The following is a 118625-nucleotide window of genomic DNA, read 5'->3' as shown; positions in this document are numbered from 1 at the left end:
TTCTAGACATGGTTCGCAGTGTTGGCTTTCTAGACATGGTTCGCCGTGTTGGTGTTCAAGACCTGATTTGCTGTGTTGGTGCTCTAGACCTTCTCAGTCGTATTTTTGTTCTAGACCGGCTCAGCTGAATTGGTGTTCCAGACCTGCTCAGCCGTGTTGGTGTTCTAGACCTGCTTAGCTGTGCTGATGTTCTAGACCTGGTTCGCTGTACTGGTGTTCTAGATTTGCCGAGCTGTGCTGGTGTTCTAGACCTGGTTCGGTGTGTTGGGGTTCTAGACCTGGTTTGCTGTGTTGGTGTTCTAGACCTTGTTCGCAGTGTTGGTGTTCTAAACCTGGTTCGCTGTAGTGGTGTTCTAGATCTGCCGAGCTGTGCTGGTGTTCTAGACCTGGTTCAGTGTGTTGGTGGTCTAGACCTTATTCGCTGTGCTGGTGTTCTAGACCTGGTTCGCTGTGCTGGTGTTCTAGACCTGGTTCGTTGTGTTGGTGTTCTGGACCTGATTCGCTGTACTGGTGTTCATACCTGGTTCGTTGTGTTGGTGTTCTAGACCTGGTTCGTTGTGTTGGTGTTCTGGACCTGGTTCGTTGTGTTGGTGTTCTGGACCTGATTCGCTGTACTGGTGTTCATACCTGGTTCGCTGTGTTGGTGTTCTAGACCTGGTTCGCTGTGTTGGTGTTCTAGACCTGGTTCGCTGTGTTGGTGTTCTAGACCTGGTTCGTTGTGTTGGTGTTCTAGACCTGGTTCGTTGTGTTGGTGTTCTAGACCTGGTTCGTTGTGTTGGTGTTCTGGACCTGGTTCGCTGTACTGGTGTTCTAGACCTGGTTCGTTGTGTTGGTGTTCTAGACCTGGTTCGTTGTGTTGGTGTTCTAGACCTGGTTCGCTGTGCTGGTGTTCTAGACCTGGTTCGCTGTGCTGGTGTTCTAGACCTGGTTCGCTGTGCTGGTGTTCTAGACCTGGTTCGTTGTGTTGGTGTTCTAGACCTGGTTCGTTGTGTTGGTGTTCTAGACCTGGTTCGTTGTGTTGGTGTTCTAGACCTGGTTCGTTGTGTTGGTGTTCTGGACCTGGTTCGTTGTGTTGGTGTTCTAGACCTGGTTCGCTGTGCTGGTGTTCTAGACCTGGTTCGTTGTGTTTGTGTTCTAGACCTGGTTCGCTGTGCTGGTGTTCTGGACCTGGTTCGTTGTGTTGGTGTTCTGGACCTGGTTCGTTGTGTTGGTGTTCTAGACCTGGTTCGCTGTGCTGGTGTTCTGGACCTGGTTCGTTGTGTTGGTGTTCTAGACCTGGTTCGTTGTGTTGGTGTTCTAGACCTGGTTCGCTGTGCTGGTGTTCTAGACCTGGTTCGTTGTGTTGGTGTTCTAGACCTGGTTCGTTGTGTTGGTGTTCTGGACCTGGTTCGCTGTGCTGGTGTTCTAGACCTGGTTCGCTGTGCTGGTGGTCTAGACCTGGTTCGCTGTGTTGGTGTTCTAGACCTGGTTCGCTGTGCTGGTGTTCTAGACCTGGTTCGTTGTGTTGGTGTTCTAGACCTGGTTCGCTGTGCTGGTGTTCTAGACCTGGTTCGCTGTACTGGTGTTCTAGACCTGGTTCGCTGTACTGGTGTTCTAGACCTGGTTCGTTGTGTTGGTGTTCTAGACCTGGTTCGCTGTGCTGGTGTTCTAGACCTGGTTCGCTGTACTGGTGTTCTAGACCTGGTTCGTTGTGTTGGTGTTCTAGACCTGGTTCGCTGTACTGGTGTTCTAGACCTGGTTCGCTGTACTGGTGTTCTAGACCTGGTTCGCTGTGCTGGTGTTCTAGACCTGGTTCGCTGTACTGGTGTTCTAGACCTGGTTCGCTGTACTGGTGTTCTAGACCTGGTTCGTTGTGTTGGTGTTCTGGACCTGATTCGCTGTACTGGTGTTCATACCTGGTTCGTTGTGTTGGTGTTCTAGACCTGGTTCGTTGTGTTGGTGTTCTAGACCTGGTTCGTTGTGTTGGTGTTCTGGACCTGGTTCGTTGTGTTGGTGTTCTAGACCTGGTTCGCTGTACTGGTGTTCTAGACCTGGTTCGTTGTGTTGGTGTTCTAGACCTGGTTCGCTGTGCTGGTGTTCTAGACCTGGTTCGTTGTGTTGGTGTTCTGGACCTGATTCGCTGTACTGGTGTTCATACCTGGTTCGTTGTGTTGGTGTTCTAGACCTGGTTCGTTGTGTTGGTGTTCTAGACCTGGTTCGTTGTGTTGGTGTTCTAGACCTGATTCGCTGTACTGGTGTTCATACCTGGTTCGTTGTGTTGGTGTTCTAGACCTGGTTCGTTGTGTTGGTGTTCTAGACCTGGTTCGTTGTGTTGGTGTTCTAGACCTGGTTCGCTGTGCTGGTGTTCTAGACCTGGTTCGCTGTACTGGTGTTCTAGACCTGGTTCGTTGTGTTGGTGTTCTAGATTTGTTTGAATTTTAGGTTTATTCATGTTAATGATCGTGGGTTCGAATCTCAGGTTCGCCTGAGTAAGATTCTTGGTTGGTCAACACTATGTCAGTGCCTGGAGGCTTCACCAGAGGTGTAACAGTGGGAGACCTGCATTACACACCGCGACATGACAGAAATTCTGATCTAAACTCAACTCACTCAGTGACGGTGCAGAAAGTTATCTATATTTTATTTCTAGCATATACATCTAATGCTGTCAGATTACACGTGAATTACGTGTCAGAAGGATTTAGTATTTACGCTTTGGTGGTTAAAATAAGAAATGTATGTATCTAAAGTAGGGATGTACCGATTGAGGATCCGGGGTAAAATAAACAGTTTTTGTCTACAGCAAACCCTGCTTGCCGTAAAAGGCGACTATGCTTGTCGTAAGAGGCATCCAACGGGATCGGGTTGTCAGGCTCGCTGACTTGGTTGATGCATGTCATCGTATCACATTTGCGAGGATCGGTGCTCATGGTGTCAATCACTGGATTGACTGGTACAAACGATTGATTAAATTGCATTGCTACTGTCAATGGTCCGACAAGAAGTAACTTTAGTAGCTAACGTTCATGCATATAACAACAATACGTCATAAAATGAAACAAATACTGTTGGCCATATACTGCGTCCTGGTTTCTGTGTAGCAAATTTTGTTGATAAACTAGATATGTTTCAACTGCATCCGCCAATCTCATTAAAATCAGATCTAAGCTCTTGCTGCCGCTAAACAAAGATCTTTGTTGAGCGATAGCGAGAACTAAGATCTGATTTTAATGAGATTGCTACATCTGCATAATAGTTATGTTTGTTTTCATTGAAACTCTAAACCTTTATAAACATATATCAACAATGTATCTTTGGGGGCGGTCCCTTAACACCGTCACAAGCTTTTGTGTGTTTTGTTTGTTGTTTAACACCACACTCAGCAATATTCCAGCTATATGACGGCGGTCTGTAAATAATTGAGTCTGGTCCAGACAATCCAGTAATTGACACTGAGCACTGGTCTACGCAAATGATATACGATGGCATGCATCAACCAAGTCAGCGAGCCTGACCACCCGATCCCGTTAGTCGCCTTGTACGGCAAGCATGGGTTGCTGAAGACCTATTCTCACCCGGATTCCCACGGGTCCGTTCACAAGTCCGCACAAAGCGATCATAGCGCTAAGATGATCGTAACTCCCATACTTTAACATAGGCTTACAATAGTTGTAGCGCTAAGAACGCTTTGTGCAAGTGGGCCCAGGACTTGGCTGACCTATGCTGTTTTGTCACGCTGTCCAATTTGGACATCAATGTAGTGGGAAGATGCGCGTGCTTCCCAAACTATCGAATATGGCATCAGATCGTCCAGTAGTGCAGTAGAATCGCAATAGTGTGTCCAGCTAACCCAGAACTACTAACAATCGTGAAAATGACGCCGATAGTCGGACCTCATCTGGTTACACTGTTCTAAAGTTTAGCTGTATATTATACATCCCCGCTCTTCGGCCTCCCGCCTATCATGACGTGACAGAGATGGTTGCGGCTTGTGGGCGTGTTATACTGCCTCAATTATGCATACTCACGGCATGGACGGAGTAGCATTATCGGAGAGTCGGGTACCCCACCACCACCCCACCATCACAGACCGTTATCTCGGTGGCGATCTGTTTCATACCAACACTGAGAGGGGAGAGAAAGGAAGTGTTTCCATGCCTCACTATCCACACATGCAGGGTAAAGCACTAACATGCCTAATCGTAACTATGGACACTGACAAACTACACATTTAAAGGGAGTCTAAGTTCGGCCTAATTGGCAGTCCCAGCTGCCAATATAATCCTCTCAAGTCACTTAAAACACTACTTTGTTTGCCTGATAGATCAATTTCTATTATGTCTGTATGTGGGTTTTTTTAAATTGTAGTTTCATGTGTATATGTGAGTTTGGTATAATGTTTATATCATGGTGAAAAAATAAGGTCTCCCGCGATTCTGAAATGGCGGCCTTTACATTCTAACTGTTATATAATGTACATGTGAATGTGAACGGTTACACTGAAATATACAAATCCTGTATCACCTCATGGCAAAGCCCCCCCATCCCCCCCCCCCCCCCCCCCCCCAACCCTAACCACCCCCACCCACCCAACCCTAACCACCCCTTCATCCCACCCCCACCCCCGACCACCACCACCACCCAAAAAAAAGAAGAAGAAAAATAAGAAGAAGAAAAAGAACAAACAAAAAACACACACACTTCAGACCGTTGCTATACCTGAAATCCTCATTAAGTTGGGAAAGGTGAACTAATTCATTTGGGCCTAATCAACATTGTTAAACATATATGGATTTTTTTCGAGTGAAACAGTTCTGCGACAAGCCCACCATATTTCCCGAGTACTGTAGACGAGTGATCAGGCCGCACAACCACGCTACACTCAAATCTATTATTCACAACTACTCCTGTTCTCCTGACGTCGGCTTCGTGCACGACCCACAAGGGACGACGCTACCTGAGGAGACATGCGTCAATGGAAGGATACACAACCATAAGCTTTCACTGACACGCTTCACCTGTCAATAAATAATCGATGGATGTGTTAGTTTATGTCAAGTATACGCTCGCGTGACAGACGACATTATATTTACATGATTTAGAACAGGCACACCGAAAGTGACGTCAATCTGTTTGCTGGCAACTGTGTTCTTATACGGACTGCATGTACGTCGTTGAAAATATTTACTTTTCCAAATCACTATATTCTTATACTGTCGTTTCCAATAAGACAGTCAATTCTTGATCTAATTACCAAAGGCCCGTTCCACAAAATGATCAGCGCTAAGGCGATCGTACCGATTGAGGATCCGGGGAAAATAGGTCTTCAGCAAACCATGCTTGCCGTAAAAGGCGACTGTGCTTGTCGTAATAGGCGACTAACGGGATCGGGTGGTCAGGCATGAAGCATGTCATCGTATCGCAATTGCGTGGATCGATGCTCATGATGTCAATCACTGGATTGCCTGGTCCAGACTCGATTATTTACAGACCGCCGTCACATAGCTGGAATATTGCTGAGTGCGACGTTAAACAACAAACAACAACAACATGTTTATACCTCCCCTGTGTTGACAACAGACCCTACAGCACCGCACCCATTTAGTGCATGAGTTATGACGCACGTATCTCTACAGTGGCTATGTGTCACAGGCCCCATGAAAGCAATTAAGACCTATTGCTGGGTGCGGCGTTAAACAACAAACAAACAAACAAATATAATAATACCAGCAGCTGCAACGGGGGAGTGTCGGACCAGTGGGAGATGAATGTGTTGCAAAACAAGGCATGTGGCTTCTTTCTTGGAGTGAAGAAGAACAAAATATCGCAACAAGAGGAGAAATGGACTGGCTGTCAGTTCTTACGGAACAGAGACCGGACATGCCTAATTACTGGAGCAGACTACAAGATCTCCACCAGCAGCCACGCACTTCCGTTATACACAGGTAATCGAAGAGGCATGCAAAGTCTAGGAACAGAAGAGAGGACAAGCGTAAAACTAAGCTGGACCACCTTCTAAACACCATTCAGTCTGTATCACCCCATAATACAACTATGATTGCAGTGCAGAAACTGCCTAGACATACAGAAAGAAGAAAACTCGGGGAAAACCGTACACACAAAATAGAAACAAACTCCGCTCATATGGGATGTTTCTACAATGTTTCACTGTTATGTTGTCTAATATGTAAAAGAAAATTATCAAATAATATATTTTTAAATAGTTTAATGTATAATTGTGTCTTTAAGACCATTTATGGCCGGGTATTACATACTTGATTAATTAACAAGATGTAATCTTATAACAAGATGTATGTAATATATGACACTGTAATAAAACTGTGTCTTCTTCTCATAATAATTCTGTTGTTGCCAACTGCATAGAGGTAGTCAGTTCTTGTGGTCACCACCAAAGGTGTAAATGTAGACGAAACTCGTTCGGAAATACAAACAGAGAACATGAGACTTGGTCTTGTCAATATACTTTTAATTACAATCTAGAAACAGTTTGTCGTTCACACTAAGTAGGGGATCCTAGGCATCTGTCTTCTAGATTAATTTGCAAAGAAAAGGCACTAAGGGTCTTTACATCAGTTATCGAACCCACGAGTGACGGGCTCACAATTACTGGAGGAAGTGTTAACAACACAATTTGATCAATGCTACCCTTTCGAAAATATGTCTAATTACACAATAACTGTCACCATGGGAACAAAACACATCATTTATAACACCAGATAAATAACATCATTACTGGCTGGTACTTGCGTCAATTTGTATTTCTATAAAGGAACACCATGAAGCTATCGTTCTCAGGTTAAATCAATCCTGGTTCATATAGCCGTGTGTAAAAGAATAATGAGAGCCTTCATTGTGTGGGGTGTCCTATTTAACCATAGATCATAATCTTCCGAGGCCATTCCCAGCCTGACAGATCTATATTATATCAGCAATACACAGTGAATGGTCGTATCGATCGAGTTCATCCCCACAGGCTAAATAAACAAACGTCTTCAGTTCGAACGACTGCTGTTCGATTAATTGGACATCAGTGCTTTACAAATGGCGCGTCATGAGTACTTCCGGATGACTTCGCAAACACAGTTGTTCACGCAGGAACTGATCGATAAAACGAAACCACCATCACTGCGAATAACGAAACTAATTTTCAAGAATAATAGAAACATGATTATTTTAACAATAACAGCATCAAATGACTGATTTACCAGGGTGAATACTTAAATTGGATTACCATTTATTTGAACCACGTAAAACAGGACTCTCTATAGGCTCCGACCATTGATAATCCAAGCGAGTTAACTTCAGGCGCTTCAATTTCAGGGAAACTGATTTAGAAATTTCTACCACCGCTTGTCTACCACCGCTTGTCCCTACCACCTCAAATCTGATTATGTATAGCAGTCAAGTACTAAATCTTTACCTAGGTTACACAGAGACAGGTTTCACTGGTAGGGCAAACATCTACACTATCTAAATGATAGTAAAGAATACCAGACAATGGAGCTAGTTTTATGGGAATTAGTCGGAGAAACCTATATACATGTGTAATAAATAAAAGTTTCATTATTTCATTTAGAAATAACCACAACATATAGTACACCGGGTCTACATTAGCGTACTATTCAATGTGGCAAGACCACGGTAAAATCAATGCAAAGCGCTCTTGGATAATTGTCCATTATCTCTCCAGTTATAGATCTGAAGGCAGTAATCGGCCCACTGTAGCCACGGATGCTACAAATAGCAAGCTGGGTCTGTGATATCCTGCCACGCAACAATGTCCACAGCTCTGGATTTAATACAAAGCAATAGCAGTACTTTGTTACAGAATACAATAACATTTCGCATGAGTTGTGTACAGAGTCAGAGTTTATCGATAATCTTGCGTAATAATAGCTCCTTATTATGAATACTCAATATTGTTAGGGTTGTTATTATTCGCCGTTTTAAACACGACTGCCTTGATGTTGATCGAATTCCGATATCATGAAAGAGAGTTTTGATCGACTGATATTTTAACTTTGGTTCTTATTGAAATCAAAAGGAGTGAAAAGTTACTATCGATTTATGTTAAGCAGGCTATGGTACCTAAATATTTACATGAACTGAACGCTGAATAAACACTGTTGAAACCCTTACATAAGGAAATGTGGCAGTATTTCCAAAGCTATTTCAGAGATGATACTCGCTCAAACCTGTCACGAGACTGGCATGTGACAACACGGGCTTCTAGTATGGAACTGTTCGACAGATGCCCTCATATAGCTTTCTATCGCTGTTTCCACATGTGTATAATCGCTATAATATTAATAAAAATAAAAATAATAATAATAATAATAATAATAATAATAATAATAATAGTAATAATAATAATAATAATAATATTAAGGAATGTCGTGACCCTTTGACCTATTTTTGTATTGTTTCACCTTACGGATATTCTAAATTTTAGTAAGTTCTATATATTTTATTTCGACCGACCTTGTCTTTGAAAACAAAACCCTTTAAGCAAGTAATTTAAGAAAAGAACAGATGGATGAGAAGTTGCCCTGAAACGTTGTGTATGTATTATAAAGAAATAACTATCTAGAATAATCCATGACATGAAGAAAAGCGATCTTAACTGTAACGACCTTTCAACTCTACATCACATTTTGCAGTAGAAGCCACGATCCTTTTGACATTCTGGTGGCCTCTACGTGGGAGGGCATCACATAACTCACGACAGCCAGGGTGTTGTCACACCTATCAGGGCATAATCAGTGATTGGCCACACAAGAGGCATCTCTCCCGCTACACACACGTGCGCAGATGTTCCTAGCGGGGGATATATCCATGTGAACTGTGATCTATCCCATCGTATACAGTACATGACTCTTTTACTTGCCAATTTCAACTCCAATTGAACATTTTCTTTTCTCGTTTGTCTTGTTTCATGTACTTCCTAACTTCAGGGGTCAAGGTCATGGACAGTTTGAGGTCGGTGGAAGATGGCGGGGGAAGACTATCGCAGACACCGTGCCTTTGAATAGAAGGTATACACGATGTGTGTTCCGTTCTACACGCCGTGATGAACAGCAGTCGATCCGTGAACTCCACAACATCACCAGGGTACTTCATGATGCCCTCTGACAATTCCCGGACTCCTGACATGATCTCGTAGTCGCTGAGTTGATCCATCTGCGGTGGAAACCTCTCTCTGATCATGGCGAACCATTTCTTCTTTGGCATGATGATTGGCAGACATTCTAGCTCCCATTCCACGTCGAGATTACACGACTGCAGGGTCTTGATAATAGTCATGTAGGGGGTCTCGTTGTCTTGAAGTCTGTCCAAAGCGTCCTTGAAGTAAGGGAGAGTACTCAAGCTCCCTGCACGATGGGTGATCAAAATCTTTCCTCCTGGCGCCAGACACTTCAATATATTTTCATACACGTGGTGAGGGATTGTGAAATAACGCACAACGTCTGCTAAAATCACTTTTGTAAACAGAGTCTTTGGACCCTTAATATTTTGTTCAGCGAGGCTCCGGAAATATTCCTCCGCGCCTACGTGAGCGATGCGTATAGGGACTAATTTATGACTTTCCGTCTCGGCGTAATGGAAGGTACCCGGAAGCACGGTTGTTACAGGTTCAAGAATGACGAACTTCTCCTGCAGAAGGAGGGCCATATTTCCCTTGTTATCCCCGACATAGCAAAGCTTGTCTGTTGTGTCCAGTTCGAGGTATTTGTGTATGAGTTTGTACATCTTTTCCTCGTAGTCCTCACCGAAGCTGAATTCATCATATTCTTCCATAGCGGGGATTTTGAAGCGGTTCTGATAACTCTCTGAAATTACCGCCAGAGGGCGTGGACTCTCAGGGCCCAAATGTGCAGAAGCCATGTTAGAGAAGCCGGGATCAGTCTGTCTTTTAGATACGCTGTTTCCAGGACGAATCACATTTCATTATTGAGCAGACACAAATCAAAGGCTAGTACTTTTATGGTATGAATGAACCATATTTGGAAGTTCGTGACACCTGAGAAAAACCGTGTACACCGAGATCAAATGGCTCCGAATGAAATCACATTAACTGTCCAGTGTCAACTTGTCTCTACTGTTTCAGCCCTGCTGAACTCGCTAGGGAACTGTCGTCTGCCGGCGTGTCGTCTGCTGGATTACTGGCCTCCTACCTTCCTGGTCCCGACTACGGATACTCCTGTCAACAGATAAAAATCGATACCTGTAATCACCACTTTGATCTCACCTGCACAAACGTGCTCAGGTGCACAATGTGAGCCGGGAGCTCCCGTATTGAATGTACATATGAAGATTAAACAATACCTGACTCACCTAGCACTACCACAAGCTGGGATTAACCATGCCGCCGCGGTCAATATACACCAGTACCTTAATATTGCCAAGTAACTGGTTTACAGGTCTACTGAAATAAGTACTAACATTATTCGACATTAAATCTTAATAATGTTATCAGCGACCGCGAGATCTGAGTTCACTAGTCTGTTGTGGTTCAGTCACCTTTGTTTTTGTCTCTACTTAAAGAATGTCGGATCCTTCGTATTTATGTGGTCGCAGAGTAGGCTAGTGGCTAAAGTGCTCGCTTGTAACGTTGAAAGCCCGGGTTCGATTCCCCACATGGTACAATGTATGAATTCCATGATCATGGTCATTTTGCCTGAGAATTGCCGAAAGCGGCGTAAAACTCTACTCAGTCACTCGTGTTCATTCAATGGCCTGTCAATGATATACAGAGATTCAATGGATTTCTTTCGGCGACGCATATTATTCATAAAGGTTATAGAAAACTAGATGAGATATTGAATAATATATGGCGGTGCGTGGTCTCCGATAACATTGGTAGAGTCTTTTCAACCGCGCGTAATTGTTGTGATACAAATAATTCATATCGCAATTAGCGCCATCTTAAAAATGGTACTATTAACGTCGCGCGAGTTGATACTGCTTTACGCCGGTGTCTACAAGCTTACAATATCACTGCATCCAGAATATAATCGAACCTTGATCAGACAAGCCAGTGAGTGACAACATGAGCATCAAGCCAATTCGCCGGGGCATGATGGCATCGTATGACTACCTGATCCTCAATAGTCGACTTCCCGGACAAACGCTGAGAGCAGGGGGCATATCCTGGTCCGTTCCCTCCGGGAGACAAACATCACAGAGATCTCTATGGTGACGTATAGGCTTTGCACCACGAATCATAGTAAATCATTTTAATACGTGGATGTGTCATACATACCAAGCGGTGACTTGCGTAGATCCAGCCACGGGATTCAATCACAAGTACCATTCGTGACCAACTCGTGTTATTCCGGGACAAGCCGAACAGCGACTCGTGCCCCTCTCGTGGACATTTGCGACTGGGTTCCGTCTAAGCGCAGCGGGCATAGCTAAACGATTTATTTCAAATCGTTGCGTAATGATTCACGCATATTTCCCCCATATATTGTACATATTCCAGATGCTGTTGAAAACACATCGGAACTTACACTATTATACAGTATGATTGAACACATTTAAAGACATAGTAAGATTATGTTGAGAAATATATCGATATCGCGTTCGAGATTTGCCACACAGTGCATATTGCAAAAGGGGCGTGTCCAGAACAGGGCCGGGGGTCAAAGCTTTGCCTGCGTTCCCACAACAGACCATGTTAATATATACTATTCTACTTAAAGGAAGTTAAAAACACCCGATTCTTTCATATTACAACAGTTAATATGTCGTGGCATGACCGATTAGCAACATGAAAGAATCGGATGTTCTTAAACTTCTTTTGACTAGTATAGTAACACCCTATGTATACACAATGGCTAATCATATACGTCAAACAAGTATCAACAAAGAAAATATGCTTCTAGCCCATTCGATGATATATCTATGAAAGGTATACTTATAAGGTGGGATGTTGTTACGGAGCTCGCTATTGTTAGGGATATATTAAAGCAGAGATTACAAGAGCGTTGAGCTTATCGCGCGTCATAAATAGGATTATTTACACATGCCTAACTACGTGAGAGTTGCCAAGTAGGCAGTTTCTGGCTTAATGCCCTATTGGGAGCGTACGTAACATGTATGACCTTTGTCTGACACGTCGTGACCTAAGTATCGGTTACGTTGGTCCCGAGGCCTCGGAGATGGCGTTCTGGGGAGATAGGGGTGCATTCTGTACACGATCGGCCATTCCCGTTGAAACTTTCGTAGCCAAATCTTTGCCGTTTCGGACAGGGGCGCAGTTGGCCGATATATGGTTGCATAACGCTTACGTTCGAATTTCACTCGGGTGGAGTCTTATCTGCTTGGGATGCTCATTGTTGGGGAAGCAGGCGATTAAAGTGAGTGAGGAAGCAATATTCGAACCTGGGAATATAACCCAGACCTTCGGCATGACCAATAAACGGTTTAACCAGAGGATACTAAAAGGGCGACTGGGTTTTGTATGGTGTACATGGATCTTCGTAGTCCTGCACCATGATTGTGGAATATATTTAGGTAGGTGGGTAGGTAGGTGGGTGGGTAGGTGGGTGGGTGTGTGGGTAGGTATGTAGGTAGGTAGGTAGGTAGGTGGGTGGGTTTTGGGTGGGTGGGTGGATAGGTAGGTAGGTGGGTATTTTTTGGGGTTTAGGTAGGTAGGTAGGTAGGCATTTAAAGACTCGTCCATAACTTGATGTTGACTCATACTGACCGGTCTGTGTTTGTAGTAGCAAGGCACACACACATCGTTTCCCGGTTACGTCACAGCTATGATCTAACATCACTCTAGACTATAGCACTATGCTATTTGTTTTCTATGTCGACATACCACAGCCAGGCCCAGGTTCAGTGTTTCTCTGTACATGCATGAGCGGGTGGATTTTTTTTTTTCGTACGATATGCTTGACTGATCACGTCACGGTTCACTCGGTCGTCATTAGAGCGGAGCAGGGAAAATAACCCCACTATGATAAGAACCGATAACGAGGGTAACACATCTACTGCTTAAAATGGTCAATAAATAATCGACTCTGGACCAGACAATCCAGTGATTGACATCATGAGCCTCGATACACAATTGGGATACGATGACATGCATCAATTTTTAACCAGGTCAACGAGCCTGACCACCCGATCCCTCTTACGACAAGCATGACTTCGCCTTTACGGCAAGCATGGGTTGCCGAAGACCTATTCTACCCCGGATCTTCACGGGTCACAGTGAATTGCCGGCGCCTTAGACGGCCGGCCGGCCACCCATGTCCACCGAGTGAGTGAGTGAGTTAACAGTACTCCAGTTATATCACGACGTGTCAGCTTAATGTGTGAGGAAAGCCCGGAGTGATGCAGGTCTCAGACGTTTACCACTTCGGTGAAACCCACGAGCACGGGTATGGTGCTGACAAACCTAGAAACATAATCGGGGCGAACCGGGATTCGAACCAACAATCATAGGTTTCTGGCGTGCCCAAGGGACGCAACTCTGCACAGCGAATCGCGGCGCCTTAGACGACTGGGCCACCCGTGCCCCCGTGTCCCCCCGTAAATTGGACGATAAAGATAAAGTTGAGCAGCGGTAACCAGTAATGCACGGTACATACACGTACAATGTGTGTTCGTGTTTTAAAGCGTTAAATCTGCAGAGAACTAGCATAAGACAATTCGTTTGGGGAAAAAACGCTCAAAGACGTAACACTCAACGCTGGGTACATACATGTGTAATATGTGTTCATATCTTAAGGCAAATACTATACATATATGTGTATACAGACACTCTTAGGTTTCTTGTTGAATAAAACATCCGAGATATATCAATGACCGATCGATAGTTTACTTACCAGCAAAGGAGTGATCCCCTTAGCTTGACATCGATTTGGTGCTTACAGTTAAAGAGTGAAGGAATGTGACCACCCGATCACATGTGTACACCAGAGAGCGAAGACAGACACTCTGGCCCGGTCGTGATATCAGCGTTAAGTAAGCTAATGAGTAACGAATAGTCTCCTCACCTGTCAGTTACCTCCCTAAAACACATGTCAGTTATTTTCTCATGATGTTTGAAACACACATGTGGCGTTCACATACCTGACAGGTAAGTCCAATCAGCGTTACCAGGTTTCGGTGTAGGACAGTCGTTACTGAGAAGGTTGGTGTGCGTTTTGTCTCAGTGGCTTTACAGAACGCAGACAACAACAAACAAGCCGATCTTGTGTCGCTCTCACGAGGTCTCACGAGCAGCCAGGCCGGTTGGGCGGTAACTAAGGACGCGAGGGCATGAATATTCATATCGGGAGGGGGGTTGTGAGTTTCACAAAAGTATCTCCTTCTAAACCATTGACGTCCATAGCCTAATCCCGATTTATTGTTAAACACAGTACAGAACGTCTCGAATGAATATTTTATTGTCGGCAAGTAGTTACGGTGGATTTCACTCTCGCCCATTCAATTTATCAAAGGACTATTTCTGTGTGCACCGCATGCATAGGTAAGCGGCTTTCTTCACGGGACACTACCCATTATGTAGGTTGTGTGCGTTAATAAATCAGTGCGATATGTATCTTCTAAAGTCACTTTGATCTCTAACCAGCCCCGCTATGTCATGTGCTTACTTTTGTTTGTTTGTTTGTTTGTTTGTTTGTTTGTTGTTGTTTAACGCCGCACTCAGCAGAATTCCAGCTACATGACGGCGGTCTGTAAATAATCAAAGTCTGGACCAGACAATCCAGTGATTGACATCATGATCATCGATCCACGCAACTGGGGTACGATGACATACATCAACCAAGTCAGTGAGCCTGACCAACCGATCCCGTTAGTCGCCTCTTGCGATAAGCACAGTCTGAAGGCCTATTCTACCCCGGATATGTGCTTACTGCCGGCAAGGGTACTGAAACAACAAACAGTTTCCCGTATACTGTTATCATTAACACATTTTCTCTTTAATTTTACCCAAAGGAAAATGGTTAATGTTGTCAATCATGAATGATGACGTATCGGTGTTAAACATAACACTTTATATAGCGCCTTCGTTGTGTCTCTATACAAATCATATTTCGAATGCAACAACACAATACACAAAGTGCACAGCTCGAAGACAACACCATACATTCAGTGAAAAGTTCGAATACAACATTAAGAGCGGTCCGATGTCATCAATAACTGTAATGTCATTAAATATTGTCCAGTACTCGTCTATAGTGGCCTGACGCCACAAGAGAAATCTGCTGTCATTAAAGATTGTCATGTGCTCGTCTATAGTGGCCTGACGCCACAAGAGAAATCTGCTGTCATTAAAGATTGTCATTTGCTCGTCTATAGTGGCCTGACGCTACAAGAGAAATCGGCTGTCATTAACAATTGTCATATGCTCGTCTATAGTGGCCTGACGCTACAAGAGAAATCTGCTGTTATTAAAGATTGTCATGTGCTCGTCTATAGTGGCCTGACGCTACAAGAGAAATCTGCTGTCATTAAAGATTGTCATGTGCTCGTCTATCGTGGCCTGACGCTACAAGAGAAATCTGCTGTCATTAACAATTGTCATATGCTCGTCTTTAGTGGCCCTGACGCCACAAGAGAAATCGGCTGTCATTAAAGATTGTCATGTGCTCGTCTATAGTGGCCTGCCGCTACAAGAGAAATCTGCTGTTATTAAAGATTGTCATTTGCTCGTCTATAGTGGCCCTGACGCCACAAGAGAAATCTGCTGTCATTAAAGATTGTCATTTGCTCGTCTATAGTGGCCTGCCGCTACAAGAGAAATCTGCTGTTATTAAAGATTGTCATGTGCTCGTCTATAGTGGCCTGACGCTACAAGAGAAATCTGCTGTCATTAAAGATTGTCATGTGCTCGTCTATAGTAGCCTGACGCCACAAGAGAAATCGGCTGTCATTAAAGATTGTCATGTGCTCGTCTATAGTGGCCTGACGCTACAAGAGAAATCTGCTGTCATTAACAATTGTCATATGCTCGTCTATAGTGGTCTGACGCTACAAGAGAAATCTGCTGTCATTAACAATTGTCATATGCTCGTCTTTAGTGGCCCTGACGCCACAAGAGAAATCTGCTGTCATTAAAGATTGTCATTTGCTCGTCTATAGTGGCCTGACGCTACAAGAGAAATCTGCTGTTATTAAAGATTGTCATTTGCTCGTCTATAGTGGCCCTGACGCCACAAGAGAAATCTGCTGTCATTAAAGATTGTCATGTGCTCGTCTATAGTGGCCTGACGCTACAAGAGAAATCTGCTGTCATTAACAATTGTCATATGCTCGTCTTTAGTGGCCCTGACGCCTCAAGAGAAATCTGCTGTCATTAAAGATTGTCATTTGCTCGTCTATAGTGGCCTGACGCTACAAGAGAAATCTGCTGTTATTAAAGATTGTCATTTGCTCGTCTATAGTGGCCCTGACGCCACAAGAGAAATCGGCTGTCATTAAAGATTGTCATTTGCTCGTCTATAGTGGCCTGACGCTACAAGAGAAATCTGCTGTCATTAACAATTGTCATATGCTCGTCTTTAGTGGCCCTGACGCCACAAGAGAAATCTGCTGTCATTAAAGATTGTCATTTGCTCGTCTATAGTGGCCTGGCGCTACAAGAGAAATCGGCTGTCATTAACGATTGTCATGTGCTCGACTATAGTGGCCTGAGGCTACAATCGCAGCCCTCTGTCATTAAAGATTGTCATGTGCTTGTCTATAGTGACCTGACGCTACAAGAGAAATCTGCTGTCATTAAAGATTGTCATGTGCTCGCCTATAGTGGCCTGCCGCTACAATCGCAGCCCTCTGTCATTAAAGATTGTCATGTGCTTGTCTATAGTGACCTGACGCTACAAGAGAAATCTGATGTCATTAACGATTGTCATGTGCTCGACTATAGTGGCCTGACGCTACAATCGCAGCCCTCTGTCATTAAAGATTGTCATGTGCTCGCCTATAGTGGCCTGCCGCTACAAGAGAAATCAGCTGTCATTAAAGATTGTCATGTGCTCGTCTATAGTGGCCTGACGCTACAAGAGAAATCGGCTGTCATTAAAGATTGTCATGTGCTCGTCTATAGTAGCCTGACGCTACAAGAGAAATCTGCTGTCATTAAAGATTGTCATGTGCTCGTCTATAGTAGCCTGACGCTACAAGAGAAATCGGCTGTCATTAACGATTGTCATGTGCTCGTCTATAGTGGTCTGACGCTACAATCGCAGCCCTCTGTCATTAAAGATTGTCATTTGCTCGTCTATAGTGACCTGACGCTACCAGAGAAATCTGCTGTCATTAAAGATTGTCATGTGGTCGCCTATAGTGACCTGACGCTACAAGATAGTTTCAGCTCTCAAACTTAACAAACATAATACAGCTTGTGTCTAATATGGCATTTGTAATATATCACATGACAAAGTCTCTTTTAGTCTGTGTGTTAAGAAACTTGATTCACAGCATGTATAGTTGCATAGGTCAAACTTGGCTCAACCAAGTTGATTCTTCTCCCCCAGATACTGCTCCTTAGCATCTTCTGAAACCTGGACTGGTCTTAATTCAATATTCAACAAAACAATGTGTCGAAATTAAAAAGTTGTTCCTCGTGAGTTTCTGTCTGAGCCTAATGCCACCTTCACCCACGTGTTTACTGATGCTTCAAAGGATTCGGCCAGACTGCTGAATCGTTGTCGTTGTCGGCACAGGTACTACAGAATGCAGATTACCCCAGGTACGTTTCTGTATACAGAAATGTACCCTTGCCAAAATCAAAATACAGAAACGTACTCTATGAGGAGTCCATACCGCCGCAGGGCCGCAGGGTGCAATGCGCGTAACCGGTTCTGTAGGTATTCGTCACTTCCTGTATGCCAAACCGCGTTTAAATTCAACAAGGCAGTACGTGTTCGACAGGGGGAACTTTTAGATTATCTTATGAAGTTGAATGTCTTTGATGAGGCATACTGCCACGCAAGGGTAGGGAGCTGTTGGCAAGAGATCGTGTAGATGTAGCACGCACGCACGCACTCGTAAGCAGGCGAACCGGAACTACAACATGAACCGGTTTCGGTTTCGGGTTGAGGAATATGGACTCGTCCGCCGTTTAGGGTACCAGGTACGTTTTCTAATTTTGACTAGGGTACATTTCTGACCCAGTAACCTGTACTGACTCAATGCGGCTGTTAAAGTAATTGAATATGGTACCAACGGATGAAAAAAACGACATTGTGAACGAAATATTGAAGCATGGCACAAATCTGAACTGAAAGTATATTACATGTGATATAGTGTGCATTCCAGCTTATGTTGAACGACATGCATGGAAATTGCAGATTAACTTGCAAAATCTGAATTGCAAAGGCAACCTTTCCTGTCGAAGTGAATAACATCTCCCACTGAGAAAGTAAGTAAAAAAAGCCATCAAGGGGCTACCAAGGCAGAGGTTCACAGCCAGTCATCTCTGCTGGAGCCATGCGTCACCATGCGTCACCATGCGTCACCATGCTCTACATAAAGACAACGCTCCCCACTGGAGCAACAGATGGAAACAAGCCACACACCTGTGAACAAGTACTGTACCCGAGTCTCACTTCCTGAATCTCAAACTCCGGCATTCGTCGTAAGAGTGTGAACGAGCACGTCTGACAAGTCCTGCACGAGAAGGTCTGTTAAAACTTTGAACATTTAAACTATGGAGTGCGATCCGAGCAGAATGACGACCATGGAAGTAAGTTTCGGTCTGAACATCTTGGACCTGTTCTATGACTATGACGAAGAAGATCAGAGACATAGGAAATTGGGTGTGGTCATGATGAACCAGAGTACCGCCATTTACACTGCTGTGCCAGTGCCAGTGTCATACGGGGCTAGGTCAGACAAAGGCAAGACGGACGTTGTTTATCCCGTAACTCGACAGTGTCGGAAACGAAGTTCCCTAGTTCTGTGTTCAGATAAACCGGCAGCAATGTCCAGTCGCAAGAGCAAAGATGACAGTTGTATTTTGAACGACCAGACGAGACAAGTACGTCGCCGGTCGTCTGTACTTGCGGCGTCTGGCTGGACTAAAGTATCGGGGACCGACGAGAAGGATCTGTGTGTGCTCTCCTCGGCATTCCAGCGGGGAGTCGACACAAAGTGAATCTTCCCAATAATGACATACTCTACCTGTATGATGATTAAATTGTGTGGATGTTATTTTGCAATAGTTGATGATATAAAACAATGCTACGTTTCTTCTGGTATTCTGTTTATTCTTGAATGTTTGCAAACACTTATCCTGGCTGTCTTTGTCTGATAAAGGGTCTCGTTATACAGTATCACGAATCTTTTACATTTATATGACAAGGACAGGATTTATTCCCTATTGATCACGTTAACGCTTTCCTTATTGATCACGTTAACGCTTTCCCTAATGATAACGTTAACGCTTTCCCTAATGATCACGTTAACGCTTTCCCTAATGATCACGTTAACGCTTTCCCTAATGATCACGTTAACGCTTTCCCGCTTTCCCTAATGGTCACGTTAACGCTTTCCTTAATGATCACGTTAACGCTTTCCCTAATGATCACGTTAACGCTTTGATCAAGGGAAGTAAATCATGTGTCAATGAGCAGCTTATTCAGTCTGCAGCACTTCTTTCCTATATTTTGTCTGAACCCTGGGGAGAATCCGGGGCATAAGAATGAAGTCGTTTAAGCTGGACTTCGTCTCGGTCACTGTGTATTAAACGCCTATACTGGTGTTGTTGTGAAGGAGGCATCCCGTCTGTGTGACCAGTGCAGTGATAATACGCCTGAAACAGTTCAACAAGTCCTCGTTATGACAACATAAGTCAACCCATGAAGATCCGGGGTAGAATAGGTCTTCAGCAACCCAAGCTTGCCGTAAAAGGCGACTGTGCTTGTCGCAAGAGGCGACTAACGGGATCGGGTGATCAGGCTCGCTGACTTGGTTGATGCATGTCATCGTATCCCAACTGCGTGGCTCGATGCCCATGATGTCAATCACTTGATTGTCTGGTCCAGATTCGATTATTTACACACCGCCGTCATATAGCAGGGATATTGCTGAGTGCGGCGTTACACCTCTTGCGACTTCACCTCACCTCATTCGTTTGTTTGGTGTGTAGCGTAGCAAAACGGAGTACATTTTGTAGTAAATTTGAATGTAAATTTCACATAAGGAAAAGCATGTTATCTTTTTCTTCTGGCGGTTGGAAATGAAATGACGTTTGGGATAATCTGCCCTTGGGCAGAGGTGGGAGAGATTAACATATGGCGGCAAAAGAACGGCGTTTTGTTGTCTGTGGTAGCCAGAATAATTACAAGATGTAGAAGACAGGTCCCACAACGCAACAGGTGTATGAGGGATGCCTCCTAAAAGGAAAGCGGCGCTGGCCCACCGACTGGTAAAGGGTCCAAGAGCCAGTAGGACGGGGGTTAGAAGAAATTAGAATCTACATATCACACGTTGTGTCAACAGTCAAGTACACAAGCTTTGACCAGGTGCTAACCACGATACAAGGAATAGGCAAAGGTGCACACATGGCAAAATTTGATACCTATACGACCAGATGGGGGCACTGATCGAAAGCAATTCCCCGGGACTGGTTGTTGCCTTTGTTATTTGGTTTTTTTTCGTGAGTACCCGGATGATACGCAATGCAACCGAGCGTGACAAGAGACTGGGCTACCGTCTGCAAGGACAGCAAAATAATCTTGGAGGCAATATTTGTTTTACCCATTTTTTAACACTGATTGGTTAACCGTGATCTATAAAGATTTCGACAAAGAGCTCATGTTAATTAATTTCTTCAGCCTAAACAAACAGACAAAAAGAACGGCGGAGCTCATCGGTTGTCGTCATTTGGAAATACCCCTGATTGTTATAGTTTAAAAAACAATCTAAGTGATCAGTTCAGAAACGAACACGGGTTATAATATCCCGAAACGATATATATATTTTAAAATATTTAATTGTTACAGAGACGCGTGACATCGAATACGTTTCTTTGTACAGCTGCAGATGTTTGGGATATTGTTCCTTTGTGTGGATATTCACGGATACATTCCTCGAACAAGGAAGCTGCCAAAATTAACACATAAGTTTGGTAGGTTGTAATAATGATATTCGCATTTTGTTTTCCTTCATTTGCAGTAGCATTGGACAGATTCGTTCTTGTTCCTCTACGTCTTGGTTGGGAAATTCTTCGATCCGCGATAGACGTTGTTTTCACAAGTATTTTCCTTTGTATATTACAGTCAATTTGTAAAATGTGATTCTCTCAGGCAATTTATAAAATGTGTAAATATTTCAGTCATTTTGACTGAAAAATCTGTCCATTTCTTTAACAGATTGACCAACATTGATTAAGACGATTAATAGGGCCTAAAAACATCACAATATATTATTATGTAGGATTAGAAGCCAAACAATATAGAAATGTACTTTCATCGTAACATTATGAATTCGTTGTCATAATAATACAGATGGACACATTTTTCAGTCAATTTGTAAAATAACTGAATATGCAGGCGTTTAAAATATTTCCTAAATGAAAATTTTGCACATTTTGACTGTAAAAATATAAACACGATAAAATAAGCCAATGCTCAGGAGCAATATTTATTTTGTGTTGCAAGTCAAAATAGTGTAAACGAAAATCGCACAATTACCAAACAAGTGACTTATCAAAATTTCGTCACCATTACCGATGCTACCCACAAAGATACGTACATTTCCTTATTATTTTCAAAACTGTATTTCATTTTGTTGATCAATGTGACCATACGCCCTTATACTATCAATAAAAGTGACAAAATGCGCTTACGAATTGCGCAGCACAGGTTGCGAACTAGTCTAGGTTTCTGCTATATCATCCGGTACTCACGGGAAAAAACAATAACAAAGGCAACAACCAGTCCCGGGGAATTGCTTTAGATCAGTGCCCCTATTTCTGGGCATACAATTCAAACATAATTTCTACTTTGACAAAAGTCTTCGATTTGGCTGTTCCATATCATGTGCAACATTTGAAAAAATTAGCATTTCTGCAGTGGGTACTCAGGAAATACACCAAAAATTTGGATGATTTTGCATTGGCAGCAATAGCCTCTGATTAGTGTCAACAAACTCTCGAGTCCTCCCTGGAGTTAATACAAAACATGGGCGTTCCCGTCGCAAAGGACAAAACGGTGCTACCTACAACATATATGACCTTCCTGGGTATCACAATCGACAGTCAAAGCGCAAATTAGCATACCGACAAGGTTGTGCGGCTTACGCAGGAAATAGATGTTCCTTTATCACCTTTTAAGAAGAAAACAACTTTACACTACTTGGGTCCTTGGTGGGAAAACTTAACTTTGTATGTAGAGCAATTCCGATAGGCCGTTTATTAATTTATGGCGGCACTTCTGCATTTATAGATTCCGAGTGGATCAACTCATCGGATACACATTTGTTTACCGACGCATCAGGTAACCATGGTTTCGGAGCCTTTTTCATGGGTAGATGGGCGAATGGCAGACGGCCTAACGAGTGGGTGCAGAATGGATGGACTAAGGACATCACTATGCTGGAGCTTTTTTCCAATTGTATTGGCAGTAAGACTGTGGGGCAGACATCTACGAAACAAGCGAGCAATTATCAATAAACAAACAGCAAAACCACCCCGAGTTATGTCGTTGCTTAGGCGCCTGATACTCCTCTGTTTACAACATAATATCTTGTTCAAAGCCTCGTATATTCCTACGCATCCAAACGTTATGGCTGGTGCACTTTCGATATTTCAGTAGTCTAGGTTTAAGGAAGCAGCGCCGCGGGAAGACGAGATACCAGCACACATACCACAGGACATATGGCAGATCTGACGACAGAGGTGCAACGTCTAGTGCAGTCTTCTCTAGCACTCAACACATGGAACCTGTATGAGTCTGCACTAAGGTCATTTAATGTTTTCCGCATCTCTTTCAGCCTGCCACACCTTTGGCCCGCCCCGGTTGATCACCTTATGCATTTTATCGCTCATCTCTCCTTAACAGGAAAATCTCCTCGCACGTCAAAGTCTTATACATCGGCATTAACAACATGGCAAAAGTTACATGGTATGCATGACCTAACATCCCATTTTCTTATCCAGAAAGCCTTGATCGGATTTGTCAGACAGAAACAGAAGGCTGACACTCGACTCCCAATGACAATTGACTGTTATTGTCACTTATAAACCTACTGGCTGTTTGTGTAACTCGATATGGAGTTTTTGAAATTGTTGTAACACCTCGCAGGAGGTGTCCTTTTCAAGATCCGCTGTCAACAGGCTGTACAACAATGAGCGTCAGTCATAGCAAAACGTGTAATTGTCTTAGCCTACGAGACGCACGTGCAGATTTCGCACCCTTGGGAAACCCACGTGCTGAGGTCACCGGTTTCATTGAACCGAGTTCACGACTGCAGGCGATATTTCATTTCCGATACAGGTTATACATTTGAGCGTTTTTATTACAGTTATTTAATTAAAAACGTTGTCTATGCAATGAGTCGGTTTATAACTTTGACAAACCATGTCTCCTCGAGATTACTAGAGATTATAAACCCTCACTTTCGGGAACGTCCCTCATGTGAGGGTTTACAATCTCTAGTAATCCCTCGGAGACATGGTTTCTCCTACACAGCATTACCGGTAGTTTGTGCTTCAACTTACGAAATGTCTCTTTTCACAGCTGCATATACCTGCTTGCATTTTTTGGATTCCTTAGAATCAGTGAGCTGGTGGCAGAGTCAGCCAATGATTTCTCCCATAAGGCGTGTCTTTCGTCTGATATTCATGTGGCAGGAGATATAAGTCACATAACGGTATGTTTACGCTCGTCCAAAACGGATCAGAGTCAGACAAGGATTTCTCCCATAGGGCGTGTCTTTTGTCTGATATTCATGTGGCAGGAGATATAAGTCACATAACGGTATGTTTACCCTCGTCCAAAACGGATCAGAGTCAGCCAAGGATTTCTCCCATAGGGCGTGTCTTTTGTCTGATATTCATGTGGCAGGAGATATAAGTCACATAACGGTATGTTTACCCTCGTCCAAAACGGATCAGAGTCAGCCAAGGATTTCTCCCATAGGGCGTGTCTTTTGTCTGATATTCATGTGGCAGGAGATATAAGTCACATAACGGTATGTTTACGCTCGTCCAAAACGGATCAGAGTCAGCCAAGGATTTCTCCCATAGGGCGTGTCTTTTGTCTGATATTCATGTGGCAGGAGATATAAGTCACATAACGGTATGTTTACCCTCGTCCAAAACGTATCAGAGTCAGCCAAGGATTTCTCCCATAGGGCGTGTCTTTTGTCTGATATTCATGTGGCAGGAGATATAAGTCACATAACGGTATGTTTACCCTCGTCCAAAACGGATCAGAGTCAGCCAAGGATTTCTCCCATAGGGCGTGTCTTTTGTCTGATATTCATGTGGCAGGAGATATAAGTCACATAACGGTATGTTTACCCTCGTCCAAAACGGATCAGAGTCAGCCAAGGATTTCTCCCATAAGGCGTGTCTTTTGTCTGATATTCATGTGGCAGGAGATATAAGTCACATAACGGTATGTTTACCCTCGTCCAAAACGGATCAGAGTCAGCCAAGGATTTCTCCCATAAGGCGTGTCTTTTGTCTGATATTCATGTGGCAGGAGATAAAAGTCACATAACGGTATGTTTACCCTCGTCCAAAACGGATCAGAGTCAGCCAAGGATTTCTCCCATAAGGCGTGTCTTTTGTCTGATATTCATGTGGCAGGAGATATAAGTCACATAACGGTATGTTTACGCTCGTCCAAAACGGATCAGAGTGGCAAAGGTGTGCAAATAAAAATAACAGCTATTCCTCACTCCAGACTGGGTCCTGTCAGAGCAATGCAACAGTTTCTATCCATCAGACCACCAGTGCACGGTCATTTGTTCGTCCATTTTGATGGACGTCCTTTAACTAGATTCCAATTTCAGTCAATTTTGAGAAAGGCCCTGGCTTTTTCCTTACCACAGCTCAGTCTTCATTTGTTTTCGTCTCACTCTTTTCGCATTGGAGCGGCTACCACAGCAGCAATTAATGGGGTTAGTTCCAAACAGATCCAGGAATATGGGCGTTGGAAATCAAACTGTTACAGCAAATATATCCGCATTACTCAACTCACCACTAACACTACACCTAGCAGAAACAAAAACAAACTGACCACCCAATCCGCCTGTTGCCTTTCCACGGGGGAAACGGGATAATACTTACTTTCACTAACTCTAACAATATATAGACATAAAGGTAAACAAACAAATACCGTAAATAAATTAATAGGTAAGTATAAACATGTTTTTTATAACAAAAATGCTGCTAGTGTATTTAAGGTTCAGATGTATGGTGTATCGGGTCCAGTGATATGGTCCGATTCCACGACCATCTGACCACTACATCGGACTCCCTACTGACGGTACCCACTGGCAGGCAAGGGCGGAATGAAGTGGGGGGAATTCCGCAAGGCAGTGGATACACTTGTTGCCCGCCATCCCCAGCCGGAGTTTCTGGTTATCCATCTTGGATCAAACGATCTATGTACCAAGGGGACAAAGGAACTTTATGACAACATATATCTGGACAAAACATACGCTCAGCTAAAACTCTCGAATACCAAATTGGTATGGTCAGACATGTTACCTCGACAAACCTGGCGAGGGGCCAGCCATGTTAAAAGAATTGAACTGAAAAGAAAATCGGCGGATTGCGGGAGTGATCAGGGAAGAGGGGGGTCTAAGATGTACCCACCCTCAGATCAAACATAACACTCCATTTTATACTGGTCGGGGATTTTTTCTTTTCCTTCCTAGTCCCTTATCCACTCCCCAACTGTCTTCCACATCATAATTTACTCCAAATATAATATAATCCAGCCGTTTGCAAAATGTATTTATACATATATCTATATGACGTGTATTTATACATTTTGCACCCCGCTGTTTGGCATGGTGCAGTCGGGGACTTTGGTTTAACACCATGCTGGTGTGTGTACGATACTCTGGTTGCCTGCTAACTACAGCGGCCGGTGTCACGAAATATATTCGCCCCCAGAATAAAATCTCCCCCCGGCGAATCTATACCGGTATAGTTCCGCCCCTCTCGAAATAAACTCTCCCCCACCCTGCGAAATAAAATCTCTCCCAGACTATTTCCTCCCCCGGTCGTTTTATAAGTGCTTGCCATGCAGTTCAATAGTTGAGGGTGTAGCCGGGGTAGTGGTTATGATCCGGCTCGGGCCGTTGGGAAACACAGACAGGCATTGCCTAAAAGTCGGGCCGGGCCGGGCCGGGCCGGGCCAAAGTGTTATTGGCTAATTACTTCATTATCGGCGATCATACCTACTTATTATTGATGCAACATACACACATGACATTACTGAACAATCACCAACCAAAAACGTGCACCATAATTAAGTAATTCGGAGTATTATAATATTTTAAAAAAATAAGTTGTATATAACGTATGAATCCCTTCTCAGATTACTTATCTCATTTCTATATGACGTGCTATTTTACTTCTGTGTGTTGTTCTTGTTTTCTCTTCAGTATGAGGTTAAACTGTGTCATTTTTACTATTCTGCAATATGTTGTGGTCATCAGTTATGCAAATCAGTTTCGGTGTGTCTTTTTAACAAGGTGTTCTTCATTAAGATTCACCGCCAGCCCGATTGTAACTGTACATGTTGCTTTGACGATGCCGGTTGATGTTGTTCAATACAGGCTGGCGGTGGGTGTTTTTTTAATCTATTCTACATGCTAATCATTTCGGGAAGTTGATACACATTTCTCTATAATTTGGGTTACTTTGCTTATATAATTTCCGATTATCATTCTTAGTTTTACTTTTTCTCTTCTGCTGCGGTGATATCCATCCGAATCAAGGATCTTTGCATAGTCCAGATTTAAAGATTATACATCTAAACGTACGCAGTCTTAAAGACAAAGTAGATTTAATCAGTGCTGAATTAGATAGTTATGATGTTGTATGTTTAACAGAAACCTGGTTGCACCATGATATTCTAGCCACTGATATTACACTGATACCATTTTCAAATCGTAGCCTGTATTAAGGAATATATTTTAGATCTTAAATCGGCCTTTTTTACGTAGTTAGTGTTAAAACCGAATGTTTGGGAGGATTAATAAGATTTCTGAATTCAGTTACAACAGTAACCGTACATGTATTTGTTACATTAAGTCATTTCATTCAAATGTGTTTGGTATGATTATGTCTTATAATTATTTGAGGATGGAAGGTACAGTTACCAAATAATATATGCTGAAATATCAATTCATTATGACCATATTTCATAATCTATTTTTTAAAGTAACCCTCCTTTCGTTAAAGATAACTATTTAAAGAATATAGTACTTAAAGACATTGCAACAAACCGAATAATCAGGGGGGAGACTTTATACTGAGGGGGGCGCGAAATATATCCGGGGGGTAGAGTTTATACCGGGACACCGGCAACCCAAATTCTTCTGCCCGCTGGTTCCGCGGGGGGGGGGGGGGGGGGGGGGGGAGCTCAAGGATGCCAGGAATACTATGAAAAAGAGCCCGAGGCACGTGGATTTGTCCGCGAGTAGTCGTGGCCCCCGCCGGTGTCGCCATTAGTGTTGCAGTGTCTGGAGAGTACCATGAAGAAACTGCAGTTAGAGGTTTGGCGTTTGTTAGACAAACTAGAGACAGATGAATCAGATAGATCTACCCAAAGACATACATACTATATCTACATACGTCATTGATCTACCTTACGAGATACAGTCGGCGGGTTAATAGGTGAGACTGAAAAGCGGATGTTCTGATACAAAAATTACATGATAATTGACGTACGTAGAAAGAAATCGTGGGGCTACCAAGGCAGAGGTTCACAGCCAGCCACAGCCGTCATCTCTGCTGGAGCCATGCGTCACCATGCTCTATATAAAGACAACGCTCCCCACTGGAGCAACAGTTGGAAACAAGTGACACACCTGGGAACAAGTACTGTACCTGAGACTCACTTATCAAACTCCGGCATACATCGAGAGGCTGTGAACGAGCACGTCTGACAAGTCCTGCACGAGAAGGTCTGTTAAAACTTTGAAATTCAAACATTGGATCCCTGCAAAAGTACGATCATGGATGCAAGTTGCTGTCTGAACATCTTGGACCTGTTCTATGACTATGACGAAGAAGATCAGAGACAGAGGAAATTGGGTGTGGTCATGATGAACCAGAGTACCGCCATTTACACTGCTGTGCCAGTGGCATACGGGGCTAGTTCAGACAAAGGCAAGACGGACGTTGTTTATCCCGTAACTCGACAGTGTCGGAAACGAAGTTCCCTAGTTCTGTGTTCAGATAAACCGGCAGCGATGTCCAGTCGCAAGAGCAAAGATGACAGTTGTATTTTGAACGACCAGACGAGACAAGTACGTCGCCGGTCGTCTGTACTTCCTTCGTCTGGCTGGACTAAAGTATCGGGGACCGACGAGAAGAAACTGTGTGTGCTCTCCTCGGCATTTCAGAGGGGAATCGACACACAAAGGGAATCTTCCTAATAATGACATACTCTACCTGTATGATGATTAACTTTTGTGGATGTGTGGAGCCATGCGTCACCATGCTCTATATAAAGACAATGCTATCCACTGGAGCAACAGATGGAAACAAGTGACACACCTGTGAACAAGTACTGTACCTGAGACTCGCTTATCAAACTCCGGCATACATCGAGAGGCTGTGAACGAGCACGTCTGACAAGTCCTGTATGATGATTAACTTGTGTGGATGTTATTTTGCAATAGTTGATGATATAAAACAATGCTACGTTTCTTCTGGTATTCTGTTTTTTTCTTGAATGTTTACTAAACACTAATTGGAGCTTTCTATAATGAGGAGATCAGATTTGAATTAGATTGGGCTATGAAATGCACGTTCCCGGACAAGTAAACAATTCACATTGGGCCACAATTGTCAAACACAAAAATAGTATTTGTCCATTATGATGCTCTCCTCATGGTTTATTCACCCTGCAGTAGTTTATTGTACGATAAAAAACACCCACTCGTCGTTTATTTCTAAAATACGCTCTGTCAACACTCTTGTAGCATTACCGATTAACTATAGTAATATGAAAGAATCGGGTTGTCCTTAACCTTTTATGAGTAGTATATTTCCTCTGTATCATCTCCCACATTGCTCGTCTGTGCTGTAACAAAGTTGTCTTTCTAAAATTGTTGCGCTGTGATAATGGTAAAGCCTGTTGCCATGACGTAGGCCTCGGGATGTCGCAGCCAATCAAAGTAGTTACAATACTACGAGGGGCTACATGGACTAATCAATACTCTCACTGTTTAAATCTGTTCAAATCAATGTCACAGTATTATACTAACTACCCAGACAGCAATCTTCCAACAATCTTGACAGTAAATTTGAACTTATGTTAATTGAAGGGGCTAAAAATATGTCATGTTTCATGTACTCGGGTTTGGCATGGACAGCGCTTATCCTGTTTTCATCACTTGGTGAAACACACAAGCACTGATGAAAAATTAGTCTTGAGCAGCAAGCAGCGGCGCTCAGCACTATTCCAACTATGTAACCGACCGCATCCTGTAAATAAGTCTCGACCTGACAATTCCCCTTATCCGGGGATAATTATTATAAGCAACGTTCCACATTATTGGGGTATGATGACAGGCAATAAGCAAAGTCACTCAGGCTGATCACCCATTTGCTTGGGACCGATTCTAAAAAAGACGTCCACTGCTGACAGGCCGAACATCATTATCAATGACAGCACCCCCAACCACCAGCGCCTGGCAGGTCCATGGGATACAGAGTCTGCTTTGTCCATGGGATACAGAATCTGCTTTGTCCATGGGATACAGAGTCTGCTTTGTCCATGGGATACAGAGTCTGCTTTGTCCATGGGATACAGAGTCTGCTTTGTCCATGGGATACAGAGTCTGCTTTGTCCATGGGTTACAGAATCTGCTTTGTCCATGGGATACAGAGTCTGCTTTGTCCATGGGATACAGAGTCTGCTTTGTCCATGGGATACAGAGTCTGCTTTGTCCATGGGTTACAGAATCTGCTTTGTCCATGGGATAGAGAGTCCGCTTTGTCCATGGGACACAGAATCTGCTTTGTCCATGGGATACAGAGTCTGCTTTGTCCATGGGATACAACATCTGCTTTGCCTTTGGGGTTCAGAATCTGGGAGGTCCATTGGATACAGAGTCCGCTTTGTCCATGGGATACAACATCTGCTTTGCCTTTGGGGTTCAGAATCTGGGAGGTCCATGGGATGCAGAGTCTGTTTTTTTCCATGGGATACAGAGTCTGCTTTGTCCATGGGATACAGAGTCTGCTTTGTCCATGGGATACAGAGTCTGCTTTGTCCATGGGATACAGAGTCTGCTTTGTCCATGGGTTACATAATCTGCTTTGTCCATGGGATACAGAGTCTGCTTTGTCCATGGGATACAGAGTCTGCTTTGTCCATGGGATACAGAGTCTGCTTTGTCCATGGGATACAGAGTCTGCTTTGTCCATGGGATACAGAGTCTGCTTTGTCCATGGGATACAGAGTCTGCTTTGTCCATGGGTTACAGAATCTGCTTTGTCCATGGGATAGAGAGTCCGCTTTGTCCATGGGACACAGAATCTGCTTTGTCCATGGGATACAGAGTCTGCTTTGTCCATGGGATACAACATCTGCTTTGCCTTTGGGGTTCAGAATCTGGGAGGTCCATTGGATACAGAGTCCGCTTTGTCCATGGGATACAACATCTGCTTTGCCTTTGGGGTTCAGAATCTGGGAGGTCCATGGGATGCAGAGTCTGTTTTTTTCCATGGGATACAGAGTCTGCTTTGTCCATGGGATACAGAGTCTGCTTTGTCCATGGGATACAGAGTCTGCTTTGTCCATGGGACACAGAATCTGCTTTGTCCATGGGATACAGAGTCTGCTTTGTCCATGGGATACAGAGTCTGCTTTGTCCATGGGATACAGAGTCTGCTTTGTCCATGGGATACAGAGTCTGCTTTGTCCATTGGATACAGAGTCTGCTTTGTCCATGGGTTACAGAATCTGCTTTGTCCATGGGATAGAGAGTCCGCTTTGTCCATGGGATACAGAGTCTGCTTTGTCCATGGGATACAGAGTCTGCTTTGTCCATGGGATACAGAGTCTGCTTTGTCCATGGGATACAGAGTCTGCTTTGTCCATGGGTTACATAATCTGCTTTGTCCATGGGATACATAATCTGCTTTGTCCATGGGATACAGAGTCTGCTTTGTCCATGGGATACAGAGTCTGCTTTGTCCATGGGATACAGAGTCTGCTTTGTCCATGGGATACAGAGTCTGCTTTGTCCATGGGATACAGAGTCTGCTTTGTCCATGGGTTACAGAATCTGCTTTGTCCATGGGATAGAGAGTCCGCTTTGTCCATGGGACACAGAATCTGCTTTGTCCATGGGATACAGAGTCTGCTTTGTCCATGGGATACAACATCTGCTTTGCCTTTGGGGTTCAGAATCTGGGAGGTCCATTGGATACAGAGTCCGCTTTGTCCATGGGATACAACATCTGCTTTGCCTTTGGGGTTCAGAATCTGGGAGGTCCATGGGATGCAGAGTCTGTTTTTTTCCATGGGATACAGAGTCTGCTTTGTCCATGGGATACAGAGTCTGCTTTGTCCATGGGATACAGAGTCTGCTTTGTCCATGGGACACAGAATCTGCTTTGTCCATGGGATACAGAGTCTGCTTTGTCCATGGGATACAGAGTCTGCTTTGTCCATGGGATACAGAGTCTGCTTTGTCCATGGGATACAGAGTCTGCTTTGTCCATTGGATACAGAGTCTGCTTTGTCCATGGGTTACAGAATCTGCTTTGTCCATGGGATAGAGAGTCCGCTTTGTCCATGGGACACAGAATCTGCTTTGTCCATGGGATACAGAGTCTGCTTTGTCCATGGGATACAACATCTGCTTTGCCTTTGGGGTTCAGAATCTGGGAGGTCCATTGGATACAGAGTCCGCTTTGTCCATGGGATACAACATCTGCTTTGCCTTTGGGGTTCAGAATCTGGGAGGTCCATGGGATGCAGAGTCTGTTTTTTTCCATGGGATACAGAGTCTGCTTTGTCCATGGGATACAGAGTCTGCTTTGTCCATGGGATAGAGAGTCTGCTTTGTCCATGGGATACAGAGTCTGCTTTGTCCATGGGTTACAGAATCTGCTTTGTCCATGGGATACAGAGTCTGCTTTGTCCATGGGATACAGAGTCTGCTTTGTCCATGGGATACAGAGTCTGCTTTGTCCATGGGTTACAGAATCTGCTTTGTCCATGGGATACAGAGTCCGCTTTGTCCATGGGACACAGAATCTGCTTTGTCCATGGGATACAGAGTCTGCTTTGTCCATTGGATACAACATCTGCTTTGCCTTTGGGGTTCAGAATCTGGGAGGTCCATTGGATACAGAGTCCGCTTTGTCCATGGGATACAACATCTGCTTTGCCTTTGGGGTTCAGAATCTGGGAGGTCCATGGGATGCAGAGTCTGTTTTTTTCCATGGGATACATAGTCTGCTTTGTCCATGGGATACAGAGTCTGCTTTGTCCATGGTATACAAAGTCTGCTTTGTCCATGGGACACAGAATCTGCTTTGTCCATGGGATACAGAGTCTGCTTTGTCCATGGGATACAGAGTCTGACAGGTCCATGGGACACAGTGTCTGACAGGTCCATGGGATACAGAGTCTGCTTTGTCCATGGGATACAACATCTGCTTTGCCTTTGGGGTTCAGAATCTGCTTTGTCCATGGGATACAGAGTCCGCTTTGTCCATGGGATACAACATCTGCTTTGCCTTTGGGGTTCAGAGTCTGACAGGTCCATGGGACACAGTGTCTGACAGGTCCATGGGATACAGAGTCTGGCAGGTCCATGGGATACAGAGTCTGCTTTGTCCATGGGATACAGAGTCTGACAGGTCCATGGGATACAATGTCTGACAGGTCCATGGGATACAGAGTCTGCTTTGTCCATGGTATACAGAGTCTGCTTTGTCCATGGGATACAGAATCTGCTTTGACCATGAGATACAGTGTCTGCTTTTTCCATGGGACACAGAACCTGACAGGTCCAGGGGATAGAGAGTCTGGCAGGTCCATGTTTTTGTTTTTTTCTGATGACCAAGATAGCTGCTCTTGACAATACAAATCCCATTTCAAAGTGAGTTGATTTCAATGATTAGATGGGAGTACATGTTGCAAACAACTTCATATACATCACTTTCTCCTTAATGGTTTGGTGTTATAGAAACATAACAGGGATGACTACTTCCATCTGGAAGCCATCATGGCAGTGGAATGTTGCTAGCTGGGCTGATAAAACTATATCAAGCGAGAACGAGGCTTAATGCCGCGTCAGCACTATTTCAGCTATCCCCTGCGACATAAACATATCAAATAAGTACATTCTTATCTGATGGAAAACAAACCTAAGAATTCATCATAGAAACTACATACATTTGATATATGTCTTGCATAATGTCAGAAGCTTTTTCATGTATCAGCATCCTAGCTTCGATTCTTTCAAAGCATCAGCTAGCAAGTGTGATGTTCAGAGCTAACTGTGACTTGAGGATAAACTTGTATGTGTACCCCACAGTAATAAAGTACAGCTGATGCTAAGTAATTTCAGTAAGATTCAAATGGAAGCTATGTGATGTAAATGTAAACTAGTCTCATAGATACGAGATTCACACTTGGAATTAGACGAAGAAAATAAGTCCGACAATGCATTTGACTCATGGCTGGTGTCACAAGCAACACGGCATGAAACATGAAGAAGACTAACAACCTGTGAAGACACAGCAATGACGACAGCATCAACCACGGGTGACACAAATGATTCATTCTTGAATCGAGGACAGATGACACATAAATGACTCATTCTTGAAAAACTCTAAACTCGAAAAAAAATGTTACAAAAAAAGCTTTGACCTTCTTAAGTACAAGACACCAGTTATTGGCACACATGATCAAATAGGAAATTACAGAAAATAGGTAGCATCTTCAATTGTGCTTCTAAACAACTGTGTACAGGTGTGCAGGTCAGAAGGCTGCTCTAAAGCGAACATGTGCCAACTGAAATATTATCTCAAATTCACAATTTCCCTTCAAGTTAACCCTACTCGATACTACATAAGTTACATTTTCTTTCATTTTCAAAACATAAAAATCTTTAAAATATCAGGTTGGTAGGAAATAAGTTTATCATTACTAATTAAATGATTTGCACAAACACTGCTAAAATATTCTGTTTTCATAAATTCTTCATCCCAACACTTCTGATAAAAAGACACCTATAAACCTGTGCTGCATATAATGCGATCATGCCTCCGAGACAGTAGACTACGGTATGTAATGGGAATTCACAAGTCTCAACGTCATTTTCGAGACATTTGCTGTTGCGAACGTATATTAGAACGTGTCTCAGATTTATTAATCAAGACATTTGTTGGTCCACACCAGTGACCAGGAACTGTCTGGATGAACCCATAGAGACTGGGGCACATCACAAGTTGGGCCTTGAAAATAGATGTAAAATTGAAGATTTTTCTTAAAGGGAAGATTTCTTCAGAGATTGGCGTTAATGTGCATGGATGAGAGTAGATGTGAATATAGAAGGCTGAAGGCTACAGGCGAGTATGTATGAAGTGAGTCTTTAGTGACAAAAATACAAACATCAACAAGGCACTTTCCAGACAAGATTACCGCAGTACGAAAATAAATGTATTTATGGATGATGCATGGATGGAGGAGAATTGGAACACTGAGAAGACGATGAAACCCAGTTCAGGAACACCATCACCAGCTGCGTCATTCACAAATGAAATGTAGATGTTACAAATGGGCATATTGAATAGGAAATCGATTCACTTTTAAAGTCAATGAGGGAGGTTACAACCTATTTTCATGCAAGGAAACGAGCAATCTTTTCTTGTGACTTGTGTAAGCAGATAATTATTTTCTAATCTATCAATAACATAATTATTTCATTTTCTGCAATATCTATCAAAATATTTCTTCAGTAATAACGTTACTTTTATGACCATTTCTCTTACAAGGTCAGAATTGTGCTAATATCATCTTATATTAACTACAAACCTGTACATATATGCTAAATAAATTATACAATACAATATACACTGTGCAGGATGTAAATAGAACTGTCCGACTCAAGCACCTGTTTTCACTTCCAGTATGTACTAGCATTTGTGTTGTATTACAATCACCAAAATCCATAAATGCATATGCGCAGAAAATATGAACAAACAGACTGTAGGGTCAACAGATGCATACCTTCCCACCTCCAACTGCTATTTTTTCTTGTTCACATTGACTAAAGGGCCTCTGTTGGTCTTACCAGAGGATAGATGATGTATTTCCACAGTAACATGATCACTCCATAAGATAAGGAAAACATTTTTTTATCATTATTTGGTTTACTGGGCCCACTTGACAAAGCGATCTTAGCGCTAAGATGATCGTAACTCCCATACTTTAACATAGGCTTACGATAGTCTTAGTGCTAAGATCGCTTTGTGCAAGTGGGCCATGGCCTGTACCAACATCTCGTAAATGTGGAACAATCATAAAATTTGAGGAGTCTTTCCTTCTCACAGATTTTTCGAACTTATCTCTTCCACATGGAATGAAATGGAGGTCAAGGGGAGATAACTCTTGACTGTCTTTTTCACTGCACCCCAAGCATTGTAAAGTTTGTATTTATCAAAATGTTCTGTGTAAAATGAACCTTGTCCAATTAATCTAGAAATGGTTTCACTAATACTATTTAGAACATTTGGCATGGTGACTAGAAATACTAAAAGATATTCAAATTATTGTTTTGTTTTCCATATTAACTTCATTCAACAATTCATGGGATTAAATATATAAATCTAGTGATAATAAGTTAAAAGGGGCAAGATATAAAGGTAAAAGCAAACAGAATTTTTACACTGAAAATGCTGTGGTAAAAAAGTATTCGAGTACATCAGTGTTTTACACAAAAGTTGAAAACACTTATATGAGATGCAGTTAAGCAAACCGTCAACTATATGTGCAAAATATGCACCCGAGTACATAACTGCACCTGCATATCTATATCTACGACTTATCAAATCGTCAAGATTTCCTTAACATTTTTTGCACTAAACTTGAAGGTATTTTCAAAAACAACACAAACCATCCCAACGCTTATCCAAAATGTTTAACATAAAAATATACCTCGAAAACAAATTTCTATTTTGTGACGTAACATCTTGACATGTGTGCAATGAATGAAACACCTACTGCAAACGACATAAAAGACTCAGTTACACCTGCCATTAGTCATGGGCCATCTCAAAGGGTTCAGAGGAAATCGAGTACAGCAATATCTGAAATCAAGTCCTGATGTGCAATAAAAAGAACTTTTGAGATGACCCCACACATACCTGAGACACTCAAAACAATGGGGATGACAACATGGCTGGTTAATAGGGCAATACCGTAACAATGTCAACAAAAGCACTTTTGCCGGCTGTTTCACTATAATAAATACCACGGAAACAGCACAGCAAGGGATACACCTATATCAGTACATTATGTACTTGGCAGTGATCTGCATAATCAAAATAAGAAACAGTTTGTACAGTTTGTCTTCATGTAAATATGGTATATAAATAAAGCACCTCTAGAGCAAGATTGTGGAGAAGAGATCGTTTTCTGAAGTGAACTGACCAAATGATCCATGGAAATAGTTGACTCCTTTGAGTTAATTTGTACAGCATTGACTGATCATTAAAAAGTATTGATCACATAATATAAGATGGCTATGTGAACAATGAAGAACAAAGTATGGTTTATTTCACTATAAAAGATTGTTCTATCATGATGTTATTTCTGGAGATTCGAACATGCACTCGCAACTTGACGACGTCATAAATTGGATGTTATTTTTGTTAGGGTATGGAGTTATCCCCCCTAGATGCAGCTGGGCAACACAGATAAACGTGTGGCCAAACGATCGCATCAAAACAGTGAGAGAGATATGGCAATCTGTATTGGGAGAAATTTTACAGATAATCAATGCAAGATGAGAATATTCAGAAAATACTCAATTTTGGCCTCTGTTCATAAAACAGACTTGTCCAACATTGCGAAGATCAGATTAGATACAGGGAGTCAATTATTATTTAAATATGGGTAAAGAATTTTAAAGCTTGTAAAATTTAAAATTTATTAACATCCTAGGGAGGTTGAAAATATTGTTGATATCTCACATAAGAGATGAACGACTCATGGTTGTTATCGTATAATTAAAAACTGCAAGGAGAATAAATCACAAGGGCCTGCGCCTAGCATGGATTTTCACTGCAGTGTTTTATTGTACGATAAACAATTCCCCCTCGTCTTTTACTTCATAAATACTTAATACATATATATAATAAATAATAGATAGTGTTACTGATGTGTTCAACCAATCCAGACCGCCTCCGTGGTCTAGTGGTAGAGCGTCCGCCCGGAGAGCGGAAGGTCCGGGGTTCGATCCCCGACCGCGTCATACCAAAAGACGTTAAAAGATGGTACTTGTTGTTACCCTGTCTGGCACTCGGCATTAAGGGGCTAAAGCAAGGACTGGTCGGCTTGGAGTCAGTATACTGTGTCTGAGTGGGGTATTCATGTTAAACTGCCGCATGGTATCTCAGTGAGCTAGCACTATAAATCGGCATCAGTCCGGACTAGTACAAGCAGCCACACAAACACACACACATACATGCACGTCGCTATATAAGTGCAATAATCTTGGACGCGACGTTAAACCCCATTTCACCTCACCTCACTTTAAACCAATCCAATACACTTGTACACATGTTCTGATATATATGCAAATAAGGCCACCGAGCAGGAACTACTGTAAGCTTGGAACACGACTTTAAACCTCATTTCACCTCACCTTGCCATGCTCGACTCAGGACATCAGACTACAAGCCCTTTGAAGCATGAGATTGTGGCAGTGGATAAGTAATCACTAACTTCATATGTTTTCAAGCATTGAAGGTAAGTGACTAATGTGTAGATGGAAAAGTTTTGTCAACTGCTCATTGGGACTTTAAAGTCTCCAGTATTTCATCACAAATACAAGAGGTAAATTCTGTGTGAACCGTCCCATTCATAACATAGTTACAAACAACTTGCAGCCATACTTGTCTACATAATCACTCAAACCTCGGAAAACGCTACAATTTGGTAAGTCAATAGTTTACTGAGTGAGTTTGGTTTTACGCCGCTTTTAGCAATATTCCAGCAATATCACGGCAGGGGACAACAGAAATTGGCTTCACACCTTGTACCCATGTCGGGAATCGAACCCGGGTCTTCGGCGTGACGAGCAAACACTTTAACCACTAGGCTACCTGACTGTCCCCTCAATAGTTTATTGAGCAAACAAGACATTGAATTCATGTACAGAGATCAAAAACAATTTCGGCTAGGGTGCCTTATTTGCATATTAATCAGATCATGATACAAGCTTATTCATGATTTATCGACAATACTACCCATTATATTGTAAATACTTCTGACGAAAAGAAACAGAAGCTTTTCAAAACATTACATGCAGTGCTTAAATGAAGTAACATTCAATGCTCACTCAGTATCTAGCAGTTCACAAATTCAAAATGAGTATCTCTTCTCCACAAACCTGGCCTGCCATTCACACAGAAAAAGCCACACATCTACACAACACATTACTAGCATGGTCAAGTCTAACTAGCCACGCCTCTGTTTAGAATGCTCTGCAGGAGAGGGGGGGGGGGGGGGGGGAGGAATACTTCAAGCTACACAACTGCGTAATGTACATCAACAGCATATGAGAGCTTTATAGTTAAGCTGGTACAAGGTATCTTCAGCAAAACCTTGTTCACTCTGGTTATGAAGACTGTCAGAAGGGTCAAGAGCACCTATATTAGAACATTTTGGTGATGAGGTTTCTCTCCGGACAATAACATTACATTGTCTTAAAACAATGTATTAAGTTAACGAAGTTTCAACAAAGTTGGACTATATATCATAGCAATTCAAAAAGTTCCCACTCAAACATAGGAAACATCCTTAACAAAATCATATACCGTTGAAGCAATTAAACCTCAATATTAGGATTTCTTGAATTTGTTGAAAAAGAAAAGAAAACACAAAAAGATTGCAGAATGACAGTGTGTCTCTCCTGTACAGCATTCCTAAACAGACAACTATACTGCTAGCGTGATATCATAGGCATCGAAAAGATCGGAGATGCCCTCGCAGTCCGTCAGACCAAACATGTAGTCGTCCACGTCGAGAGGGGGTTCCAGGTGGACGAACGGTGAGTCAAAGTTCTGGTCTTCGGTCTGCAGTAACAGGCTCTGATTACAGTCGGGGGCATTCTTTAATTTAGGCTGACCTGAGAGCAGAATACCATTCAATATGAGTGAGTGAGTGAGTGAGTGAGTGGGTGGGTGGGCGTGCGGGCGGGCGTGCTTTCGTGCGTGCGTGCGTGGGTGAGTATACCCGGTAGGTACATGGTACATGGGTTCATTGGAGGGGTAGGTGTAGACTGAACTGTGTCATCAGGGGGATAGGTACATGGGTTCATTGGAGGGGTAGGTGTAGACTGAACTGTGTCATCAGAGGGATAGGTACATGGGTTCTTCGGAGGGGAAGGTGTAGACTGAACTGTGTCATCAGAGGGATAGGTACATGGGTTCATTGGAGGGGTAGGTGTAGACTGAACTGTGTCATCAGAGGGATAGGTACATGGGTTCATTGGAGGGGAAGGTACATGGGTTCATTGGAGGGGAAGGTACATGGGTTCATCGGAGGGTAGAGGCACATTGTGCTGGGTTCATCAGAGGGTAGAGGCACATTGTGCTGGGTTCATCAGAGTGTAGGGGCACATTGTACTGGGTTTCATCAGGGGGTAGGGGCACATTGTGCTGGGTTCATCAGAGGGTAGGGGCACGTTGTACGAGGTTCATCGGAGGGGTAGGTATGTGTACTGGGTTCATCAGAGGGTAGAGGCACATTGTGCTTGGTTCATCAGAGGGTAAGGGCACATTGTGCTGGATTCATCAGAGGGTAGGGGCACATTGTGCTTGGTTCATCAGAGGGTAAGGGCACATTGTGCTTGGTTCATCAGAGGGTAAGGGCACATTGTGCTGGGTTCATCAGAGGGTAGGGGCACATTGTGCTGGGTTCATCAGAGGGTAGGGGCACATTGCACTTTGTTCATTGGCGAGATCATACCTACAATCCTAAAGAACAGGTTCATTGAAGGGGTAGTTTGTGTGTCATATTTTTAGTTTGGAAGGGGTGGGATAATTGGATGTATAAGTACAGGACCAAATCTCAGCTGTGATAGATATGCATAGAAACTCCATTACTTAGTGTCTAGATGGAAAGTTGCAAGACCTCGTCCTCAATGTCAATGCCCGCTTCTTTCCAGGACTACCTGTATGCCAGTGGTATCACCTATAAGGTCATGTCCAACATTCCAAAGGGGTCAGAGGACCTGGAGGGTATGGAGACCCTGGCCCAGATGGCCGCTAGTCAGAACGAGACCAAGGCTGTGGATGGGGAGACCTACATCGAGAAGTACATCAAGGGCATCTCGGTCGTGGAGAGCATCCTTACCATTGATAGACTACGTCAGGTCAGTGTAAGGCGAAGTGGGGATGGGGCACTTCCTGACTCAGTGGAGGGCAGGGCCCTTCCTAGCTCATTGTGAGGGCAGGGGCACTTCCTGGTTCAGTGTGGGCAGGGGACGCCTAGCTTTGCAGGTGGCAGAGCCATCCTGACTCAGTAGGTGGCATGGCACTTCCTGGCTCATTGAGGGCAGGGGCACTTCCTGGTTCAGTGTGGGCAGGGGACGCCTAGCTTTGCAGGTGGCAGAGCCATCCTGACTCAGTAGGTGGTATGGCACTTCCTGGCTCATTGAGGGCAGGGGCACTTCCTGGTTCAGTGTGGGCAGGGGACGCCTAGCTTTGCAGGTGGCAGAGCCATCCTGACTCAGTAGGTGGCATGGCACTTCCTGGCTCATTGAGGGTGGGGCACTTCCTGGATCAGTGTGGGTGAGGCACTTCCTGGTTCAGTGTAGGCGGGGGACTCCTGGCTCAGCAGGTGACAGGGCACTTCCTGGCTCAGTGGGGGTGGGGCACTTCCTGGTTCAGTGGGGGTGGGGCACTCCCTGTCTCAGTGGTGGCAGGGCACTTCCTGGCTCAGTGGTGGCAGGGCACTTCCTGGCTCAGTGGTGGCAGGGCACTTCCTGTCTCAGTGGGGGTGGGGCACTTCCTGTCTCAGTGGTGGCAGGGCACTTCCTGTCTCAGTGGTGGCAGGGCACTTCCTGGCTCAGTGGTGGCAGGGCACTTCCTGGCTCACTGGGGATGGGGCACTTCCTAACTCAGTGGGGGTGGGGCACTTCCTAACACAGTAGAGGGGAGAAGCTTGTTAACGTGACAGGAGATGATTTTTTTTAATTTGCTAAAAGCGGCATAAAACAATACTCACTCATATTCTCTTGTGTGTCCAACAGGAGGTCGCTGTTAAGGAACACCTCGCCGTCAGTGGGAGATCTTTACGGAAGACCACCAGTGTCCCTAACATCAATCAGGTTTGCTATCTTCATGAACATCCCACTGTGGACAGACATTTCCATATTTTTAATGTTCTAGTGTGACAGTTTATTGAATATATTCACTGGTGTGCTTTATGAACTCATCTCTCATCTTGTAGTTTGCAATAGACTTAAAAATAACTTTCCAATGTTTGCCATCTGAGACTCTGCTTTATAACATCTTGGAATAAATGCCACATCTTTATATAGTTTGTATTTGGTATGTCAAAGATCTGCAATCGGTTGGTAAATCCAGTGATGAAATAATATCAAACAGTTCTCAAACAACTTTTTCGGAATCTATTAATAACACAGTGTGTTTTCCAGTGTACCGTAACATCTGGTAATCATACTGCAGACAGCTATGACTGCCTCAGTTTCTGTCATGGTAACTTCTCAAGTATCTTGGTAATTCCTGAATCATTTTCTGCTGTGCAGCTTATCTGAAGTTTCTAATATTGGCACCAGATCAACAGCTGGATAAGATAATCGAAACATGAACCAGACATTTTGATTAACTAATTGATTCAACACATTAGATTGGTTACAAGATGGAATGTATGTTTACCTTCCTGCAGACAGTTCCGACAGTTGTGTTTGATGTCTGTACTTCTTGAAACACGGCACTTATTGAACATTGGTGTGTTTACAATTAAAAATGACTGGTTAGTCTTTGAAGTCGGTCAAAACCAATCCAAAACTTTGTGTTTATTCAAGGAAGTGCTCTCTCATGTAGTTAGGGGCGGTCGGGTAGCCTAGTGGTTAAAGCGTTCGCTCGTCACGCCGAAGACTCGGGTTCGATTCCCGACATGGGTAAAATGTGTGAAGCCAATTTCTGGTGTCCCCCGCTGTGATATTGCTGGAATAGGGTCTTCTCAAACAAATCTTCTTGCTTCCACAGATGCTAACCTCACCCACCAAGCTTGAAGATCAGGTAACACTCTCTAGGCCCTCTCTGTTTTAAATAGATAAATAGCTCACCCAGCCTGAAAGGCCATGAGAGCTTATGACATAGCAAGTCGTCTAATGTCTGATGTCGGCCATAAACTTTTAACATTTTTGACTTCATCTCCAAAATATTTTTATGAATTCAGGAGAATTTTGTGTAGATTTGTAAAGGGGTTCAAGTTTGTAGTTAGTACTGCGTCTTAACACACATATTTCGCTTTTGCGATTTTTAAAATTTTAACTTTGTTGGACGTTTGCACTTTGAACCGTGCTTTACAATTCTCTCCAAAAATGCACCCTCTCTCTGTAAACATCATCTCCCCAGAGACCACTGCTCTTCCCATGCTTTTTTCTACCAATGATCACATCTGAATTTGAAGAAGTTTTTATTCTGATTTTCAATATGGCCACCATTGGCAGCTATATATAGCCACTCAGCTATTCCTGCATGTTAAAGTTCCCTCAAAATACATTTTTTGCACTGGAATCATCTTCTCTGAAATTGACAGACTGGGGAGCTGGACTTTGTCGTGTATGTTTCTTCTTATGATGGCCTTATGTTTTGTTCAAATCATTAGGATGACAGGGATGCCAACCATTACGCTTTTAAATCTAAAATTACACTTTTGGGCCTAAAATTTACATTTTTTTCACAAATTATGTGCGTGTATAAAATATCACGGAGATCAAATTGTTAACTGTTCATGCACCGATCACGTGAAGCTGTAGGGAGCTAATTGCATGTACACCATTATTTCTTAGGAACTCGAAATACCACAATGTCTTTCTGCAATACAGTTAATATTGTCACATGATGAATTTTATGAATTGTGTAGAGCTTTGACCACGTGTTTCGTCAGAGATGCAGTGTTACCGACGCCATTTGTTTGTTGCCTCGCTAAACTATCAGGGAGTTTGTGGGGTTGAATTAAATGCTTTCCTTAGTGATTTATAATCTATAATTATGCACACCATGCACAAAAGTCCATTCCTTCCCAGGGTTAAACCATATCCAAGCCTGTGTCATGTTCTCCTTCCTGTTGCAGATGCGAGCTGACAGCATCCAGGATCTCACCAGTGATGCCGCATTGTCAAAATCCCCGACTTTTGCGGGTGAGTTTCGGCAACGAGCATTTTCCGACGTGAACGAGTCCATGATCGCGTCTTACCGCAGGGAAGTGGGTCGTCTTAAAAAGCTTTCGGTCGGCCTAGGTGGGTTAACTGACAGTGTCACCCAATTTCTGTTTTTGTTTGGCAGCAACTATTTTAAGTTCAGCTTGATTATTGCACACCGCCAAGTGTATAGACGGCTTCAAGTCTCCGCATTGTTTCGCAGTCAATACACAAGTAGGCAGGTCACATCAAAATCACCCTCAAAATCCTAGCGTAGATCAGAACATTTGCTTTCATTTGTTTTCGACGACGTCTGTAAATTGATTTCGCATATCTAGGGAGATGATGACTGAATTGTAGTTATTCTGGAATTTTTTGTTATTTCATGTACCTCCACTACATCAAATTTTATAACATGCGATATTGCTTCGTCAACGATGTATCCCATGATTCTTCACCCACTTCCTGTGTGTATGGTCGCCATGGTTATATGCTCGCTTGCCTCAAATGTTTATGCTTCTAGGGCTGATACAGAATCATATCTTGTTTTAAGGCTATGCCTACATTTTGTTGTATTATGTAAAGCTATCAATTTAATGCAAATAAACAGTGTAGTTACTTTTCTTGCTTCTATACTCAAGGACGTTAATTTTGTCCTCAATATTGACAATCCAATGATGATAAAGTTCAAAATGTTAACTTATTCTTCAGTTCATATATAGATTATTAAGGTTATGTTTTTCATGACTTTGAACAAGCAATTTTTCAAAAAAATTTGGTATATGCAATTTTATTTTAATTCATCTGTAGAGTTTACTGACCAATTAGAAGTGGTTGTATTTGCTGATGTCGCACTGACAGTCTAACTCCTCAATCAGGCACATTTAAGTTGGTTCTCACATTTAAGTTGGTTCTCACATCGCTGACCTCAGTTGGTTCTCACATCGCTGACCTCAGTTGGTTCTCACATTGCTGACTTCAGTTGGTTCTCACATTGCTCATATCAGCTGTTAACACTCACAGATCATCCACGTCCCCTTGTCATGGTCCCCATCAACACTTGGGGGGTGTAAACACTACCTTCCTCCATCTCCTGTGAAAACATACAGCTACTCTGTGGTGTAGTAAGGAACCCATCCATTGCCTCACTTGCAAGCAAGGTGTAGATCAGGCAGCCACAAGGCTGTGTAGATCATGCAGTCACAAGGCCATGTAGATCAGATAGCCACAAGGCCATGTAGATCAGATAGCCACAAGGCTGTGTAGATCATGCAGTCACAAGGCCATGTAGATCAGATTGCCAAAAGGCTGTGTAGATCAGATAGCCACAAGGCTGTGTAGATCAGATAGCCAAAAGGCTGTGTAGATCAGATAGCCACAAGGCTGTGTAGATCAGATAGCCAAAAGGCTGTGCAGATCAGATAGCCAAAAGGCTGTGTAGATCAGATAGCCACAAGGCTGTGTAGATCAGATAGCCACAAGGCTGTGTAGATCAGATAGCCAAAATGCCATGTAGATCAGATAGCCACAAGGCTGTGTAGATCAGATAGCCAAAAGGCCATGTAGATCAGATAGCCACAAGGCTGTGTAGATCAGATAGCCACAGACTGTGTAGATCAGATAGCCACAAGGCTGTGTAGATCAGATAGCTACAAGGCTGTGTAGATCAGATAGCCAAAAGGCCATGTAGATCAGATAGCCACAAGGCTGTGTAGATCAGATAGCCAAAAGGCTGTGTAGATCAGATAGCCACAAGGCTGTGTAGATCAGATAGCCGCAGACTGTGTAGATCAGATAGCCACAAGGCTGTGTAGATCAGATAGCCACAAGGCTGTGTAGATCAGATAGCCAAAAGGCTGTAGATCAGATAGCCACAAGGCTGTGTAGATCAGATAGCCGCAGACTGTGTAGATCAGATAGCCACAAGGCTGTGTAGATCAGATAGCCGCAGACTGTGTTGATCAGATAGCCACAAGGCTGTGTAGATCAGATAGCCAAAAGGCTGTGTAGATCAGATAGCCACAAGGCTGTGTAGATCAGATAGCCAAAAGGCTGTGCAGATCAGATAGCCAAAAGGCTGTGTAGATCAGATAGCCACAAGGCTGTGTAGATCAGATAGCCACAAGGCTGTGTAGATCAGATAGCCAAAATGCCATGTAGATCAGATAGCCACAAGGCTGTGTAGATCAGATAGCCAAAAGGCCATGTAGATCAGATAGCCACAAGGCTGTGTAGATCAGATAGCCGCAGACTGTGTAGATCAGATAGCCACAAGGCTGTGTAGATCAGATAGCTACAAGGCTGTGTAGATCAGATAGCCAAAAGGCCATGTAGATCAGATAGCCACAAGGCTGTGTAGATCAGATAGCCAAAAGGCCATGTAGATCAGATAGCCACAAGGCTGTGTAGATCAGATAGCCGCAGACTGTGTAGATCAGATAGCCACAAGGCTGTGTAGATCAGATAGCCACAAGGCTGTGTAGATCAGATAGCCAAAAGGCTGTGTAGATCAGATAGCCACAAGGCTGTGTAGATCAGATAGCTGCAGACTGTGTAGATCAGATAGCCACAAGGCTGTGTAGATCAGATAGCCGCAGACTGTGTTGATCAGATAGCCACAAGGCTGTGTAGATCAGATAGCCAAAAGGCTGTGTAGATCAGATAGCCACAAGGCTGTGTAGATCAGATAGCCAAAAGGCTGTGTAGATCAGATAGCCACAAGGCTGTGTAGATCAGATAGCCAAAAGGCCATGTAGATCAGATAGCCAAAAGGCTGTGTAGATCAGATAGCCACAAGGCTGTGTAGATCAGATAGCCAAAAGGCTGTGTAGATCAGATAGCCACAAGGCTGTGTTGATCAGATAGCCACAAGGCTGTGTAGATCAGATAGCCACAAGGCTGTGTAGATCAGATAGCCAAAAGGATGTGTAGATCAGATAGCCACAAGGCTGTGTAGATCAGATAGCCAAAAGGCTGTGTAGATCAGATTGCCAAAAGGCTGTGTAGATCAGATAGCCACAAGGCTGTAGATCAGATAGCCACAAGGCTGTGTAGATCAGATAGCCACAAGGCTGTGTAGATCAGATAGCAACAAGGCTGTGTAGATCAGATAGCCACAAGGCTGTGTAGATCAGATAGCCAAAAGGCCATGTAGAGCAGGCAGCCTCAAGGCTATGTAGATCAGGCAGCCTCAATGCCATGATGATCATGCAGCCACAAGGCCATGTAAATCAGGCAGCCACAAGGCCATGTAGAGCAGGCATCCACAAGGCTGTGTAGAGCAGGTATCCACAAGGCCGTGTAGAGCAGGCAGCCACAAGGCCATGTAGATCAGGCAGCCACAAGGCCATGTAGATCAGGCAGTCACAAGGCCATGTAGAGCAGGCATCCACAAGGCCGTGTAGAGCAGGTATCCACGAGGCCATGTGAACATGCAGCAACAAGGCCATGTAGATCAGGCAGCCTGAAGGCCATGTCGAGCAGGCATCCACAAGGCCATGTCGAGCAGGCATCCACAAGGCCGTGTAGAGCAGGCAGCCTCAAGGCCATGTAGATCAGGCAGCCACAAGGCCATGTAGAGCAGGCATCCACAAGGTCATGCAGAGCACTCATCCTCAAGGCCATGTAGATCAGGCAGCTACAAGGCAAGGTAGATCAGGCAGCCACAAGGCCATGTAGAGCAGGCAGCCACAAGGCCATGTAGAGCAGGCATCCACAAGGCCATGTAGAGCAGGCATCCATAAGGCCATGTAGAGCAGGCAGCCACAAGGCCATGTAGATCAGGCATCCACAAGGCCATGTAGCGCAGGCAGTCTCAAGGTCATGCAGAGCACTCATCCTCAAGGCCATGTAGATCAGGCAGCCACAAGGCCATGTAGATCAGGCAGCCTCAAGGCCATGTAGAGCAGGCAGCCTCAAGGCCATGTAGAAAAGGCAGCCACAGGGCCATGTAGATCAGGCAGCCTCAAGGCCATGTAGAGCAGGCAGCCACAAGGCCATGTAGAGCAGGCAGCCACAGGGCCATGTAGATCAGGCAGCCTCAAGGCCATGTAGAGCAGGCAGCCACAAGGCCATGTAGAGCAGGCAGCCACAAGGCCATGTAGATCAGGCAGCCTCAAGGCCATGTAGAGCAGGCAGCCACAAGGCCATGTAGAGCAGGCAGCCACAGGGCCATGTAGATCAGGCAGCCTCAAGGCCATGTAGAGCAGGCAGCCACAAGGCCATGTAGAGCAGGCAGCCACAAGGCCATGTAGAGCAGGCAGCCTCAAGGCCATGTAGAGCAGGCAGCCACAAGGCTCCACATGACTACAGTACATCACACCAGTATGTTATCATAATGATGGGGGAACATAGTGTATACAAACCCATGAGGTATTGATACTCCCTGGTTCCCTTCCACCAGGTAAACTTAGAACTCCTGGTGCTGAGGTTGCTTGGTGGAACGTGTCTCTGCACTCTCATTGCTAACTACACTCCTACACAACACAAGCACATCCAACATCATGTAACCCAAACTTCATTTCACGGACTATTTCAAAGAAAATTTGAACTCAGACACTTTTTTTAAATAATGTTCACTCTTTTGAACCAAACTTTTAATAAATGTTCATGATTATCACTATTAATAAAAAACAATCTTCACACTAAGAACAACAATTACTAAGAAAAAGTTAAAATTACTTTTTAAACTTAAATCATGACTATCCTTATTTATGAAATTAAGGACCATTGTCACTGTAGTTGAATACAAAGACGTGAGTGGCAAAACCTTGTCACATTTAGCAATAGTCCCCACAGTGGTGTAAGTTCCGAGTCTGGTGAGAGACCCACTTCATTGCCTCATGTCTCGATGTTCATGGCAGCATGTATCATCTTTACAGAGCTGTTTACATTTGCAAGGTTCTGTTTTCGTAAGTTGTTTTCCACGCAAGGTTTTCATGCATGTAGTTTCTGCATGAGATTAACAGTCTCTGTCAGAAATAATCCCCACCTCTCTCTCTAACATCTTAACTTCTGGAACATATTTAAAACATTTCGGGGTTGTTGTTTTTTGGGGTAGTTGGATTGTTCTCTGAATATGAGTGGGTATTACTGGGAATGTTCCAAACTCATTTAAAGTCAGATCTTAGTTCTCGCTACCGCAAAACAAAGATCTGAGGACATCCCATTACGGGTCACATCAAAACGATCTTTCATCCGAGCAATCAGAAGATTACTTACCAGATCAGGAAAGGGACAGTCAGAATGTGTTTTCTAATCATGCACAGCCTCTAAAACACGTATTCAGAACAAAAGTTGTGGGCTGTATGACTGATTTCGTCAAAATCATTGTCTATCTCTCGCTTCAATGGGATAAGCATTTGAAACAGAAGAGACAATGCATAGTCTGTTGGAAGTACAGCCATACAATCTAGGCCATCTATTAGACATTCCAGAATGATCTTTTCTTCAGTTTTCAAAATTTGAATCCAACACTGTGTCAAAATATATTTCAAAGCGTAGTTTGAAACTAGTGCCATGTAGCTCAAAAAAGAGGCTTTCTGATTGGCTAATGTTGACTTCTTGTTTGTCATTTCATTTGTAGGTCAAAGTTCGCGAAATGTCGTTCTGACGTGACTTGTAATGGGATGTCCTCAGACCTGTTTAGCGGTAGTGAGCACTAAGATCTGATTTTTATGTGATGGGCGAAAGCTCTGTGATTGGATGGGAAGAAATTTCTTGTCCAGTGTGTCATGTGATATCATCTGACCAATGTGACCGGTGACCAGTCACCCAGTGCCTATACATGGAGCTTGGCACCACATAAACTTGCACCTTGGTGTTATGTATTATATACCCTTTGCTTTGAAATTGAACTATGGAAGCAGGAAACAAGTATAGGAATAATCTTGGCTTTGATGGGGAAAGGCAAATTTGGAGAAAAGAAACATTTATTTATTTCCTACATTGGAAATGTTTGTATGGTTCTTATATTTTATTCATCAGGATTCTAACGTTGAATTCAGTGCAAACATTTCAAGTATGTCAAATATGCAAAGCTATGTATAACATATAAAGTTAACATTTATGGTAATTGAATTGGGATATCTTTAATTCCAATTTAGGATTTTATTTGTCCATTTCCGTTGCATTCCATTGACTTTGGATTGAATATCGGCTTTTGATAATGCCCAGGTAAATTCCTGTACCAGCTGGTCAGAAAATGTAAAACTTGTCTCTGCATTTTCTTGCTGGTCAAGTCCCTGATAAGTGAGGATGACTTGAGATTAGTCACATTTTAAAATACATGCAGCTATGACATACTGCAATGTTACCCTGACAGAGATATTCCATGACCTCGGTTACATATCATTGTAGTCTGATGTGTCCATATTGACCCACAGTCAAAACAAAGTGCACTATTATCCTGACAGAAATATTACCATGATTTTAGTTACATACATTCAGTTGACCATGTGTCCATATTTCCTCTCAGACACTGTTACAAGATACTGCAACATTGCCCTGACAGAGCATCTTTACGCATTCTGCACCCTGATTTTTACATTTATTCCTCCATAAATGCTAAAGATATTAAAATCAATTCTTATTAGCAATATTGCCTGACAGAGATTATGCAATGACTTAATTAGATTACATGCAGCCGATAGACTGATGTGGCCATATTGACACTCGGTCATAACAAACCGCAATATTGTCTGACAGAGATTCTCCCTTGACTTACATACAGTCTGTACATAGTGTCATGTGTCCATATTCCCTGCTGGACCCTCCAGCCTAAACAGTTCGTTCCTGGTGCGTTCCTGGTGCGTTCCTGGTGCGTTCCTACAACCAACTGGTGCATGCCAGGAGACTTCCTTCATGCACAAGTCGACATATTACTCACATTTACCAGATACTAATACAGTGTAGGGTTTTCCTGCAGACTTTTATCATGTTTGATGCTTCTTTGTTTTGTTTTGCCAAGGAACTGCTTGTTACTGTGTCTTCCCACCGCCTTGTGCAAGCTTGATACTAAGTCTAGGATTGCCACCTCAATTAGATGCTTCATATTGCTGTTGTCACCAACTATATATACACGTTCATTTTGTTTCTTCCAACTGTTCCCATGACAACATGTCATTTATTTCATGCTTTGTCATACATTTGTTTTCACTGTTAACTTGGCAGATCTGCCTTGTCTGTGCTTCTTCCGATTTAAGTTTCCTTGACAACATAGATAACCATATCATGCTTTCATATTTTGTTACCATGACGATTGAATGTCATCCTCTGATGAAGAGTTATTCCCCTTGGAGCCCGCCCGAGCTTCCTTAACCTCCGTTCTAGTACCAATGGTAACTCGGCTAAGCGTACGTTTAAACTATTGTCTCGTTTCTTCCGTGAAGAACATGGTAGTAACATGTACCTATCCCCCTGATAACACAGTTCAGTCTACACCTACCCCTCAGATGAACCCATGTACCTACCCCTCCGATGAACCCATGTATCTATCCCTCTGATGACACACTTCAGTCTACACCTACCCCTCCGATGAACCCATGTACCTATCCCTCTGATGACACATTTCAGTCTACACCTACCCCTCCGATGAACCCATGTACCTGTCCCTCTGATGACACAGTTCAGCCTACACCTACCCCTCCGATGAACCCATGTACCTATCCCCCTGATGACACAGTTCAGTCTACACCTACCCCTCCGATGAACCCATGTACCTATCACTCTGATGACACAGTTCAGTCTACACCTACCCCTCCGATGAACCTGTTCTTGAGGATGTTGGTGAAGGAGGACAGGCTTTGCTTCTTGTAGATGTTGATGCAGACTCGCTTGCGGAGGACCAGCTCCATGGATGCGGGGTGACTCAGGCGGACAACTGCCTTTAGGATGACATATATCCTCTCGTTGGCGGGCGTTAATCGGTTCAGGTGGGGAGAGTCGTGGATGGAGGAATCCCAGGATACCAGTGCACATACCTAAAGATGCATAGCATCAAAGTTCAATGCCTAATTTTCACATAGGAAGGAAACCAAATAAAATGGCTTTTAGGCTTTTTTCTGAAGATTATTCAATAATATTTGGTGACAATAAGACATCAATCCAACTCACATTTTCCTTTTCAGTGAAGCTCTTGATGATCGGCAATGAGACAAACTGGGCTCCATGTTCCTGGGGAGGATGGAGTTGATACCAGCAGCTTGGGAGCCTTACTTGGCACTGGGGGTGCTCATGTCCTCCGCTGCAGTGTACAGAACAGGGGTGACATACAGAAGAAGGTTGACATACAGAACAGGGTTGACATACAGAACAGGGTTGACATACAGAACAAGGTTGACATACAGAACAGGGGTGACATACAGAACAGGGTGACATATAGAACAGGGGTGACATACAGAACAGGGGTGCATACAGAACAGGGTGACATACAGAACAGGGGTGACATACAGAACAGGGTTGACATACAGAACAAGGTTGACATACAGAACAGGGGTGACATACAGAACAGGGTGACATATAGAACAGGGGTGACATACAGAACAGGGGTGCATACAGAAGAAGGTTGACATACAGAACAGGGTTGACATACAGAACAGGGGTGACATACAGAACAGGGGTGACATACAGAACAGGGTGACATATAGAACAGGGGTGACATACAGAACAGGGGTGACATACAGAACAGGGGTGACATACAGAACAGGGGTGACATACAGAACAGGGTTGACATACAGAGCTGCCTGCACACTGAGAACTGGAACAGGTACACCAATGGGCTACAGTGTGGGCACTGAACCACATCTTGGGGTTGCAGTGAGTGGAGAGTATGAGCACTCAACCACATCTTGGGGTTGCAGTGAGTGAGTAGACAGTGTGAGCTCCGAACCACATCATGGGGTTGCAGTGAGTGAGTGAGTGGGAGGAAGGCAGTGCACCACCACCTCGTCTCCCACCTAGAGGAAGGCAGTGCTCAAGGGTTTCACCAAGCTGGTCAACATCGGAGACGAGCTCACCTAAGCTGTCTCTCAGTGATAAGAAGTCGGATCAGGTTCTTGGTCATGATACGTTTTCGGTTGGCCATGTTTAGGGCGATTATTCGCGCAATAACAAGGTGTGTGGCGTTGTACAGACATTGTAAATACTCAGATGATGGCCTGTTTTTAAGATAAAGTCGTCTTTTATGAGCGAGTGAGATCACATTTTTTGGTGATTAACGAGACATTAGGAATGATTCTTAACGTTCCCCGAAAACCCATAACACGGGGATACTGTATTTGCATTAATAATCGCTTACAAACTTGACAACGGGGGACACTTCAGAGATCAGACGGTGGGGAACAAACCTTATTCATTATTTGATGAAACTAAACCATTTTTCATAATAGTTACAAGACAATTATATACCCCTTCTGTGCTGCTATTTTCTGTAAAAAATGATCTATACACAAGAACTTGCATGCAAATATTCGGTCTTTGTAGTGGACGCTTATAAAACTTACTTACAACGCAGAAGTTGGTCAGGGAGAACTTATTGTAGCAGAGCACTGAGTACGGCTGCGACAAAAGCTGAAACACTGTTCAAAGCAGCATCAATACAATCTCGCTCACATATTACCACATGCCCCGCCCTCAACACAGCCATACTTTGTTCAAGGAGACGGTTCTACACATAACATCCATTACATGGCCTGCAAACTCCTTTGTTCGATGTGTGTGCAAGTATGGCATCCATGCAATACACAAGACGTCATCAGACGCCATCCTTACCTTAACTAGGCAACTCAAAATCTGTTCTTGAGTAAAGGACTGACACTATATACAGGTTTATGGTAAATTGGCATATCTTCAATTTGGGCAGTTCAAGAACGGTGGGGTAGCCTTGTGGTTAAAGCGTTCGCCCGACACGCCGAAGATCCGGGTTCGATTTCCAACATGAGTACAATGTGTGAAGCCCAAGTCTGGTGTCCACCGCCGTGAAATTGCTGGAGAATTGTTGATCGCTTTGATCGTTTTGTGAAAGTGTGCCTGGGCAGATTTAAAAGTAAAACCACTATAGTTGAAACTAAACTATTTCATGAACACCAACAGACCACACTTGCTAAAAGTCACTATTTTGTTTCTGGACAACACCATGTACAAGCACAAAGCCACAGAAAGTATTCGTTTGTACTGTGAGAATATCCATTTACGAGCGCTTCGGCCACAAAACATTTTCACACTGTCCGCGAATGATAGAAGTGTCATAAAATATATACGGGACCCAGGATGAAAGGTAACATTTCATGTTTAGTAAAAAAATCAGTATTTTCGAATACAGCGACCCAAGCATCTATTTTAATTCAGATGAAGGCAGTGCAGCACCTCGTCTCCCACCTGGAGGAAGGCAGTGCACCACCTCGTCTCCCACCTGGAGGAAGGCAGTGCACCACCTCGTCTCCCACCTAGAGGAAGGCAGTGCACCACCTCGTCTCCCACCTGGAGGAAGGCAGTGCACCACCACCTCATCTCCCACCTGGAGGAAGGCAGTGCACCACCTCGTCTCCCACCTGGAGGAAGGCAGTGCACCACCTCATCTCCCACCTGGAGGAAGGCAGTGCAGCACCTCGTCTCCCACCTAGAGGAAGGCAGTGCAGCACCACCTCGTCTCCCACCTGGAGGAAGGCAGTGCACCACCACCTCATCTCCCACCTGGAGGAAGGCAGTGCACCACCACCTCATCTCCCACCTGGAGGAAGGCAGTGCAGCACCTCGTCTCCCACCTGGAGGAAGGCAGTGCACCACCTCGTCTCCCACCTGGAGGAAGGCAGTGCACCACCTCATCTCCCACCTGGAGGAAGGCAGTGCACCACCTCGTCTCCCACCTGGAGGAAGGCAGTGCACCACCTCATCTCCCACCTGGAGGAAGGCAGTGCACCACCTCATCTCCCACCTGGAGGAAGGCAGTGCACCACCTCATCTCCCACCTGGAGGAAGGCAGTGCACCACCACCTCATCTCCCACCTGGAGGAAGGCAGTGCACCACCACCTCGTCTCCCACCTGGAGGAAGGCAGTGCAGCACCTCGTCTCCCACCTGGAGGAAGGCAGTGCAGCACCTCGTCTCCCACCTGGAGGAAGGCAGTGCAGCACCTCGTCTCCCACCTGGAGGAAGGCAGTGCACCACCTCGTCTCCCACCTGGAGGAAGGCAGTGCAGCACCTCGTCTCCCACCTGGAGGAAGGCAGTGCACCACCTCGTCTCCCACCTGGAGGAAGGCAGTGCAGCACCTCGTCTCCCACCTGGAGGAAGGCAGTGCACCACCTCGTCTCCCACCTGGAGGAAGGCAGTGCACCACCACCTCATCTCCCACCTGGAGGAAGGCAGTGCACCACCTCGTCTCCCACCTGGAGGAAGGCAGTGCAGCACCTCGTCTCCCACCTGGAGGAAGGCAGTGCAGCACCTCGTCTCCCACCTGGAGGAAGGCAGTGCACCACCAACTCGTCTCCCACCTGGGGGAAGGCAGTGCACCACCACCTCGTCTCCCACCTGGAGGAAGGCAGTGCACCACCAACTCGTCTCCCACCTGGAGGAAGGCAGTGCACCACCACCTCGTCTCCCACCTGGAGGAAGGCAGTGCAGCACCTCGTCTCCCACCTGGAGGAAGGCAGTGCAGCACCACCTCGTCTCCCACCTGGAGGAAGGCAGTGCAGCACCACCTCGTCTCCCACCTGGAGGAAGGCAGTGCAGCACCTCGTCTCCCACCTGGAGGAAGGCAGTGCAGCACCTCGTCTCCCACCTGGAGGAAGGCAGTGCAGCACCTCGTCTCCCACCTGGAGGAAGGCAGTGCACCACCACCTCATCTCCCACCTGGAGGAAGGCAGTGCAGCACCTCGTCTCCCACCTAGAGGAAGGCAGTGCAGCACCTCGTCTCCCACCTGGAGGAAGGCAGTGCACCACCAACTCGTCTCCCACCTGGAGGAAGGCAGTGCACCACCACCTCATCTCCCACCTGGAGGAAGGCAGTGCACCACCAACTCGTCTCCCACCTGGAGGAAGGCAGTGCAGCACCTCGTCTCCCACCTGGAGGAAGGCAGTGCACCACCACCTCGTCTCCCACCTGGAGGAAGGCAGTGCACCACCTCGTCTCCCACCTGGAGGAAGGCAGTGCACCACCACCTCATCTCCCACCTGGAGGAAGGCAGTGCACCACCAACTCGTCTCCCACCTGGAGGAAGGCAGTGCAGCACCTCGTCTCCCACCTGGAGGAAGGCAGTGCACAACCACCTCGTCTCCCACCTGGAGGAAGGCAGTGCACCACCACCTCATCTCCCACCTGGAGGAAGGCAGTGCACCACCTCGTCTCCCACCTGGAGGAAGGCAGTGCACCACCACCTCATCTCCCACCTGGAGGAAGGCAGTGCACCACCTCGTCTCCCACCTGGAGGAAGGCAGTGCACCACCACCTCATCTCCCACCTGGAGGAAGGCAGTGCACCACCTCGTCTCCCACCTGGAGGAAGGCAGTGCACCACCACCTCATCTCCCACCTGGAGGAAGGCAGTGCACCACCTCGTCTCCCACCTGGAGGAAGGCAGTGCACCACCACCTCATCTCCCACCTGGAGGAAGGCAGTGCACCACCACCTCGTCTCCCACCTGGAGGAAGGCAGTGCACCACCTCGTCTCCCACCTAGAGGAAGGCAGTGCAGCACCTCGTCTCCCACCTAGAGGAAGGCAGTGCACCACCACCTCGTCTCCCACCTGGAGGAAGGCAGTGCAGCACCTCGTCTCCCACCTAGAGGAAGGCAGTGCAGCACCTCGTCTCCCACCTGGAGGAAGGCAGTGCACCACCAACTCGTCTCCCACCTAGAGGAAGGCAGTGCACCACCACCTCGTCTCCCACCTGGAGGAAGGCAGTGCACCACCACCTCGTCTCCCACCTAGAGGAAGGCAGTGCACCACCAACTCGTCTCCCACCTAGAGGAAGGCAGTGCACCACCACCTCGTCTCCCACCTGGAGGAAGGCAGTGCACCACCACCTCGTCTCCCACCTAGAGGAAGGCAGTGCACCACCACCTCGTCTCCCACCTAGAGGAAGGCAGTGCACCACCACCTCGTCTCCCACCTAGAGGAAGGCAGTGCACCACCACCTCGTCTCCCACCTGGAGGAAGGCAGTGCACCACCAACTCGTCTCCCACCTAGAGGAAGGCAGTGCACCACCACCTCATCTCCCACCTGGAGGAAGGCAGTGCACCACCACCTCGTCTTCCACCTGGAGGAAGGCAGTGCACCACCACCTCGTCCCCCACCTGGAGGAAGGCAGTGCACCACCACCTCGTCTCCCACCTGGAGGAAGGCAGTGCACCACCACCTCGTCTTCCACCTGGAGGAAGGCAGTGCACCACCTCGTCTCCCACCTGGAGGAAGGCAGTGCACCACCACCTCATCTCCCACCTGGAGGAAGGCAGTGCACCACCACCTCGTCTCCCACCTGGAGGAAGGCAGTGCACCACCACCTCATCTCCCACCTGGAGGAAGGCAGTGCACCACCACCTCGTCTCCCACCTGGAGGAAGGCAGTGCACCACCACCTCATCTCCCACCTGGAGGAAGGCAGTGCACCACCAACTCGTCTCCCACCTAGAGGAAGGCAGTGCACCACCACCTCGTCTCCCACCTGGAGGAAGGCAGTGCACCACCAACTCGTCTCCCACCTAGAGGAAGGCAGTGCACCACCACCTCGTCTCCCACCTGGAGGAAGGCAGTGCACCACCACCTCGTCTCCCACCTAGAGGAAGGCAGTGCACCACCACCTCGTCCCCCACCTGGAGGAAGGCAGTGCACCACCACCTCGTCTTCCACCTAGAGGAAGGCAGTGCACCACCACCTCGTCCCCCACCTGGAGGAAGGCAGTGCACCACCAACTCGTCTCCCACCTAGAGGAAGGCAGTGCACCACCACCTCGTCTCCCACCTGGAGGAAGGCAGTGCACCACCTCGTCTCCCACCTGGAGGAAGGCAGTGCACCACCACCTCGTCCCCCACCTGGAGGAAGGCAGTGCACCACCTCGTCTTCCACCTAGAGGAAGGCAGTGCACCACCACCTCGTCCCCCACCTGGAGGAAGGCAGTGCACCACCTCGTCTCCCACCTGGAGGAAGGCAGTGCACCACCACCTCGTCTCCCACCTAGAGGAAGGCAGTGCACCACCACCTCGTCCCCCACCTGGAGGAAGGCAGTGCACCACCTCGTCTCCCACCTGGAGGAAGGCAGTGCACCACCACCTCGTCTCCCACCTAGAGGAAGGCAGTGCACCACCACCTCGTCTCCCACCTGGAGGAAGGCAGTGCACCACCTCGTCTCCCACCTGGAGGAAGGCAGTGCACCACCACCTCGTCTCCCACCTAGAGGAAGGCAGTGCACCACCACCTCGTCCCCCACCTGGAGGAAGGCAGTGCACCACCTCGTCTCCCACCTGGAGGAAGGCAGTGCACCACCACCTCGTCTCCCACCTAGAGGAAGGCAGTGCACCACCACCTCGTCTCCCACCTGGAGGAAGGCAGTGCACCACCTCGTCTCCCACCTGGAGGAAGGCAGTGCACCACCACCTCGTCTCCCACCTGGAGGAAGGCAGTGCACCACCTCGCCTCCCACTGCTGCGATGACTTTAACCAGGAACACGAGCCGTGTAATCGGTTCCTCTTCCTCATATAGGGGCAGAACATGTAGACACCTGTGTTGGACCCTTGTGGATCTTCTAATTTTGTAACAGACGATTACCTGTATAGATCATACCTCAACATCTCAGTTTATTATTGAAATGGTGATAAATATGGATGTTTTTATCGTAACATATCGCGGGACGGGGTGTGTTAAAGAAGAAGAAGCGAGGCTTAAACAAACAATTCTAAATTTCATTCTAGTATTCAGTGATTCTTATCACCGAAGTTGGGTTTTTTGTGAATCTGATAAAAATAAGGGGCACGGTGAGTACAACCTTGACGTAATCCAGTTGTGAGAAAGACAAAAGACATCGAACATAATACTCTCAATACGGTGACACATTTACACACGAGTCTCAGTACACTGTCCCCACGTCCCCCTGCAGATAAAGCCGCCCACCCCCCTGGCGGCTTCCGTGCCCCCGGGTTGTAAAATACCATAAAACATTATCGGGACGAAATAGATCTGTCAACAACCATCAACTACTCGAGTCATAAACAATGCTCACTCCAGGGCCTGGCACGTACTTGTGGAGTCAGCTGATATAATCGACGATCATATTACGTAACTTCAGCTCAGAGTGTAGCACCTGAGCGATCCAGGAACTCATTGTCGTCTAATGCAATAATAATCATAAACACTGAATGCACTATTATAAAGTAATATATGGGTGGAACACTCAGTAAATACCCGAGGCGCAGTAACGATATACTGAACAACGTGTGGTTAATTGGGGCACAACATCAAGCATTGAGGGTAGAGGAATGAATGACAAAACGAGATAATTGCGATTAAGAAACGATATAATTGCGATAGGAGAGAGAGGGGGTGGAGAGAGAGAGAGAGAGAGAGAGAGAGGGAGGAAAAAAACATGCATTAAACTAAAGAAAGATACATTTCAAAGCACGTGACAATGTGTAAGGTTTATAAATATTTATACGCTTATCTTATCAACAAATGACCAGCCATTAAAATGAAGACACATGAAGCCGCCACCTTGCAGATCATATATGGCAGTTCATATTACTGTGCATATTACTTGTATATTTAGCTACTGTTTATGATGTAAGTTGCTGATATTGCTGTAAATTGGCAACATATTATTTTGTGTTGAAAAACCTACTGTTCAAAAGAATAATACTTTACAATTGCTATAACACGGCGCGATATTATTCATTGCAAGTTTTATTATATACCTATGGCTATGGGTTGCTCATATATGACAATTCACCACGAACTTCCAAAACATAAATCATAAACAAACAACACGTTTCTTACCTGCACACTTCACAATGATTTGTTGTTTGTTTGATATTACCGTCGCAGTCAGCTACATTCCAGCTATATGACGGTAGTCTGTAAATAACTGAGTCTGGACCACTTAATCCAGTGATTGACATCATGAGCATTGATCTACACAATTGGGATACGGTGACATGTATCAACCAGGTCGGCGAGCCTGACCACCCGATCCCGGTAGCTGCCTCTTACGACAACTATGGATGGCTAAAAACTATTTCTAACCGGATCTCCACGGGTACTTTAGGATGCGTGAAAAACGAGATAACTGCGAACAACTGAGTAAAGGGACGAATTGTTCTGTGGAAGGGAAATGAATAACACTGGGAATAAGATAACCTATAATGCTTGTTTGGTTGGTTGGTAGTTTTACGCCGCACTCGGCAATATTGCAGCTGTGTGACGGCGGTCTGTAAATAACCGAGTCTGGACCAGACAAACCAGTGATTGATATCATGAGCATCGATCCACGCAATTGGGATCGATGACATGCATCAACCAAGTAAGCGAGCCTGACCACCCGATGCCGTTAGTCGCCTCTTACGTCAAGTATAGTTGCCTTTCACGGAAAGAATGGGTTGCTGAAGACCTATTCTACCCCAGATTTTCACGGGTCTAGCCTATAATGAGCACATCATACATAATACCTTGGGTGGGGATTTATAAAACAGCAACCTAAACAACGGACCGGTATAAGTCCGTGCCTAAATCATGATTTGTACATTTTAAAGATGCAACCCAAGTAAATACCATATAGCCTAATAATGAGGTTTGATTTGGGTTTGTTTGGGGCCAGTCGACAAATGTTACTTTTGAAAAGAAAGTAATAAGTATTTATTTGACTGAGAACATGGATGTGTTTCCTCGCGTGAACCTTCTGTGTTTCTGACAAACCAATACCAATTATAGATGTGTATGGTCATGAGGGCGTATCAGCGTCCATGATTAAAATATATTTCAAAAATCAAGGTATTTTCTAGAAGTATTTTCTCTACTTTTGTATATATAATAAATCCTTTGCCAAAGTGATTTTAGACGGTGTAGGTAAAACGGCACAAATATGTGGTGACTAGTTCCTACTGCGTCACCGACATGGTCATAGATTTCCGCCAGACATTTGGAACTTAGGCCAATTTCACACTTTTTAGGCAACCTGTTGTATGCACATGTTAGGTGTAAAAGCTATTCTTAACATTCTTGTGCCTAGAATTACCCTGCCCATATTTCTGATATATTTTAACACTGTTTTAAAAAAACATCTTTTCAAATTTCGTTTTTGCACCAGATTCTAATGCCATTCATGTCAGTTTCGCAGGTGATCAAAGATATAAATTAATTCATCAAGGCTCACGTATAAAAAGGAAGAAGGTATTTTCAGATTTATTGTTCTCAACAACATTAGAATATAACATTTTATCGAAAAAAAAGTAAATTGTCATAGAAAATACTTGAAAACATATTTATGCTTCAGACCGCTGGGGAGAAAAAGAAATTGTCCGCCGCAAAAAATACTTTGTTGCAAGGTGTGTTTAAAAAAGTTTTTATATTTAGGCCCATAGTTTTACTTACCAAATATCTGGTTTTGCAGCTGTATCTGAAGAAATATGGCGAACAAACGTTAAGTGTTCCTAAATATGTAACCTACTAAAGAAATTAGTTAATATTTTTGTTAATATTCCTCCCTTACTGCCAAGTCAGTTTTGGAAATTTGATTGTTTGTTTTTTTAACGCCGCAATCAGCAATATTTGAAAATAAATTCATAAGAAACATGTATTACCTCATGTTTAGGTACTTATAACAAATGATCAGTCAACATTATTGAACAATTCTAAACAATTCTAAAACAAGTTTTAAAAAAATACAGTGTTCTCCAGCGTGTCATTTTCCTCTTCTTGTGGGACCAAAACAGTGATCGTCGACTGTCCTCAGACGTCCTGAAGCTCGCCCCAAAGGCTTGTCTGTGTGTCATGCAGGTGCAGGGCACGAGACATTCGTCAACCCGTGAACAGCGTGAAGTGATTGCGTCATTCAAGCAGCTCGATATGATCATGCGAGTGTTGTAGCTTCTCGATCAACGCGCCACATCATGAATGTATATGACATTCAGATCTTTGTCTGTTAATTGCTATCAGTTGGTCACTGATATGTTTTTATATAGATGTTGGTCTTACTTTATTTCCTATCTCGTAATACTGACTATCGCGATACAGCGTGAATTAATCAAGATAGGAACATGTCCTTCGCAACACACAGGGCATGTTTACTGACGCGACGCCAACACTGGTCGATAAAATTACCAAAAAGATCGGTTCTACATATCAGCGAAAATTCCATTTTATTCCATATGAATGGACATGCTATAAATAATTGCTACTTTCAGTTCAGAAAAATCCCTTTGGAATAAATTACTTTGCTATATATAGTCTACCATATTTTATGAAAACCCTCACTACAGCCTATATAGCCAGCACGTGGGGCGTCGTTATTTCAAAACTCATTCCGAAACAAGTGCGGATTTCTATTTTAGCACCAGGATGCTTCACACTGTGTCCATATTTTAATTTTTCCAGTCTAAATGGATCAGTTATTGCACGACAAACACGTGGTGTACGTAATTTAATGTGCAACACATATCACTGCACGTAAATACTGATGTAGCTTCCATCTGTTTAAACCCGGAAGCAACCTATTATGGAAAACGGCAACCACATGGCATGGTTGTGTTTTAGCGTAGTAGACCAAATGTTCTTGGGAGTCCGAGAAACAACCGACGATATCGGATTCGGTTATGAAATAATAAAGGTCAATTATGAATCAAACCGTCCATTCCTACATTTATACATGTGTTTGATGTTATGTATAGTGGTGTTTTCTAATAAAATAATTCTAAAGTTTGGCTTTTATACAAATCATTAACCCTTTTTTCAAAAAGATTTTCGAGTCTTTATCATATCTCATAAACCACGATAACTGACACGCCATCCTTAACTATGCAGTTTATTCAACGCCTCTATTAAATTAGTGTGTTTATCTTACAGTTTCTCGTATCGCTGGCTATAGCAAGCATATTTTTTGTTTTCCATCCTTGCTGAAAAATTGTTGCTTCAGTTTACTAAACACGTTCAAAGTCTCGCAATACGTACAAAATAAGTATGAGAAACAATGGTAAACATCATAACTGACACTTATTTGGAAATATGAGGTTCTATACACCATACTTTTAACTGAATTCTCAACTTACAACAGTTTAAGAATGTCTCCGTTTTTAAGTATTTACAAACATTTTTTTAGATTTTGCTCAATATCTAATATCAATCCTGCAAATTGCGACATGTATATTGAAAACAATTAATAAATCAGTCAACAGAATACGTCTAGCTGCAACAATAATGTAGTGTTTATATATCTAATAGAAGAACGATGTTAATGATCATAAGAACACCTATCGCGAAAACACTTAATTTCTCTTCACGTGATACCACGTCACCAGGCGCGTAGTAATAATTATGTTAAGAAATTGCAATCTTGTAACATTTTTATATACACAGCATAATATTCAATTTTAAATAATATACTGAATAAAACATCGTGTCGATCTATTCACAGAAGTTTTAATCTAGATGCGTCACATCACATAGGAAGTACTGCAATTATGATTGGTGGAACTACGTTTTGCTGCGGAGTAACTTATGTTCGTGGACATATATAGACTTGAGTGTTCTGTCTGTTCGTCCCTCTTCTCAGGACATCAGTGGTTACGGAATCCCCAACACGTGCCGTGTTAGATTCCGTGTCACTCGTAAGATAGGAATAATTATTCTAAAAAATACCATAAAAAACACAAAACATTGAAAAAACAACCAAAAAAATAAGAAAAACTTAACTAAAAATACCAAAAAAAGTTATTGAAACGGCAGTTCCTGAGTCGACATACGGAGGAAGTCAGCACCCAAGTTCCAAACAACATTGATTTTGAAGAACTCTACGAGAAAACAAACAAGCCAAGATGAATCCCGCAGGACCAAGCTATCCGATGGCATCTCTCTACGTTGGAGATCTGCACCCCGATGTCACAGAAGCCATGTTGTTCGAGAAATTCTCAACAGCAGGACCTGTGTTGTCCATTCGTGTGTGTCGAGACATCCATACTCGACGATCACTTGGCTACGCCTATGTTAATTTCCAACAACCTGCTGACGGTATGTTAAATATCCATGTGTGTATTCGTTATAATTGCATATTGAGGACCTTTGCTTTATTGCGTTTGAAAGTAATAGGCCTAATGCGCAGCACGATGTTTCGATTCAGGACACGTAGGCGAGGCCTTCTTGTGTATTCTGGCAACATGAACTTGTTCGTTTCAGCGTTAAAATAACCTATTTCATCCCCACGACTATGTCCTACCATTGCCACATGTGACTTGACTGACCTCGTAACAGCCTGGATGGAGTTCACACCATCAACCACTGTTTTAATACATGAAGGGCACAGCTTTATTCTGTTAAGTGCTTACTTTCATGAAAGCACATTCAATTTCATGCACTTGGTATTGTGGCTCTTATGTTGCCTTTTTTATATCAATATATCTACCTGTTTGTGTATGTTATTGTGACCTGAAATAGCTGTCTAAGGTAATTTAAGTGTTCCCATTATGAATCAGAGTTGAATTAAGCCAACACTGAGAGAGTTTCAAATCTCGTCAAAGGCTTTCTTATTTCTGTTATTCATCAACTTCCCTCTTCTCCAACCAGTTGCATGTGAATACAAAATTAGATTGGAATTTTGATTGCTAATCTTTTTTCATTGTAATTTGTATATATATTGTACATATTTACAGCTGAAAGGGCTTTGGACACAATGAACTTTGATACCATCAAGGGTCGACCAATCAGAATAATGTGGTCTCAACGAGACCCTTCCTTGAGAAAGTCTGGAGTGGGCAATGTGTTCATCAAGAATTTGGACAAGAGCATCGACAACAAAGCTCTGTATGACACATTCTCTGCTTTTGGCAACATCCTGTCTTGTAAGGTATGTTAATAGACAAACTGATTGCATTGTGTCATTAACCGAGATGGATTTTGCATAGGTTACTTAAAGCGTGGACTCTCGGATTCCTTGTAGGAAGATGCAGTGTAATGCACACAACTAGTCCACATCTCATTTGAGAATGGTGCAGGTCTGATAACGGCCTAAAGCCAGTGTTTAGTTTCCCGTCTAGTAAGTTCAACCAATAAGTCTATATTTGAGACTACAGTTAACTGATTTCTAACACAGCATATTTTAATTTTTATGATAATGTTTTTCATCTGTAGATTTAAAGTGAGGTACCCAACTTGTCTCTTTGCAGATAGCTTCTGATGAAAATGGCTCCAAGGGTTATGGTTTTGTCCACTTTGAGACCGAGGAAGCTGCCAGACAGGCCATTGAGAAAGTTAATGGCATGTTGCTTAATGGCAAGAAAGTGTAAGTGCATATTAAACATAAACTCAACCCAGGAGCAAAATATCTAAATGTTCGAAGCTTGCTTTTTTTGCGAAAGATGACCATGCTGGCTGATCTTTCATTGTGCCCTCTGTAAAAAGAGTATGGGTGGACCAGGTCTCCTTATCCTATGGTATTGAATCGAAGGGGCAGAGTTTCCTTTGAGGTGTGGTTGGCCATGAAAGCTAGGGCCCTGTCTTATTTTGGGCACAGTGGCTGTTAGCATCTTCCTGAGGCAAGTGTCCACAAGCCTATATCAAAGAATTGTCTACCATTGCCATTTCAAGCCTACTTTTCTTGGCCTGTTCGTGGCACCACACCGTGTAGAAAATGAGCTGTTCCTTGTGATGAAGATGTGATATCCAATCAGATCGCTGTTCTTATTTCCATCGCTCCTCAAAGATGACTTCCATAGCAGCCAACCTGGTCCATCAGTTAACGAAAAGATTTGAGATTTCTCCCTGACAAAATGAGACTACAACAGTATCTCAATTTTGTATTGACCAAGTTTGTTATAGCTGTTCTTTCACATGAATTAGCTGAAGGGTAACTGTTCTTTTCTGAGCATAACAAGTGATAAATGTTTTTACACTATGAATCATTAACTACTATATTCCAATCTTTTTTTCAAACTGAAAGTACACTGTATGGTGTTAGGTAGGCAGAGGAAGCATGTACTGTCATCTGCCCCCACGTCTAAACCTGCTGATCGTCTATAACACGCGTAGATTATTTGGTTCCCCCAAAGTAGTGTTGTAGGAAGGAATCTGACCGTCAGCAGTGTACCATATCACAATACAACCCTTGGGTAGCGATATTTTCAAATAGTCAGATGAATGAGGATATAATTATATATTTTATATCTACCTTTTTTAGCCTTTGGATGGCCTGGGTTCTTATCTAAACAAAGTAAACTGCATACCGTCACACTGTTACATTAACATTACATATTGGGGACATAATAGGTAGTCTCATTTATCCCTACTCCCCATCTTGCAATCCGAAGTCGGGATTATTGAATGAAGTGCCATTTGAACAGTACAAATATGTATTATCTGGGCCCCCATGTATATTGCAATATGTATCGCTCTGCAGCTCTCCATAATTACAATGTGTTTCCATGTATATTATTTTTTGCTACTTTCTGTTCACCAATGCCAGTGGGCAGCTTTCCTTACTTTTGTACTGTTTTTAACAGGTATGTTGGCAAGTTCATCCCTAGGAAAGAGCGAATCGCCCTGCTTGGTGACAAGTACAAGCGTTTCAACAATGTTTACATCAAGAACTTCGGAGACGAGTTGGACGATGACAAGATTAGGGAATTGTTTGATCCATTCGGCAAGATCATAAGTGCCAAGGTAAGATCTTATCTCATACCACTTTTATTCAGAGATACTTGTTAGGTTTTGATATGGTGCTTTGTTCAATTGATGTTCTTCCATTACTTTGTCATGAATGGGGATGATGTATTTATGTCTTGACAGTTGCTCAAGCAAGATTTTCTGCCTGTTGACATGGATAATGAGCTCTTGCAGTGACCCCACACATTCCTTTCTGTTTCCTCCTTGGTGATTAAGGTGTTTGGCACCAATTAAGGAAGTTACATCACATACTTGTACACTAAATGTTCGTGTTTTACTTTTGTGGATCAATATATATTACAAAAAATGTCATTTGATGTTGGCAGGTGATGACAGATGAAATTGGCAAGTCAAGAGGGTTTGGTTTTGTTAGCTATGAGGAACCTGAGGCAGCTGAGAAGGTGTGTATTGTGTTCCATGGATAAGAAACAGTTGATCAATTTGCAACTTATAGGCTAAATTTATTTTTAAAATATGACGCCAAAAATGAAAATTATCCAGCTGATGTGTCAAACACTAATGCATTTTAGTAGAAATACTACCATTCCTTTCATTTGTAATAAAGTTTGCTTTAGATTCTCTTAAGATAAATGAAGTAATGTTTCTGTTTGCTAGGCCGTAGATAACTTGAATGGCATGGAGCTTGGAGGGGGGAAGGTGTTGTATGCTGGTCGTGCACAAAAGAAAGCAGAACGCCAAGCTGAATTGAAGGACAAGTTCGAGAAGATCAAAATGGAGAGGATCAACCGATACCAGGGTGTGAATCTGTATGTCAAAAATCTGGATGATGTGGTCGACGACGAGAGATTACGGAAGGAGTTCTCGCAATTTGGAACCATCACCAGTGCTCGAGTATGTGAAAACATTGTGTTATGAGAAGGGGGATTTCATACCTAACTTATACTTTGTGATGCCCACACACCCTGGTGTGTAGCTTTACCTAAATGGCTATCCACCTCTTTATACTGGGCAATATTGAAAATCCGACAAGTGTATCCATGTGGCACTGTTGCCATGAGCGGTTTCTGTGAACACTTGTCTGTACATGAGTAGTTAATGTTTCCTTGATGAATATCCAGTGTGACAAATTGGTTAATCTTTTTCCATGATGCTTTGATTGTTGAATTTTCCCCTTTTAACGGAAAAAGATAAGCATTTTTCATGTTGGTGTTTTCAACTCTTTTTCCAGGTCATGAGCGAAGGTGGTCGATCCAAGGGCTTCGGTTTTGTGTGCTTCAGCTCTCCCGAGGAGTCAACCAAGGCTGTAACCGAGATGAATGGCCGTATCATTGTGTCAAAACCTCTGTATGTGGCACTGGCCCAGCGTAAGGAAGACCGACGTGCTCACCTTGCCTCACAGTACATGCAGAGAATGACCACCATGAGACAACAGGTACACATGGTTTTGCTACATAAACATTTCTTAAAGATTCCATCAACTTTAAATGGGAAATTCTTCCATTTCAAACATTTTCTACAAGAATCTTGGGTCACTTGGATAAGTTTCCTAAGCATTGAATTAATCTGCATCCTTGGCTATGGGTCATATTGTCTCGTTATCGGAGGAAACTTGTCTCAGCTATGCCTAATTATCCCCCGCCGCGCGAAGCGGGGGATATAGTATTCACGACTGTCCGTCCGTATGTCCCACCTGTTTGTTGCCGCGATATCTCAAGAACTAAACACTGGATTGTCTTCATATTTGGAACTATGGTGTATATACAGACTCCGCAGACACCAGTCGGTTTTGGTGACCTTGATCCCATTTTCAAGGTCACAGCAGACAAATCTGCTTTTAGAGTTGGAAAACGGTGTTGCCGCGATATCTCAAGAACTAAACACTGGATTGTCTTCATATTTGGAACTATGGTGTATATACAGACACCGCAGACACCAGTCGGTTTTGGTGACCTTGACCCCATTGTCAAGGTCACAGCAGGCAAATCTGCTTTTGGAGTTAGAAAACGGTGTTGCCGCGATATCTCAAGAACTAATCGCTGGATTGTCTTCATATTTGGTACTATGGTGTACAGGCGGGGGATATTTCGTCACTCTGTGACAAATACTTGTTGTTTGTTTGGCCATGGTACTGTCATTCGAATTCCACATTTGGATACAATAAGTTCCACTTTCCCTTTCCAGTTGATAACCATGACATTATTGAAAGACAATTGGAGTGACATAACCGAACGGTTCATATGCTGTCAGTTCCATGATCTGCATTTGACACAACTGAATTTTTTTTCTTTTTTAAATATTTGCAATGATTGTCTTCTTCAGCAAACAGCACAGTTTAACCAGATGTTCCAGCCAACTGGAGCAGGTTACTTCGTGCCCACCATGCCCCAAGCCCAGCGTGGATTCTTCGCCCCAACACAAATGCCACAGGTCCGAGCCAGTCCCAGATGGCAGACACAAGTCCGACCAACACAGCCGACTGCAGGTTCAAACACTAACATATTGTATAAATAGACCCGTGAAGATCCAGGGTAAAATGGGTCTTCAACCCATGCTTGCCGTAAAAGGTGAATAGAGGGATTCCGGTGGTCAGGTTCGCTGACTTGGTTGATGCACGTCATCAATCCCAATTGCGTGGATTATGCTCATGATATTAATCGCTGGATTATCTTGTCCAGGCTAGATTATTTACAGACCGCCGTCATATAGCTGGATTATTGCAGAGTGTGGCATTAAACATCAAACAAACTGTTGAAAGATGTATGCCAAATTAACTCTTCTAATAAGAGCTACTTGTCTGAATGGGCAATTCAAGTCTGAAATTGTTATACCCTTACCATATGTTACTGGCAAACTGACATTGTTTTTGTTGCTTGCAGGTTTCCAAGGCATGCCCACCGGTGGCCAGATGCGCACTGCTGCCCCACGAGCTGGCCAGCCAGCCGTCCGTGCAGGTGTCAATGCCCGGCCAATCACTGGACAGTCTGGTGCAGTGCCAACCAACCCCAATGCTCGCATGGCTGCAATGGGCCCAAGCATGGGCAACCGACCAGCAGCTGCTGCAGCAGCAATGCCCAATGCCCCCAACAGACAAGGATTCAAGTTCAACACCCAGATGCGCAACCCCCCAACAGCTGTTCCACAGTCACAGGTCATGCAGCAGGTAGCTTAAAGCTTCAGTTTGATTCAAAGGTTTCATTCTTAACGCAAGTTGAAAATGGATGCCTGCAAATGGATGATTTGGCTGCCCGAAGTGTTGGGGGCACCCTCAATCCTTCTATATTAATTGCCATTCTTATTGATTTTGAGAGTACATTTCTGACAGTCAGGACCTCTGATCTTGGGTTAAAAGCCTCAGATTTGTCCTTGAAAGGACATTTGTGTTCAACCTATAATTTGAAAACTTCTGCAGTTGTTTCTATGCCAAAAGTAGGAGGGCAGTGCTTAGTTTAATTTAAGTATTTAGATTTTCTGAAAATTGTTTGGTTTTACGTAGAATTTCATGAGAATTTGTGTACTTAAAACATTAGTGCGACCGAAACTTGAGAACCACTACTTGGATTCTTTTCAAATTTAAGGAACACTTTCTATCCTTATAGAAGAATTGATCTCAAAATTTAATTTTGTCATGTATATTTTTCAAAAATATTTTGAACTTAGATATATATTTTTTACTTCTACGTTTGTGACCTGTAACTTGAAAACCACTTCATGGATTCGTTTTCATTTGGGAGTACACTTTCTATACCAAGTAGGTGAGGTTCAGTGTCAAGTTTGATTTCGATAAGTGATTTTTCTAAGAAAATATTGCTTTTTCATTGATTTGTCAGCACCAGACCTGTGCTAGTTGTCATATTTGACCTTCACCTTTACAGATGTTTCTGAAATGTGGTTTAATGCAACTTTAGGCCTTGAACTTTAGGTCAGGTTAGTAGGTGCTTTAGATTTCATATTTCGTTGTTAGGTAAAAACCAGAAGATTAAAAAGTTAGTTGATACACTGACATTAACAGAATGGGAGAGAAATTGTCTGGAAAATGCCCAAGTCTTGAAAAGTCATAGCTATGACTTGGCTATTTAAAAGCTATGGTTCATATCCCAACATCTTGTCAACCACCTGTTTTTATGTTTTATGGTTTAGGTGAAAATACAGAACTATATTATCAACTAAATCCCTGGTCTTTCAAGATGTTAGTTGGGTGTTACGTAGGGCTGCAACGAATACACTGAGGCAAATAAGATTCATATCATGAATATATGGTAACAAATATTCACAAATACAATAACAAGTCAGAAGTTGATCTTTAATTTATTACATTCAGTGAAAAATAACATAAATTATTTGACATTGTTGGATAATTATTAATATATGATACATTTATATACCGCATTTATCCAGGTACTAGTATCTGCTCAAATACAATAATGACCGGTGACCACAATACTGTCAAATTATATATACTACCCATCAAAAGTTTAGACTCACCAGTGTAAATGTAGCCACTCACTATACTCAACTGTTCCAAACCAGATAATGCCAAATATTCTAAACGTTTTACAGGTACTGTGAACACATGAACTGATGTGGCGTAAAACCAAATCTGTAACGGTGAAAAGATAAGAGTTTTGAAGTTATTAATTGATAAAACTCAGTGAAATGTCACATTTTTTTAAACAAAACTTCGCACCAAAACGCAGCTATTCACATGCACGATAATGCACGTGTTTAGCAGCAATTTGACGCGGGTTACTCGTGCAATTCATCTTTATAAGGATTGCAGTTGGCTCCTCTGAGTTAGTGGAGAAATTCTTCTTTGATGCAAGCATGGGTAGAGGGAGAAGTCTCCGTATTGAGCAACGACATCAAGCCTTGGCACTGCTACAAGATGGCAGATCACAACGGTATGTTGCCAGACGTCTTGGCGTATCCCAAAAGGCAGTTTCCAACCTCTGGGTACGCTTTCAACAGACCAACTCCGTCCAGGATCGACCCAGGTCGGGTAGGCCAAGGGTAACATCACAGCAAGATGACCGATACGTCTGTTTGGTGGTTCTCAGGGGCAGACACATTACAGCCACAGCAGCCAATAATGCTTTCCAACAAGCTACAGGACGACGTGTATCTGTATCAACAATACGCCGCCGATTACGTCACTACGGACTGCGGGCACGTCGTCCAGCTGTAAGACCCCCTCTTACACCACGCCACCGTCAGAACAGACTGAATTGGGCAAATGGACATTTACGCTGGGGTCCCCGCAGATGGGCAAGGGTACTCTTCTCCGACGAATCAAGGTTCAATCTGCATTTCAACGATGGTCGGATCCCAGTCTACAGACGTCAGGGAGAGCGGTACGCTGACGTTGCTGTTGTGGAGCACGATTGGTTTGGAGGTGGATCGGTTATGGTCTGGGGAGGTATCACCATGACTGGAAGAACTGATTTACTGGTACTGGAAGGAAATCTGACTGGGCAGAGATACAGGGACGAGATCATCATTCCCATTGTGCTTCCATTCTTAAGGGCCATGCCAGGTCACGCGGTTTTCCAAGATGATAATGCCAGGCCTCAGAGCTGGCATCGTGACAGCTTGTTTACAACAATTTGGGGTGAATCGAATGGATTGGCCAGCATTATCGCCCGATATGAACCCCATTGAGCATGTTTGGGATCTGCTGGGACGGCGTGTTTATGCCAGAGTTCCTCCCCCTGCTAACCTTCGCCAACTTCGCAATGCATTGTTAGAGGAGTGGCAAAACATTCCCCAGCGGCAGATTGGACTGTTCATTCGTGGTATGCAACGTGTGTTAGAGCCAGCGGTGGTCATACCCGTTATTAACTTTTTCAATTTCACTTTTGTATGGTACCAGCCAATACGGCATTCTGGTTCACTAATCATCAATGCACACGGCCTTCTGAACATGGATTTGAAGACCTAAATGAATGATTTTGGGTTTTTTATTGTTAGCTTTCACAAATACGATTTTCCTACGAGATATAGTGAGTGGTTTCAGTGAGTCTAAACTTTTGATGGGTAGTATATATGAGTGTTGTCGTTAAAGAAATCTCTGCATATAATATGTTCTTATGGATATTTTTAGGTTCAGGGTATTTAGATGCACATGATTGCATATTCGTAAATATTCGATTTCTAGTGACCACGAATAACGAATTCAGTTCATGAATGGATACGTTTCATTTCACTGAATATGCGAGTGAATCGTAATAGCCCTAGTGTTATGTTTTTATGTTTTATGGTTTAGGTGAAAATACAGAACTATATTATCAACTAAATCCCTGGTCTTTCAAGATGTTAGTTGGGTGTTACGTAGGGCTGCAACGAATACACTGAGGCAAATACGATTCATATCATGAATATAGGGTAACTAATACGAATATTTATTCATGAATATAATAACAAGTGAGCAGTTGATCTTTAATTTATTACATTCAGTGGAAAATAACAACAAATTATTTGACATGGTTGGATAATTATTAATATATGATACATTTATATACTGCATTTATCCAGGTACTAGTATCTGCTCAAATACGATAATGACCGCTGACCACAATACTGACAAATTATATATATGAGTGTTGTCTTTAAGAAATCTCTGCATATAATGTTATGGATATCTGAAGGTACAGGGTATATAGATGCACGTGATTGCATATTCGTAAATATTTGATTCTAGTGACCACGAATAACGAATTCAATTCATGAATGGATACGTTTCGATTCACTGAATACGGGAGTGAATCGTAACAGCCCTAGTGTTATGTTAAGTAACCGTATGATTTTGAGATTATAGGTATCTAAACTGCTGATAATCGGACTTCATACATCTCATCTGTTTCAGCCCCAGCAATCTGTTGTCATCCCAGGGCAGGAGCCTCTGACGGCCTCCATGTTGGCTGCTGCACCACCACAGGAACAAAAGCAGATGCTAGGAGAGAGGCTGTTCCCTCTTATCCAGAGGATGTACCCCGAGCTGGCCGGAAAAATCACTGGCATGCTGCTCGAGATTGACAACTCCGAACTTCTTCACATGTTGGAGTCAAACGAGTCTCTCAAGGCAAAGGTAGGTAGATCAAAGACGGGATCTCTGAATATATGCTACTCATCCGAAATTAAAGAACGCCCACATTTGGAAGGCTGTGTTGCAATACCCACCAGCGATGACAGATTAACCATGGTCATGAAAGAATTGGGTGTATTTTTTGTGTGGTATTTTTTTTCCAGAATTAATGTCTTGTTAATCTATCGAAGTGAACTTTCTGTGAAACTGGATACAGTAACAAGTTATTTTGGCAATGTCCTGTTTTGATAATAGGATACTCAGCGAAGCACTAAAAGAATTAAAACAGCGTCCAGAATACTTTGTGGCTGTAGTCTCTGTATCTGCCCTTGACATTGAATAGGCTGATGAAATTGTACAACCAAGATGTCTTGAGAATGCCTTTGCTATGGTTTGAGATGCTGATCAGTGTTTTGTGTCCCCAGGTTGACGAGGCTGTTGCTGTATTGCAAGCCCACCAGGCCAAGGAAGCTGCTGCCATGTCCAAAGGCGACAAGTGATCTCTTCCCACTTCCTCCGTTTGTCATTTCTGCACCGTCAAGCTAGACAGGGAACATCTGGACAAGTGACACAATCTAGCCGAAAAAATAGCTGGATTGTAAATTGTAGCTGTTTGTGCAAGCAATGTTTGTCTTGCATTGTTTTGTCTGTCCTTTTGATGGTGCAGAATGGCATTCTTACAGTTTGAAAAAAAAATAGAAAAAAATAGCAAAATATGTTAAAATAAGTACAAAATAGGAGAGATCTCCTGTTTTCACTGTTAAAAAAAACATCAGTTGCAGTCAGGTACTGATAGATTATTAACTTTATCCATAACTCCGCTGTTATGACATACAAAGTGTATAATAGCATTATAAAAATAGCAACAGACTAAAAAAACAGACCTTTATGTATTGTGTACAATAGTGTTCTTAGTTATTTTTGCTTTGCTGTATTGAATGTTTGTCAACTTTCTTTGAATGACTTAACCATTGTTTGTCAGTTGAGTTGTATGGAAGCATTATAGAGAACATGAGAAGAGGGACTACTGTAATGGATGTAGTTAATAATCTATTGAGTCTGTTAAACCAATGTTTTATTTTACAACAAATAAACCGTTTCATTGAATTGTGGTTTTGTTGTTCGTAACATTAGAGAATAGAATGCAACACAATGAGAAATATAGATCTGGTTCTTCAGCATGGCATATAGCTGGAATATTGCTGAGTGCGGCGTTAAACAACAAACCAAATCTTCAGCATGGCATGGTTGATTCAATGTTAATGCATCCGAAATGATGCAATACACGATTTGCCTTCCCATGTATTGATACTTTTAAGAAACTGATGCAGCTTCAAAACACTATCATTTACTCAGTTTTGCTTGTAACTTTTGACTGGCAAATCATTGCATGATACCAGTGTTCAAAATACCTGCCTGCCCGACCGTCCCAAACGGGTTGATTTCAACTCGGGCTGCCAGATTTTCAAATCCCCCTGCCCGACGGTCGGGTTATATTTCATATGTGAAAATATTCAAAATACTTCCCGATAAGCATTAATTCACATGTAAAGATGAATGATAAAATTTAACCAAAAAGAAACCCCGTTAGCTTATCCTGAGAAACATATGATTATAGTGGGCAGGCAGGTTTTGGTCAGGGCTGGCAAGTATTTCAGCTAGCCAGTCCTGTGGTCTGGCTGAAATTTTTGGGAGTTTCATACCCTGATGATACTACCTGGCTTAGTGTACTTGGGAGTTCACTCTGAACCGGAGCACATTCATTAACACAACACAAATCTTTGGATATATATTGTGCAGTAGCCATATCTTGAGGGATTCGGTGAAATTGTAGACACCACCAACTTGGACACAATTTACAGTGATCTTGTAGACAAGTCAGGAGTGAATTTGTTCACACAATTTCATTAGTTGTGTTTGAGTGGTTTTTTCAAGGATCCTTTATTAATAAGGTGTTAAATATAAAATATGGTATTTATTAATATTTCTTTTGCCGGATCCTTTATTAATAGGTTAATATTCTGGTAGGTGTATCGAAGCTGACGAGGGGCATTTGGTAAAGTGGTGAAGTATAGGATTGCCCTACATTTGGTTTTGAAAGGATTAGCAGGATTCTTTCTAAACACTATGGATAATCTGGTAAATATATCTAGGCACAGGACAAGACCATAAAAATACTTTTTTGTCATTTAAGATTTTATATACATTTTAGGTCACAATCCAATATGTAGATCTATGTCATAAATAATTATTTCAGTATTTTATTTGTTTTGTCAGTGTACCCAAAATTTTGTCTAAGATTGGAGGGTCAGTGAATTCGTGGCTTCCCAAAAAATTCAATTTATTCTGATTTGTTAAGTTAAACTACTGATAGAGAACTTGGTTTTCATTACTGGCCGATGCTGGTAAAAACAAATGCACCACAACAATATTTGTACCATATGGTAGCTGTCAACTGTCCTGATTATTTTTTACACGAATTTGCGAAAGAAGTACGATTTCTTGTTATGCCAAGTTGCCAACCTCTGAAAGTCGCGAGTACTAACTTTTCATCGATTTCGGTAAAAGAAGGGGAGATTATTTAACCTTGCACCGTCTGCGACTTGACTGGGATCCAGTCTACCAAGCTCCTTCACAGTGCATGACAACTTCGTTACGCTCTACCTAATCAAGCTCCTCGGTGCCTGTCTCAAACGGTCTATCCTGTGAGGAGCTTGTACGTGAAAGAGGAGCGGTGGCCGATCTGTCGCTGGCTGCGATTGAACTAAGTCACTAAATGTCATTCATTGGTGCCCGGTATCGGATCAAAACAAGTTGCGGATTTACGTCCCTCTGATTCAGACGAAGACCAGCTGTACGGTGATACGGCAAGTTTCATCTAGGTTTGTTTGCTTTATACACCGCACTCAGGAATATTTAAGCTACATTACGGTGGCTTGTTATAAGCCTGGGCCAGAGAAAACCGTGGTTTGTAACTTAGGCCCTTGTCAGGGTACGATGACCGTACACTTGTCAAATAAGTCACAGATTGACCCTATATAATATATGTATTTATTTTTTTGAGTCCAGTGGATATTACACAAAGAACATGCGATATTGTTTTCATGGCTTATAGGTTGCATGAACATCGGATCACTAACATAGGAAGCAACATGAAAGTGAAAGTAGCGGAGGCGCCATTTTACTATTCCCTGTTATAACATCAATAGATAATTTATTGACGTCAATAATTGAATTTGATATCAATAATTAATTTATTTATATTACAAATCCAATTTTGAGATTAAATCTGAAGTGTTTTTAGATCACTAAATTGAATTGTTGGTATAGAAAGTAAAATATATCAAGTATGACACAGAATCTTCTCTCTTTTTTTAATATCTCAATTTTAGAAATCACAAATTCGTTTAGTATTATTGGTATAAAAAAATGGAATTTGTGATGTCAATAATTTACTTCTAGGTTCATATCGCTGTAAAGAATTAAGTTACTTGTAAACAATATTGTCTGCCAAGCTTATCACACAAAGTAAATTGGAAATATTTATTTAGGAAAGGTGAAATTATGAAAAATACTTTTACAGACGTTATACTGTTTAGTTAAGTTTGATATGATATGCTGATAATAAGTTGAATTACCCACACTCCTTGTCTGCAATCGAATATAATATCAATCATATTTGTGATATATCATTTTATGTCTGAAATTTCAATTATAAATAGATCATATCTAAATTTCGAATTTGTTATATCAATCAATTGAATTTGGGATATATAAAAATCGAATTTGTGACATCAATGAATCATTTTTAGATAATTAAACTTTGAATATGTGACAAAACAATCAAATTTGGGATATCAATAAATCATTTTATATCCAAAATTCGAATTTGTTGTGTCAATAAAAAAATTATATCTAAAAATGGAATTTATTCCAATAAATAATTTTGATGTCTGAAAGAATTGGATTTGTAATGTCGGTAAATTGTTAAGTGATATGTAATGAAACAAATTTGAGATGTCAAATGTTTTTATTATATCTTTAAATAAAATTGGTGACATCAATAAATCATTTTATGATATCTAAAAATTGCATTCTTGATGTCAACAAGTGATCTATATCTAAACATCAAATTATCTATATGTAGTCAGAATCTTGTCAAAATGTGATTGAAAAGTCATTAGCATAGAAGGAAAGATACACTGGTCCTTCAGAGAATCTCATCTTTGTAAATATTAATAATAGTGTTCTAAATTAGAGCAGGGTAGTCTGTAGGTTATGTGATCATGTTTGTGAAACCTAACCTTTCAGTGATGTTTACAGGATGTTTAAATAAACCTGATTACAAACATATCACATGGGAACCCTGAGGAAATCAAATCTTTGAACCCTTGTAATTATCTTGAACTTAAGAACTAACAGTAATAACTACCACTGCATAACTGTATGGCACAAGACCCACAAGTCTGGTGGTGTTCAGGGAAATGGTCATTTACTGTTCAACTCAAGAATGATAAAATGACATAATATGTTCCCCCGGTGGTGGGTTGGTTGGGAAAAAGCATGGTTCACAAGTAAAAGCACACAACACCAGCAAGCATCCTTTAGTGACAAAATAAAACATACCATTAGAGTAATTCCACATTGCAGCCCCCTAATGGAGTTATCTCCCTTACACCAGCGAGACATTGAGGCTATACAGACTAACCCGATTAAGCTAGAGCACTCAATGCTGGAAAATCATATAATGTTGAACAACTCTTGCATCAAATGCTTCAGTCATGAGTAGAAAAATAAAGCGTTATTCCAAAAGTTTGAAATGTTTTTCTCCATGAGGCATTTTTAAGGAGTAAGGTGAGTGAGTGAGTGAGTGATTTGGGTTTAACGCCGCTTTTAACAGTATTCCAGTTATATCGCGGCGTGTCAGCTTAATGTGGGAGGAAAGCCCGAAGTGATGCAGGTCTCAGATGTTTACCACTTCGGTGAAACCCACGAGCACGGGTATGGTGCTGACAAACCTAGAAACATAATTGGGGCGAACCGGGATTCGAACCCACAATCATAGGTTTCTGGCGTGCCCAAGGGACGCAACTCTGCACAGCGAATCGCGCCGCCTTAGACGACTGGGCCACCCGTGCCTCCTTAAGGAGTAAGGACAAGGTATATGGATGAACAACTTCTTTAATACAATTAGGAGCTACATTTAGGTGTAGGCAGTTGCCCCTCCCCCTAGATTTTTTATAGAAAACAGTTTTATTTGAATCAAGTTGGGGACAAGTGATACTTGTAAAAATATGTGCACCCCCCTGTCATAAAAAGTTAACTACGGCCATGCACTATCTGGTATCAATATCACGTCATGTGTCAAAATGAAAAAATTTACCCTTACAACTGTTGACTTAAGGGTCAAAGGGAGACCACTCTTCAAACCTTGTTGATAATTTTAACTATAATCTATTAATTAAGTCACAAACGTTATCTAAAATGCATATTAATTATATTAAAACACAAAACAGTGTCGAATAACAAATTTCTGTTCCCGAATTTTCATGTGAAATATGATAGGTGGGTGTTGGAAAATCCCAAATGGCTGTCACTGACGGTAAACAGTCTCATATTAGATCAGTAACAACCATCTTGGATTTTTACTGACAGTATACAGGCTCATATGTTGTTAGTAGTTCTGCTCTCTAAATGGTCAATCTCACTTCAACATTGTTGAACAATGTTTTACGACATTGTTCAACCATTTGGGCAGTTGCATATCACTCTGAACTACTGGTAACCTCCAAACCATATTCTAAGTTAAACCGACCTGATGTTAATTGCTAACAATGCAAAGACTACTTGCACAACTGTCAGTTGACTGTGAAGAGGACGTCTGTTGAAAATATGAAGTTGCATGTGAATACAAAATTAGATTGGAATTTTGATTGCTAATCTTTTTTCATTGTAATTTGTATATATATTGTACATATTTACAGCTGGAAGGGCTTTGGACCCACTGAACTTTGATACCATCAAGGGTCAACCAATCAGAATAATGTGGTCTCAACAAGACACTCCCTTGAGAAAGTCTGGAGTGGGCAATGTGTTCATCAAGAATTTGGACAAGAGCATCGACAACAAAGCCCTGTATGACACATTCTCTGCTTTTGGCAACATCCTGTCTTGTGAGGTATGTTAATAGACAAACTGATGGCATTGTGTCGTTAACCGAGATGGATTTTGCATAGGTTACTTAAAGCGGGGACTCTCGGATTCCTTGTAGGAAGATGCAGTGTAATGCACACAACTAGTCCACATCTCATTTGAGATTGGTGCAGGTCTGATAACGGCCTAAAGCCAGTGTTTAGTTTCCCGTCTAGTAAGTTCAACCAATAAGTCTATATTTGAGACTACAGTTAACTGATTTCTAACACAGCATATTTTAATTTTTATGATAATGTTTTTCATCTGTAGATTTAAAGTGAGGTACCCAACTTTTCTCTTTGCAGATAGCTTCTGATGAAAATGGCTCCAAGGGTTATGGTGATGTCCACTTTGAGACCGAGGAAGCTGCCAGACAGGCCATTGAGAAAGTTAATGGCATGTTGCTTAATGGCAAGAAAGTGTAAGTGCATATTAAACATAAACTCAACCCAGGAGCAAAATATCTAAATGTTCGAAGCTTGCTTTTTTTGCGAAAGATGACCATGCTGGCTGATCTTTCATTGTGCCCTCTGTAAAAAGAGTATGGGTGGACCAGGTCTCCTTATCCTATGGTATTGAATCGAAGGGGCAGTGTTTCCTTTGAGGTGTGGTTGGCCATGAAAGCTAGGGCCCTGTCTTATTTTGGGCACAGTGGCTGTTAGCATCTTCCTGAGGCAAGTGTCCACAAGCCTATATCAAAGAATTGTCTACCATTGCCATTTCAAGCCTACTTTTCTTGGCCTGTTCGTGGCACCACATCGTGTAGAAAATGAGCTGTTCCTTGTGATGAAGATGTGATATCCAATCAGATCGCTGTTCTTATTTCCATCGCTCCACAAAGATGACTTCCATAGCAGCCAACCTGGTCCATCAGTTAACGAAAAGATTTGAGATTTCATCCCTGGCAAAATGAGACTACCACAGTATCTCAATTTTTTATTGACCAAGTTTGTTATAGCTGTTCTTTCACATGAATTAGCTAAGGGTAACTGTTCTTTACTGAGCATAACAAGTGATAAATGTTTTTACACTATAAATCATTAACTACTATATTCCAATCTTTTTTTCAAACTGAAAATACACTGTGTATGGTGTTAGGTAGGCAGAGGAAGCATGTACTGTCATCTGCCCCCTCCGACTAAACCTGCTGATCTTCTATAACACGCTTAAATTATTTGGTCCCCCCAAAGTAGTGTTGTAGGAAGGAATCTGACCGTCAGCAGTATACCATATCACAATACAACCCTTGGGTAGCGATATTTTCCAATAGTCAAAGGGCGGTCGGGTAGCCTAGTGGTTAAAGCGTTAGCTCGTCACGCCGAAGACCCGTGTTCGATTCCCGACATGGGTACAATATTGATATTGCTGGAATATTGCTTAAAGCGGCGTAAAACCTCACTCACTCCAATAGTCACAGATGAATGAGGATATATTTATATAAATTATATCTACCTTTTTTAGCCTTTGGATGGACTGGGTTCTTATCTAAACAAAGTAAACTGCATACGCATCACACTGTTACATTAACATTCCATATTGGGGACATAATAGGTAGTCTCATTTATCCCTACTCCCCATCTTGCAAACTTGAATGAAGAGCCATTTGAACAGAACAAATATGTATTATCTGGGCCCCCATGTATATTGCAATATGTATCGCTCTGCAGCTCTCTATAATTACAATGTGTTTCCATGTATATTTTTTTTTGCTACTTTCTGTTCACCAATGCCAGTGGGCAGCTTTCCTTACTTTTGTACTGTTTTTAACAGGTATGTTGGCAAGTTCATCCCTAGGAAAGAGCAAATCGCCCTGCATGCTGACAAGATGAAGCGTTTCAACAATGTTTACATCAAGAACTTCGGAGACGAGTTGGACGATGACAAGATTAGGGAATTGTTTGATCCATTTGGCAAGATCATAAGTGCCAAGGTAAGATCTTATCTAATACCACTTTTATTCAGAGTTACTTGCTATCCCCCGCCCAACGAAGTTGGCGGGGGATATAGAAACGGGCTCCGTCCGTCACGTTTCGTTTCCGGAGCATAACTCATAAACCGTTCAATATTTTTTCATTGAACTTTGCAGGTCTGTCAGGTACATGCTGAACTGGTGCCTTTTGCTATTGAGACATTTTAGAATTTTTTATTTTTTACGTTTCCATGGCAACAAGATGGACTTAGGTTCTGTGAGGGTAGGGTTCGTTTCCGGAGCATAACTCATAAACCGTTCAATATTTTTTCATCAAACTTTGCAGGTCTGTCAGGTACATGCTGAACTGGTGCCTTTTGCTATTGAGAAATTTTAGAATTTTTTATTTTTTACGTTTCCATGGCAACAAGATGGACTTAGGTTCCAAACTCATCTTTTTTTTACAATTTCCATGACAAGTTCCACCTCGGTTAAATAAGGTTAAGGTTTGTTTAGATTTTATTATGTCATAAATTCTGCAACAGGGGCGGGGGATATAGCCACGTTAGTGGCAAACTCTTGTTAGGTTTTGATATGGTACTTTGTTCAATTGATGTTCTTCCATTACTTTGTCATGAATGGGGATGATGTATTTATGTCTTGACAGTTGCTCAAGCAAGATTTTCTGCCTGTTGACATGGATATTGAGCTCTTGCAGTGACCCCACACATTCCTTTCTGTTTCCTCCTTGGTGATTAAGGTGTTTGGCACCAATTAAGGAAGTTACATCACATACTTGTACACTAAATGTTCGTGTTTTACTTTTGTGGATCAATATATATTACAAAAAATGTCATTTGATGTTGGCAGGTGATGACAAATGAAATTGGCAAGTCAAGAGGGTTTGGTTTTGTGAGCTTTGAGGAACCTGAGGCAGCTGAGAAGGTGTGTATTGTGTTCCGTGGATAAGAAACAGTTGATCAATTTGCAACTTATAGGCTTAATGTATTTTTGCAATATACGCCAAAAATGATAATTATTTATTTATCCAGCTGACGTGTCAAACACTAATGCATTTTAGTAGAAAAACTACCATTCCTTTCATTTGTAATAAAGTTTGCTTTAGATTCTCTAAGATAAATGAAGTAATGTTTCTGTTTGCTAGGCCGTAGATAACTTGAATGGCATGGGGGAAGGTGTTGTATGCTGGTCGTGCACAAAAGAAAGCAGAACGCCAAGCTGAATTGAAGGACAAGTTCGAGAAGATCAAAATGGAGAGGATCAACCGATACCAGGGGGTGAATCTGTATGTCAAAAATCTGGATGATGTGGTCGACGCCGAGAGACTAAGGAAGGAGTTCTCGCAATTTGGAACCATCACCAGTGCTAGAGTATGTGAAAACATTTGTGTTCTGAGAAGGGGGATTTCATACCTAACTGATACTTTGTCATGCCCACACACCCTGGTGTGTAGCTTTACCTAAATGGCTATCCACCTCTTTATACTGGGCAATATTGAAAATCCGACATGTGTATCCATATGGCACTGTTGCCATGAGCGGTTTCTGTGAACACTTGTCTGTACATGAGTAGTTAATGCTTCCTTGATGAATATCCAGTGTGACAAATTGGTTAATCTTTTTCCATGATGCTTTGATTGTTGAATTTTCCCCTTTTAACGGAAAAAGAGTATTTTTCATGTTGGTTGTTTTTAACACTTTTTCCAGGTCATGAGCGAAGGTGTTCGATCCAAGGGCTTTGGTTTTGTGTGCTTCAGCTCTCCCGAGGAGGCAACCAAGGCTGTAACCGAGATGAATGGCCATATCATTGTGTCAAAACATCTGTATGTGGCACTGGCCATGCGTAAGGAAGACCGACGTGCTCACCTTGCCTCACAGTACATGCAGAGAATGACCACCATGAGACCACAGGTACACATAGTTTTGCTACATAAACATTTCTTAAAGATTATATCAACCTTAAATGGGAAATTCTTCCATTTCAAACATTTTCTACAAGAATCTTGGGTCACATGGATAAGTTTCCTAAGCACTGAATTAATCTGCATCCTTGGCTATGGGTCATATTGTCTCGTTATCAGAGGAAACTTGTCTCAGCTATGCCTAATTGTCTGTTTGGCCATGGTACCCTCATTCGAATTCCACATTTGCTTCAAGTATAATCCTTTGACTGTTAGCACCATCCCCATGGATACAATAAGTCCCACTTTCCTTTTCCAGTTGATAACCATGACATTACTGAAAGACAATTGGAGTGACATAAAACCAAACGGTTCATATGCTGTCAGTTCCATGATCTGCATTTGACACAACTGAATTTTTTTCTTTTTTAAATATTTGCAATGATTGTCTTCTTCAGCAAACAGCACAGCTTAGCCAGATGTTCCAGCCAACTGGAGCAGGTTACTTCGTGCCCACCATGCCCCAAGCCCAGCGTGGATTCTTCGCCCCAACACAAATGCCACAGGTCCGAGCCAGTCCCAGATGGCAGACACAAGTCCGACCAACACAGCCGACTGCAGGTTGGAACACTAACATATTGTATAAATAGACCCGTGAAGATCCAGGGTAAAATAGGTCTTCAACCCATGCCTTCCGTAAAAGGCGACTAACGGGATCGGGTGGTCAGGTTCGCTGACTTGGTTGATGCACGTCATCAATCCCAATCGCGTGGATACACGTAGGCGAGGCCTTCTTGTGTATTCTGGCAACATGAACTTGTTTGTTTCAGCGTTAAAATAACCTATTTCATCCCCATGACTATGTCCTACTTTTGCCACGTGACTTGACTGACCTCGTAACAGCCTGGATGGAGTTCACACCATCAACCACTGTTTTAATACATCAAGGGCACAGCTTTATTCTGTTAAGTGCTTACTTACATGAAAGCACATTCAATTTCATGCACTTGGTATTGTGGCTCTTATGTTGCCTTTTATATATCGATATACCTACCTGTTTTTGTATGTTATTGTGACCTGAAATAGCGGTCTAAGGTAATTTAAGTGTTCCCATTATGAATCAGAGTTGAATTAAGCCAACACTGAGAGAGTTTCAAATCTCGTCAAAGGCTCGTCCTTCTTATTTCTGTTATTCATCAACTTCCCTCTTCTCCAACCAGTTGCATGTGAATACAAAATTAGATTGCAATTTTGATTGCTAATCTCTTTTCATTGTAATTTGTATATATATTGTACTTTTTTACAGCTGAAAGGGCTTTGGACACAATGAACTTTGATACCATCAAGGGTCGACCATGAGCGGTTTCTGTGAACACTTGTCTGTACATGAGTAGTTAATGCTTCCTTGATGAATATCCAGTATGACAAATTGGTTAATCTTTTTCCATGATGCTTTGATTGTTGAATTTTCCCCTTTTAACGGAAAAAGAGTATTTTTCATGTTGGTTGTTTTCAACTCTTTTTCCAGGTCACGAGCGATATTAGTTTATTTTGGATTTTTTTATAATTGTTTGGTTTTACTTATAACTTATCATCCAAAACTGGCTCCCACAGGAGATATCGCTTGGATGAGATCAAGCGATATCTACACTGTAGATATCGCTGCAATGAAATTACATCACAATGCTTTGCAGACAATTGTGACGTCACTGGTTACCATGACGTCACAATCAAATGACATCACTAATGGCTCTGCTACTGAAGCCGTTTTCAGTACTTTTTACACTGAAGACACTGCTAATTACTGTCTACAAATTGAAAAAGTTGAAAGAATGATGTTGGATGATAAATAAAATCTCACCCTCGTGTCTTTTGATATCAAATATATCAACACTCGTTGATAAAAGTGGCAAAAATCCTCGGCAAGCCTCGGAATTTTTCCACTTTTATCAACTCGTGTTGATATATTTGATATCAAAAGACACTCTGGTGAGATTCTCTATTTAATGAGAATTTGTGTACTTAAACATTAGTGCGACCGAAACTTGAGAACTACTGCTTTGATTCTTTTCAAATTTAAGGAACACTTTCTATCCTAATAGAAAAGTTGATGTAAAAGTTCAATTTTGACATGTATATTTTCCAAAAATATTTTTTCGTCATATTTTGAACGTAGATATATATTTTTTACTTCTACATTTGTGACCTGTAACTTGAAAACCATTTGGGTACAATGTGTGAAGCCCATTTCTGGTGTCCCCGGCCGTGATATTGTTTGAATATTGCTAAAAGCGGCGTAAAACCATACTCACTCACTGAAAACCACTTCATGGATTTGTTTCCATTTGGGAGTACACTTTCTATACCAAGTAGGAGAGGTTCAGTGTCAAGTTTGATTTCAATAAGTGATTTTTCTAAGAAAATATTGCTTTTTCATTGATTTGTCAGCACCAGACCTGTGCTAGTTGTCATATTTGACCTTCACCTTTACAGATGTTTCTGAAATGTGGTTTAATGCAACTTTAGGCCTTGAACTTTAGGTCAGGTTAGTCGGTGCTTTAGATTTCATATTTCGTTGTTAGGTAAAAACCAGAAGATTAAAAAGTTAGTTGATACGCTGACATTAACAGAATGGGAGAGAAATTGTCTGGAAAATGCCCAAGTCTTGAAAAGTCATAGCTATGACTTGGCTATTTAAAAGCTATGGTTCATATCCCAACATCTTGTCAACCACCTGTTTTTATGTTTTATGGTTTAGGTGAAAATACAGAACTATATTATCATCTAAATCCCTGGACTTTCAAGATGTTAGTTGGGTGTTACGTAGGGCTGCAACGAATACACTGAGGCGAATACGATTCATATCATGAATATAGGATAACTAATACGAATATTTATTCACGAATACAATAACAAGTCAGCAGTTGATCTTTAATTTATTACATTCAGTGGAAAATAACAACAAATTATTTGACATGGTTGGATAATTCTTAATATATTATACATTTTTATACTGCATTTATCCAGGTACTAGTATCTGCTCAAATACGACAATGACCGGTGACCACAATACTGTCAAATTATATATATGAGTGTTGTCTTTAAAGAAATCTCTGCATATAATATGTTCTTATGGATATCTGTAGGTACAGGGTATGTAGATGCACATGATTGCATATTCGTTAATATTAGATTCTGGTGACCACGAATAACGAATTCAGTTCATGAATGGATACGTTTCAATTCACTGAATACGCGAGTTAATCGTAACAGCCCTAGTGTTACATAAAGTAACAGTATCATTTTGAGATTATAGGTAGATAAACTGCTGATAATCGGACTTCATACATCGCCTCTGTTTCAGCCCCAGCAGTCTGTTGTCATCCCAGGGCAGGAGCCTCTGACGGCCTCCATGTTGGCTGCTGCACCACCACAGGAACAAAAGCAGATGCTAGGAGAGAGGCTGTTCCCTCTGAGCTGGCTGGAAAAATCACTGGCATGCTGCTCGAGATTGACAACTCCGAACTTCTTCACATGTTGGAGTCAAACGAGTCTCTCAAGGCAAAGGTAGGTAGATCAAAGACGGGATCTCTGAATATATGCTACTCATCCGAAATTAAAGAACGCCCACATTTGGAAGGCTGTGTTGCAATACCCACCAGCGATGACAGATTAACCATGGTCATGAAAGAATTGGGTGTATTTTTTGAGTGGTATATTTTTTTCAGAATTGTGGTCTTGTTAATCTGTTGAAGTGAACTTTCTGTGAAACTGGATACAGTAACAAGTTATTTTGGCAATGTCCTGTTTTGATAATAGGAGACTCAGCGAAGCACTAAAAGAATTGGAAAAAGCGTCCAGAATACTTTGTGGCTGTAGTCTCTGTATCTGCCCTTGACATTTGCTTCAAGTATAATCCTTTGACTGTTAGCACCATCCCCATGGATACAATAAGTCCCACTTTCCTTTTCCAGTTGATAACCATGACATTACTGAAAGACAATTGGAGTGACATAAAACCAAACGGTTCATATGCTGTCAGTTCCATGATCTGCATTTGACACAACTGAATTTTTTTCTTTTTTAAATATTTGCAATGATTGTCTTCTTCAGCAAACAGCACAGCTTAGCCAGATGTTCCAGCCAACTGGAGCAGGTTACTTCGTGCCCACCATGCCCCAAGCCCAGCGTGGATTCTTCGCCCCAACACAAATGCCACAGGTCCGAGCCAGTCCCAGATGGCAGACACAAGTCCGACCAACACAGCCGACTGCAGGTTGGAACACTAACATATTGTATAAATAGACCCGTGAAGATCCAGGGTAAAATAGGTCTTCAACCCATGCCTTCCGTAAAAGGCGACTAACGGGATCGGGTGGTCAGGTTCGCTGACTTGGTTGATGCACGTCATCAATCCCAATCGCGTGGATACACGTAGGCGAGGCCTTCTTGTGTATTCTGGCAACATGAACTTGTTTGTTTCAGCGTTAAAATAACCTATTTCATCCCCATGACTATGTCCTACTTTTGCCACGTGACTTGACTGACCTCGTAACAGCCTGGATGGAGTTCACACCATCAACCACTGTTTTAATACATCAAGGGCACAGCTTTATTCTGTTAAGTGCTTACTTACATGAAAGCACATTCAATTTCATGCACTTGGTATTGTGGCTCTTATGTTGCCTTTTATATATCGATATACCTACCTGTTTTTGTATGTTATTGTGACCTGAAATAGCGGTCTAAGGTAATTTAAGTGTTCCCATTATGAATCAGAGTTGAATTAAGCCAACACTGAGAGAGTTTCAAATCTCGTCAAAGGCTCGTCCTTCTTATTTCTGTTATTCATCAACTTCCCTCTTCTCCAACCAGTTGCATGTGAATACAAAATTAGATTGCAATTTTGATTGCTAATCTCTTTTCATTGTAATTTGTATATATATTGTACTTTTTTACAGCTGAAAGGGCTTTGGACACAATGAACTTTGATACCATCAAGGGTCGACCATGAGCGGTTTCTGTGAACACTTGTCTGTACATGAGTAGTTAATGCTTCCTTGATGAATATCCAGTATGACAAATTGGTTAATCTTTTTCCATGATGCTTTGATTGTTGAATTTTCCCCTTTTAACGGAAAAAGAGTATTTTTCATGTTGGTTGTTTTCAACTCTTTTTCCAGGTCACGAGCGATATTAGTTTATTTTGGATTTTTTTATAATTGTTTGGTTTTACTTATAACTTATCATCCAAAACTGGCTCCCACAGGAGATATCGCTTGGATGAGATCAAGCGATATCTACACTGTAGATATCGCTGCAATGAAATTACATCACAATGCTTTGCAGACAATTGTGACGTCACTGGTTACCATGACGTCACAATCAAATGACATCACTAATGGCTCTGCTACTGAAGCCGTTTTCAGTACTTTTTACACTGAAGACACTGCTAATTACTGTCTACAAATTGAAAAAGTTGAAAGAATGATGTTGGATGATAAATAAAATCTCACCCTCGTGTCTTTTGATATCAAATATATCAACACTCGTTGATAAAAGTGGCAAAAATCCTCGGCAAGCCTCGGAATTTTTCCACTTTTATCAACTCGTGTTGATATATTTGATATCAAAAGACACTCTGGTGAGATTCTCTATTTAATGAGAATTTGTGTACTTAAACATTAGTGCGACCGAAACTTGAGAACTACTGCTTTGATTCTTTTCAAATTTAAGGAACACTTTCTATCCTAATAGAAAAGTTGATGTAAAAGTTCAATTTTGACATGTATATTTTCCAAAAATATTTTTTCGTCATATTTTGAACGTAGATATATATTTTTTACTTCTACATTTGTGACCTGTAACTTGAAAACCATTTGGGTACAATGTGTGAAGCCCATTTCTGGTGTCCCCGGCCGTGATATTGTTTGAATATTGCTAAAAGCGGCGTAAAACCATACTCACTCACTGAAAACCACTTCATGGATTTGTTTCCATTTGGGAGTACACTTTCTATACCAAGTAGGAGAGGTTCAGTGTCAAGTTTGATTTCAATAAGTGATTTTTCTAAGAAAATATTGCTTTTTCATTGATTTGTCAGCACCAGACCTGTGCTAGTTGTCATATTTGACCTTCACCTTTACAGATGTTTCTGAAATGTGGTTTAATGCAACTTTAGGCCTTGAACTTTAGGTCAGGTTAGTCGGTGCTTTAGATTTCATATTTCGTTGTTAGGTAAAAACCAGAAGATTAAAAAGTTAGTTGATACGCTGACATTAACAGAATGGGAGAGAAATTGTCTGGAAAATGCCCAAGTCTTGAAAAGTCATAGCTATGACTTGGCTATTTAAAAGCTATGGTTCATATCCCAACATCTTGTCAACCACCTGTTTTTATGTTTTATGGTTTAGGTGAAAATACAGAACTATATTATCATCTAAATCCCTGGACTTTCAAGATGTTAGTTGGGTGTTACGTAGGGCTGCAACGAATACACTGAGGCGAATACGATTCATATCATGAATATAGGATAACTAATACGAATATTTATTCACGAATACAATAACAAGTCAGCAGTTGATCTTTAATTTATTACATTCAGTGGAAAATAACAACAAATTATTTGACATGGTTGGATAATTCTTAATATATTATACATTTTTATACTGCATTTATCCAGGTACTAGTATCTGCTCAAATACGACAATGACCGGTGACCACAATACTGTCAAATTATATATATGAGTGTTGTCTTTAAAGAAATCTCTGCATATAATATGTTCTTATGGATATCTGTAGGTACAGGGTATGTAGATGCACATGATTGCATATTCGTTAATATTAGATTCTGGTGACCACGAATAACGAATTCAGTTCATGAATGGATACGTTTCAATTCACTGAATACGCGAGTTAATCGTAACAGCCCTAGTGTTACATAAAGTAACAGTATCATTTTGAGATTATAGGTAGATAAACTGCTGATAATCGGACTTCATACATCGCCTCTGTTTCAGCCCCAGCAGTCTGTTGTCATCCCAGGGCAGGAGCCTCTGACGGCCTCCATGTTGGCTGCTGCACCACCACAGGAACAAAAGCAGATGCTAGGAGAGAGGCTGTTCCCTCTGAGCTGGCTGGAAAAATCACTGGCATGCTGCTCGAGATTGACAACTCCGAACTTCTTCACATGTTGGAGTCAAACGAGTCTCTCAAGGCAAAGGTAGGTAGATCAAAGACGGGATCTCTGAATATATGCTACTCATCCGAAATTAAAGAACGCCCACATTTGGAAGGCTGTGTTGCAATACCCACCAGCGATGACAGATTAACCATGGTCATGAAAGAATTGGGTGTATTTTTTGAGTGGTATATTTTTTTCAGAATTGTGGTCTTGTTAATCTGTTGAAGTGAACTTTCTGTGAAACTGGATACAGTAACAAGTTATTTTGGCAATGTCCTGTTTTGATAATAGGAGACTCAGCGAAGCACTAAAAGAATTGGAAAAAGCGTCCAGAATACTTTGTGGCTGTAGTCTCTGTATCTGCCCTTGACATTTGCTTCAAGTATAATCCTTTGACTGTTAGCACCATCCCCATGGATACAATAAGTCCCACTTTCCTTTTCCAGTTGATAACCATGACATTATTGAAAGACAATTGGCGTGACATAAAACCAAACGGTTCATATGCTGTCAGTTCCATGATCTGCATTTGACACAACTGAATTTTTTTCTTTTTTAAATATTTGCAATGATTGTCTTCTTCAGCAAACAGCACAGCTTAGCCAGATGTTCCAGCCAACTGGAGCAGGTTACTTCGTGCCCACCATGCCCCAAGCCCAGCGTGGATTCTTCGCCCCAACACAAATGCCACAGGTCCGAGCCAGTCCCAGATGGCAGACACAAGTCCGACCAACACAGCCGACTGCAGGTTGGAACACTAACATATTGTATAAATAGACCCGTGAAGATCCAGGGTAAAATAGGTCTTCAACCCATGCCTTCTGTAAAAGGCGACTAACGGGATCGGGTGGTCAGGTTCGCTGACTTGGTTGATGCACGTCATCAATCCCAATTGCGTGGATACACGTAGGCGAGGCCTTCTTGTGTATTCTGGCAACATGAACTTGTTCATTTCAACGTTAAAATAACCTATTTCATCCCCATGACTATGTCCTACTTTTGCCACGTGACTTGACTGACCTCGTAACAGCCTGGATGGAGTTCACACCATCAACCACTGTTTTAATACATCAAGGGCACAGCTTTATTCTGTTAAGTGCTTACTTACATGAAAGCACATTCAATTTCATGCACTTTTTCATTGATTTGTCAGCACCAGACCTGTGCTAGTTGTCATGTTTGACCTTCACCTTTACAGATGTTTCTGAAATGTGGTTTAATGCAACTTTAGGCCTTGAACTTTAGGTCAGGTTAGTCGGTGCTTTAGATTTCATATTTCGTTGTTAGGTAAAAACCAGAAGATTAAAAAGTTAGTTGATACGCTGACATTAACAGAATGGGAGAGAAATTGTCTGGAAAATGCCCAAGTCTGGAAAAGTCATAGCTATGACTTGGCTATCTAAAAGCTATGGTTCATATCCCAACATCTCGTCAACCACCTGTTTTTATGTTTTATGGTTTAGGTGAAAATACAGAACTATATTATCAACCAAATCCCTGGACTTTCAAGATGTTAGTTGGGTGTTACGTAGGGCTGCAACGAATACACTGAGGCGAATACAATTCATATCATGAATATAGGGTAACTAATATGAATATTTATTCACGAATACAATAACAAGTCAGCAGTTGATCTTTAATTTATTACATTCAGTGGAAAATAACAACAAATTATTTGACATGGTTGGATAATTCTTAATATATTATACATTTTTATACTGCATTTATCCAGGTACTAGTATCTGCTCAAATACGACAATGACCGGTGACCACAATACTGTCAAATTATATATATGAGTGTTGTCTTTAAAGAAATCTCTGCATATAATATGTTCTTATGGATATCTGTAGGTACAGGGTATGTAGATGCACATGATTGCATATTCGTTAATATTCGATTCTGGTGACCACGAATAACGAATTCAGTTCATGAATGGATACGTTTCAATTCACTGAATACGCGAGTGAATCGTAACAGCCCTAGTGTTACATAAAGTAACCGTATCATTTTGAGATTATAGGTAGATAAACTGCTGATAATCGGACTTCATACATCGCCTCTGTTTCAGCCCCAGCAGTCTGTTGTCATCCCAGGGCAGGAGCCTCTGACGGCCTCCATGTTGGCTGCTGCACCACCACAGGAACAAAAGCAGATGCTAGGAGAGAGGCTGTTCCCTCTGAGCTGGCCGGAAAAATCACTGGCATGCTGCTCGAGATTGACAACTCCGAACCTCTTCACATGTTGGAGTCAAACGAGTCTCTCAAGGCAAAGGTAGGTAGATCAAAGACGGGATCTCTGAATATATGCTACTCATCCGAAATTAAAGAACGCCCACATTTGGAAGGCTGTGTTGCAATACCCACCAGCGATGACAGATTAACCATGGTCATGAAAGAATTGGGTGTATTTTTTGAGTGGTATATTTTTTTCAGAATTGTGGTCTTGTTAATCTGTTGAAGTGAACTTTCTGTGAAACTGGATACAGTAACAAGTTATTTTGGCAATGTCCTGTTTTGATAATAGGAGACTCAGCGAAGCACTCAAAGAATTGAAACAGCGTCCAGAATACTTTGTGGCTGTAGTCTCTGTATCTGCCCTTGACATTTGCTTCAAGTATAATCCTTTGACTGTTAGCACCATCCCCATGGATACAATAAGTCCCACTTTCCTTTTCCAGTTGATAACCATGACATTATTGAAAGACAATTGGAGTGACATAAATCCAAACGGTTCATATGCTGTCAGTTCCATGATCTGCATTTGACTCAACTGAATTTTTTTCTTTTTTAAATATTTGCAATGATTGTCTTCTTCAGCAAACAGCACAGCTTAGCCAGATGTTCCAGCCAACTGGAGCAGGTTACTTCGTGCCCACCATGCCCCAAGCCCAGCGTGGATTCTTCGCCCCAACACAAATGCCACAGGTCCGAGCCAGTCCCAGATGGCAGACACAAGTCCGACCAACACAGCCGACTGCAGGTTGGAACACTAACATATTGTATAAATAGACCCGTGAAGATCCAGGGTAAAATAGGTCTTCAACCCATGCCTTCCGTAAAAGGCGACTAACGGGATCGGGTGGTCAGGTTCGCTGACTTGGTTGATGCACGTCATCAATCCCAATTGCGTGGATACACGTAGGCGAGGCCTTCTTGTGTATTCTGGCAACATGAACTTGTTCGTTTCAACGTTAAAATAACCTATTTCATCCCCATGACTATGTCCTACTTTTGCCACGTGACTTGACTGACCTCGTAACAGCCTGGATGGAGTTCACACCATCAACCACTGTTTTAATACATCAAGGGCACAGCTTTATTCTGTTAAGTGCTTACTTACATGAAAGCACATTCAATTTCATGCATTTTTTCATTGATTTGTCAGCACCAGACCTGTGCTAGTTTTGTCATATTTGACCTTCACCTTTACAGATGTTTCTGAAATGTGGTTTAATGCAACTTTAGGCCTTGAACTTTAGGTCAGGTTAGTCGGTGCTTTAGATTTCATATTTCGTTGTTAGGTAAAAACCAGAAGATTAAAAAGTTAGTTGATACGCTGACATTAACAGAATGGGAGAGAAATTGTCTGGAAAATGCCCAAGTCTTGAAAAGTCATAGCTATGACTTGGCTATCTAAAAGCTATGGTTCATATCCCAACATCTCGTCAACCACCTGTTTTTATGTTTTATGGTTTAGGTGAAAATACAGAACTATATTATCAACTAAATCCCTGGACTTTCAAGATGTTAGTTGGGTGTTACGTAGGGCTGCAACGAATACACTGAGGCGAATACGATTCATATCATGAATATAGGATAACTAATACGAATATTTTTTCACGAATACAATAACAAGTCAGCAGTTGATCTTTAATTTATTACATTCAGTGGAAAATAACAACAAATTATTTGACATGGTTGGATAATTATTAATATATTACACATTTTTATACTGCATTTATCCAGGTACTAGTATCTGCTCAAATACGACAATGACCGGTGACCACAATACTGTCAAATTATATATATGAGTGTTGTCTTTAAAGAAATCTCTGCATATAATATGTTCTTATGGATATCTGTAGGTACAGGGTATGTAGATGCACATGATTGCATATTCGTTAATATTCGATTCTGGTGACCACGAATAACGAATTCAGTTCATGAATGGATACGTTTCAATTCACTGAATATGCGAGTGAATCGTAACAGCCCTAGTGTTACATAAAGTAACCGTATCATTTTGAGATTATAGGTAGATAAACTGCTGATAATCGGACTTCATACATCGCCTCTGTTTCAGCCCCAGCAATCTGTTGTCATCCCAGGGCAGGAGCCTCTGACGGCCTCCATGTTGGCTGCTGCACCACCACAGGAACAAAAGCAGATGCTAGGAGAGAGGCTGTTCCCTCTGAGCTGGCCGGAAAAATCACTGGCATGCTGCTCGAGATTGACAACTCCGAACCTCTTCACATGTTGGAGTCAAACGAGTCTCTCAAGGCAAAGGTAGGTAGATCAAAGACGGGATCTCTGAATATATGCTACTCATCCGAAATTAAAGAACGCCCACATTTGGAAGGCTGTGTTGCAATACCCACCAGCGATGACAGATTAACCATGGTCATGAAAGAATTGGGTGTATTTTTTTAGTGGTATATTTTTTTCAGAATTGTGGTCTTGTTAATCTATTGAAGTGAACTTTCTGTGAAACTGGATACAGTAACAAGTTATTTTGGCAATGTCCTGTTTTGATAATAGGATACTCAGCGAAGCACTAAAGAATTAAAACAGCGTCCAGAATACTTTGTAGCTGTAGTCTCTGTATCTGCCCTTGACATTGAATAGGCTGATGAAATTGTACAACCAAGATGTCTTGAGAATGCCTTTGCTATGGTTTGAGATGCTGATCAGTGTTTTGTGTCCCCAGGTTGACGAGGCTGTTGCTGTATTGCAAGCCCACCAGGCCAAGGAAGCTGCTGCCATGTCCAAAGGCGACAAGTGATCTCTTCCAACTTCCTCCGTTTGTCATTTCTGCACCATCAAGCTAGACAGGGAACATCTGAACAAGTGACACAATCTAGCCGAAAAAATAGCTGGATTGTAAATTTTAGCTGTTTGTGCAAGAAAAGTTTGTCTTGCATTGTTTTGTCTGTCCTTTTGATGGTGCAGAACTGCGTTCTTTCGTCACAAGTCAGTCATATTTGTAAGCGTGTCACCAAGGAAACAGCAGCCACACCCGCCTTGTCAGTCTCTCAGCCTAACCACTGTAATGCTCTCTCGTATGGGCAAAGAGCTCAAGGAGCTTCACTGTCTGTCAGCAGCACAAAGTATCAAGGTCAACATTCTGTCTCTTGTATTCAAGGTACAGCATGGCCTCACTCCCAACTATATCAGAGAGCTCATAAAACAGCACATTCCACCCCAATCTTTAAGTTCAAGGAGCCAGTTGTCTGTGACAAAATCTTGTTTTGATCGAACCTTTGCTAATGCTGAAGCATTACTGTGGACCAATCTTCCAGAATTGTCCTGATGTATTCAGTAACTGTCTTCCTTATATTAAGACACGGCTAAAGACGCACTTTTTCAGACAAGCATACCACTGAGCAACATGCCAGAGCAGTTCTTTCCTTAGCGCTGTAGAGAAGTTGTCACTAACTCGCTACAAATGACTATTACTGTTGTTAATATTATTATTAATAATATATTAAACGGATGTTTAATTATAAACTGGTTTTTTTAATTATGATTTTGTTCTTGATAACATTAGAGAATTGGAGAATGGATTGAAGTGTTGCACTGAAAAATCCATACCTTGTTCTTAAATGGCACGATTTACTGTCAATGCAATTCATGATATGCCTACCCTTGTATTGATTGGACCCCTGAAGATCAGGGGTAGAATATGTCTTCAGCAACCCATGCATGCCATAAAAGGTGACTATGCTTGTCGTAAGAGGCGACTAGCTGGATCAGGTGGTCAGGCTAGCTGACTTGGGTGATGCATGTCATCGTATCCCAATTGCGTGGATTGATGCTCATGATGTCAATCACTGTATTGTCTTGTCCAGACACGATTATTTACAGACCACCGTCATAAAAACAACACAATAACAGGCATTGCACTATGCCCTTTGAAACTGTCCAGAAATTTCTGCATTACAGCAGGAATGTCGGAAGCTTTGTTTTTCCAACATGATACTATGTTGCCAGGGCCAAGTTGGGGGCAACACACACAGACAGGCACACATACACACATGCTTTTCAGCAACCACTGATAATTGTCCTAGGTTTGATGTTTGTTGTTCAAGAACCATGCTCTCACAAGTGACATTCTGGCTTGTACTTTTTGGGAGCAACAATGGACTACTAAACATGTTTGCCTGATACCTAAAGCACATTCGCTCTAGCTTTTAATGTCCACTGCTGGTATGGGAGCCAGTCTGTTCAAAATACATCTAAAATACATAAATTTGTAAATTAAATAAAATTTCAGGTACCAAATTTCCACTCGGCAATATTTATGAGCAGGAAATTGTCAAAAAGTCATGTAAGATATCAGACAGACAGACAGTTTATTCAGTATGCAAGGCCATATGGCCCATAGTACAGTTCAGATTTAACAGATACATAAAAATCAGGTGATTCAGGTGAATATATTATACTATGGTCAAGATCACGTTGATTTTTATGTATCTGTTAAATCTGAACTGTACTATGGGCCATATGGCCTTGCATACTGAATAAACTGTCTGTCTGTCTGTCTGTAAGATATTAAATGACAGCAGTCCTATACTTCATTCAGAATATCAGTTGGCTGTCATCGCGCATGCTGATACTGAAAACTCCCTATGCCCAGAAATCATTCATACCAGCCAGTATAAGTTGTTTAATACCATTCAAATTCCATTCAATGCGGTGACTGTGATATCAGATTATCTTCATGTCTTAACCTGTAGTGATATTAGCAAGTATCATATCAAATCATATGTACATATTGATGTCATATATTTTCTTTCTTCATATTATAGTGCTAATCAGACATGCAATATGGATTTCCTTTGAGATAATAAAGTCTTATATTTTATCTCTTGTCTCTTATCTCATACCATGATCCAGGCAGAGGGTGCTGGGTAGGCCTTGTTAACAAGTTTGTTTGTTTGTTTGTTTGTTGTTTAACGCCACACTCAGCAATATTCCAGCTTTATGACGGCGGTCTGTAAATGATAGAGTCTGGACAAGACAATCCAGTGATCGACATCATGAGCATCAATCCACGCAATTGGGATACGATGACAAGCATCAACCAATCAGCAAGCCTGACCACCCGATCCCGTTAGTCGCCTCTTACAACAGGCATAGTCGCCTTTTACGGCAAACATGGGTTGCTGAGAACCGATTCTACTCCGGATCTTCACGGGTCTTGTCAACAAGTGTTTGTATCAGGCATTTCACACATTTTCTCATACTTCTGTACTTATCTTGTCATGCTGGGGAAAAAAGTGAAGTTGAAAAGAAAAAACTACAATTCTGTCATTCGACCAGTTTTATGGCAATTTATTCAATTTTATGTGGTAAGAAATATATCATGTCCCCTTCAGTGTAGTTTTCAATGCTAAGATGTGGGAAGGCAGGTCAGCAGCTTGCGTTGGTCACACCAAATATTTCCAGCACGGATAAAGCATATTGTAGCTGCCCCTGTGATAAAGCTATCTTTTTTTTTTAAGGGTTGGGAATGTAGCAGGTTAGGGTGGTGCAAATCTCACAGTTAAGACCAACGCCTGCTGGGGGTGAGTCGTGACCAAGAAGCCACACGTTTATTTTCAATACCAATATTTACCCTGTAACATAACTAAACAAATAATAAATAAATGGTTATACACATTAAAACATTGCACTTATCACCGTTATTGATATAATAAGTAAAATGCATTCACCACATTATTATATGATGTTTTCCATATAACTTCAACTGCATCAATGCACTTTTATATACAAGATGTATATTATACATACATGAAATATAAACAATGAATAACTAAATTACTATGCCTACCGAATGTATGGCACTCAGGTGATAGTAGGCCAAATCACTTGTCACTCAGATCCATCTATAAATAACATACACATGTATAAATTTCATAAAATAATATACATAGTAATCTACTGCCATATTAATTCAATCTAAACCTACTACCAACATTATCTCAAATAGAATGTCATAGATAAACCTACATAAATATACACATTACCTATGCTGTAATATGCTCATAATTATACACAACACACATTTCTCATGGCAAACACTATTGCGGACACAAATACTTATATCTGTCGCCTTTATCATATAAAAATATTATAGTACATTACATCAGAGAATCATAAACATGAATGGTGTGTTTATTATCGTTACGGTACTTATGACATAAAGTACATTCATACACTCAAATCACACAAGTATATCTACACTAAAATAATGTTAACATTATACATGCTGTACTAAAACAAATATTACATCCTACATAATTTTTATAATCTAGTATTAAAACTAACCTTTGGAGATGTATAGTGAAGATGAAACTGTGAAAGTCCTTGTCACAATACTGTCAAAATATGAGTCGTGACTGTCCAGAGAAAGCTGTATATAGTAGACTGACTTAGTGCTTGTGTTAGTATAGAAGCTTGCCCTCTAAAAGCAAGACAAAAGAATACTCTTGACCCTCACAATAAACAAAAGAACTTACCAGCCCAAGTTCAGCTTGGAGCAATCAGACTGGACTTCTTGTACCGTACATGATCTACTAAAATACACCAATTACACTGTCTAAAACCAATACCATATATATACAGATAAATTATAGAAATGACACTGCCACAGAAACAATAAACTTAATGTAGCAGGGCTAGGAGTCATCTCACAGATGACATCCTTACCTTATCAGCTTAGGGTTAACCTCTTTGGTCATGTGGACAAGGCGTCTGACCTCTGATCGGAAGGTCCGAGGTTCGAATCCCATCACAGGACTCGGAAATTTTATGGCGGCTACATTAATATGAGCTTATGCACATTAAACATTTACTGTCAACAAACCTTTGTGTGAAAATGCAAATCGTAATAGAAATCAATTCATTGTTTTATCTTCAAACGGATTAAATGGATTAAAGTAGTTGTTTACCCAAACTGACAATATATCTTAGTTACAGATTAGATGACGTTATCTATGCATTTGAGTTGCCATTTGAATATAAATGAGGTTTTGATAGGAAAGCCATGTCAGTATGCTTCGAAAGTATCCAATATTTACTCTTTCACGCCAAACTATTCAACACTGTAATTGTGAAATTGTAAATGTGAAATCCACAAAATATTGATTGAAGCACTCATAATATGTTAGACTCTATATGATTTATGAAGACTTCACGGCTTGTGGATGTTTAAGCTTTGATTTGTAAAGATACCACAACCCTATTGGATATTATCATGGCAGTTCATTCCTTATGCCATATGGAATATCGGGGCCTCTCTTTCAGGAAAAAACAACACTTTAGAACATTGTTCTTCAAGTGAAAAGGGCGACAAGACACAGGCTAGAGGGAGATCTGGCAAGTTGGATTAGGTGTGTTTGCTGCTCTGCGGGCAGTCAGAAATACTGAAGTTATATCACTGTGGCGTATAAATTTATTATAAGCCTGGGTCAGAAAAACCAATGTTTGGTTAAATGATACATGCTATCAACCAAGGCACCTAGCCTGACCCCCGATACATTATAGTCGCCAGTCCCATCCCTCTCTCTCTCTCTCTCTCTCTCTCTCTCTCTCTCTCTGTATGTGTGTGTGTTATCAAAGACATATATATATATACATATCTTATCTTAGATATTAAATTGTTGTCTGTGGTCGATTGCAAATTATACACAGAAATACAGAAATACATTGATCACATTTGTCAACATCACTGACTGACTAAGCCGGAGCTTGCTCTCGAGGGATTTGACGTCATGTCGGTTCTGTGACGTCAGAATGTCTGATAGTTGATATCTGAATTTCACAACATCGGATACGGAAGCAATGTTTACATAAGTCGCACGTATACACAGTAATATTGTGTGACCGCGCCCGTTATCTATGAACAAGAATTCGTTATTGTGAAATACGATTTGTATTTACCCCACATATTCATTATTCGTTTCAAGAACCCTGTACATCTTTTCACACAACCGAGATGGCGTATCCTTACGGACAGGTAACCAAATGAGTGTGGTCGTCCACTATTTTGATGTCATGAATGTATATTTGTTTTGGAAACAGTTTTTCAATGTTGTTCAATCGTTTGGGCAGTTCCGTGTTATCTCTAAACGACTCTCCTAACTGTGTTCTAAGTTAAACCGACCCGATGATCGGGGATTATTAGGAAGTGAACACATTCCTGTAATATTTTATCAATGAGAAGTCACTAGAGCCCTTTATCAATCTAGACAGTCAATTTCCAACAACAAGCTATGCCATAATAACATATTATTAGTCGAGGTCTATTATGCGGACTTTTGAGAGAAGCCTTTTCGTTTGAAGATGTTTGCATCGTGTGTACGCTTTTCCCAAACAAGAGTCATCTCCCTTTGGTTTATACTAAAATGCGTGTTTAGTCTGAAGAAAGTGAAAGCACACGCGCTTGAATGGCATAAACTCTTTCACTCGCTATGGTTGAACATATGTTATATATCTATAATACATTATGTCGTATTAATTCTAGCATACACATATGGGGAGGGACGTGGGTGTGTTTGCAGGGATGCTGTTGAACATACATCCAAAGTTTTAAATAGGTGGTAGCGTAACCCCACACAACTAACTCACTGAAGGATATTTTTAAGTAAACTAAACATAAAAACTTGCAAACCATTCATGTGCTTTATTCAGCATTGCAGGCATGCAGCTTGGCACTAGTCAGTGAATCAAATTCAATTTATGTTACATGTTCAGAGCTCCAGATAAGCTTTTGGTGTTGTGGGTATTTAACCCAAGCATTTTAAAATCATTGGGTATCAGTAATTCTATCTGGGTATTCAAATTTCTGTTACCCACTAGTTTTTACACATGTGGGTATTTAAGTTAAATATTTAAAAACACTATTCATCTAGTCACTGCAAACTGGTGTCGTGTGGGTTTGAGAGCTTTATAGGACTAAAAAATACCATGATACTTCCACAAGAAAGTGTGATGGCAAATGATCGTGATGTAACTGTCATTGTGGAGTTTGGCAAGGTTGACGGAATGCCCGTTTATAATTTCAAAATAAGTTGCTGATTGGCTAATCGAATACGCAGGGTTACATCACAATATTTTGATGATACACACAAGTTTTATTTTTGTAGCTTGTCTGTAATGTTCGTTGCGTATTTGATACGCTTGGATTTTATTTTACTGCATATTTCTGCATTTCTGATGGGTATTTTATGCAGATACACAGCTTATCTGGAGCTCTGATGTTTACGGTTATATAATTTAGTTTTGACATCCTGGTGGGGGCTGGAAGAATTTCAGGCATTTTAGCGGGTGTCCTTATATGTTATCTCTGTTTGGGCTAGTGAATGTTTCTGTTTAAGCTGCATCCCTGATTTGTATGTTAACATTTGATCACAAATGCAGCCCTACTGTATGAAAGAGCTGTATCCGTGCTTGGTGTCATCACACCCATGTTGAGTATTTAGCATTGATTTTGACAGGTGCCTCTAGCACACAGCTATTTCCACTTGAGTGGATTTGGTTTTTTAGTATAAAAGTATTTCGTTGGATAGAGAAACTGGCTCAGTCCATCTGTCACATTTCATTTTTGGGGAATAACTCTTAAATATTTAAATATTTCTTTGTGAAGCTTTGTATGCACATCAGGCAAAAGCTGAAGCTGTGCCTTTTGCTATTCAGGAGGAAGTTTTGAAAGTGATAAATGTTTGCATTTCCATGGCTACAAGTTCAAATGAGGGTAGGTTTTGTTTCAAGTACAAACACAACCCTTCCATTATTTCTCCATGAAAATCCATGCAAATTTATCAGGCTTGTATGGATTAGGTTCAGATGTGGGTAGTGATTATCATGAACTTCAAGATATGCACATCAGGCATACAACAGTTTGAGAGGTTTTTGTATTGTCACTTGTACGTACAGGCTTTAGGACAAAAATCTTTGATTGGTATTAATGAAATATGACATATATCAGCAGGGGATTACATGGGTAATTGATGACTTTACCTTCGTGATATGAATTCACTTGAAACATGCAGTTATCGCCAATAATGTTTTTCATCAATTACATTACTGTCTCACTTTTGTAAGAATTGATGTCCTGTTGCAGGGCCCCCCAGGGGGATACGGTGCCCCACAATATCAGCAACAGCAGCCGCCACAACAGCAACGACCTGGCGGGTACCAAGCCCCAGGGCAGCCAGGATATGGGGGTGGGGCTCAGCCTCCAGGAGGCTATGGAGCCCCAGGACAGCCCGCATACGGGGGTGGTGCACCTGCAGGTAATCAACAGGATAATTGTACTGTAATGAAGTACTTTTTAAGAGATTGGGTATTAATGATAGGGGAGCATTAACATAATTAAAGTCTTGTCCATGTTTTTCACAACCCTCCCTGTAACCCTTATCTTATGATTTCATACAGCAATCCCTGATGATAAAGAAATTGGCTAAACTATCATCAGTGGTTCTTCTGGAAAAGGGAGTTCACTCAAATTACAATCTGAAGCTGTCTTGATTGTTTTCGTATTTGAGAAAAATGGAGCTGGTCACGTTGCTCGTTGTCATTGGTCTAACTATGATAGTCCTTGAATTTAACAATATTCTTACTGAAATGTTGGAATATATTTTATTTTCATCTTTCCATCTGTAGTGTAACTTTATTATAGGTTAGAGCACAAGGACCTCTTGGCTAATTGTTGAAATTGTTCGTAAGAATCCAAGACATGGAGCACCGATCACTCTAACTAACCATTTCAATGATTAGACACCATGGTCCAAGTGCTCTAACCTACTTAAACCATGTCCAACATTTATAGCACATAAACTGCTTAAAAAACATTGTTTTGTTAAAGGTATTATGAAAGATGTGTGTGAGTCGCCCCTGCATGAAGCACATGAAATATGTTCCCTGAGACTTTCACACGTGCACCTCACACTTTGCCGACTCAGGCTATGAAATGCATGTCCTGGGGCAAGTTTATGATTCATTTTGGACCAACTTGAGAACATTTATCAATCATCTAAACAAAACTTGCCCATGTAGATGGGCCTTTTATGAGCAAACATAGCCCTGATCAAGATAATAGTAATTTCTTTTCTATCTTCGTTTCGTGGAAAAAAAGCTATCAAATCACAGTACATACACATATTCCAATGTTTGTTTGTTTGTTTGTTGTTTAATGCCGCACTCAGCAATATTCCAGCTATATGACGGCGGTCTGTAAAATAATAATAGAGTCTGGACCAGACAATCCAGTGATTGACATCATGAGCATCGATCCACGCAATTGGGATCGATGACATGTATCAACCAAGTCAGCAAGCCTGACTACCCGATCCCGTTAGTCGCCTTTTACGACAAGCAAAGTCGCCTTTTATGGCAAGTATGGGGTCCAATGAATAGGGTAACTTTCTGTATAAAAGCTGGATAAAACACACGTTTCGCAGTTCATAAACGGATAAACAATTTCTCCCATGTTGCAGTGGCTGAAGACTACATTTGTTAGCCTTCGGTGCAGAAGTAAATGATATGGAGAAAAAGAAATCCTTCATTGCCAAGTGGTTCTTTACGGTTCAATTAGTTAGCACGGTCAAAGACAAAGGAGCAATGATTTCAAGCAAATTAAAAAGGTTTCGGTTAGAAGTTAGAATGTATTTGTAGAATGTTGAGTGTCTTTTCTTTCTTTTTTTGTCTTGTTTTTTTATCATTATATTTCTTTTTGGAGTATGTTGAGTGTTAATGCTCATCCTCTATTGTTAGTTTAGTGCTTATGATTATTTTCTAACATGGTGGCCCACTTTTCTCCCATCAGGACCGTGTCCGTGGTCTAGTTGTAGAGCATCTGCCCATAGAGCAGAAGGTTCTGGGTTTGATAATTGTGTCATAACAAAAGATGTTAAGAGATGGTAGTTGGTGTTACCCTGCCTGGTGCTTGGCATTAAGGGGCTAAAACAAAGCCTGGTGGGCTCATAGTCGGTATACTGTGTCTTTGTGGGGTATTCAAGTTAAACTGTGGCATGATATCTTTGTGGCTAGCACTATAAAATCTGCATTAGTCCAGACAAGTGCCTAGTGCAAGAGCATGTGTGTGTGTTGTCTCATCACACACTACTGTAGGCTCCTGTTGTAAATCATTATGATTTTTTAGGTTGACTTAATGGGCCCACATTTGTAATTATTTTGCTTGGATATACAACAATAGATATTGTTCTAGTTTTGCAATATTGTTGTAATGGGATAGGTACACAATGTCGGTGAAGTTTGAATAGGGTCATCAGCAGATCAATTTCATTCGAATTTGCAAAAAATAGTTACTGCAATAAACTTACTTCAAATTAAATGAGGCCATAGCACTCACTCTGCTTCTTCCAATATCACACATTAATTTAGTAGTTGTGGGACGATTCACCGTTGCATCGGTGGACCGTGATTTTTTACTTCTCGATACAAGTATCGATCACGGTGGCGCACTAAGTAAAAAATATCGACATGTACCTTATATGCTTGCTGTTATAACTGTTACACCAAACAGTTATTAGTAGAAAGCTAGTAGTGAAAGCATAAATATTTTTATCCATTGCACCATACTTTACACTACCAACGGCTTACACACCACAGATAAGAGCATATGCAAGTATTGTGATACGTATCAAATTGTTGGTGTGTCACCTCACACCTATAATCTAGTCATAATATAGTGGGCCATATGAACCTTAAACTCGTTTCTAACTTGAATGAGTCTGTGACAAATGACCTCAAACTCTTTCGTAACTAGTGTCATGACAAGAGTAACTCAGGAAAGTTAATGACCCCCATGACCTAGTTTTGCAGTAGTGGTAGTGAGTTCTGCTTTAGTCTTTACACATTTGTGAATTCTAATCAGTTTTAAAGTCAGGGAAAGTTACTTTAAGTTTACAAATTAATAGTTCATAATAAATTTTTACAGCCTTTTTATATTTTTAGGATTACAGATTCTTCAGCCCAAAGTCCAGGGTTGGAGGAGGAAAAAACAAAGCCAGATTCATTTTTTTTTAATGCAGAATGCCTCTGGCATACTTTATGCAAATATTCTGTGCTCAAAAGACCACCATTTGTGACGATAAAGCCCCTTGTAACAATAAAAATGCTACCACTTACAACATGGACAATTGTCAAGGGAGGCTATTCATGTTCGGCTTCGAGATCAACAAAGACTGATTATGTATCTCTTTACTAGTTTACAACGGTAAATTCATGATTTGATTTTTTTCTGTAGATGTCGTTTATGTTGATTGTGATTCACAATGCTTGTTGTGTTTCAGGTTTTGGTGCTCCCCCCGGCATGGACCCCCAGGTGCACCAGTGGTTCTTGTCAGTTGACCGAGATAGGTCAGGCAAGATCACCGCACTGGAACTGCAGCAAGCCCTCATGAATGGCAACTGGAGCCAGTTCAACCCAGAAACATGTCGGCTCATGATAAGTAGGTTGTCTCATCACACACTACTGTAGGCTCCTGATAAGTAGGTTGTCTCATCACACTCTGCTGTAGGCTCCTGATAAGTAGGTTGTCTCATTGTCTCATCACACACTACTGTAGGCTCCTGATAAGTGGGTTGTCTCATTGTCTCATCACACACTACTGTTGGCTCCTGATAAGTGGGTTGTCTCATTGTCTCATCACACACTACTGTAGGCTCCTGATAAGTAGGTTGTCTCATCACACTCTGCTGTAGGCTCCTGATAAGTAGGTTGTCTCATTGTCTCATCACACACTACTGTAGGCTCCTGATAAGTAGGTTGTCTCATTGTCTCATCACACACTAATGTAGGCTCCTGATAAGTAGGTTGTCTCATTGTCTCATCACACACTACTGTAGGCTCCTGATAAGTAGGTTGTCTCATTGTCTCATCACACACTACTGTAGGCTCCTGATAAGTAGGTTGTCTCATCACACTCTGCTGTAGGCTCCTGATAAGTAGGTTGTCTCATTGTCTCATCACACACTACTGTAGGCTCCTGATAAGTGGGTTGTCTCATTGTCTCATCACACACTACTGTAGGCTCCTGATAAGTAGGTTGTCTCATCACACTCTGCTGTAGGCTCCTGATAAGTAGGTTGTCTCATTGTCTCATCACACTCTGCTGTAGGCTCCTGATAAGTGGGTTGTCTCATTGTCTCATCACACACTACTGTAGGCTCCTGATAAGTGTGTTGTCTCATTGTCTCATCACACACTACTGTAGGTTGTCTCATTGTCTCATCACACTCTGCTGTAGGCTCCTGATAAGTAGGTTGTCTCATTGTCTCATCACACACTAATGTAGGCTCCTGATAAGTAGGTTGTCTCATTGTCTCATCACACACTACTGTAGCTCCTGATAAGTAGGTTGTCTCATTGTCTCATCACACTCTGCTGAAGCTCCTGATAAGTAGGTTGTCTCATTGTCTCATCACACTCTGCTGTAGGCTCCTGTTAAGTTGGTTGTCTCATTGTCTCATCACACACTACTGTAGCTCCTGATAAGTGGGTTGTCTCATTGTCTCATCACACACTACTGTAGCCTCCTGATAAGTGGGTTATCTCATTGTCTCATCACACACTACTGTAGGCTCCTGATAAGTGTGTTGTCTCATTGTCTCATCACACACTACTGTAGGTTGTCTCATTGTCTCATCACACACTAATGTAGCCTCCTGATAAGTGGGTTGTCTCATTGTCTCATTGTCTCATCACACACTACTGTAGGCTCCTGATAAGTGTGTTGTCTCATTGTCTCATCACATACTACTGTAGGTTGTCTCATTGTCTCATCACACACTACTGTAGCCTCCTGATAAGTGGGTTGTCTCATTGTCTCATCACACACTACTGTAGGCTCCTGATAAGTGTGTTGTCTCATTGTCTCATCACACACTACTGTAGGTTGTCTCATTGTCTCATCACACACTACTGTAGCCTCCTGATAAGTGGGTTGTCTCATTGTCTCATCACACACTACTGTAGGCTCCTGATAAATGGGTTGTCTCATTGTCTCATCACACACTACTGTAGGCTCCTGATAAGTAGGTTGTCTCATTGTCTCATCACACACTACTGTAGGCTCCTGATAAGTAGGTTGTCTCATTGTCTCATCACACTCTGCTGTAGGCTCCTGATAAGTAGGTTGTCTCATTGTCTCATCACACTCTGCTGTAGGCTCCTGATAAGTAGGTTGTCTCATTGTCTCATCACACACTGCTGTAGGCTCCTGATAAGTAGGTTGTTTCATTTTCTCATCACACACTACTGTAGGCTCCTGATAAGTGGGTTGTCTCATCACACACTACTGTAGGCTCCTGATAAGTAGGTTGTCTCATTGTCTCATCACACACTACTGTAGGCTCCTGAGAAGTGGGTTGTCTCATTGTCTCATCACACACTACTGTAGGCTCCTGATAAGTAGGTTGTCTCATTGTCTCATCACACTCTGCTGTAGGCTCCTGATAAGTAGGTTGTCTCATTGTCTCATCACACACTACTGTAGGCTCCTGATAAGTAGGTTGTCTCATTGTCTCATCACACACTACTGTAGGCTCCTGATAAGTAGGTTGTCTCATTGTCTCATCACACACTACTGTAGGCTCCTGTTAAGTTGGTTGTCTCATTGTCTCATCACACACTACTGTAGGCTCCTGATAAGTAGGGTGTCTCATTGTCTCATCACACACTACTGTAGGTTGTCTCATTGTCTCATCACACACTACTGTAGGCTCCTGATAAGTAGGTTGTCTCATTGTCTCATCACACACTACTGTAGGTTGTCTCATTGTCTCATCACACACTACTGTAGCTCCTGATAAGTGGGTTGTCTCATTGTCTCATCACACACTACTGTAGGCTCCTGATAAGTGGGTTGTCTCATTGTCTCATCACACACTACTGTAGGTTGTCTCATTGTCTCATCACACACTAATGTAGCTCCTGATAAGTGGGTTGTCTCATTGTCTCATCACACACTACTGTAGCTCCTGATAAGTAGGTTGTCTCATTGTCTCATCACACACTACTGTAGGCTCCTGATAAGTGGGTTGTCTCATTGTCTCATCACACACTACTGTAGGCTCCTGATAAGTAGGTTGTCTCATTGTCTCATCACACACTACTGTAGGCTCCTGATAAGTGGGTTGTCTCATTGTCTCATCACACATTACTGTAGGCTCCTGATAAGTGGGTTGTCTCATTGTCTCATCACACACTACTGTAGGCTCCTGATAAGTGGGTTGTCTCATTGTCTCATCACACATTACTGTAGCTCCTGATAAGTAGGTTGTCTCATTGTCTCATCACACACTACTGTAGGCTCCTGATAAGTGGGTTGTCTCATTGTCTTATCACACACTACTGTAGGCTCCTGATAAGTGGGTTGTCTCATCACACACTACTGTAGGCTCCTGATAAGTAGGTTGTCTCATTGTCTCATCACACACTACTGTAGGCTCCTGATAAGTAGGTTGTCTCATTGTCTCATCACACTCTGCTGTAGCTCCTGATAAGTAGGTTGTCTCATTGTCTCATCACACACTACTGTAGGTTGTCTCATTGTCTCATCACACACTACTGTAGGCTCCTGTCAATCTGACACTCACCTTATCAGTGATTTCTGTAGGAATGTTGTTTTCAAATGTGTGCTTACCATTTTTTTGCCTTTCTGTCAGTTCTCTATGCTTATACTGTGAACATGATCTATCTGTTTCCAGGCATGTTCGACCGTGATATGAGCGGAACCATTGACATGAATGAATTCAGTGCCTTGTGGAACTACATCCAGCAGTGGAGATCGGTCTTTGAAAGATTTGATGGTAATCGCTCAGGAGCTATTGAAGCCCAGGAACTTCACAGTGGTGAGTCAATGGACCCCGTACTATTCCATTCAGAGGCATGTCATAACTTTCAGGTGACATCTCATATCTACTTTGGACGTTGTAGTGTTAATGGAGGACATCATTCTCCCTGTCTTTTCCTCCCCTCCTCTCTGAATCCCTTTCTCTCTAAAGCAAATCCGGACATTTTCTTCTGTTTTTTGGCCATTCACAAATTTTGATTGTGAAAAATTTCATTGCTAGGTTGTGGGGTGAGGGGTCCGAGTTAACATAAAATGTTGTGTACAGTGTATTTATACTTAGGAGATGAATACTGTGTTTTCAGTGTACAGCAAGGTTGCCTGAATTTGAAATTGAATTTGGAACCGAATGCAATTTCAAAATTCTTTGGTGTTGGTCAATATATTGAGTAAAGCGGCATGGGTTGAGTTCGGTGTTTTGAGTGGGTTGTTTGAACTGATTTACGGAATCACTGACAACAGCTTTGAAACAAAATATGGTGCTCTATATGATCAAGCAGTTTGTTTACACAATAATACTTCACACAAACTTCTGACAGGCACTGAAAGCATGTAGCACATGTAACTTCCTAAGCTAACATGAGGTGGGCACCCTTTGAATATTGTAGGAACTTATTGTAGTCATTTTGCAATTTGTAGCCTGTAATTGTACTTCTAGTTATGTAAATATGCCTACCGACTACTGCTACTACTCTAAAAATAAAAGTTTGATTTGAATCGGTGATACACAAATTTAAAAATCTTGGCTTGGTTTGGGTACTTATTAATATCATAAATCTAAAATCTGACAGGGACATTTTTATTGTCAAAGGGATCTTTATCGTCCACGGTATCAGAAACACTTATCATTCTGATTTCATTATATTTCTGAATTTTCGATGTTTAAGATTGGCAGATCCATAAACCAACCAAAGAAATATGTATGGCCTAACGGGACAACGTTATTAATAATCACTTTCAACGTTTTGTTGAAGAGACGTTCAGAGCTCCAGATAAGTTTTTGGTGTTGTGGGTATTTTACCCATGCATTTTAAAATCACTGCGTATCAGAAATTCTATCTGGTATTCAAATTTCTGTTACCCACTAGTTTTTACACATGTGGGTATTTAAGTTAAATATTTAAAAACACTATTCATCTAGTCCCTGCAAACTGGTGTTGTGTGGGTTCGAGAGCTTTATAGGACTCAAAAATACCACGATACTTCCACAAGTGTGATGGCAAATTGATCATGATGTAACTGTCATCGTGGAGTTTGGCAAGGTTGAGGGAATGCCCGTTTATAATTTCAAAATAAGTTGCTGATTTGCCAATCGAATACGCAGGGTTACTTCACAATATTTTGAATATACGCACAAGTTTTATTTTTGTAGCGTATCTGTAATGTTCGTTGCGTATTTGATACGCTTGGATATTATTTTACTGCGTATTTCTGCATTTCTGATGCGTTTTTTACGCAGATACACAGCTTATCTGGATCTCTGGACGTTTGACTATTCATTTATTGTGTTAAGTTACAGCAAATGTAAGCTACCGGTATTCTCAATAATCTCGTTGACACTGCGTGCAGGCTTATCTCCCTTTTGTTATTTTACTCCAGCACACTGCATTACAGGGTCTTCAAGTTATGAGACCTTTTAAGTAAAAGTTATGACGTTGGACTGGTACCATTCTGTTACTTGTCAAAGCAAATGACCACATCACAGTCACAATGTGATGTGTATTGTGATACTTCTTAGCTCACCTGACGGTTCCAGGTCCACCACATCCCGGGCTGCCGAAACATCCTAGCGGATGCCCTGTCTCAGCCAGGCAAAGTGGCTCCCACAGAGTGGAAATTTCACCCAGACACCTTTGCTCTTGTTTGTTGAGACCACGGTCTCCCCAACATAGACCTATTCGCCACCAGCCAGAACTACCAGATCCCGACCTACATATCTCCGGTGCCGGTCCACTGGCTTGGGCAGTCAATGCTTTCAGCGTCCCCTGGGAAGGACTAAAAGCGTACGCTTTTCCGCCACCTGTACTCCTTCCCAAAGTCGTCCAGAAGATCAGATCGACACGGAACCTCGATCTGACTTTGGACGCACCCTGGTGGCCAGGGAGGGCTTGGTTCGTCGACCTCAGGGAGCTATCCGACGTCAACCCACTGCCACTCCCAGATTGGCCATATCTGCTGATCAACCCTCACAGCAGACAGGACCAGACAGGTTATGTCTTCACGTCTGGTCCATTTACAGAGAGCATTGAACGCCAAGGGCTACTCGGCCAGAGCAGCTAAGGCCATCACGATGGCACATCGCCCAACCACCAGGAGCCTCTATGATGACAAGTGGCAATCCTTCGAAAGCTTTTGCAGGAGTAAGCACCAACACCCCACATCTGCATCGCCTCAATTCCTGGTCGAGTTTATGCCCCATCTGCGACACAAGCGTAAGCTCAAGGGCAGTACCATCATGACCTACCTTGTGGCGCTCAACTCCGTCCTGGCAGTCCCGAAAGATCGACACATGACGAAAATCCCAGAACTACAGGCACTGCTCCGCTCATTCAGACTGGAAGACCAAACGGGGAAGTTCCGTCCCCCAGTCTGGGACTTGAACGTCATTCTCAACTCGCTGAGAGACACGCCTTTCGAGCAACTCGAAACGTCATCATTCTACAATCTGACGAAAGGAGAAGGTCTTCCTATGGCGACGCCTCTTTGTATTGGTATCTGTGACCTTGTGAGCGGAAGTCAACCGCAACACGATCGCCTCTGGCTACGAGCCATCATCCTCCAGGTCTACGAGGCCGTGGGATTGGACCCCCCCCCCCATGCTCCAACAACCTGTATGAGATCTGGGACGTCGCCTCCAACTTGACGCTTCACACTGCTTCCAACTGCTCTCTACATGCCATCATGGAGGGATGTTTCTGGCGTTCCAACACGGTCTTTGCCAGTCACTACCTGCGAGACGTCGCATTGGAGGATGTGCAAGGCACGCAGGGCTTGGTCCGTTAGTAGTGGCCCAGCAGGTCACCACTACTACACGTCATTGACCACGCCTCCGAGTCCAGAGCCGGCCTTTCGACCTCCCCTGGCGTAAGCCCTGCATACGGCTCGGTGCTCCAACCTAACCAAGCGTTATTGTCAGGCTGCGCAGTACCAGGACACAACGCATACCTGACTCTTCCCTTCAATGTAATGGTCATCCAGGCTGACCACAGCTGAAGACGGGCTGACGGAAACAGAGTTTCCCATACATGGAGTGGTCACCTGATGCCGACCACACAGCCAAGGACGGGCTGAGGGAATGGGAGGTTCCCACACATGCAGTGGTCACCCGATGCCGACCACACAGCCAAGGATTGGCTAGGGAACAGAGCAACTTCTTCAAGCAAAGACCCTCACACAGCTCTATTCTCTGTTAAGAACAAGCAGTGATATTCATTAAGGAGTAATGCAGGATAAGTATACAAATATAAAAAATATCTAGGATTTTACTAGTTCTAACAAATTATAACAGGATATTGGAATGAATATAGACTGCCATGTTGTCTGACTGTAGATAAGATTTGTGATGTTAATATTAAATAACAGTTGCATGTGATGAAACAGGTCTTTGAGGGGCATGAGGAAGTTTGAACAGTAATGTGTCTATGTATCTAGTAAAAATATAACATGGTTAGATAAAAAACAAATGCATTCTAAAATCAATTTCATTGATTAGAAGTGGCATGGGATTAGCTGTGTACTGGATCACTTTGATTTTGGCAGACAAACAGGTAGTTTATTTAAATCTATGACAATGACATTTCTTACTGACCATTCTCAGAATGACACAAACCTTTATGATGTCAATCACTGTATTTTCTTGTCCCGACTCGATTATTTACAGACCGACATCATATAGCTGGAATATTGCTGAGTGCGGTGTTAGACAACAAAAAAACAAAGAATATTTGTCTGTGTGAGCTGAACTTTTGCGTGTATGTTTCTCCTTAAGATGACATCATAGTTTTTTTAAATCATTAAATTTTAGTGTTTCTTTTAAGTCTTGCGTATTTATGCAAAAATCGTTTGAATATCAGTGCCGACAGCAACTTTATATTAAGTGTCTTAGTTGACATTTCAAAACATTGACTGCATATCCAGGTACCTTGGCACTATTTTCTCACGATCTGTTCATTCATTTTCTGTGAATGTAATCTGTGGAATCCCAATGACGAAATGCATGATGTGTATGCAGCTTGTACAGGCCATTCATTCCAGCATGTATAAAAACTTGGACCAGTACCATATTCGCCGTAATAAACACCCGGGGCGCTCTCAAAATTAGAAATAGGGGGCTCTTATTAGAATATAATTTTTGAGAGAAAAACATAGTTGAAAGATCGTAAATTTCGTACTTTATGCTGACAGCCTGAAATGATACTAAAGAAAAGTATGTGCATATCATACACGACAGATGTATTTTCCAGAAATTAATTGCTCATAATTAAGGGTGCATATACCACACAAGTGCGTATTACACACGAATAAATAAGTCTTGTGAACATTGATCAATCGTAAGGGGTGCTAATTGGGATTGTTCACTAGCCAATATATTAGCAAATATCGCTGTCGGCGCTTATTAGAGCAGGGTGCTTATTGCGTCGAATACGTTAGTTGAAAGTGCTGCAATACACTATGCAGTGTTCCTGCCCTTAGTTGTGCCAGGATCAGTCTGTCACTAGTTCAACATTCACTGAATATGATTATTGGTCTATCAGTATATGTGCAGTACATAAGTAGTAGACATGTTTTCCAATGACACATGCTGAAATGCTGTTCAATCACTCCAATAGCATGTTTATCATGTGGGTTGTATCAGTTGAATGTGTGACTCTGTTCATGGGCTTCCTGTTAAGTTTGTTTAGAAAGGTTTCAGAATTGTATATCATGTCAGAGGCAATTGAAGATGGTGTTGAGCAGCTATTCTATCACCCCATTTACCAGTCCTAATGATGATCCACTTATCTCTGTTGCAGCATTCAGTCAGATGGGGTATAATTTGACTATGAACTTCGTCAACATGATCGTCTACAGATTTGATATTCAGGCACGAAGGCAGCTGACCCTTGATAACTTCATCCAAGCTTGTGTGATGCTGAAGTCACTGACCGACGCCTTCAAGCAGCGAGACACAGCCATGAGTGGAACCATTAACCTTAGTTATGAAGACTTCATGTCCTTGGCTGTCTTGAATAAACCCTAGTTACTAAAACAATCTTTTAAGCTTAGAGTCAATCATGCCAAAGATAAAATACAGTTGGTAGTTTTGTGGACAAAGACAAACAACAGTCAGTGTAATTCGGTAAGATAATTGCTTTTTTGATTGCCTTAAGCTCTGACATTTCAGTAGGCCGGAGTGTACATGAAGTAACCATTTAGTCTCTTGCTAATGCAAGTACTACTCCCATCAATCCATTAATCCTTTGCTCCTGATGCAGGAGTTGCTTCAAATCAAATTAAACCATTTTTTTACTGGATGTTACAGTTGCTTGAAAGGCTGCTTAAATTAGTTGTGCAAAAACAAAACCCACCAGGGAAAGCCCTCTCAGTTCCTACAATGAGGAGAAAATAACTCACTCTCGGGATGCTGAGCTCATACAATGATCTGACCTGTCAATCTGTTGACAGGATGACACACAAATCTCATTAGTTGAGGCGTAATCGGATGGCAATGTATCTTGCCATGCAAACACCCAACCTCGTTGGCCACTTGACAAGGACATAAGGTGTAACCAGTGCGACACTCACCATTACGGGTAGAAATATCCAACAAGGGATACGTCTTTGGTTTCAAATCCTTCCTGCCATTTTGTCTTTGGTGATGGCGCACATCTTTATAGAAAATTACTGTAGAATGTTTGCAATCTTTGTTTTCAGTCCTGTGCAACACGCACAAATTAGTCCTGCACTTTCTATTCAAGATTCAGGTGATTGATTTCAGAACTATTACTAATTATGACCTACCGAGGGCAGTTGTGTAGCCTAGTGGTTAAAGTGTTCGCTCGTCACGCCGAAGACCCAGGATCGAATCCCGACATGGGTACAATGTGTGAAGCCCATTTCTGGTGTCCCCAATCATGATATTGCTGGAATACTCACTCACTCAAGACATTCTAGGAAACCCATTCAGTTCAAATAACTATGGCTACTATGCTTGTCGTAAGAGGCGACTAACTGGATCGGGTGGTCAGGCTTGCTGACTTAGTTGATGCATGTCATTAATCCCAGTTGTGTGGATCTATGCACATGTTGTCCATCACTGGATTGTCTGGTCCAGACTCGATTACTTACAGACCGCCGTCATATAGCTTGAATATTGCTGAGTGCGGCGTTAAACAACAAACAAAGAAACAAAATCAAACAACTATGAGGCTGCCCACACACGGTTATCAAAATGCAGTCACAGAAACCTTTCTTTTCATGTGGTCAGTGTTAGGACTGTTGAAACCCTGGTGTCCTCTCTTGCAAAGCTGCCACCTTGAATATTAAAATATTGCTCTTCACTGGGGCTGATGTGTATATAAACTGTGATTGTATTCATCAGCGTTAATATTTATGTCACCCCCGTTTCTGATAGTGGTAAAATTAAATACCTTTCTCATCAAACAGTGTTTTTTAACTTTGATTGAAACTTTGTATGGATTAAGATATATTGCCATGTATGGGTAGGGCTTGGAGGGTTTCAAACTTATTACAGGGCAACAAGGCTGGGGCAGATTGACAGTCTTGGTACTTCAAACAACACTATTCTAACTCAGAATTTACGATTTCTATCCATCGAACAGTTAATGTCCCATAATAACATAAAGCAAGTTCTGTTTCACACAGCGCACTAGGTACTTCAACATTTAGATGTGGACATAGCAGCTCTTTTAGCTTACGCATGTATGCTTCTGTTGCCTCTGAGGTGTTGGCTGTCTTGACATGATTGACATTATCGCTCAACTCTTGTTTAATATGGAGTATATACATTTGTTAATTTCTTTATATTTTAGTCACTTCAATAACTACAATAAATGTCTTTGATCAATAAAATAATTTTCAATACTGCTCTTAATATATACATGGATCATCTATTTTATGAATATTGTTTGATACATGTTTGTTCAGCCAGTGTAATGTATGTGTGTAATATGTTCACTCTGTACTAGATACGTTAGAACGACAATATTAACTTTAGGAGTATACAAAATTGTCTTTCATTTACATATGTATACATCCCAGTATATTTCTATCAGTAAATGTAATTTATTTGATATGCTTTTTCAGTGACGTTACAACTGTTGTCATGAACAGCTGTTTGGTTGGAATCAGTATTGAAACATGGACCAGGAAATCTTTTTTAAACAGACATGTTCACTGAAGTTTATTGTCACAATATCTTCTTTGTTTTCCATTTGTAATTGCTAATTGAATAAACACATTTGTTACTTCTAACACAAGGTTTGTTATTAGCTCAACTGGTTTATGCTTAATATGGGGAGTGTCCTGCAATGCCATCTGCGGTGTTTTCTATTCTCCACATAGATTGTGTGAACAGCCATGCTTGTTGTAAGGTTGTCAGGCTTGCTGACTTAGTTAATGCATGTTATCGTATCCCATTTGCGTGGATTGATGCTCATGATATCAATCACTGGATTGTCTGGTTCATACTTCATTATTTACAGACAGCCGACATATAGCTGGAATATTGCTGAGTGCTCCATTGAACAACAAACAATCGAAGATTGTGTGAGTTCAATGTCGATTTGAGCACTGTTTCAGTTAATTCCTAGTGTGTCAGCTTAATGGGTGAGGAAAGCCTGAAGTTATGCATTGCTTAGTCCTTTATCCTTTGGTGGCACAAACCAGGATGGTGCTGGCAAGGAAGTGAGTGAGTTAAAATTTAACATCGCATCAGCATTATTTCAGCCATATAGAGACTGGTGACAAGGAAGAATCATGATCTGGGATTCAAACACACAAAGGTTTGTAGATAATCTCTTGTCAAACACAAGACATTGGGAGTGTATCAAAAAGGATGTAATGATAATTAATACTTTTGTCAGAACTACGTCCTTTTAAAAAAACATGCTTGTGTTTTATTATTGTTTAATAATGATGTTCAGATGACCATACTTCTCAAAATAACCTTTTAAAAGACCCGTGTAAGGGTCTTAAGTGCGAGTACGATTGTCTATTATGGAAAGTAAAGTCAAGTGACCGTATGTCATGGCCTATTTGTTATGAGCATGTTGCAGACATTTACGAACATTCTTCTTGAATAACCAGACTCCACTTGAAAAAATGAAACACTCAAGCTTTATTTCAGAAGGAAACATGGTTGTAAGTGTTTTGATCGAGGGTTGATACCAACCAGATGTAGTATACGCTAGTTTGTAAAAGAAATACGGAACAGCAGTGCCTTCGCACATGGAGTCTTGCGTCTTCTTTGACATGCCTGCAAACGCGCCTTTTCCCGCCAAATCTATTCTTAGAGCAAGTAATACAACCACGCGCACGCCTATGCCATCTGCTCCAGGTGGCAACACGACCCCGCGTCCCAGCACGTGCACCTGGGACCAGACACGTCGTTGAAAACATTCCTGTACCCGACGC

General features: G+C 42.1%; 7 protein-coding genes and 1 pseudogene across 10 annotated transcripts; 4 read left to right on the top strand and 4 right to left on the bottom strand.

Moving 5' to 3' along the window:
* Window positions 1-6451: 6451 nt before the first annotated feature.
* LOC124114604 lies at window positions 6452-14241 on the bottom strand. 3 transcript variants are annotated; one of them, XM_046475270.2, is made up of 2 exons: window positions 14086-14241; window positions 6452-10201 (listed from the first exon to the last, which is right to left on the bottom strand). In XM_046475270.2, the coding sequence occupies exon 2, from the start codon at window positions 9883-9885 to the stop codon at window positions 8893-8895; it is 993 nt and encodes a 330-aa protein (XP_046331226.1). In that variant the 5' UTR covers window positions 9886-10201; window positions 14086-14241; the 3' UTR covers window positions 6452-8892. The 3 variants fall into 3 exon arrangements, with proteins under 3 accessions (XP_046331226.1, XP_046331228.1, XP_046331227.1); XM_046475272.2 differs by having other exon boundaries at window positions 14010-14237; XM_046475271.2 differs by lacking the exon at window positions 14086-14241 and adding an exon at window positions 13839-13986.
* Window positions 14242-40554: 26313 nt separating this feature from the next.
* LOC125384472 (kinesin-like protein KIF13A) lies at window positions 40555-51236 on the top strand. Its single transcript, XM_048403868.1, has 5 exons — window positions 40555-40785; window positions 41665-41742; window positions 42647-42679; window positions 43740-43806; window positions 51105-51236. The coding sequence occupies exons 1-5, from the start codon at window positions 40555-40557 to the stop codon at window positions 51224-51226; spliced, it is 531 nt and encodes a 176-aa protein (XP_048259825.1). The 3' UTR covers window positions 51227-51236.
* Window positions 51237-51545: 309 nt separating this feature from the next.
* Window positions 51546-52888, bottom strand: LOC124114584 (kinesin-like protein KIF13A). Its single transcript, XM_046475208.1, has 3 exons — window positions 52821-52888; window positions 51919-52048; window positions 51546-51785 (listed from the first exon to the last, which is right to left on the bottom strand). Exons 1-3 carry the CDS (start codon window positions 52886-52888, stop codon window positions 51546-51548), a joined length of 438 nt encoding a protein of 145 aa, XP_046331164.1.
* A 1135-nt stretch (window positions 52889-54023) lies between these two features.
* On the bottom strand, window positions 54024-54659 carry LOC125372322. 2 transcript variants are annotated; one of them, XM_048381799.1, is made up of 2 exons: window positions 54283-54659; window positions 54024-54180 (listed from the first exon to the last, which is right to left on the bottom strand). In XM_048381799.1, the coding sequence occupies exons 1-2, from the start codon at window positions 54625-54627 to the stop codon at window positions 54142-54144; spliced, it is 384 nt and encodes a 127-aa protein (XP_048237756.1). In that variant the 5' UTR covers window positions 54628-54659; the 3' UTR covers window positions 54024-54141. The 2 variants fall into 2 exon arrangements, with proteins under 2 accessions (XP_048237756.1, XP_048237759.1); XM_048381802.1 differs by having other exon boundaries at window positions 54388-54659.
* Window positions 54660-55007: 348 nt separating this feature from the next.
* Window positions 55008-55829, bottom strand: LOC125378143. Its single transcript, XM_048393040.1, has 2 exons — window positions 55512-55829; window positions 55008-55255 (listed from the first exon to the last, which is right to left on the bottom strand). The coding sequence occupies exons 1-2, from the start codon at window positions 55783-55785 to the stop codon at window positions 55143-55145; spliced, it is 387 nt and encodes a 128-aa protein (XP_048248997.1). The 5' UTR covers window positions 55786-55829; the 3' UTR covers window positions 55008-55142.
* Window positions 55830-63520: 7691 nt separating this feature from the next.
* Window positions 63521-95960, top strand: LOC125378142 (annotated as a pseudogene).
* Window positions 91463-93915, top strand: LOC125378141 (polyadenylate-binding protein 1A-like). Its single transcript, XM_048393016.1, has 3 exons — window positions 91463-91639; window positions 92961-93163; window positions 93709-93915. The coding sequence occupies exons 1-3, from the start codon at window positions 91498-91500 to the stop codon at window positions 93898-93900; spliced, it is 537 nt and encodes a 178-aa protein (XP_048248973.1). The 5' UTR covers window positions 91463-91497; the 3' UTR covers window positions 93901-93915.
* Window positions 95961-100945: 4985 nt separating the features above from the next.
* On the top strand, window positions 100946-117464 carry LOC125378137 (peflin-like). The gene is made up of 5 exons (XM_048393004.1): window positions 100946-101131; window positions 103238-103409; window positions 106431-106589; window positions 109849-109992; window positions 115004-117464. Exons 1-5 carry the CDS (start codon window positions 101111-101113, stop codon window positions 115228-115230), a joined length of 723 nt encoding a protein of 240 aa, XP_048248961.1. The 5' UTR covers window positions 100946-101110; the 3' UTR covers window positions 115231-117464.
* The last annotated feature ends 1161 nt before the right edge of the window (window positions 117465-118625 follow it).

The sequence above is a fragment of the Haliotis rufescens genome, unplaced genomic scaffold (assembly GCF_023055435.1).
Source record: "Haliotis rufescens isolate VD_foot unplaced genomic scaffold, xgHalRufe1.0.p SCAF_1, whole genome shotgun sequence".
In the NCBI taxonomy this organism is placed as follows: Eukaryota; Metazoa; Mollusca; class Gastropoda; order Lepetellida; family Haliotidae; genus Haliotis; species Haliotis rufescens.
Note: the sequence above shows the minus strand (reverse complement) of the source record. Positions and strands in the feature narration are given on the sequence as shown.

Excerpts from the sequence above, each read along its gene's own strand:
- LOC124114584 (XM_046475208.1), bottom strand. The coding sequence starts at position 52,888 with ATGGCCAACCGAAAACGTATCATGACCAAGAACCTGATCCGACTTCTT. Across the intron at positions 52,049-52,820 it reads ATCACTGAGAGACAGCTTAG|CGGAGGACATGAGCACCCCC; the intron begins GTGAGCTCGTCT and ends TGTACACTGCAG. Across the intron at positions 51,786-51,918 it reads GCTTCACTGAAAAGGAAAAT|GTATGTGCACTGGTATCCTG; the intron begins GTGAGTTGGATT and ends ATGCATCTTTAG.
- LOC124114604 (XM_046475270.2), bottom strand. The coding sequence starts at position 9,885 with ATGGCTTCTGCACATTTGGGCCCTGAGAGTCCACGCCCTCTGGCGGTA.
- LOC125378137 (XM_048393004.1), top strand. The coding sequence starts at position 101,111 with ATGGCGTATCCTTACGGACAG. Across the intron at positions 103,410-106,430 it reads CGGGGGTGGTGCACCTGCAG|GTTTTGGTGCTCCCCCCGGC; the intron begins GTAATCAACAGG and ends GTTGTGTTTCAG. Across the intron at positions 109,993-115,003 it reads AGCCCAGGAACTTCACAGTG|CATTCAGTCAGATGGGGTAT; the intron begins GTGAGTCAATGG and ends TCTCTGTTGCAG.
- LOC125378143 (XM_048393040.1), bottom strand. The coding sequence starts at position 55,785 with ATGAGGTGGTGGTGCACTGCCTTCCTCCAGGTGGGAGACGAGTTGGTG. Across the intron at positions 55,256-55,511 it reads GCTGCACTGCCTTCCTCCAG|GTGGGAGACGAGGTGCTGCA; the intron begins GTGGGAGACGAG and ends GCCTTCCTCCAG.
- LOC125372322 (XM_048381799.1), bottom strand. The coding sequence starts at position 54,627 with ATGAGGTGGTGCACTGCCTTCCTCCAGGTGGGAGACGAGGTGGTGCAC. Across the intron at positions 54,181-54,282 it reads GGTGCACTGCCTTCCTCCAG|GTGGGAGACGAGGTGCTGCA; the intron begins GTGGGAGACGAG and ends GCCTTCCTCCAG.
- LOC125378141 (XM_048393016.1), top strand. The coding sequence starts at position 91,498 with ATGTTCCAGCCAACTGGAGCAGGTTACTTCGTGCCCACCATGCCCCAA. Across the intron at positions 91,640-92,960 it reads ACCAACACAGCCGACTGCAG|CCCCAGCAGTCTGTTGTCAT; the intron begins GTTGGAACACTA and ends CCTCTGTTTCAG. Across the intron at positions 93,164-93,708 it reads ACGAGTCTCTCAAGGCAAAG|CAAACAGCACAGCTTAGCCA; the intron begins GTAGGTAGATCA and ends TGTCTTCTTCAG.
- LOC125384472 (XM_048403868.1), top strand. The coding sequence starts at position 40,555 with ATGTCAATGCCCGCTTCTTTCCAGGACTACCTGTATGCCAGTGGTATC. Across the intron at positions 41,743-42,646 it reads GTGTCCCTAACATCAATCAG|ATGCTAACCTCACCCACCAA; the intron begins GTTTGCTATCTT and ends TTGCTTCCACAG. Across the intron at positions 43,807-51,104 it reads AAAATCCCCGACTTTTGCGG|CCCGCCCGAGCTTCCTTAAC; the intron begins GTGAGTTTCGGC and ends TTCCCCTTGGAG.